The 144,179-nt window shown below is 41.7% G+C and overlaps 1 protein-coding gene and 1 long non-coding RNA gene across 2 annotated transcripts; both read right to left on the bottom strand.

The window, feature by feature from the left end:
* Positions 1-66,948: 66,948 nt before the first annotated feature.
* Positions 66,949-119,565, bottom strand: NEIL3 (nei like DNA glycosylase 3). Its single transcript, XM_047714247.1, is given in 11 exon segments — positions 66,949-67,433; positions 69,034-69,208; positions 74,877-75,297; positions 76,754-76,911; positions 91,135-91,301; positions 92,895-92,969; positions 95,658-95,871; positions 96,146-96,224; positions 96,227-96,279; positions 104,699-104,826; positions 119,337-119,565. Coding segments are annotated over 11 exon segments (1,809 nt in total). The 5' UTR covers positions 119,493-119,565; the 3' UTR covers positions 66,949-67,250.
* LOC125090958 (uncharacterized) lies at positions 70,682-74,349 on the bottom strand. The gene is made up of 3 exons (XR_007124532.1): positions 74,336-74,349; positions 73,455-73,457; positions 70,682-72,585 (listed from the first exon to the last, which is right to left on the bottom strand). It is a non-coding gene; the product is annotated as an uncharacterized LOC125090958 (long non-coding RNA).
* Positions 119,566-144,179: the final 24,614 nt, after the last annotated feature.

Here is a 144,179-nt window from a genome sequence, read left to right as displayed (position 1 = left end):
GATGATCTGTTTTGCACATGGCTCCCTACCAGTTTGCAGGGGAAAGAATGCCCTTAATAATAAAGGCAGGTTTGTTTTGCATGTATTGGAAGATATGGGCAAATCTTCTGATGAGCATTTGTGTTGATTTTCTTTGTTTTTTTTTTTTCCCTCTGATGGAGTTCTCAGTGTGTGAAGCTTCTTTAGTGACAAAAATTCCTGATCTTTTAGCTACTAATACTAGTATTGAGAATTTGTTGTGAAAATGTATTAGGGAATGGGATCGATACTACAGTGTTACTGATCTCTTGGGCGTAGTTTGGTGACTGCAGTTGGAAATAGCACAGTAAAATGGCGTCTAGCTGAGCCTGTTTTCCTCGGCATACCATCAGCTGTCCGACTGACAGCCAGAGAGTCGTCTGTGTGCCTTCTCAGCTCATCTTTTCCTTCAAAATCGTTATCTTTTACATAAACCTGTGTGTAGAATATTGTCCTCAAACCCTAGTAGATCTGCTCTGATTTTTTCCAACTCATCTTAATATTTAATGTTCTTTATAATTTAGGGCTAGAGAGCTATAGTTTTGAGGATGCTTGTAGTTCTCTTGTTTTCAGACCTTACTGTGTGTAAGAGGTTCAGAGACCCTCTTCACAAACACCCTCTGCTCCAGCTGTGAGAACCCGACTAACGCCATCTTGAAAGTGTCCCCCCAGGACAGCTGTGTGACCTGGGGAGTTCTGCCAAACACACACACACACACACACACACTCTCTCTCTCTCTCTCTCTCTTTCTTTTTAACTACACTCTTAAGTACATCCTTGGGTCAAAACATCCTTGATCAGTCTGGAGATCAGACTGTGATTCTCCAATGTTTCCTCTCAGGTGGTGGCCCAGCCTCCAGGGCTATTAAAAAGTGGATTTTATAGGAGGTGGGCTTGTGGACCTCTGCTCATCTTGCAGCTGACCAAGATATACTTTTGTTCCTGAGTCCCCTTAATAAACCATTTCTTGTCAAGCTGAACTTGTCGGCCTTTTTTTATGCTCTTAAGGCTGCCTTGGCCTTTGGAGGTCGTATTGCAAATCCCTCCATTTCACAGAACACTAGTGCACCAAATCAGATTCTTCATGAATTAGAATCTGAAGTCTGGAATTAGCAGCTACTGATGGCAGCCTGTAAACTACTAGGAAAATAATCCTATAGATTCACTCACATTCACAGAGCAGAAGAGAAACTCTTTTGAGGATTCTCATGCGGTGTATTGATTTGTTTAAATCTGATACTGGGCTTTGGAACAAAGGAGAGGAAGCAGATTTAAGCTTGCAGTATGATAGAATCCCAGTGTTGTACATTGGTTATCTGCTAATACCTTCAGCAGCCATGTACCAGCAGAAAAACTAAATTGAAAGTCTTCATGGCCTGTCATTCCCCAGCAAATTAGGAGTTTAGCTGATAAAAACTGATGTGGGAAACAAAGGCAGAAGGAAAATTATGAAATTTCCTCACTACTTACAGCCCACTGACAAGTCCTTGAGACAGACAGAGTGACCTTCCTCTAGGAAATTAGCTGCCTCAATGTTGACACTTTGCTAAGGGCAAATGGCAATCCTAGCCCAACCCCCAGCATCCTGTAAGTCTACTTTAACATATAAAAATTCCTTTGGAAACTTCCTTTATCTCTACTTCCCTTGGATGCGTGTTGGCAATCATCCCCCAAGCATATGACTCACCATACATCCGAAGGGTCTCATGACTAGGGTTTTAGGAGACGGTAATAAATGACCTTTCCCTAACAATAGCTAGATCCCTCAAGGTCCTGGAAAACTTGCTTCCAAATTCCTTAGAGACTTACACGCTCTCTAACCCCCTCCCAACTTGAAAGGATACAGTGGGCCCCAGTATAGCACTTTCTGCCCATGGGACCTGTACCTGTGCTTTAATAAAACCACTTTTTAGGGGCACCTGGGTGGCTCAGTGGTTAAGCCACTGCCTTCAGCTCAGGTCATGATCTCAGGGTCCTGGGATCGAGTCCCACATCGGGCTATCTGCTCTGCAGGGAGCCTGCTTCCTCTCTCTCTCTGCCTGCCTCTCCACCCACTTGTGATCTCTCTCTGTCAAATAAATAAAATCTTTAAAAAAAAAAAACACCACTTTTTACACCAAAGATGTCTCAAGAATTCTTTCTTGGCCCTTGGCTCCACACCTAACATCTTTCCTACATCAAAAGCAAGGGACTTGTGTTTTTAAAATGTATTTTCTCTCCCACTCACATTCTTCCTGATGGAAATAATTTTCCCCATATATCTAATGTAGAAAGACAGAAATGGAATTAGCTTTGGAAATAATATTTAAGTTCTCGATTTGAATATCATACTATCTAAAGGCTACAAGCATGTTGTCTTTTCTTTTGAAAAGCTAGAAATACTTTTTTTTTTTTGTCCCTGGTGACAGTGGGAAGAGAGGAAGCTCACCTCTTTAATGATGATATTTTGATTATCAGTGTTTATGAGGTTGGTAGGGGAGACACTTAGGTAACTAGTGAAATTAGTGAAAAGAAAACTGAGCCAATCATAAATGGAACTTAGAACTGGTTCCCTAAAACTTGGTAAAAGTGAGAAAGTTCTTGGGAAAGGGAACCTTGGAAAAATTGATCATGATCTAACTTTTTATGCAAACAGTAGTTGGTGGTTTCCTTCACATCTGTCCTAGCTGTGCCACTGTGGAAATACAGGGCTGGGAGGTAGCTTAGGGTAAAGGTAAGAGCTAGGATTATAACACCTTCCCCATCCTGCCAGATTTTTTTCCTTTGACCCTACAGAAAATGTTCTGTTACTTGCCTACTACTTAGGGGACATTAAATGGTCCTAGCATACATATCTATTAATCAACTTTAAGTGATTCTGAGAGCATGAATGTTGTCATTCGGATTTGCTAGTCAAGTTTTCTACACTGTGCAGATACACAGAGTTACCCACACAGCTCTCCCACCTAAATATGTTCCTGCTTCTTCAGCTCACAGACTTTCAACTCTCCTCTCCTGTAAGGTTTCTAACGTAGCAAAGGAGGAGTCTAGTGGGCATTATCTTAGCTCAGTTTAAACAACATCAGAAAAAGGAAGGGATTTGGGTGTCAACACTATCAAAATTTTTTCATTATTACTGTAGGTGAACTTCACTCCAGTCTTTGGTACTTTTTTTTTTTTTAAAGATTTTATTATTTATTTGACAGAGAGAGAGATCACAAGTAGGCAGAGAGGCAGGCAGAGAGAGAGAGGGGGAAGCAGATTCCCCACCAAGCGGAGAGCCGGATGTGGGGCTCGATCCCAGGACCCTGGGATCATGACCTGAGCTGAAGGCAGAGGATTTAACCCACTGAGCCACCCAGGCGCCCCAAGTCTTTGGTACTTTTTAGTGCAATAGGCAAAACAGAAAACCTTAACCACAAATATAGAGATGGTGTTAATTTCATGCTCTTCATTGATGTGCTTTGATTAAACCCAGCAATATTTTTAAAAATTATTTAACATTTATGGGACGCCTCGGTGGCTCAGTTGGTTGGACGACTGCCTTCGGCTCAGGTCATGATCCCGGAGTCCGGGGATCGAGTCCCACATCGGGCTCCGAGCTCCATGGGGAGTCTGCTTCTCCCTTTGACCTTATCCTCACTCATGCTGCCTCTCACTGTCTCTCTCTCAAATAAATAAATAAAATCTTTAAAAAAATTATTTAACATTTATTTATTTATTTTAGTGTTTTGGGTTTTTTTTTAAAGATTTTATTTGGGGGCGCCTGGGTGGCTCAGTGGGTTAAGCCGCTGCCTTCAGCTCAGGTCATGATCCCAGGTCCTGGGTTCGAGCCCCACATCGGGCTTTCTGCTCAGCGGGAAGCCTGCTTCCTCCTCTCTCTCTCTCTCTGCCTGCCTCTCTGCCTACTTGTGATTTCTCTCTGTCAAATAAATAAATAAAATCTTTAAAAAAAAATAAAGATTTTATTTGTCAGAGAGAGAGAGCACGCACATGCATAAGTAGGGGGAGTGGCAGGCAGAGGGAGAAGCAGGCTCCCTGCCGAGCAAGGAGCCCGATGTGGGACTCCTCGGATCAGGACCTGAACCAAAGGCAGACACTCAACCAACTGAGCCACCCAGGCGTCCTCTAACTTTTCTTTTTAATTTAAATAGGGCAACAGTGACTCACCCTGTGGCTTAAGTCTCATTTTTACCAGCTGCAGCATAAACCACGGAGTCCGGAATCCTGCTCACCAAATATCCCCAGCTCTGCACGGGGCGGGATTGCTGTCCCGGACCCTGGTGATTTGGTGTAGGCGTGTGACATGTTCTGAAGCTTTAATCCCAAGCGCAGAGTGTGAGCCCTTCCTAGCTTTCTTTTCTTCAAGTAAGACAACGTGACGTGCTGTGGCTGTCCCCATCAACCGGAGCCACTGAGTGACCGTATCTAGCAACCCCCGGGATAGCACACAGCGACACATGGTGGGAACAAGAAGTAAACCTTGTGCAGGGCTGATGAATAATCAGAGAGTTGCTAAAACTAGGACTCCCACAGTTTTGCATTGGGATCAGTTTTACTGGAAAGAAATCACAGCACTATCAAAGCTGTATTTTCACTCTGCTTATCCTGGTTCTGTCCTTGTAATTGCAGCCTGATCATACGGAGCGAGCGAACAGCAGCCCATGATGACAGCCGTGTCTCTCTGAAATCACTCACAAATAAATGTGTTCTTGCCATGGACCGTTAGAAAATAAATAAATAAAAAGAAATAAGCCTTTGTTACTGTAATCCAGCACAAATTACCCTCTCCTGACTGATACATAAAATATGCCTAAGTAGCAGAGAAGTTTTATGGAGGTTGTTAAACTTATGACAAATGAACTCTCTAAAGGACAAAAGGAATTAAAAAAGCAGACCGAAAGATATGTAGGACGATACTGGTTAGAAATTAATGAAAAAGTTAAAGTTATTACTGGGTAGGAACGTTATGGATGGCTTTCTTAAGAATTCTCTTATTCTCTTTTAATAAGCACATATATATGTAGTTTGATTCCAACTCTGCCATTCTGGAAAAGGTGATACTACGGGGACAGAAAAAGATCAGTGGTTCACAGGGATTCGCACCGAGGGTGGGATGAATGGGCTGACCCCAAGGACTTTTAGGGCCGTGAAACTCCTCTGCATGATTCTGTAGTGTTGGATACGTGTCAGTATACATTGTCCAAACCTACGGAACGTGTCATACCACAAATACCCTCATGCAAACTACCGGACTTTGGGCGACAAACGTGCATCATTTTAGGTTCCTGGGGTGTAACCATCGATGGGTCCTGATGCGGGTGGTGAGATTAGGGGAAGAAGTGCGTGTGTGGGACTGGACTATTAAGGGAACTTTATGAACGTGCTGCTCGATTTTGCTATGAACCTGAAACCGTTCTAAAAAATGGAAGCTAAAGGGGCGCCTGAGTGGCTCAGTGGCCTAAGCCTCTGCCTTCAGCTCAGGTCATGATCTCAGGGTCCTGGGATCGAGCCCCACATCGGGCTCTCTGCTCAGCAGGGAGCCTGCTTCCCCCTCTCTCTCTCTGCCTCTCTGCCTACTTGTGGTCTCTGTCAAATAAATAAAAAATCTTTAAAAAAATAAATAAATAAAATTGGAAGCTAAAAGGAAAAAAAATGCATATATTGCTTTTTATAATGGGGAGGAAATTCAAGTATTCAAGGTCTCATATCTGAGTGTGTGCGGAGTATTAGATAGTAATAGCCTGCATTGATTCAGCATTTAATAGTTGTAAGCACTTTTCTGTGTTCTGTCTCATTTTTTTTCTACCAAAAACCAATAAGGAAGAGAATACCAGTATTCTGAGTTGAGATATTTCACACGTAGGAGCAGCAGCCCTCCCCAGCACGCATGGTGCTGGCTTCTGTTCTGGTCGAGAATATTTCTCCAGCAAGAACCTTGTTTGAGATAGTGTCCCCTTCGGGGACAAGGGGCAGTTTGTTTGCTGTGTGGTAGAATAAAGATAAACTCTTCTTTTGAGGCAAGTGTGAGGTAGATTTGCTTGCAACATCCTTATAAAAATTTGGGTTTCCTGAGTTGAGTCTCCGCAGCTATGATACAACCTCACTGCTGCTGTACCCACCAGAGCCCACCTCCCTGTACCCCCACGGGCCCTAGCGGGGACCTGAATATGAAGATCATGCCACTTGCTATGCTGTAAACAAGGAAGTCCTTTGTCTCTGACCCAGCATCCTTGTCTTTTGCCGGCTTCCATGAAACTGGCAGGCTAACTTGTTAGCTAGCAAGTAGGGTAAAATCTCCGACTCTTCACAGTTCTTGGCACTGTCAACAATAAATAGTGAGAAATCCCTGATTATGTTGTTTTTCAGTATCTGCTGCATATTTGGGGTAAAGCGTTGTAGACCCGCAGGTAAGTTGAAGATAAGAACAGGTGCACCTGGGTGGCTCAGTTGGTTAAGTGACTGCCTTTGGCTCAAGTCATGATCCTGGAATCCTAAGATTCAGTCTTGCATCAGGCTCCCTGCTCAGCACGGAGTCTGCTTCTCCCTCTGACCCTCCCCTCTCTCAGACTCTCTCTCTCAAACAAATAAATAAAATCTTTAAATAAAGAAGATAAGAACAAGGACTGCATACCAGCACAAACCCTAAAGAATGGTTTAACAAAGGCCAAGGACAGTCCTCTGAAATTGTTCATACAATAAATGTTGAATTAACTGTAATAAAATTTCAAAAAGATTTCTTATTCTATTCAGGAATCCCACCAGAAACATTAAATATTAACCTCATTTCTTTAAATAAAATGGTCAAAGAGACAGTAACTAATATAATGGAAATTAAAACAAGTTGTACTAAAAATAATACATACCAAATAATGGAGGTAACTCCAATGACACGTAGAGTTTCTGTTCCTGTTCCAATTGTTACAGATTTTGAATTACTCTCATAGGACACTGACCTGAAGTTGCTAGAAATATTCATATGTGCTATATACACATAAACAATAAAAACATGTCTGTTTCCAACACCAGCACTGGCTTAAGTGATTCTTTTTGATTCCAGGAGGCAAATCATAGGCATAATGTATTTTTAATTGAGATATTATAAAGACTACAATAAACTTTTAAAGCCCATCAATTTTCATTGTTGAACTTCTTTTTAAAGTGTCATTACGTCTGATGCTGGATGATTGAATCTGGGGCTAAGGCCATAACTGAAGTCATTTAGTTTATCTTAATAGTTTAATTAAATTCATTTGAATAAAAACGGGTGACATATAAATATATATCTTAATTGGATGCTAATTACGAAGATAAATTCAGATCTGTTTATGTTACTTTACTGGTTATTTTTTTTAAGAGTCTTAGACCTTTACAAAAGCTTCTAAAAAGTCCTATGTGAAATTTTTGCTTGCTTTCTTGAATATTTTGATGTTTAGTATAATTTCAACCCCTGTCTTAGGAAGTTAATAGGAGATAATGAGGTCTACAAAAAATAGGAATTGTCTGTGGTTTATATGTGCTATATGCTGTTTTCTTACACAGCCCAGGGTCAGCCAGCAGTGAAGTGCCATAGTTTAACACTCGGAGAGGGCAGCGCCATTTGAAGGATAAAATAATTACCGCATTCATAAATGCATACGGTGGAAGTTAGAGCTGCTGTGATCAACTCCATTGCTTCTGAGTTAAAGGGACAGGAAGTCATTTATAGTTCTAATGCATGGACCATGCACCAAAGAACTGGTCAGCTGATTTAAACTTATGACCCTTCTATGCTGTGCATTAGATGTGGCTGCTCATTTATTTTCTTTAATTAAAATGTTGTTCCTGTAATATGCAGTGGTGACATGTAATATTTATGAGAAAATCAGGTATTACGGTGGATGTAGAAAAAGTCCATTCCAATTGCTAGCAATCTATATTTCTTTCTAACTTGTGCAAAATCCTTAACCACCATAAATGTCAAATACTTCTTTCCACTCCTAACTAAAACCAATATCATTTGTCTTCCTTTCTTGTTCTTTTTATTAAGACCGAATGAAAACGAAACCAAAGAGCAGTCCAGAATAGAAGCAGTATCGGACGATCTAAGCTCACTCAACTTAGTTCTCATGAGACTACAGCAGTGTTGTATTTGGAACCCGCTTTTACCAGTGGAGCCAACCGTTTAATTGTTAATATCCTTGAAATCAGCCATGGTGGGAGTTTCTGTACCAACATGTCAGCAAACATGACCACTTAGGGCTGGATTTTTGCTCTAGAGGAACAGTTTACTAGTATACTATTGTATAGTATACCACTGGCTAAAAGTGTTTTGAGATATTGTAACATACATGTTACTCACACGCACACACACTCACGCAGAGTCTTAGAGGAATCCTGGAACTTAATCATTTGGGTTCATACACTGACTCTGTCACTTATTACCTATGTGCCATTGAGCAAGTAACTTAGTTTCGTGTGTGTAAAATGGGAATGATGACAATCATACTAACTACTTTGTAGGACTGTTTGGGGGACTGGTCTAAAGTACTTAGTGCCACACAGAAGGTGCTCAGTAAGTGTTGGCTGATACTATTATTATCTAGACTGAAGCAAGAAATTAGACTTTAAATAACATCTTTGAGCAACCGTGTCTGATACATCATGTATTCTTACTGGCCTCCATTTCTAGCACACTAGGCTCCTTGGCCCCTGACTCCCTATTTTTCCTCCGCATAGCTGCTCTGCCAAAGGTGCCTTCATTCATGCCTACAAAATCTCCTACCTCTCCCCCGATGCATCTCCCCCCTAAGAAAAGAAACCCAGGGCAGGAAGAACATCACCCAAACTGTTCCTGAGCCCACTTACTTATGGTGTAAAATTTTACTTATAGGTGATTGATTCATTTCTCAATCGCTGTTTGTTATTCAAAGACTGGCTTCTCGGGGCGCCTGGGTGGCTCAGTGGGTTAAAGCCTCTGCCTTCGGCTCAGGTCATGGTCCCAGGGTCCTGGGATCAAGCCCCACATCAGGCTCTCTGCTCAGCAGGGAGCCTGCTTCCTCCTCCCTCTCTCTGCCTGCCTCTCTGCCTACTTGTGGTCTCTGTCAAATAAATAAATAAAATCTTAAAAAAAAAAAAAAAGACTGGCTTCTCACACCCTCTTAACATTTGAGACCTTTTCAGGGGCTTACATGTCATGATGATCAACTAAACACGGGCATATTTCCTTTCCCGCTACTACTTTCAAATGACTTAAAAATGAAGAAAAATCAAAATAAGCCCACAATATGAAAAAAAGAAAATGCAAGGGGACAAGCCGAAGACTTTCAAAAAATTTGGAAGACAGAAAAGAGATGTCAAAAAATGGAGAGCAGGGGCGCCTGGGTGGCTCAGTGGGTTAAGCCGCTGCCTTTGGCTCAGGTCATGATCTCAGGGTCCTGGGATCGAGCCCCGCATCGGGCTCTCTGCTCGGCAGGGAGCCTGCTTCCTCCTCTCTCTCTGCCTGCCTCTCTGCCTGCTTGTGATCTCTCTCTGTCAAATAAATAAATAAAAATCTTAAAAAAAAAAAATGGAGAGCAAAGGAGGTTATACCCAGATCTGGTGAAGAAGGAATGATATGCTCATAAAACTCTAGAAAAAGGCAGAAATCAGAAATGTCATGAACAATACAGGAAATCTGTGAAATGTAGAGTTAAAAACAAAGAAACATACCCCCGCCACACACACACACACACACACACACACACACACACACACGCTCCCTGCCACCCAGACACACACCCTATTCCCACATGAACAATTCCTGCCAACCAGGGGTTTAACCTGTGAAAATTAATAAAAGGAAACCTCATTTAAGATGCAGCCACAAGGGGGTGCTCTCCTGCTCTACCTCTCCTGATCCATTGCAGACTCAACAGAGATGACCTTGAGAGTGATGCTACTTTACAGCCCCACCAGGAAAAAGGAAAGTTTCCTCCTCCCCCAGCCAAAAGCCCAGCCCATGAGAAGGGGCTACACTTCCAACTTTTAGATTATTCCAATATTTTTATCCCCAAAAGCCCCTCCCAACTCTCTAACTTCCTTCCTCTGTAAGAGTGTTTCTCTCCCATGTTTTCTGGACTTGTCTATAGTTTTGCCATAGCTTGTATGTTCCAAATTGTCATCTTCTGCTGTTCCCGAATAAACCCATTTTGTTGATAAAATAACTGACAGCTTTACTTTTAAGGTTTACAAACACTGAGTTCTCCCCCCGTACACACACACATGCGTGTGCTCACATGTGCTGCACACTTTGAATAAACTTGGGGAAGGAGCTAGGGAAGCTAGCTCAGTTTTGTTTCCCAAACAAGGTACTCTGCAGTACAGCTAAGGCCACTCGGCTCCTTCCCCACTCGTCCTACAGGAAAGACTGTCAATTACCAAGCCCATGTTCACAGAGCTCCGAATGAACTTTCTGACAGTTGCCACAGTCTTAAATATTAAAAATCAATCAAGGATTCCTAGATATTTGAGAAAAAGCTACAAAATGGAAGCCATTTCTACAATGTAGGAAGAATCCTACATTCCAGCAGGAAGTAGGAGGAAATAAAACAACTTGGGGCAGAAGACAGCAGTTAAAGTACAAGCAGTATTTTCAGTGAGATTTTAAAAATACAGTGTCCATTAAGCAAGAGCCGGATAATATGAAAAGGGAACGAGGTGGAGGGAATAAAACATTCAAGAAAAAGTAAAGAGAAAATATACAGGGGCGCCTGGGTGGCTCAGTGGGTTAAGCCTCTGCCTTCAGCTCAGGTCATGACCTCAGGGTCCTGGGATCGAGCCCCGCATCGGGCTCACTGCTCAGCGGGGAGCCTGCTTCCCCCTCTCTCTCTGCCTGCCTCTCTGCCTACTTGTGATCTCTCTCTCTGTCAAATAAATAAAAAAATTCTTTAAAAAATATATATATGTAGAAAAATAGGGCAAAGGAATTTCTCAATATAAATAAATTTCCCATAGTTCAAAGTGGTCACTGAGTTTGCTTCAGAGGACACACATAAGGCATATGTTCAGACATTGTGAAAATTCAGAACTTTTGGAAAAGCTTCCAAATAGAAAGACCCTGTTTCCAGACAGGGAATGAGATGGACCTTCCATCTACAAAACACAGGGTGCTGGGAAACAAGGACGCAACCAAGACCTTCAATTTGTCAGGAAGTGATTAAAAGATCAAAACAAGAAATTATCAAGAAAGAGCAAAGTTTCAAATAATGATCTGTCCAGGGGCACCTGGGTGGCTCAGTTGGTTGGGCGTCCAACTCTCGATTTCCACTCGGGTCATGATCTCGGGGTCCTGGGATCCAGCCCCGTGTCTCTCAGGCTCCTGGCTCAGCTCCTCTCTCTCCCTTTGCCCCTCACCTCACTTGTGCTTACTCACTCTCTCTCTTTCCCTGAAATAAATCTTAAAATAAAATAATAATAAAGACCTGTCTGAGCATGTTAGTTTCAGAGATCGTATTTTGCATGCATCCTGTCTTCAGAAGTTGCTTTAGAATCAAGCCCAGCAAAGTGAGCATGAAACTTGGAAGGTAGGACATGTGAGTTCAAGGAGACAATAGTTTCCAACTTAAGAGATCAGAGGTATCAGCTATTAAACAGGCCAGGCCTGGCATGCTGACTGCATCTGAAGCTAGAATAAACATAAACTTTATTAGAAAAAGCAAGAGAGGAGAGAGGGAGGGAAGGAAGAAGTAGTCAGAGAGAGAGAAGCTGGGACAGAAGAAAGAAGGAGGGAGGAAGTTAAGAGAAAGAAAAACTTTAGGAGGAAAAACCCAGAGGATATCCTGGTACACAGACAATGTCTCTGTGCCCTGCAGGTTAGGATAACTGGAGCCCTAAGATGAGGGATGGATACACGATCAAAGAGCCCAGACATTTCCTTGCACTCCAAGATCTTGACAGATTTTGCCAAGGTGTGGCAATGTAGCCTAAGAGGCTTGGCCCACAGAGTGAGAAACTGCCAGTGACACCCTCCACGCAAAATAACATCGCGTCTGACATGAGAAGCTCACTTTTGTTCTCTGCTGAAGCCTTGGTATAGTCAGGAGGTACATGACCATTTGGTAAGAAATGCCACATCTTGGAAGGTGCTCAAAAGCAGTCCGTGCCCAGACGTGTTGGGCACGTCTCTGCTGCCCGCTGAGCTGCAACCCCACACGGGGATGGACAGAACAAGGCGAGAGCTGTGGCTGATTTGCAACTATTAGAATCATCATTTAAAGTCTGGCTCTTCAACTACACAACACAACACAATGCACGTGCGCGCATGTGAGCGTGCGCGCACGCACACCCACACACACACACACACCCCTTGAGCTAGAGAAGAGCGTTAGGGTTGGAATCACCATCACTCAGCACACACAGATTTCATAGGTAACTGTACACCTGTTTGCATGTATAACAGTACAATTAAATAGAAATAAGATGGAAGACGGAAAGGGGAAGAAAGATCAAATAATGGATAGGGAGATGAATGTTCTCATCTTGCACAGTGGAAAATCAGATTGCTGGTGGTGGGAAATTAAAGGAAAAAAAGGCATACACATTTATAAGTAACCAAGAAAGAAACTGTATCACCGCAGTGATTTAACTACAGTGAGAGATAGAAAATCTGCATCATGCACATCTGATTGATCGGGGAAGAGACATAAAATCCGTCCCCCTTCCTGTCGTGGAGGCAACCGGCGCTGGGAGTGGGGATGGGGGCTAGGAAGATCACTGACGCCTCCATGATAAGCCTTCCCCTACGAGAATGTGTAAAAATCATTTATACACAGATCAAGATCTCTCTTTTTTGATAACCTAGCAAGGCTCATTAAGGCTCACTTTATAAATATAAAACATGGTTTGTAGGATATGAGTTTTAAAAGTAAAATTCAAAAAAAAATAATAATAAAGAGAGGAATAGGAGGAAGGAAGGTAGGTAGGTAGGAAGGAAGAAAGGAGGGAAGGCGGGAAGGGAGGGAGGGAGGAAGGGAGAGGGAGAGGGAGGGAAAGGGAGAAAGAAATACACATGTGAGATCCCCAAGTTGATCTCCAGTATTTCGGAGACGAGTAAGCTGAGCCTGAGAAACAAGTGACGCATAATTCAGAGAGAAGATCATGTAACTAGTTTATGTCATGAACATGTCACTTGTCTCTGCCTCTGACATCCAGGTGCATCCTGCCAGAGGTCCAACCTCAACAGTTAATTCTGTGCTTCAAGAATCAGGTATTTGATGTTTCTCTCTTCTTCAGCAACAGCAGTAAATTACAAGATTCTCAAATTCTACATCAGATAGGACACCCAGATACACTCCAATATATTCATGAAATTCTTAAGAAATCAGATCATAGGTAAATGATAACTCCAAGTGTCTACATTCTCTAACACAATATGCTGTGTTCAATACTCCAGGCTCTTTTTTTTTTTTTTTTTAAGATTTTATTTGTTTGACAGAGAGAGAGAGAGTGCACAAGCAGGGCGAGCAACAGGCAGAGGGGGAGGGAGACGCAGCTCTCCACAAAGCAGGGAGCCTGATGCAGGGCTCAAAACCCAGGGCCCTGAAATCATGACCTGAGCCAAAGGCAGAGGCTTAACTGTCTGAGCCACCCAGGCGCCCAATACTCCATGTTCTTGGCAAGTTACTAGGTGATATGGTTCAGGCCACTCTAACAAATAACCCTAGACCAGGTGACTCAACCACAAACATTCGTTTTTCACAATGCCGGAGGGTGGCAAGTTCAAGGTTAAGGAGTCTGCAGACCGGCATCTGGTGAGGACCTGCTCCTCGGTTTCCGGATGGCTTGCCTCGTGCCGTCCCCTCACGCGGAGGACTGCACAGCGGAAGCAAGCTCTCTTGTGAGTGAGTCTTTTAAGGGCATGAGTACCTTAATTAATGAAATGGAACCCTCATGACCTCGTCTAATCCTGGTCACTTCCCAAAGATCCAGCCTCCCAGTACTGTTAAAGTACTTCCTTGCCCATCACGCCTTGAGAAGCCATACTTGAGTTACACTAAAAGAGCATCAACTGGGGGTGCCTGGGTGGCTCAGTGGGTTAAAGCCTCTGCCTTCGGCTCAGGTCATGATCTCAGGGTCCTGGGATCAAGCCCCGCATCGGGCTCTCTGCTCGGCGGGGAGCCTGCTTCCTCCTCTCTCTCTGCCAGCCACTCTGCCTACTTGTGATCTCTCTCTGTCAAATAAATAAAATCTTTAAAAAAAAAAAAAAAGAGCATCAACTGAAAGTCAGAAGGCAAAGGTTCAAATCCAGAATCCCATACGGAAGGGAGGACAGCGAGGGAAATGGGAAAGGGGGCTCAGGCAGGACTTCTGAGTTCAACAGCAAGAACGTGCTTGTTTCTGGGTCTCCTTTGGGGCTGACGGACAATAGGAAGGGGGTGTCCCTCCAACCATCCTTTGGCACTGCCACCTGCTCCAAGTTCCTGGGCTTTTAATGTCAGAGCCTTAGGTTTCCACCACAGAACCCACGAGGGTAAACTAGGGGCTGGCTGCTCTGGGCGCAGCCCCTAAGCAACCACCATCTGCAGAATCTGCATCTTCACAAGATCAGCCGCTGAGTCATGTGTGCATTCCAACTTGAGCAACAGTGCGTGAGGTGCACCAAGTTTCCTCCCCGATGAGTCAGCCTTAGGAATTACAGAGAACCCAACCCTGGGATCTCAGAGCCCTACACTGGAACTCTTTCCCACATTATCTATGTGCCATGGGAGAAATGACTTGACTTCTTCACATCTGTCAAATCAGGGATATTAATACATGCTTTATGAGGCTGATGGGGTGATTATTGATTATAAAGCACCTACCACGATGCCTGGCCTACAACAGGAACCCAGGACGTGTTAATTCTCCTTCCCTACAGGATCTCTGCTGCACAACCAATATTTCACAAGTCTGCAGATCTGACTTCCTGCCACATGCCCATTTCCGATGGCTGTTGCCCCCAACTAATGAAGATCATAAAGTATCCCATCTTGCAAAAGTCACATAACACTCTAAAAGCTAATAGTTATCAGGGGGCAGCAAGTGGGTATTGATCCAGACCTCGATATGCAATAGCTCTCAGATATAAACCGGCTTCTCCCTCCACTACTGTCAGTCCAGGCGAGAGACAACGGAGCTCGCATTTTTGTTTTTCTGAATTATCAAATTGATGCTCTTGCTTGGGGCCAAGATGTGTGTCTCCCTGGAGTGCTGTCTCAAAACAGGGCAATTGTCAACCCAATTACCTAGCATGTGTTTTTAGCCTTTCAAAGTAACCCTGAAGAAATCTGTTTATTCTTAAAGAGTTGTTAGGGGAGAGAAATGTCTCCCAAGATATCTTTTTTAATGCCGTTCCATTGTATTTTGAGGTGATGTGTTTTGTCTTTTACTGAGTATGTTATTATTCAAAAATACTCACTTATCTTTACACTCTTCATTTGGAATTCAACTACATTGTGACTTTGCTGTAAATCTTTTATGAACAAGGTCTCTAGTGGGTCCTCCTTAATTGGTTAAGGATGATCAGCAGGGAAAACTGTCAAAACTCCAGACGGTATTTCTTTTAAAAAATCATGGCACAAAACTTTTCCTGGGATGAGATGCCTGGATGTAGATAAAAACCAACCACGCTCTCATGCCCACAACCACTACCTGCGCCTAGCTTGTCAAAACAAAAAGGGCTTTCAAGTCCTCTTATTAGCAGTCACATTCTAGAGTGGCTTTGTTTTTTCAAAACTGAATTATTTGTGTTATGCCTATGACAGAAGTGGTTGAAAGAAAGAAGGGGCTTGGAGATTGTTGCTAATAAAATATTCTTGTAGTGATTCTTCCATGAAAGACTCACAGGTAGTATCAAATACAAAAGTCTCTGAAGGGTTTCCTTCTGTCATCTTGCAAATCTAGACACAACTTCATTGCCCAGGGTACAGGAGGAACCGTAACCACACGCAGGCACCCAGCTGTGCACGGATGCCAGTTCCTGCCCCCACCCCCGCCCTGGTTGGGTTATCTTCTATCACAGAGAGATGGTGCTTGACTGTGTATTGGCCTTCATTCAAAACCTTCCCCTGTCCTCTTCCTTCCATTCCTTCCCCAGATTTATGAAAGTATTTTCAATCCTTTCTATTCATAGCGCAGCACGCACAGATGTTTCCCAGGTTTGGCTGTGTACATCTTTGGAAGGCCCCACCGGCTAGCAGGACTATTATTCTGTTTGTAATTAGAGGCATTTCTCAATACAGTATTAAACTTAGAAGTGGCATTACAGTCAATGGTAGCATGTATATTTTAATTGTAAAAGTTCTATGCTATCATACTTCTGCATTAACAGAGCTATCTTACATTGCTCTTAAAATCATTTTTCAGGGCTGCCTGGGTGGCTCAGTCAGTTAAGCCTCTGCCTTCGGCTCAGGTCATGACCTCAGGGTCCTGGGTTCGAGAGCCTAGTCAGGATCTCCTCTCAACGGGGAGTCTGCTTTCCTCTCTCACTCTCCCTCTGTGCTCGCTCTCTCTCTCTCTTGCTCAAATAAATAAATAAAATCTTTTAAAAAATAAAATCATTTTTCAGAAAAACTAGTAATCAGAATCAAGATTAAATTAAAAATTAAAACCTGGGCAATATTTTGCATGACTTCCCAAGGTAAATTCTGGGAAAGCAAGTGGATCCTACTATTGTTCTAAGTTAGACGTGATCCAGAAGATACACTTCCTGCCAAGGTGTTCATAGCAGGCATTTCAAACCTATTACTGCATCAGCAATTTCTTGATTCCCTATTACATTGGGTTTACCATGGTATTTCCCATCACGATTCTATTGGATATAACATCCCTCCTTTCTTTAAGATATTTTTAAAATTTTTTTCCAGCTTTGAGAAGTTTTTCTGTATTGGCGTAGCTGATCATCAGAACTACACTTAATCATGTTACTTTTAATGATGCCTGAATGTTATTCTGGAATTTACAAGACACTTACAGATGTTGTTACATGTATTGTTCTTGGACTTTCAAAAAACTGCTCACATCATTCGTATGTTCAGGAAATATAATAACCCCAGCACATCTAGACGTGTGTTTTCCCCAAACCTGCTTTCATTCGGGCAACTCCAAGTCAGTGGTTAATAAGGAGGGCTTTCCCACCACTCTGCCACATCAGAGAGAAATTTTCTACAGGGAATGGGGCCAGTGCTGTCCACTCGAAACACAGAGGCCTTCCTGGGAGTCCCTTTCCCTTCTCTTTGAGATTCTGATCCGCTCTGGGAGAAACGGCTCACGGGGTCAGGGATAGTTGAAAGGATGTGCACGGGGGACAATTTTTCTATATCTCTTTCACCTAGGAGATTTTTCATAAGCCTGCTCAGAACCTCTCTGCTTGGTATGCAATACAGAAATAACGGGGTAAGTCTCTCATAAATTGAATTGATCTGACCACGGATTTGAAGTTACTGCTTTTCCCACTGAGTTAAAGTCAAATAGAGTTGCCTGCCCGGCCGGGCTTTGATCAGTAGCACGGCACTTTCCTCTCCCTGACTTAAATGCATCCAGTCCCTAGCACTGGTTTTATTTAATGTTCTTGTTCACTTCACTGGAAATGCTTTAACTCTGGCACCTGCTGGCTGTGAAAGTGATTAGGATTTCATGGGACCAGAGCGTTTCATTTCTAGTAAGACATACCACAGCCCATAAATTAATACAGGATTATGCTTCAGCATTTACTCTGCAGGCTTGTTTTGAACTGAGAAGGAAAGGCAATTGAAGGATGAAGAAGAAAGGAGATGATCAGATGAAAAGCGAACGGTAGTACAAAACCTGACAGTGTGTATTAGCATAAGCACTTTCTTAGGAGGAAGCCCAGAAACTTGGCCATTGTGCTCTGTTACCGCTGATAAGCATCATTCCTTCCTCTCAAAACCTGGCTCCCCTACATAGGGCGACTACGTTGCCCTCAGTCAGCCTGTGTCTGGGGAATCCGGGATCCCTCCATCAGCTGGCTGAGAGGGTATAGCCACAAGGCCGGTGGAGCCCAGCCTTCCAGGCATTCCCACCAAGGTGCAAGATATCCCAGACCCTCCAGGCCAGCACATCCCAAACTGAGGAAACCCTTTCCTCTCCCTCTGCCCCTTCTCTCTTTCTCTCTCAAAGAAATAAATAAATCTTGGGGGGAAAAAAAAAACACACCAAGCTTCGGATTACTTTGCTACACAGCAACAGACAAGGCAAAAGTCAATATAGATTTTGCAAAGGGAATACCTAAGAAACACATTGTAATGTAAGAGTTGATTTCTCAGCCACATACCTATGTATGAAAACTCAAAAGAAATGGCACTGAACTTCCTGGATATTTTTCCCATTTGTTGCATACAAGTGGAAACATTTATTCCAGTGGGAAACAGGGTGAATGTAACATTTCTCGAACTCCTACCATATGCCAGGCACTCTCTTAGGTCATACGGATGTGATGGAAAGTAAAAACCCAGAACGATTTTGCCTTCTTGGACCTTACAGTCAGTTGGGGAAGCAAGACAGCAAATAATCCCACAACACAATCTGCTAGGTTGATCAAAAAAACTGCAAAATAGCACTCTGATAACTATACCAGGCAAATCTGACCTCGCCTGAACGGCAGCTAAGTTTCCCCAAAGACATGATACTGAGGTCAATATCATAATCCTAAATCGTGTTAATTACACAAAACGGAGGAGAGGTGCTGAGGAAAGAAGAATGTCCCAGGTTTTGGGAGATGGAACACTTGAGAAACCGGGAGATAGGGTAGTGAGAGTATGATGTGAGAGGAAGCTTGAGACTGCGCGCCTTTGTGAACCATCCTACTAGCTTTCATTTTCATCTGAAGAGTCACTGAAGTATTTGAAGCCAGAGACATGGGGAAAGAGAAGGACCTTGGCCTTAAGGTTGTGAGATTCACCTCTGAAAAACTGATTTTGCATTTGTGGAACAAACAGTTGGTGGGAAGCGGAATGGCATGACACAGAATGGAGGAGGAGGAAGGTTGGTGATAACCAACAGTGAGGCAACAAAACGAAATATTCTCCCAATGCAGAAATCCTCTCCGTAAAGGAAGCAGAGAAACATAACCCTTTTACGATTGAGTAAGCATGAAACCAGAACAGGATGCCTGTCACAGGCAATCCGCTAAGTGGTGGCAGAGGCGGGAAGGGATCTCATTCTTGCATACGGCCACTGAGCAGGTTCCCAGCCCCCAGCCGTCGTCCTCAGAGGACAAGACCTCCTTCATGGTTCCCCCATCTCACAAGAAGATTCCAGTTGCGTGGAACATAGCAAAAATCCTCACAATGTTAACCAGGAGGCATGACAGCTCAAACCATTCTGCCCACTGCATCTTGGTGGGATGAGGCAATATACCTAGATGCACCCCTCTTTTCTTAAAGATTTTATTTATTTATTTGAGAGAGAGAGCGCTCATGCAAGAGTGAGCTCAGGGGTGGGGAGCGGGCAGAGGGAGAGAATCTCAAGCAAATTCCCCCCCCCCCCCCCGAGCACAGGGCCAGAATGCGGGGCTCAGTCCCCTGACCCTGAGATCATGACCTGAGCCGGAATCAAGAGTCAGATGCGTAACCGAGCCACCGCAGTGTGCCGTGCACCCCTCTTCTGCCGTGGAAGGACCCCATCGCCTTCTTACAGACGACAAATAAAGCAGTGGGGTTGGCCAGCTGCCAAATGATGCACAGACTTTAAGACCAAAGAACAGTCATTGAAACTAAAACAAAGATATATAACATATATTATATATCATATAGTAATATATGATAAGTGGGCTCCTTACCTCTCGGGAGGAAGTGTTCTAGCCCCAGACGCTTTCTCGTGCTGCCTGAAGACTGTGCAGAGCCTGTGTCTGCCACAGCCCAGCAGATACAACCCATGATGTGCGTGTTGTCAGGATAACTAACTAGTCCTCCAGCGAGAGGACTTGACAGCACCGTCGGTTACACACAGCTCCTCCCAACTTTACCAGGGAATTGGGGTGACTGGCCACGCTTGCAAATTGGCTTTATGCAAAGAAAAAACAAGCTTCTCATATCTTTTTGACAAGAAGTAGTTTTGCAGTTTGGGGCACGTCACCCCCTGAAGTTCTGCTCCTCCTTCCCACAGAAGGCTGGGGACAAGGCGCTGTCTCTGTCGTTTCAAACAGAGGGTGCCTGGGGCCTTCAGGAAGACAGTCCCCCAGCACGCAACTGACAAAAGGTCCATCAAGTTTTCAAAAACCTTATACGCACCCCAGAGAGAAGAGAAGGTACTTACACGTTTCCCAAAGTGAATGCTCTGAGGAAAAGCGTGAGGAGTCTCTTCAAGGGGAGAATACGGCCTCTTGTTTTCATTTGTTCTTCTCACACCTGTTGGAAGGAAAAGAGAACACATTTCTGAAAGGCTGCAGCGCGGAGGAAGAATAATATCCCTTGGCTTCAGGGTCACAGAAGTCACTGAGGACTTTAGTGAAGGCTGTGACGAGGATGTTCGCCAGATGTTAGCAGGAGGTGACGGCCGCTCGGGAAGGGGAGGAGGAAGGATACATCACCTCAGTCCCTAGTGAAGCTGTCTGTGGAGAAGAGAGGAGTCCCGGGAGAGGTGGGTCTGCGCCGAGCCTGGCTGCTCTTCCTGAAGAGGGGAGGTCCCTGAGTCTGGAGAAAGCCAGTGGGGAGGGTCCAGCAATCAGGGAAGAGTGGAAGAGGCTGGGCAGAGAAGCAGTAACTGATGGTGGGAGCCGTGGGCAGAAGTAAGGCAGGAGAGAATTCAAATCTCAGGGAGAAGGATTAGACCGTGCAAATGAACTTGTGGTCTGACCTGTATCTTAGAAAGCCTCAAGAACTCTGATGAACAACTCTTTAAAGAGATATAAGTTTTGTTGTAATTTAATTTGGAGGCTTTATTAGTCCCGATCCCATGAAGAAGAAACATACAGTTCTGTTGCTGGTGGATGAGACTGCATTGTGTGACTGGAGGTCTCGGTCTTGGCTTCCCCATGAGAAGACTTAGCTGGAGAACTGAGTCTGAATAAAGACAGACAGAAGGAAAGTAGCAAGCACAAAGCAGATTTTTAAAGTAACAGTGTACCCTCAAGGTGGGAGAGCGGGCAGGCTCTGTAAGATGGATCCCACCCTAGGTGGTTTTGGGATTGGATATTATTGGATCTCTCGGGGCTGGGAGTTGCTGAGACATGCAGTGGGGTGGTCCCTACTGGAGGCTGCCTCCAGGCCACAGCGGGACCCCTCCCACACGTTGGGAGGGGGAGTTCTTGACCCTACAAGGTTTGCACTGGAACCCGACATGGCCACCTTTCTCCGTGGAGCTGGAGGTAGGTCTCTACTTAGAATGCAAATGCATTATAATGAGTCTAGAGGTTTCCCTGGGGGTAGAGGGGGAAGAAGAGAAGTGCAGTGTTCTGTACCTATGGCTCTCGATTTGTCAGGCCCAAGTTCTTGGAAGTCACAAGGTCAAGAATTTGGGTGCCACCCCCCACCCCTGACTTTTAATGGGTAGCTTATTCGTCACCATCCTTGCCTGGAATTCACAGCTCTGTCATCCCCCTCAAGGACTTGGGATCCTGCCTCGGACATTCCTTCCACTATTCATAACCTAGCCTCTACCTAACAATTCCATTAGTTCGATGAAGGGACTTTAATGAAGGAACTACTTAGAGACGCCTGAGACAAGTGAAAACAAAGGAGTAGGAGATTGGCAACGGGTGGTACAGCGGTGGGAAAAATGGTGTTTCCAGAGCCCGGGAACGCCGGAATCCTGACCCCAGAGCATGGAGTTGGGGCCCTGGTGGGAGCTTTAAACTGGAGAAGCAGGAGCTGAAGCATGGGGGAGGCGTGAATTAACACCTAGTATCTCCTCTTGCCCTCCAAGCTCTGCTGCTGTTTCCCATAGACAAGACACAGGGGAAGGAAAAGGAAAGTCTCAGGCTCCCCAAGGGGCATGCATCTGAGGAGAGAACAGAAGCAGGGCGGGAAATGTACATAGGCTCTTATTACATCTGCAATCTTCAATTTACTTTTGAATTTTGTATGTGTCTCCCCTCTTTACACAGATGAGGGATCATTAAAACACAGCAGAAAGACTGCTGTGAAATAACCTTGCTAGGGCAAGTATAAACAGATCTACTCTTCTAAATCCATGAACTTCATCATTCATGACTGATTTCTCTTGGTTAAGAGTTGATCTCATAGCAAATTCGAGTATACAACACAGTATTACGAACTAGAGTCTCTGTGTTGCACATTAGATCCCCAGAACTTATTCCTCTTACAAAGTAAAGTTTGGGGGCTCTTTTTAGATTGGGGGATAGAGGGAGAGAGAGAATCTCAAGCAGGCTCCATCCCACAACCCTGAGATCATGACCTGAGCCAAAAGCAAGAGTCCTACACTCAGTGGATTGAGCCATCTAGGATCCCCCAAAGGAAGGTTTTTAAAAATGGTAGCTCTGTGAGGTGATGGCTATGTTAAGTAACTTGATTGTGATAATCATTTCACGGTGTATACGTATGCCTATCACATCATATTATATGCCTTAAATGTATACAATTTTTATTTGTCGATTATATCTCAATAAAACTGGAAGAAAAAGTTGAGGGGAAAACAAACAACTCACCCCACAGAGCAAAGGGAATGTGCCAAAGCCTCTGATGCTTCAGGAAGGCCACTGTTCTCATTTTCCTCTTGCTCCTCTGATGCTTTTCAAATTTCTCCTCCTGTGCCTCTACCTTGAAGGTCTGTCTTCTGACAAGCTCTGTCCAGGCCCTACTATCCTCTTCCACACTTGTCATCAGTTTGTTCATCCACTCATATGGCTCCATGTTGAACTACAGACTGATGACTCTTGAGCTGTTTCTCCTGCCATCCATCTCTCTCTCTATCTCTGAAACTTGGACTCAGAGATCACAGCACTGACTGGAAGACTCCACTGGGTTATTCAACAATCATCCCAAGCTCATCACATACAAATGGAACTCCTTGTTCTCATCAAATGTGTTCCTTCCTCTGTGTTTCCTGTCTCAGGAGATGGTGCCATCATTCACCCAGTTGTTCAAGACCTTGACATTCTCTTGTCCATTACGAGACATAAAATCAATCACAGAGTCCAATTTACCTCCGGAATAGGTCACATCCATCCATGTCTCTCCTGACCGAGATCGACTGGCAATCCCTTAGACTGGCCAACATTTTTGCTCATGGAGATTATTCCAACAGATACCTAGATCTTCTAACTCCTACTCATGGCCCTTTCAAGATCCATTCTCAAAAAATTCAGCCAGAGTGAGTTACTATAACCCGAATGTGATAACAAATATAATTATTTCATAATGACATTGGTGTTAGGATAGAGAGCTAATCATTAACACGGTTGAAAATGTGTCATGATATAGGGGCACAATTTCACTGTTAACTAGTATCTTCTCAGTTCTGATGTAATGCTTCCAACTTAGGAGGAAATCAATAGATACTTTCATATAAAAGAGGAAGGAAGGAAGCCATAAAACTGATGTGGAACAGCCTCTGGTCATCAGGGAATTTTGCAGAAGTAGTGGATGCTGCCATAACTGACACTTGCTGAGGGTGGTTGAAATCCTGAAGGGCAGTGGAGGGCGGGGCTAGGGGGCAGGAGATGTGGGGGGGGGGGGGGGGCGGGGCAAGCTTGCTAACTACTCTGGGTACTTGCAGGCCAATAGATCTTGCTTTCTTGAGCTTGAAGTTAGAGGTAGAATTAATTACATTAAAGCTTTAATAATAGAAATACATTTACTAGTGACAAAAAATGATCTCTGTTTACATCAGTACATGACAATTAAGGAGTAAGAGGTGACAGGCTGAGAACCAATCTGTGATAATTCACCCTTCAGGTGTTTGTGCAAGGGTGACAGGTAACACGGTGCTGTCTTGACAATAGGCAAGATTCTGCCCCCAGCCTTTAAAACTCTAAAATAGTAAATTTTAAGTTTCCTTGTAAAAACACACACACACACACACATACACAAAAACCAAGACTTTTCCTGGATTTTTTTGCCCTGTAAGTACTTGAGTATCAAAGTAGAAAATAAAGGAATCTGAACCTACTCTTTTACTCCTGGACTTTTATGAATCAACTTCAGAATCGAACTACATCTCCCCTTGCTCAGCTGGGTAGGAAACAGCCAAAGTGGGATAGGGTGAAGGTCAGGGGCATTTCCCTGCTGCCAGGTCTCACCACGCCTGCTGTGTTCTTCACCTTCCTAGAAGGGAATTTCTTCACAAGGTGGCTGCTAACTCGGGGGGTGTTGAGAAATTTTATCTCCAGTGAGCGGCTATCCTTCAACTTTGGAAAGGCATGCGCAACATGTTGGTAAGGTAAGCAATGTTCCCAAGCCAGGGACTTCCTATCCAGAAAGAGAGAGAGAAAAGAAGAAAAAATATCAGGTGGGGATTATCCTTAGCAAAATAATTATACCTTCAAAGACTCACTTCCTGACATAAACAGAAATACTACATTAATTCAGATTTTTTTTTCTTGTTAGCTCTTCTACCCAAGGAGATTTCTGTAATCGGTATATTTGTTTCTTCTAATGTCTAGGAATCTTTGCTTCAGAGCATAAGGAAGATGGGGGGGGGGGTGTGGATATTGCTGGGTTAAGATTTTGCCCGGGTCAGTTTTGCTCCCTGATTAACACTGTAGCCAAGGGACATTGTCTTTTGGAGACTCGTTTGAAAATCCTTGTCCATTCTTGCACTTGAAATCACTTTCCTCAAACTTTCCCTCTGCTAGACCGAAGTCCTGGCTTTTATACTTCCGCTCAGCTGAATTTGTTGGATAGTCTCCTCTCCCGCGGTGTATCACATCCTTACTGCGAGGCTGGGGCAAGGAGTTTGTCACATTTTTCTTTCCTACAACTTCCATTCAAGTTAGCTATGAAAGCACATTATGCCACTGAATGCCAGATGTGGCAGGTTCTTAGGGCTTTGTGAATAGATTTGCCATTTTTTATTTGGGTTGCTGAGTCAGGAAATTGACATTCTACTGTTGTGCTTTTAAAAGTATTTGCTATAACTTCATTTTTTTTCTTCCTCTGACAGTGGAAGCAGTTGAAGCAGAAAAAGGTGGATTAGCTTTCTTGATTCCAATTATCTTCCCTGTAGTATATTGCTGATATGCTGCCGTGTCAGGTAACTTATGCGAAGTAGAAGAAAATGTCACCTCGTAAACGTGACAGTGTTTGAGGGAGGGTTTGAAAGATATTTCTTGTCATTGATGGGTCTCCAGGAACTTTTTTCAGGACAAGTAGAATTGTTTTGAAATATTCGAATTTGATTTTTTTTTCCCTACTCAAATTTGCTGAGAGATTACCATGCAAATGTCAACTTTTGTTTTTAGAAAAGATATAAATTGAGATAGTTTGCGAAGTGCTCAACTTGACTTTATTCCACATTTGAGTGTGAGACTGAAGGGCGTTCTTCATAGTGGTGAAACTTCTTTCTCTGTTTTCTTTTTCTTTTCTTTTCTTTTTTTTTTTTTCCATTGGTCAGAGAGTAGGTCATATCTCACAAAGTCCAGCTTCTTCTGCCTTACAGAGAGATCTGAGACAGTGGCTGGTTAATACCTGGTGACAGTGTGTGTCTCTGTGTTTACGTGGCTGTGTCTGGAGGTGAGAAGAGAAGGCTCCGTGCCCGTGTGTGCTCCTTCAAAGCCCTTTGATTAGAAGAACTGCCTGCAGTCTCTGACCATCTGGCGAGGTTGGGTTTAGTTTTATTTGTGTCGTAAGAGCTTGTTATGATGTTTTACATGCACAACTTTTCTTTTTTTTTTTAGTCTTTTTTTTTAATTTTATTTATTTATTTGAGAGAGAATGAGTGAGAGAGAGCATGAGAGAGGAGAAGATCAGAGGGAGAAGCAGACTCCCCAAAGAGCTGGGAGCCCGATGCGGGACTCGATCCTGGAAGTCCGGGATCATGAAGGCAGCTGCTCAACCAACTGAGACACCCAGGCGCCCTTTTTTTTTTTTTTTTAATGTTATTTAAAATTTTTAAAATTGTTACTTATTTATTTGACAGAGAGAGATCACAAGTAGGAAGAGAGGCAGGCGGGGGGGGCGGGAACAGGTTCCCTGCTGAGCAGAGAACCTGATGCGGGACTCGATCCCAGGACTCTGAGATCATGACCCGAGCTGAAGGCAGAGGCTTAACCCTCTGAGCCACCCAGGCGCCCCCCCCCTTTTTTTCTTTTTTTAAAATTTTTATTTATTTATTTATTTAACAGAGAGAGAGAGAGAGAGAGAGAGAGATCACAAGTAGGCAGAGAGGCAGGCATAGAGAGAGGGGGAAGCAGGCTCCTCACTAAGCAGAGAGCCCGATATGGGGCTCGATCCCAGGACCCTGAGATCATGACCTGAGCCAAAGGCAGAGGCTTAACCCACTGAGCCACCCAGGCACTCTAAATGTACAACTTTTCTTATTTTTCCTGACGAATCACGTTTATCCCCTTACCTCACTGAGAGAGTTTGGATCACAGGCAAAAGAGAAAGGGCTGTCCAGGTTTCTGAGATGGGACACAACCCTGCAAGCTTTGTGCGAGGAAGAAAGTGCTTCCAGAAGTCTGAGGAGAGAGGATCCCGGCGATGACTTGGTGGACTTGGCAGAAGGAATTGGGGAGTTCACTGTGAGTTCTTTGCCTCCCAGACTTTCTTCCCACGTCTTTGTGTGACGTCAGGACATCCGTGGGATAAAAAACTGTTAGACAAAGTGTGGCAGTTTAAGCTGGGGCTCTCTGTTGATTCCTCATAGAATGAAAAGTAAAGACAACAAATGTTTCTGAATAGCCACAGCAGATCATGGCTTCCACGAGACAGCACTGAAGTTAGCTTGATTAGTTCATCTTCTTCCATCAAAAAACTTCTGAATCCTTTTCAGCACCATATTGAACTTTTTTTTTCTTGACAGAAGTATTCCTGCAAACATAAATCATCTTGGGCCCTGATTCTCATTTAGTTGATCACTAGCATTTCAGTACAAGCACAACATTCACAGGTGAGGCTCCTGACTCTCCTTCCTCTAGTATTTACTTGGTCTGGGACGATGACCTCCAGTCCCCAGTGTCGTTCAGCTCCGTCCTTAAGTATCGCCAGAAAAAGAAACCTCCCTTGATCATTCTCAAGCTGTCTCCCTATTTTCAGCCAGGCCTCCTCAATCAAGTGAGCAATCAGCGGGGCTTTCAGTAGAATCACAGAGAACATAGAGCAATTTCATCGCTCAGGTTAAGGGAACAGAAATGGGAGATGATGCCGGGTGAGTAGAAGAAAACAGAACGGAAAGCCAATGGTACTTCTTCTAATATTTGAAACAGACCTGGGGGGAAGAAAGGAGATAAATAGGGAAAAGAAAGCAAGCTTGCAGAACACCGAGAAAATGTAACTTTTTCTATATATGTTCGGTGACATTTCCACCTAAAAACACCCTTGTCTGTCCTTCACAACACACCTCAGGCTCCGAGTAACCAGGTTTGATCCGCAAGATGAATTAAGAAAACCCTAGGGACACAGAGAGAAACAGACGGTTGTCTGCGGAGAGATGGATTACACCTCCAACTTGCAAATGTGCGGCTCCTTTCTAGGTCAGCTCCTGTGCAATCAGGACTCACTGGCTCCCCAGTTCTCCCTTTAGGAAATCTGTTTCTCTAGAAAATACGAAATGAGCAGGAATTGAGGAACAGTTGAGAGAGAAGAGTAAACAGGCGTATGTATTTATTAGAAATAATACTAGAAAAAAAAATAGATGTGTTCTTTGGGAACTGATGGTAAGAGGGGTATGTGCACATTTTCCTAGGAACGTTTGCTAGAATTCTGCCCAGGTTCAGAGAGGTCGACTCATCCATCCTTGTGTAACTCCACAATTGCATGGGACTGAGCCCATGAACCGAACAGAAGAGATTTGCTTTATTTTCTGAAATTGTCCTTATACAATGAAGGCTTCCTTTTAGAAAGGAGATTCAGGAGTCCTGCATGTCCCTGTGCTCCTGCAATCATTCTCTGTGTATTTATCAGACTGGAATATGCACAGCCTATCACACCTACGTGCCACATGGCTGTGAGCAAACATGACACCCATGATACAGAGGGAGGGGAGGCTGAAGGGGAAATGCTTTAGGAACCCAGTGCAGAGCTCAAGTATCCAAGCACAGCCAGAAACGACACTCCCTATGCTCAGGAACATCGACTTTGGTTTTTGCCTTCGTGCTTTAAGAGAGAGGAGGTGCACGTATAGGGACGAGAGACTCACAGCCCTGGTCACCACCTGCGCAAGTGTTAGACAGGTGCTATCGCCAGGATGATCGATAAGTCAGGGCATCTCTCCTTTGTCCTACACAATGTTCGAATTTAAACAATGGGGACTACCTGCTTATGGGGCCAGAGAAACACACCCTCCTTCTCCAAGCAGCCTTTCAGACCGGTGAGGTGTGTTCAAGGGGGCAGCCCCGTTTCTCCGCACAGCAAGACTCCTCATTGCACAGAAAAGGAAATTTCGCTAAATCTATTTATAATTCCCAGAAACACAGTCTGAAGAATGCAGCCTTCGTCTCTCGAAAGACCTTAGTAAATGTCAATGATTTTAAAAGTACACTCCAATGGCACATCAAGGACAGTGCTTGCAAGAAACAGCTCATTTGTAATCCGAGGAAGAGTCAGGAAGAAAATGTGGGAAGGCAGCTTTAAAGACATCCTACCAGTTGATTCTTGATAGGATTGATGTTAAAAAGTTCCAGCATTAATGATATTTATCACAATAGTACAATATGAAAGCATCAAGGTCACTTTCCAAATAGCATGTTGCTTTCCAGAAGTGTAAATATGACTGAGTGTCTAGAAACTGCCTAACAGTGGTGTTATCATAAATTCTGATGATAAATGACTTTCGGGCAGTCCTAAACATCCTACAATGGGCTCTAATAATACTGAGGGAACATTTTATGATGAATACAAATCACCCCTAAACCCCATCATACATCAAGCTGAGTAATATCACAATGAGAGGGGAAAGAAAATGAAACTTTAAATAGGCATACGCTTTTACGGACTTTGATTGGATTTGTATTCATTCTACCCACTCCCTCAATCCAACAATAAATACTATTATGGAAAATAAGAAAATATCTTAAATAGAAAAAAAATCTTAAATCTCTCTTTGAAAATTTGATTTGGAAAAAAATACCTAATGCAACATCACTACTGTAAGATATTTGCATTTTAATTTTTACTTACTAAGTCTGGTATAATGACACTGCTTTACAACATGCTCCCTTCTGAAAGGATTTTTACATGTATGCTCACTTAAAACTTATAATAATCTTAATGAATAGATATTCTGATTTTTATAGACAAAGGAACCATGCCACTAAAATGACATTTGGCTAGCTCACAAGGTTAAGGAATGTAAAAACCATGAGTAGGAACTTTGGTTCTGTGGAAATTGTGCATTAGCCTTATGGACTATCTGAGATGCACATGAATTAATGTGGCGGCTGCTGTCCTAGTTAACATTGCTGTGTAGAAAATGAACCCCAAGCTTTATTCTGCTCATAACTTCGTGCGTCAGGAACCTGGGAAGGGCTGGGCAGGGCTGCTCTCATTGGAGATCTCGCGAGCACCGTGGTCTGGACATCCGCGGGGGGCTAAAGTCATCTGGGGTCTCCCTGGGTGAGGTGTCCCAGAGGGTCCCTCTGGTGGCTGCACGGGGCACTGGCTGTTGCCTGGGAGTTCACCTGGGGTTGGCTCTCTGATCCCCCAAGAGGTGCCTCTCCCCCACGTTATTTCAGTGTAGCAGGATGGCTCCCAGGAAGTCCAACTTCCCTCAGAAAGAGCATCTGAAAGGCACGGGGCAGGAGGCACAACCTTTCGTGATCTAACTAGGGAAATAACATGGTGCCTCCTTCAGTACCTTCGTTAAAGGGGTCCCAAGCCCTTTCCCCTGTCAGGAGGATGAAATACCTTTTGCAGCCTTTTATTTTAAACCAATGCAGTCTTCAAGGTCACTCTTTCCCTCTGATTTCATTTGAGCCAAATATATCTTACCTATGCTTACGATAAATTTTCTATTAAAACTAAAAAAAAAAGGGACGCCTGGGTGGCTCAGTGGGTTAAAGCCTCTGCCTTCGGCTCAGATCATGATCCCGGGGTTCTGGGATCAAGCCCCACATGGGGCTTTCTGCTCAGCAGAGAGCCTGCTCCTCCCTCTCTCTCTACCTGCCTCTCTGCCTGCTTGTGATCTCTCTCTCCCTCTGTCAAATAAATAAAACCTTTAAAATTTAAAAAAAAAAGCTAAAAAAAATATTTTTTGAAGCTACTAAACCAGTCTATCTCTTTGCAGGTAAGCTAAGTTCTGGGTGATTACATCCAGTAATTTTAAGATAAGAGACTTGCTTAATTTGCTTTTATGTTCCAAATAAAACAAATTTTGATTAAGAAAATGCCACGCTAAAATCAGCCAAGTCCACATAGAGTAAGAAGAGAAGAAAATGCTAATTCCAAAAAGAAGAGAAAACAGGATCACAAAGCTGGCTCTAGTAACTCTAGTAACTCAGTAAGTCAACCTGCTGCTTTCCTGTGGTTTATAACATCATTAATTTTTTTTTTTTGACATAGAGAGAGAAGCAAGAGTGAGCACAGGCAGACAGAGTGGCAGGTAGAGGCAGAGGGAGAAGCAGGCTCCCTGCCAAAAAAGGAGCCCGATGTGGGACTCAATCCCAGGACGCTGGGATCATGACCTGAGCCGAAGGCAGCCGCTTAACCAACTGAGCCACCCAGGCGTCCCAACATCATTAATTCTTAAATTAATAACAGTTCAGTACTTTCTTTTAAAACTGAATAGAAAGAGCGTAGCTCGCCTAGCTGCGTTTATGGCGTTCCCTTAACTGATGGTCCTGTGCGGGGAATTAGCAGATTGCCTGTCTCTGTATGTTCTTTGACTGATTCACATCTTCCAGACAATGGTGTGCACACACCACAGGCCGCTCCGCATGTCAGTTGTTTCTTAATTTCAGCCAAGCTGCTGAGAAATGATAGATGGGAAAAGCCAGGGCAATCGAATTTAAGATTATTCCCTTGGTCCTGCATCACGTGCCATTTGTGGTCCTTGTCCGAGATTTGAAATGGTTTCCCAGATCTTGACACTTTTGATCCTCGCAACACCCTTGGAAGATAGACAGGGTAAGTGTTTCTGTTCACATTTTCATGCTAACTGGGTAAGATTCATAAAGGCCATGTGACTTCCTAAAGGCAGAGGAAGGGAGCTCAAGACTGGGGCATGATTTGTCCAGCACTCTGTCCATCAACGTACTCAGAGAAGAGGAGAAACCAGACAACGAGAATGGAAGATTTTGCTGGTATAGGTGTTTGTCTGAGCTGTTTCAAAAGCCCGGGTTATTTGGAGAACCAAAGGTGTTTCAGGACAGAAAGCATGCGGTGGTGTAAAATAGGGAGAATGAAACAAAACCAGCATTAGTTCATGAACCCAAGAGCATTCAACTAATTGGTGACATACCTTTGTGTCTCCCATCAAGCCTTCTCTGTGTTGCATATGACGACCAGGTCGCTTTTATTTTTCCATCTTTTCTCTAGAATTCTCTGCATCTTGTTAGTGACTTCTCTCAGTTCTTCTTATGACTAGAGGATTATCTTTTACACCAACACAGGCTTTGAGGAAGAAATGGAACGGTCTACAAGATACGATTGCAAATATGTGAACGTATGCAAGTGCAAGATAATATATAAAAATAGACATTGCCATGGGGATTAAGGGCCCTTGAGATATAGACTTGTTTTTAATGTTGTTTAATGTACTGTATTTTTAATTTAAAAATAAACCTGACTGGGGCACCTGGGTGGCTCTGTCGGTTAAGCAACTGACTCTTGATCAGGACTCAGGTCTTGATCTCATGGTTGTGAGTTCAAGCCCTGCGTCGGGTCCCACGCTGGGCATGGAGAGCCTATTTAAACATAAATAAGTAAATAAAAAACCTGATTGATTCCTCCAAGTGAAAAGCTGAGGAAAATGATGATTCAGAGAATCTGGAGAGTATGAAGGTTATTTATATGTGTACTGTGTCCTAAGTGACTCTGTGATTTTTGCTCTCCTTTGTATTTTTGGCGATCTCTTATAAGCAGGTGGTGGAAAAATGGATTATAGGCGACTCTAAAGTTGATTCTTTTTGAGTGAGTGTTGAGTCCACAAACCCCTGTGTGCTGAGAAATGTTATTTGCTTGAAGACAAATTAAATGAGCCTGAGCCCCATTTGACAGCCTGGAGCTGAATCTCATTTTAGTCTTGATTCGGGTCCTTCTGTTCCAAGGTCCTCAGGGTGCCTGGGGTGTATGCAGACTCACCTAGAGCTGAGCAGATGGGAAGCCCTTTGTCACCCATCCGCCAGATGCCTCAAATGCGCTGGTATTCCAGAACCATGTGATCCCCCAAGGGTCAGCTTTGTGGCTGCTGGGCCACCCATGGAGTTTGACAAATCCACGTCCTCTGTGACTCGAGTCCAGTCTCTCCAGGCTCACCCTGTGGCTGTCTCCTTCCAGGACACAATGCTCAGCTCTGGTCTCCCTGCCCCGACACGGATCCCTCGAGGGGCTCGGGGTTCCTGATGTCAAAGGCCAGGAGAGAGGATGGACGGCAGAGCTGTCCCACTCTCTCTCCTGCACACCTGTTCCCTGACACCAGGGCACACAGAGGCCTGGCCACCTGCTTGGAAAAGCAGGTATGAGGACTCCCAGAAAGCAAGATCTGACCATTTCTTTCCCAACACCCATTTTGGAATTTTTACAGCTTTAAGATGGAAATGATTTTTTTTCCCCCAAAGGATTGATCCTCAGTCTACCTCCCAGTTGTGAATTATTCTAGGCAGATGAATATGCCTGCCTAATTACTAGAGTTCAGATACTCGGTTCAGAGATTTTCTCTTAGTCCAGACTGTTCTGGCCCTATCTTTCCTATAGGAGCGAGGCCTGCACAATTTCTGCGTTCCTCTGATCTGTACACTTGGGACTCTCATTAGTTTGTTGGCATCCTGGCATTCAGGAGTAGAGCTAAATATCTTCTTGATTCAGCATTTTGGTCATAGTGGTAGAGATGTAATGTCTGAGCACATACTGTATGATTTCAATAGGAAGATTATAATGCCCTCAAAAATAATTTTGTGTTTGGTTCCTCAGCTTATTTTCTTTAGGAATCACTGCAGAAGTGTATATCACGTTGCACTACTCCCTTATCTGCCAGCTCCGTCCTTGTAAATGGCCCCTAAGTCTGTAAATGACACAGGGCTCAGCCTTTGCGTGGAGTCTCTGCTTACTCCTTCCTCACTGACCACATTGAAACTCTACTTCTCGGGCACCTGGGTGGCTCTGCCAGTTAAGCATCTGCCTTTGGCTCAGGTCATGATTTCAGGGTCCTGGGATGGAGTCCCTCATCCAATTCTCTGCTCAGCAGGGAGCATGCTTCTCCCTCTCCCCCTGCTTGTGCTCATGCTCTCTGTCGAATAAATACATAAAATCTTCAAAAACAAAAAAGTAAATAAACTCCATTTTTTCTACATTTTCCCTGTCTGCCTTCTCTTGAGGTCATCCCTATGTCTCCATCTTCCCTTCTGTGGGTTAGTGGAGTCCACCATCCCCCTGTGTCTGGGGCAGAGTCATGGCTTCTCTCCTCCCTCCAGATCTCGTTTCCTTCTAGCACATCATCCTCAGTGCAGGTGGGTCTGGCTTACCAACACGCATATTCGATTGGGGCCTTTCCCTACCCAACACCTCGAGGCATTTCACTGCCCACCCGGTGAAGTCTTCCCTGCCTTAAGTGACTTACAAGGTGCACAGGATGTCCTGGTCACTCCCCTACCACTGATCACTCTCTCCTGCAAGTCCTTGTTCACCTGCCATTTCTTCCCCAGCAGGCTGTGGAGCCGTGGCCTCATCACTGCCTCATCACTGCCTCATCACTGCCTGTCACTGCCCGTCACTGCCGGTCACCGCCCGCAGCATCCTGAGCATGAAGCTTAGTGAACAGCTGATGCTTGGTATTTGTGGCAGAGAATGAAAGAAGGAATGAACTCTATAGTCCATTCCTAAAAGTCATATTTTTAAGCCATTAAGGTGACATAAAATCAGTGCTGTATGAGTAGAATAGAGTAGTTGAAAAATTGAAACTGGAATTTTAGTTTTGTTTTGTTTTGTTTTAAGATTTCATTTATTTGAAAGAGAGAGATCACAAGCAGGGGGAGCAGCAGAGAGAGAGGGGGAAGCAGAACCCCCACTGAGCAGAGACCCCGATGTGGGGTTCGATCCCAGGACCCCAGGATCATGACCTGAACTGAAGGCAGAGGCTTAACCCACTGAGCCACCCAGATGCCCCAAAACTGGAATTTTGACCTGAGTTGTGACAATAGCTTGGCCTGACTCAGGACCCATTTGATATGAGTCTTGAGCGCGGACCCCTGAACCAGATCAGCTGCTTTGAAGTCTTGCTTCTGCCTCTGAGCTTGGAAAAGTTATTTAACCTCTATAGGCTTCAGTTTCCTCCTCTGGAAAATGGGGATAATAAAACCTCTACTTCCTAAGGTTATTGGGATAATTAAAAGATTAACATCTTAAAAAATTGTAGGATAGTCCCATGTACATAGTAAGTACTATGTCAGTGTGAACTATTATCATTCAAGTAAGACAGCTTTCAATATCTGAAGGTAGCGAAGCAGTCACATAAGTTTCAAAATTCCTATATATAGCATGTGTTCACATGTAATAGTTTCAATATCTAAAAGTATACTTTGTCCCAGTAAGCTTGGAAGAACAAATGGAAAGAAATAACAGTTTTAAAAGAAGCTCCATGGGGTGCCTGGGTGGCTCAGTGGGTTAAAGCCTCTGCCTTCAGCTCAGGTCATGGTCCCAGGGTCCTGGGATCGAGCCCTGTATCAGGCTCTCTGCTCAGCGGGGAGCCTGCTTCCTCCTCTCTCTCTCTCTGCCTGCCTCTCCACCTACTTGAGATCTCTGTCAAATAAGTAAATAAAATCTTCAAAAAAAAAAAAAAAAAAGCATCTCCAGACTCATGCATGATTTGGGTGAATCAAGAGCTCAGCATTATTTGTAACGTCTTCATCGCCGTCATTCAAGAAGGTAGCCACAGATCTAGAGATATAATTATGTCACCCACTTATGTGTAAGCTGACAGGAAATAATGAGACAGCAAGCAGGAAGCTATTAACCCTTCTTCCAAGTGATGTAAGTATCAGATAATGAATGGCAGGAGAGTATTTTAGAAAAAAAAATTTTTTCCTAGGATATCCAGTCTCTCAGGCAACAAACTGCCTACAAGATAAGTCCTCCTCAAACAAAACCGCATCTAAAACCCCTTCTCATCCCAGGAGCAATAGAGTCCCAGAGTCCTTGTTAGAAAGGCAATCACAGAAAATGCTGTGAGAAAGGGAATAAGATCGTGTGTTTGAACATTAGAAGGAAAAACATGGGAAAACAAGGACTTTCTTATATCTGTACAGTGAAAGTGAAAAGGTGATTACTTCAAATATCCAATGAATGTACATATGTCTCCAGATCCAATCCAGAACTGTCAGAACAGATCATCGAAGGAGACCAGAGGACTGGCTCAAGCATAATGGAAAAGCAAAAGGAAAGCAGGCCCTCATGCCTATATGTGTGCACTTATCCACCTGTCTGCGGGGGAGCTCCTCGTGGTGTCTTTCTAGGATAGTTTTGTCTCTCAGGGATCTTCTACTGCCACTCCTTCCCTCCCTTTCTCAATTTTCAATGGGGATTTTTCAATGGGAATGCAGAACCTGTGGACGACAAATCTATTGGAAAGACCCCAGAAAAATGGAAGGAGGAAGAGCATTGCCGAAGCCATCACGATCCCAAAACCTTATTGTGCCAAGTAGGTACTTTGTCTTGGTCCATCGAATACCCATAAAAGTCAGCCGTGGAATGTATTACAGAAATTTGACAAGGATAAGTTATTCTAAGCTAAAAGTATGAGTAAGAAGAGGGGGCACTGCAAACTTACAGTCATTACTTGTGATAAAAGACTTTATCCGCATCATATTGGTGAAATCTTTTCTTTAGGTAAGAATAATTAGGGCAGGATAAATGGCAGTGGGCTTGAACCTGGGCATTGAACAGAAATCCTGGCTGGAAGTCTCTGTGGATGAAGCCACAGTGTAAACGGAATCCATGTCCCCTTGAAGAGTGAATACTTTTAAAAAAATCTATCACTTGGTTACTCAACATGAGGAAACAGACGATGATAAAATACAGGTATTGTAATGCAGGGTCAATAATCAGCAGGAAATCCATACACTATTTGAAAACACCCTAAAGCAAACCTAGGAAAAGTGTGTGGTAGGAAGCAAAAAGAAAGACCGGGCGCTTTCTGGCCTCTCCCACTCCCATCTTCCTCCTTCCTCCCTCTGCCTCCCTGTGTCTCATTTCTCAACCACCAATAACCGGCACTTCTTCCCCAACCTTCTACATTCAGAAACTCACAGACAGCACAACATCTGGCAAATAATAGGCTAGAATTGTCAAAATACATCTTTCCAAAGATGGTCATTTTTTTTCCTAAATCAGAACCCCAAGCCCATATACTGTGGTAGGTTAGGGATGAACTAGAAATCTAGAAGGCTAAAAATAATTTGAAGCATATTAATATTATCCCAAGCTCTCCGGTGGGACATCTTGGAGTTCTTTTTATTTCTTTTATTCTCCAGTCTCTAGCTCTCCTTCTTCCATCTAATTGCCCCAAATGGAGACTGTAAGAACCATGACTTTGGAGCACTCCCTACAAACCCTGATGAATATATTTTCTTGAATCCTGCAAACATCAAGTAAGGTAGACAGCACAGCCCTCATTACTAAGGTTGAAAGACTGCCAGAGATCCACCTAAGGCCACGGAGCTAGCAAGTGCCAAGAATCATCTTAACCCATCTTCATTATAACCCATTTTCTCCCCCAAGATGGCCTCATCACCTTGCCCTTCCAGAGCTTGAAGACTTTTAGACTCATCTCCCTTCAACCTGACATTCACGAGCAGCTCAAAGATAATTTTCCCAGACAGCACTTTTGGATCACAAATCTGTTGTGAACTCTGTTTTATCTTACTTTCTGAACAATACTGTAGTGGATGGGAAGAGGGTCCAAAGGAAGGCCATTAACGAAATCAAGAGAAAGGAGGGACAACAGTGTAATAACAGCAGACTAAGTGAGCTAGGACTATGGGAAGTCGAGGCCAAGAAGAGAGGTGCTGGCCACCAACGACGCCCAAGGTCGAGGGAGCGAACTCAGAAAAAGGCAGCAAGTCGGAAAAATTCACGAAACTGAAATAAGTGTTGTGTGGAGAACTCTGACAGGAAGAGCGGTTTAAGAGGATGAATACCAGACTTCTGGAAAATTCTGCTCTCTGAGATACTAAGTAGAAAACATATAAATCACTTTAAGATAGCTTTGGATAACTGACAGACAATAACCTGTGCAAAAAGGAAACTTCTGCTCTTTGGATTACACTTTCTTTCTTTCGAGTCTAAGATCACCGATGACAGTGATTCTCCCTTTTCTTAGAGGATACTCTGCGGCGATGGTGAGAGACGGAATCAGACGGAATGGTTAAGCGTCTCACTCTGCAGGGAAAGGCCACGTAGCTCGGTTCCAGCTCTGACTCTGCTGCTCACTAATTCGGTCCATTGTTTTTCCTAAGCTTGAAGGTCAATCTCTGGAAATTGAGGGAAAGGACACTTCTCCCTCAGAGCTTGATTGTGAAAATGAAGAAACGATGTCCACGTTTGACACCGCTCCTAGAACACAGTAAGTCTGAATAATGGTTAGAAATCTATGCCTCTTCCCTTCTAAATACGGAAGAAAACAAGAAAGCAGGAAAGGGAGAAGGAAGGAAGAGAGGGAGGAACAAACAATATGGAGGGAAAGAAGGGACTTTTTAAAAATAGGAATAAGCCTGGGTATTTCAAAGGAGAACTCTGTAGCCACGTCAAACACGCTGAACGTCAAAATTGCTCCATTAACATGAGTGGCGCATGTGAAAAATTAAATTAGTAGAAATGTGTGAAACGGATAGTTACCAAATAATCCGACAAGTTAACGAATCATTAGGTAACTGTTGGCAAGGAAGAAAAGACAGCAAAGTGCAAAATTATGTGCCGATGGAACTTTTCCCCCAGAGATATTCCCAGGCGGCACCCACCAGCCTCAGAGCCAACACCGTCAGCTCAAGTTCATGGGCTCGTCTGGGAGGCTGCGGTCTGGGAGTGAGAGAGGGAGACGGCCGGCAATGAGGCCCAGGAGGACGTCTGAGAAGGGCCACAGGACTGGGCTTGGGTGGCCCGACTTCCCCAGCTCATAAAGGTTTGATGGACTGATAGTGTAAATAATTTACTCGAAACCTAACTTTAGAAAGAAGAGTGAAAATAATGATAATAAATAAGGGAAAAGCAGATACTATGAAGTCCGTTAAACCTCAGGCCTGACCTCTGACCGCTTTCCAAAAGCACCCAGAGAGTTAATTTAGCAAATTTCAATGAAAACTTTAACTGCTTCACGGTCAATAAGGCTGTGAAGTTGTTCCCTGTAGCGCCTCTGAAAGACAACTGTGGAAAACCAGTAAAGCTTGAGACATTTATTTCCAGCCATTTCCTTTGCCTGCCTGCAATTCCCCTTCATGTCATCAATCTCTTGATATACTCTTAAAAAAATCATTATCCTCTTTTTCTGACCTGGAGGGATTCTTTCCTCCTCTCTCTGACTCAGAGCAGCAGCCACTCTTTGGTGTTAAATCAGACAACTTGATAACAGCTCAGAACTCCAATCTGTAGGAAGGGAGAAAAAGACTTCTTCCCCCCGATTCCCATCTTAAGTTCCACATAGTAAAGTGTTCAAATGCTATCTTGTGAATGGTTGAATCAGCGATGTGCGAGGGCTGGTGCACGGTGCCCAGAAGCTGGAAACATGGATTTTTGACATCAGCTCCCTTAGTGCCATTCGTCATCTGAGACTCTTGGCCTTTCATGTTTTTTTAAAGAAGGCATGAAAGCGTGGGCTCCGATGTGAGAGGGTTAGCCTAAAAGAACAGTAGGTTATCTTTAAAAGCACTTGACATTTTTCATAGGAAAAGATGTCCTACACAGAAAACTTTATTTTTAGAAAACAGTGAAGTTTTTCTTTATGATCTAGTTTGTATTAGAACGTTCTGTCACTTATAGATATTTATTACGTAACTCGTGTCAGAAAGTTTCAAACTCTTTGGGCCCATGAGGCCAGATTTATTTATCCCAACCACAGCAATTCAAAATCCAGCAAACTGCTGTGAATAGGAAGGACTTTGATACATTGTAATGATTTTATTTGCTTATTAGCAAATTAAAACACTGTGGGTTCTTTTCCCCAAGAACAAGATCATGTAGTAATCAATAATTATCCTGAAACCATAAAGTACTGTCATGAACTAAGAAGACATTTATCCATTGTTGGATATGATTTTAAATCATGCTAGTCCTTTTCTGCTTGGGTATACTACAGAGAGCAATATATAATTTTCTTTTACTCTGAGAGACCAAACTCTAGAATATCACCCCCATTACGTGAATAATTACAAGATAAAGAGTTACATCAATACTTGTACCAAGATAGTCCTTTGATTTCATTTTAAAGAAAAAAAAATTGAGAGAAGCCCTTTATTTTGATAGTTGTCTTTTAGCAGAAAACAATAAGTACAGTAAACAAAGTTGATTACCATTTGATTACACAGCTAGGTGGTAGCTTATTAATGTTTTCTTTCTATCACTTTCATCTGAAGTCTGGAAAGTTTTCTCACAGAATGTAAGATCTGTGTGAGTGAGAGGAGTGACAAGTGTCACAACAAAGGACTTGGGAAGAGAGAGAAGAATGAAACAAGGAAGAGGGGACCTGGGTTTGAAAGCAGGTTCAAAGACCAGCCTCAAATGTTTCAACCTTGCTGATCACAGCACCCCCTAGAAGGCTTTTATTTATTTACTTAAGATTTTAGATTTATTTATGAGAGAGAGAGAGATTGACTGAGAGAGAGAGAGAGAGCATGAGCCAGAGAAGAGGGAGAGAGAGAAGCTGATTCCCCACTGAGCAGGGAGACAAATGAGATGCGGGGCTGGATCCCAGGACCCTGGGATCATGACCTGAGCCAAAGTCAGAGGCTTAACCAACTGAGCCACCCAGGAGCCCCTTTAGGAGGCTTTTAAAGGGTAATGATGATGCCTTCACTCTAGTCTCAATGGTTCTGATTTCATTGGTCAGGCTTGGGGCTGGAGCATAGGTATTTATAAAAAGCTCTCCACACTCTCTCAGTGTGTAACCAGGGCTGGGAATGGCCTGGAATAGGCCAACACTTCAGGAGTGGTACCCATGCCTGGGGGCTCTTGAGACATTTTCACATGGTCCATGAAGTCATAAAACTTGTCATAATAATACTACAGCATCATCTGCCTTTTCCACCGTGTTGACATTCAGGGGCGGATAGAAGCAATGACGGGTAAAGAGCAGGCGTATTGGCATGAATCAGGATAGAGGCCATGACCCACAGTAATCCTCATCATATTTTTTACCATATGACATTGTGCTTAAAAAAAAAAAAATACCAGATTCTCTTAAGAATGACCTCGATGAAGTGGAAAATAATATTAATTTTATGAAACGTCAAACCTTGACTATATGTCTTTTTAATACTCCATGTAACAAAATGGGAATTACATATAAGTCCTGTCCACTGTATCCTAAAGGACAACGTTATCTGGAAGAAAAATACTTGTGTGATTGTGGTGGGAGCTAAAATTAGCCAACGTCTTTGTAAAACACCAATTTTATTTGAGAGAGTGACTAGCAGGCAAACTATGGTTGTAATAAGGATTTGGGTATTTGGTAGGCATTTTATTGGAAACGGATAAAGTAAGCCCAGTGCTTCAAAGGAAAACAACTACCAGTCTGTATTATCCATGATGAAGTTGGGTTTTCATGTGCAAATTAAATTTTGGAATACTTACATCCACAACTGTGAGACTTAACAGCTTCCCACTACTTAAAGACTTCTGTTACGCAATCAGTATTTATAATAATAAATGTATTTCTTGATATTGTATAATGAAATCATCGTTTGTAAGAGCCACATAAATCAATTACGCAGTATTTTCCAAATGACCAGTGCATGATGCTACAATCTTAGGAGTAAAAGACTCAGATTTGCACAGGAGAAACCAATGGATTTCAATGTAACAGAGTAAAAGAAGTTCATTGTTAGGATGTTGCATACTATATTATGAACTATCAAAAGAAGTTCAATTAAAAAAAAAGAAGTTGTTCAGCTTCTACATTGCATACAGCCTTAAAGAAATTACCACTTGTCAAGATTTGGGGTCCTATCAAAGAAGACAATTCATTTTCTGAAAAGGTAATTAAAATACTCTTCCCTTTTCTAACGGCATAGCTGCGTGAGGGCCAAATTTTCTTTTAGGACGTTAGTTAAAATAAAGTATTGTAAGAGTGAAGGGAGAAAAAAAACAAGAATCCAGCCCTCTTTCTTCAAGCTAGGTATTAAAGAGATCTGCAAATATGCAAAGCAATATCCCTCGTCTCCCTGACTTTGCTTGGAAAACGAGTTATTTTTCACAAAAATATTTCATGTTGACACATCATGAGTTTGTTATTTTTAAATTAAGAAATAGATTTTTTAAATGGCTCCATCCTACTTCCTTTTTTTAAAAGATTTTATTTATTTATTTGACAGAGATCACAAGTAGTCAGAGAGGCAGGCAGAGAGAGAGGGGGAAGCAGGCTCTCCGCTGAGCAGAGAGCCTGATACAGGGCTCGATCCCAGGACCCTGAGATCATGACCTGAGCCGAAGGCAGAGGCTTAACCCACTGAGCCACCCAGGCGCCCCTCCATCCTACTTCTTAGGATGGTAAAGATCGATAGATGTAAGACACATCAACTTAGCGGTTCTCATCGTTTTTTAAGAGTGTGTCAGGGTCCCGAGACCAAAGCATCTGGGAACTGCTGTCCCAAATCAGGGGTGCGGGCGACAGAGCCAGGCCAGATGAAGGCTGTCAGGGCAGCTTTGAGGGAGCAGAGATGGAATTTGATACCAAAGCCCAGGGGAGCCAGGAACGGTTTGAGGAACCACGTGACAAGGCCAAGGGGAGCGGATCCAGAGAGAGATGCTGTCCTGTGGAGAAAATGACAGGGTGCAGGCGCGAGAAGGCTGAGACCTGACACAGAGATATGATTCTCACCTGCGGAAAGGAAGATGCCACTATTTTGACAGCCCTAGAGAAAATTATTCTGATTTTTAAGGCAGGGAGTGAGCGTTTACTCTAAGAGGCTGTCTTTGGGGGACTCCTAGGAATATATATGTCCCCCCAGGGTATCCAAGGGGTGGGGAGGAAGCAAGGCCTTGAGGAGGAACATTAAAAATTAAACTCTGGGGCGCCTGGGTGGCTCAGGTCATGATGCCGGGGTCCTGGGATTGAGCACCGCATTGAGCTCTCTGCTGAGCAGGGAGTCTGCTTCTCCCTCTCTCTCTGCTTTCTCTCTCTCTCATTCTCATGTAAAATAAATAAATAAATAAAATCTTCACAAAATACTTAAAAAAAAAAATTTAAACTCTGCTTTGCTCTGGTAAGGTTGTTTCTTGCCCCCAAATTCTCTGTGGTCACTTAGCGGATGATCCCATATTTAGTCTTTTCTCAAAATACATACATTTAGTTCAGTTGATCGTCTGGGTCACAAACGCGACATCCAGCATACATTTCCATGTTTGATGTCAGGAAGAGCGAGTGAGGGGGAGAGAGACAGACAGACAGACAGACAGAGAGAAGTCCACCAGGGAGCTCTCGGGTGGCGCGAGGGGCCAGAAAGGACGGGCTGTCTCTTCTCGGAGAGTCGGAGAGCACCAAGCCACGCTCAGGGAAGGGCGCGGGATTACACTCATGAGCGGAAGGTTGTAGAGAACAAGACAGGTTCGATTCCTGGGATAGGATCGGTGGCTCGGAAAGTGGAAGTGCCTACTTGACCCTGTGACGCTGGAGGGTTGACAGAACACACCTACGAGAGAGGACGGGCGCGCTGCTCTCGCTGAGCCACGAAGAACTACGAAGAGCCACTTGCAGATCAGATCGCCACGTTCCACCTGCATTACGCGTCCTGCCGGGGGCGTCGTCCTGTGGAACGGACCGGTCAGGGTTAGCTCCTCGCAGGAAAGCGATTGGCAACCGGCTGATGTTGCCACTGAAGTTTGGCTTTCGTGGCGATGATGCCCGAGTAAGTTATCAGATGCTCCTCGTGGAAAAGAAGAGAGCCTGTCCGGACCCAGCGGAGTATGAAGAAAAACCCTACAAAACCCCCAAACCTCTCTCCCAGACAAAATACTTCTTTATTCAGACTTAGTATTCATGTTGTCCAGGGACAGCGGCCGAGTTCCCTCTGTAGTCTCAGAACTAAGGCGACATTCCCCTGCCTCCTCGTTTTGAACCTTGCTTCCGACCTCTTTGTGTTCCTCCAGTCCACAGCCAGGAGCCTTGTGCCACATTGGTGTGTCCTCCGAAGTGCACAAGCTGACGAGGGAGGGGACACGCGATCCATATCCTAAGGGATACAGAGAAAATTCGGTTTTTTAAGAAATTTGCTAAATGACATGGATTTCTTAATACTGAGTTCATGCTGTGATCCCGTGTGGGGGAAGATAATTTCAGATCGGCCTCAGACAGATGCACCCAGAAATCCCTTTGGAAGTATATCAAGACCAGCAAAGTCAATACCAGTTCATTATGGGCGCCTCTGAGAAGGTCAGTTGCAGGCGTGATATCAAGGACCTAGAGAGCTACTAACACTGTCACTTGGTGATATAGTTTGCTGTTTAATTATTTAATTTACCAGTGGTTTCAAATGGCTGAATTAATAGCACTTAAAATGGAATAATAAAACTTGATGAGATGATCAAAGTAAACGTTCCTTTTCCAACTTATTGAGGTAAGAGTTTCTCTGATTGTCGGTTAAGTTTCCTCGGCATGGTCGAAGGGGACTGTTCATTCACTAGCACTGAAGAAGTTCTCCAGGGGAGACATAAAAGATTAAGATCTCACCTGCTCAATGCAGGTGGGTAGTCTGATGGGGCAAAGGAAGCTTCTGAACATTCTCCTTAATTTCTGTGTTTCTTGAGTGATCTCAGGAAGAAGGTAATTCCATGAGAGTGAGCGTGTAGGAGGAGGTGGGTATTTGGTGTCTGAGGAGAGGAGATCTGAAATGTCAAAGAGTCACAAGCGATTGGATCCTGGCTGCTAGGAGCCATCCGGAGTTGATAGCAGTCAATGTAGATGAGTGAGGCCCACAGTGATTGAAATTCCACCTCAGGAGGATTCAGAGACGCTGGCACACAAGAGAGCTTGACGTAACCAGGGTTACGGGTTAGCCACGCAGTGGGATGGATGATTAGGGGTTAACCATGATCTTCTACTGGCAAAGAAGAGCAGTATGAGAACAGGTGGTGGGTGGGAGTGTTGTAGTAGGTTCATTTAATTTTAGGTCTTTCTTGGCTAAAAACATTGTTGGAATCGAAGAATGGAAGGGACTCATCTGGCCAAATAGGGAGACTTGGAATTTTTCTCAAGGTGCCATAGTTCTTTGCTGTCTTAAGATGGACTTGGATAAAGATTAGATATGTATTATGTAAACTAAATCCTTCTTTTTCTTTGTTTTGGCTTTTTATGATAATTAGATCTCTCCATACCAAGTTTATTAAAATGATGGGGCATGGGGCGCCTGGGTGGCTCAGGTCATGTTCCCAGGGTCCTGGGATCGAGCCCTGCATTGGGCTCTCTGCTCGGCCGGGAGCCTGCTTCCTCCTCTGTCTCTCTCTGCCTGCCTCTCTGCCTATTTGTGATCTCTGTCTGTCAAATAAATAAATAATATCTTTTAAAAAAATGATGGGGCATATTTTAAAATCTAATTTGATACCTTTGTTTCTCAATATTGAAAATCTTTGCTCCATTGGGAATTTGATTTGGCATGAGGTGTAAAAAAGGGGTTCAGAGTTTTTCATCCAAGTGGATAATTCCTCCTTTAGTTCTCCTTTTTCTTCCATTTGAAGACACCCTAAATGTTTTTACAAAAGAATAAAATGGCATATATTTTGAGAAAAGGAGTAAAGTGTTTGGACCTTTTATTATGTGGTCAGAAGTGTCTGAAGTTAATGTAGCAAATTTTATTACTGAGTGCTTATGAATAAACTATAAAATGCAATTGAAGAAAAAATGTAAATTCGATCAGAGAGACACAACAAATACCAAGTTCTTGGAAAATCTCCAAATTGTAAAATTGTTAATTATTTCTAAATAAACCTAGGATGTCAATGTGACACAGTCAAAATTCTAAAGCCTTTTTGGAGAAAAAGAAAACATAAAATAAAATAATTCTATAATGACCTAGAAGAACCAAAATGTAATAACTTTAAGAGACTGAGATTTTTTAAAAGGAAATATTTAATATGCTTCCTATAAAAATAAAACTTTTTTAGAACTAAGAAATTGAATCTAAAGTTTTATTGGGAGAATAAAAATGTGTCAATGTTAAAACAATTAACATTTTTATATTAAAGCACGAATAAACACTGAGTTCAGAGGAATAGAATAACAACTCTAGAAATATGCCAAAATAACTAGAAATGTATTATGAAGTAACAGTGGCATTTCACTTAGGGAAAAGAAGAATAATAAGTAAATGATAACTATTAAAGATCATCATACCGACTGACCAGATATGAATAGATTCCAAACTGATAAACTACTGATATAAGTAATAAAATAATATTGTTATAAGTCATCTAAAAGGTCAAAGCTTTTCTAAATATGACATAAAAACAAAGGCCATGTAACTAAAAAGCGTTACATTTAAATACATTTTTAAAAAAATGCCTGCATGTGCAAAAGCATTATATACAATGACAAGACACCTAAAAAATTGGAAAACTTTTCCCCAAACCTATAATAACATCATTAAGTAATTAAGCTGACATAAAGAGTGCCCTTAAATCAAAAGGAAATGTGAAAAAAAAGATAGAAGTAGATACTAAAAAATCACCTAAATAAAATATGAATTTTAAGAATGAAAGTAAGCTGAGCACTACAGATCATATGAAAAATGCAAATTGAATTTCAACATCTCTTCTATCAGATTGGCAAAGATCAAACTGTGTGAAAACCTACTACTTTTGTGACAATGCAAGAAAAGTTGTCATTTTATTTTTGCTGGTAGGAGGGTAAACTGGTATAAGCTTAAAGAAGGCTATATTGCAATATCTAAGTTAAGAAGATACATACCTTAGATGTAACAATTCTACTTAAAGAAATTTACCTTATATTTGTTATCACTTATGCTGATATTAAAGGTGATTAACTACAGCTTTCAAATACATTAATAAGTGGACTATACAAATCTCTATCACGGAATATTCTATAGTTGCATAAAAATGAGGGAACAGAAGAATATATGTATATGAGTCTATATATTTAAAACATTCTTTTAAAGGATATACATACAAGACATACACACATGTCCCCAGTACATGCTAATTGTCTCTGGAAGAGGGAATGGTTTTCTGGAAATCAATGAAGACTTCCAACTCTACATTCCTTAGTATTTTAGAATTTTGAACCACATGAATATATTACATATTTATTTATATATTTGTTTATTTTCAAAGATTTATCTATTTACGTGAGAGAGGGCACACGACCTACTGGGGGGCAGAGGGAGAGAATCTCAAATGGACTCCCCATTAAGCATAGAGCCAAACATGGGGTTCAATTCCATGTCCTATGAGATCATCACCTGAGCCAAAATCAACACTAGAATGCAGACTGAGCCCCTCACGGACCTCTTTATCTCTTAAAATATGTAATATATTTAGGGTGCCTGGGTGGCTCAGTTGGTTAAACATCTGACTCATGATCTCAGGGTTGTGATTTTGAGCTCCACAACACGCTCTGGGCTCAGTGAAGAGTCTGCTCGAGATTTTTCCTCTCCCTCTGCTTCCCACGCCATCTCATGCTCTCACTCTCAAATAAATATAAAAACAGAGAGGAGACAAGAGAAGATATCCCTTTGATGAAGATCTATGTTCAATACCTCTCTCAGATTTTGTCTGAAAATGTCTTCAATTTTGTTCTCATTCTCGAAAGTTAATTTTATTAGGCACACAATTGTTAATTGATAGTTATTTCCTCTCTGAACTTAGAGGAGTTATTTACACCATCTTCTGGCTATAGTGGGTGCTGTTGAGAGTCAGCCCTACAAATAAATTTCCTGTTTCTGTAGGGAGTCTGTTTTGTCTGAATATTTTCCACATCTCTTTATCTTCATGCCATTAATTGTCCAAATATGTATGTATATATGAGTTTATTTTTTATTTACTTATTCTGCTTGGAATTAACTGTGCTACTAAATCTAATGATTCATATCTTTCAACATATATTTGAAATTCTCATCACTTTTCAAAACATTTCTTCTCTGCCATTTTCTCTCTCTCCATATATATATTGCTTTATTTTGTCAACTGACAAAATACTAAGTTTAACTTTTTCATATCGAAACATTTCTAAATGGGATTGTAGATTATTATCAGCAGCAGTCTATAATTTGGCAATGTCTTTCATGTTTTGTCTACCTTGAATGTCTCAAACTTTATTCCATATTTTCCATACACTGTGGCCATAATGAATGTCTGTGCTGTATTTTGAGTGATTTCTTTTTTTTTTAAGATTTTATTTATTTATTTGACAGACAGAGATCACAAGTAGGTAGAGGCAGGCAGAAAGAGAGAGGGAGGCAGGCTCCCTGCTGAGCAGAAAGCCCGATGCGGGGCTCGATCCCAGGACCCCAGGATCATGACCGAAGCCAAAGGCAGAAGTTTTTTTTTAAAGATTTATTTTTTATTTATTTGACAGAGAGAGAGATCAGAAGTAGGCAGAGAGGCAGGCAGAGAGAGAGAGAGGCGGAAGCAGGCTCCCTGCTGAGCAGAAAGCCCGATGCGGGGCTCGATCCCAGGACCCTGAGATCATGACCTGAGCCGAAAGCAGAGGCTTAACCCACTGAGCCACTCAGGCGCCCCCAAAGGCAGAAGTTTTAACCCACTGAGCCACCCAGGTGCCCTGAATGATTTCTTTTGATGGGTCTTCCAGTTTGTCATCCCCCCTTCAGCCCTATCTATCATGCTATTGAGCTTTTACATTACATTTTACATTCAATTGGTTATATTTTCACTTCTACAAATTTTTGTCCCGTGGTCAGCCTCTGAATCCAATTATCCAGGTTAAAAGTTAAAAATCTCAAAAATTTCTCAGGCTTTTGGGATCTGCTTAATCCCTCTGCCTTTTCTACTCATTCTGAGTTTGGTCACTGAAATCTCCCTGGGTTTTTGTAAACTCAGCAAATCATTTGAAAGTACATTTCTTACATTATCCAGCATTTCTAGGGGGTATATCCAGCATGCTCAAGCTTTTTTAAGCATCTAATCTGCAAGTTGCTGACAAATGAAATAAGGAAGGGTATCTCCATGACTTGGGAGAAGGTGATGACAGCTACCCAGGAGACATTGTATGACAACGACAAGGAAGAACAGGGTCAGATGGTTGCAAAGGAGCTGGAAGTATTCCAGGAGGAAAGAGAAGAAATACTTTAGAGGTGGCGACAGAGAGCAAGGAGGTCAGATTCTTTATTCTGAGTTAGTTGCGATGCCAAGGAAAAAAATAAAGGTCTTCATTTAAAGGGGATGCAAAAAAACAGTGTTTCATGAATCATCAAAGTTGCAGCTAAGACCAAAGGTAAATGAAACGTTTAGGGCAGAAGCTGGAGACAGAGCAGGTTTTCTTGGTTAGGGCTGTAAGAGTCCATAGATACAAAGAGGGGGATGGAGGCAAGTGAGACAAATGGTGGAGGCCGCTTAGGGAGTGAGGGCGGAAGTAGAGGAAAATCTCCAGCTAAGAGGGTGTGTGACACACTCTCGTAGGGACAACCCCTCTGCTTCAGGCACAGCGATGATACATTTCAATAAGTTTTTTTTTTTTAAGATTTTATTTACTTGACAGACAGAGATCACAAGTAGGCAGAGAGGCAGGCAGAGAGAGAGGAAGGGAAGCAGGCTCCCTGCCGAGCAGAGATCCCGACCGGGGCTCAATCCCAGGACCCTGGGATCACGACCTGAGCCAAAGCCAGAGGCTTTAACCCACTGAGCCACCCAGGCACCCTGCAATGATACATTTCAGAATGAACACCATCAGGTCTCACCAAGCCCTACACGAGATCATCATTACCATGGATCGGATCTGGAACACAGACACAACGTGGGAGTCGGAACTGAACCCAGTAGCAGCAGCAGGAGCAGTAGCAGCAGCAGCAGCAGCAGCAGCAGCAGCAGCAGCAGCAGCAGCAGGCAGACAGTACAGGAGATTGGTTACGGCTCCAGAGCAATGAGCAATAAGAAATGTCTCCTCATCAGATCAGGGGCCAAACCTAGTGCACTGCTGGAAGCCATGTGCTTGTTTGGAATCGCTCTGCTTGTAATATAAATATTAGGAAAAACGACCACAGATGATCTGACTGCTGCGTTTATATACTTTATAGAGGGAGCCAGAGAAATGACTTTGCAGCCAGAATGTGGACCATTTGTTTCAATGACTAGGGCTGTAGTGATCCCAGTGGCATTGGAGCAGGAGCCCTGAACCATCCTAAGGAGAGCTCATTCCGAACCGGGGAGTCAGTGTGGCCGGAGAAGTAAGCCACGGCCCTTGAGAACAGTTATTTGAAGAGGGATTGTCAGTGAATGGGAGGGAGGGCAGGGAAGCAAGGGAAGGGGAGAGAAGGAAAAAAAGGAGGAGGAGGAAGAAGAGATAAAGGGAACAAAAGAATAAACCAGCAACCAAGGTGAGCATGCAAGTCAAAATTGCAAAAATGTGAGGAAAAAAAAAAGCTTGGAAAGACAGCCAGTAAACTAAAAGACAAAACAATCAGGAGATTCATTCACACCAGAAAAAAAAAAAAAAATGAAAGTAACAGAACACTTGGAACGGTGCATTAAAATAAGCATGTTTTGGACACTCGATGAAGGCTAAGAAAGAACAAAGAACAAGAAATCTCGAAACAGCACCGGCAAGTGACATCACAAATGGTTAGGGAAAAGAACTTAACATTTTTGGGGAAAAAAACATAGACTTTGGAACAAAATCTAAATATACATGAAAACTCTAGGACTGGGTCAAATTAAAGAGGGAATAAATGAAATGTTAATCTAAGAGGAGCTCAGCTTTATGAAGATGTTCAACACAGAGACCACACTGACAAAAAAGCAGCTGAACGAAGAGACAGCCAGTCCGCAAACAGGACAGAGGAAAGACATACCCCGGAGGGCAGAGACACGTCTGAGGCTACCCCAAGCGTTAGGGATGGTATTTGGGGAGATAAGAGATGAAGGGATTAGCCCTCCAGGCTCTCAAGATGGGCTTCAAACCCAGATGTATTGCCAGGTAGGCCACTGCATCATGAAGGGGAAGGGCTGGGACTTGGTGAAATGTTAGAGCAGGGAGGGGGCCAGGACAGAGGAGAGCGAGCCCCTCAAAGACAGAGGCAGCCCATGGGAATGCAGAGTCATGGTTATGACACAGTTTTTAAAAGACAGTGCATACATCTGGACTTTCAGGTCACAGCTTCTGACTCTCAGTGCTGCAAAGGATGTAATACGGAACTCTACAGAAGTCGACCGACCCCACGCAGCTGTCTGCAGGCTGAAATTTGCACCGTTCACTTCAGAGAAAAGTGCGGGATTCAGAGTCCTGAATAGGCTCAGCGTGACTCTAGGGTTCCGTTGACCTAGCCCCTCTTTTGTCAAGATCATGCTATTTAAATCAGTATCACAGCATCTATACAGTGCACTTCATACGGGGACCCTCATAGATCTCCTTTCCGCCCAGGTACAGTATAGAGGCGGGACTGTTACCTTCCCCCGGGAGTCAAAAGCTGTGCCTGCTATTTTGTGAGGCGGGCCAAAATTACGTCTCTGAGGTCCAGAATACTTACAGGATAGCTTCCTGAAAAATTATGTTTGGCTTCCTTGTTTTCTTTTAACTAAGGAGAATGATTACATCAGCCACATCCCCCTTCAATAACAAAGACAAAATTTAAATGAATTTTGAAAGAGTCTGTGCTTGTTTGTGCCATAGTCCTTCTCCATAACTTCTAAGCCAGTTGAATGGACACCATGAAGATATTAATGTATTGGAAGATATTTATAATTTATTATCTCTTTGGAGAAAAAAACCCATACTTTGTTTTTAAGATTTTATTTTTAATTAATCTCTACACCCTATGTGTACAACTCACAACCCCAGGATCAAGAGTCCTATGCTTTACTGACTGAGCCAGCCAGGGGCCCCAGAGGTCATATTTTAAAATGTTCACCTCACCACTTTAATTTGCTCATTTATGTTTCTTAGAATAATATTGCACACAAAAGCACCATCATCTAATAAAAAACTTAGGCATCATAAAATAACAGTTATGATGATAGAACGCACTACAGCTACGATTCTCATCATGATGAGAAGTAATCCAGTGAGCAATCACATGGGGCTTTTTCCTCCTCATGTCACACATAGCATTATACCCAGCTGTGCTATTTATACAATGAAACAGAGTCAAGGGTTATTTTGAAGGTATTTCTGTGAGAAGGGGAAGGTGAAGGAGCCACTCTTCTCAGTTATGTCTTGCTTTCATTTTGTCTAAAGACACCTTTTCTTTAAATATTTTACTTGAAAATATTTCAAGTTTTCAGTTAATAAGCACGTCTCAAGTATTATGCTGCTGCAATAAATCGTTTAAATGGCCAGGTTATATTCTACAATGCTGGTCACTTGAATATTTATTGTAAAGCACCAAGTACAATGATTTCCATTTTTATAATTAAGAAGAAGATCTGGAAAAATAATTCTAATGGCGAAGTCAAGAATGATAGTGATGTAGTCTTGTAATTTTGTCGAGGTCCTGAGGTATCACTCCCTTTTGTGAACACACTTTGATTAGAAGATCAGTGGAAGAATAATTATTAGAAGCTGAGTCCCAGATACTTTAATGGGAAGTGAACTTGGGTCCATTATGCATGTCCTTCTTGCCAAAGCTGAACCATCTTTGTTGGTGCATTTTTCCATAATTTTTAAAATAGTTCTCATTCTTAGTTCACAAAAGACTTTCTTCGTAGGGGGCAATGAGGCCTGAATTTGAATCTCCCAGTGTTATTCTGATGACATATTTAACAAGTGTCCTGATCTCAAAACTCGTCTGTCTACCTCTTCTTTCCATTAGTTTGAGTCTGTTTCCTTTCTGAACTTCTATGTCAATCCATTCTTCATTCTTAAAAGAATGCAGTCTACCTCCCAGTTAGGCTAGACAGTAATTTGATTTTGTTCTTTTTTTCCTCCAAATTTTCTCATTGTGTATTGCTCCCAAGACCCTAAATAGTTAAGTTATCCTTGACTTGAACTCGCCATTTTCTCCTCTGTCTTCCCATCTTCCATCCACTCCTGAGCTTTTCCAATATATTCCCTCACCGGAGGTGCCTATGCTGGGACTCTCATTTATATTTTAATCATTTTCTATATCAAATACTACCTCTACCTCATTTATAGCCTTCTTAAATCTTTAATCTGTGAGTTTCAGAAGATTCACGTTTCTGCTGCTACACTGTGTTACCTCTGCATTTTTCAAAGCTCTATATTCTTGACCTTTTCCTATAATCTCTGATGGCTTCTTCATCCATTTTTTTTTTCTAACTCTCAGTTACCAGCTCACTTGCTTTATTCTTGAATCTTTTTAACTTTCTCATACTCTTTGCTTGAAATAGTCCCATTTAAAAAAAAAAAATCACACTACAATGTACCTAATTTCATTGTGTTTCTGTGAAGTTTATCTCACTCTATCACTCAACATAAAGCTGCTGAACTCTTGAGTCTGTGCCAGAAAGATGAATTGGAAAGTGCATACAGAATTGGTATACTGTATATAGGCATCTACCATTAATTGTTACTGAGTTGATGACTCCAAGGTAACATTACGAACAGAAATTACTATTCTATGGCATAACAAAGGGCTGATTCTAACACCAAAAGAGACAGGATGCCCCCATACATTTCGAATTCTTGGTCTCTGCTCTCTGTAGTTTCCAGCTTTTGTGTTGTCTTGTTTTTATCAGTGTGGATACCAATAAGCAATCTCCTTCCTCCCTCTCTCCCTCCCTCCCATTTTTCTGCCTTTGTCTTCTGAGGTCTGGAATACCAGAAAACCAATTTTAGGAAAATAAGGTACAAAACGAAATAGGTTCAGGATCGAATCCTCACCCTTAGGGTGTTAGGAGTCCATCCTGAAAGTAAGTTGTAGAAACTTGGAGAAACTTGTAGAAACTTGTAGAAGCCTGGACTTAGGGACTTACATTTTATTTCCTCAAAAGCACATTTTGTACCTACAGTGTTCCAGTGACTACTAGATACCTGGGTTCAACATGCAGAGGTTATTAGATCTGTCAGTGACGTATGTAAAGGTATGTTAAAACTTTATTCAACTTCTGAGATGCACAACCAACTCATTTTCATCAAGAGAATAACTTGAAGCTTTTTAGGAATGGTGATATTCTATAACAAAGAAGTTATTCTTGAAATTTCAGAAATCAGTTATTTGTACTTTTGTTTTTCCCTTTCAAGTTCTTTGGGCTCTATGTCAAGAGATTACATTTCCTGTAGATTAGGGATATTTGAAGAAATAAAACAAAAATGCATTTTTTGTACATTAAATTTTGTAAATATGTACCTCTTGTCTCTTGAAAGCAATTAGAAGTAGGCCTGGAGACAGAACCTGAGGGTGGACCTCACTGCACAAATGGAAAGTACCAAAAGTTCTGGAAAACTGGGACCCCCGAGCAGCAAAATAATTCAACAGTATACAAGGATAAAGCCAACGCACTCATTATTCATAGACTAAAAGACTTTCAGTCACTAATTTTTAACCATGAGATCCTTCACACTCCAATGAATCTTTTGGGGAAAAAATACTTAGACAATGGCTAGCCACACTCTAACATTTCTAGAGGAGCCACAGGAAAGCCTCTGATATTTGGTTTCCCTGAATACCAAGAGAAGTCTTTTCATTGCTCTTCTAAAGGAGAAATTTCTGCAAAGTCAAATATATAAAAGAGCACAGCCCACTCCATTGTTCTTTGCCCTCCTTCCAGAACAAAGAGCCGAATAGCTCCCAACTGTATTCTGCTGGGCCCTCCCGGTTTGACTTGCAGGAGAGATGCTGGGCAGCCTGGCTAGAACTCTCGTCTGACTTCACTGTGCCTCATAAAAAGGACCTGAATGGAAGTCGTTGGATATGAACCAAGTTGTGTTTTCCAAGAACGTGTAACACTGAGCCATCAGAAGCTTTTTTTACTATTATTTTTAACACACTGTGCTTCTGCCTGCTGTCCTCCTCTAATATCTGGAAGACAATGACATAAACTTCCATTCCAGGCCCCCAGTGAAAAACTCACGAAAAGCTCTCTTACGCTCTGTGAGGTCATATAGGAGTAAGTCTTTGCCACCAGTCCTCAGAGACAGGGAACAGTCAGTAGAAAGGAAGAGGGCATAGAGCCTTGGTTTGCTGCTTCCAGAAGCCCCAGGAGTTTGGGTGTGGTTAGTACTGAAGAGGGCAGGGAAAGTCACCCCAGGAGTTTGAGATAAAGTTGCCCTCCAAGAATAAAATCAGGGAGATTCAAAACATAATGGATGAGATTAGTTATCTGTAGAAATGATGCACCCTAAGGAGTCGCCAAAAAGATTATGTGGAGAAATTTAGAAACACCCTGAGGAATTTGACAATAGCAGAAGCTTGATTGTATCCATATATTTCCAGCAACAATCTAATCAAAGTAAATGGATGAAGCCGTAACACAATCAAGCAGTAGCTTAATCAGTTATAGTGAATAGATTAAGTACTCTAATCACAATCAATTGTATTGCAACCCACCTAAAGGAAGGGCAGCTGGGAGGAAATGGGGAAGCAGGACCTGGACTTGTCTGGGCCTCCAGCTCCCTCCAGTGTGGGAAGCCCAGCGAACAGGCAGGCCTCAAGGCTGTTTCCATGGTAATTTGGATTCTGAAGGCTTAGTCACAGGTCCATTTGCCTACAAGGAGAGAGTGCACTTGTCAGCAAAGCAGCAATCCTTATTGGTTTTGAGGCCCAAGGACTGCATTTTTAGAATTACAGTAATCACCAAAGAACAGTCAGTAAAATTAATAAAGTAATTGGATCCTGTTTGCTCCCCCACCATTTATGAAACGGCTGCTGTACTCAAGCCACTGGCCTAGGAGCTGGGGGTCAGTGTCGAACCAGAACACCCTTGCCCGCATGGAACATTCGGGCATGTAAGAAGGAAGACAGCTACCAAACAACTAGCTAGATGATGGATTATTTTGTTATAATTGTGACTATTTCTAGGAAGAAAACATACAGAATTTACTTGAATGGGAGCACATTACAGAGACCCCTAAGCTGATGGGAGGTTTGGAGATCGCTTTCATGAGGATCCCTTTGGTGGATGTAGGCACAGCTTATAAAGGGGAAAAAGATGAAAAAGACAAGAATAAATACAGGTTGAGGAGTAGGATTAGACTAACCCTGTGAATAAAGCAGGTGACAATAAGTAGCTCAGAAATGATCTGTGACAAAACAGTTACCCACACAGAGACTGGAAAGACTACTGCTAATACTCTCTTGAGAGGGGGCACCAGGGGAGGCTTACCTAGCAATCCATATTCCAGAGACAATCTACTATTTAGAAATGAACTACCTCGATATTTTTGGACCTGGTAAGAGATGGGGAGATTTTACGCCACCGGAGTTGACGATGGATCAACATTATCTATGTTTGCTCCGGAAACAAAATGAGAGAGTTTGCTGGAAACGTGGTATGATTGCAGCCTCACACTGCAAAGCACCAGATGATCGGCTACGGTCGTTAGACCGATTTGGGGATGCAAGACCATAAGACATAATAAAGGTAGAATGACTGCAAAGCGATGGGCAAATAGAGCTCTCCCCTGTAATTTCCTATCCGAGGCAGAGAAGGGCTATTGAAAAGTTTTAGATCAACCATGCACATGCTCTAAGTGGATCTCAAGGGCACTCAAGCAGAAGCTGCATTACCCAGGAACGTGTTAGGCGTGGAGTGCCAGGACATAAAATATGGAGTGCTGAAACGCCGCTCTGTGTAAGATAGAAGGGAAGTGCAGGCATATGCTAGCTCCCCAGTCACAGATCAGAACGGAAAGGAGACAGGAGCTGATGAAGCAACAAATAGGCAAATCGAAACACTGTATCTTCTTGCAAAAACACAGGTAACATTTTGGAAAGAAGCTCTAAGGACTGTAAAGAAAACGGATTTACTGACTGTGGCCAAGATTTTAAGGCAGTAAGCACTGGATTCTTTATGTATTCCTTAAGCTTTGATTGAGAAATCATTTGTTTAGGGTGTTAGACTTAATGTTAGGGAGGGTTTTTACCAACTTTTGCCTTTTGGAAATTTACCCGAGTTTAACATACACAAGATCTGGTGACAAAGCAATTCAACCCAAAGAAAGTCTGCAGGAAAAAAAATTAAAAATGAGAAGGAAGGGGTAGGGGAGAGGGAGGGAGGGAGGGAGGGAAAGAACTTCTAAGTCACTGTGTACAAACAGCACAGTTGAGCTATTTTCCCTGGGTCTCGTAGCTTCTTGAAAACTTAACTTCAGTGAATGTTTGTTTTCTCCTTCATTCCCATCCCCTGTGAATTGTTCCATCGACATTCTAGAGAGGATGTTTCACACTCTGAGATGAGTGCTATGTGTTTTGTTTTCATCAAAAAGTCTATTGGGGAGTTTTAATCAAGGAGTCTTCATGAGAGTTAAAATGTATAAAAGGAAGTGTCTCATTCTCAACAGTCCTGTAATTGAGCCACCCACTGACCCAAAGGGGGAAGACAGAGAGAAAAGCAGGTGCAAAGTGACGGCCAGGAAACACAGCAGAGAGCAAGGACCAGAGGGCTCGCAAAAGACACTAGAAGCAGGAAAAACGATGGAAGGGATTCAGCAAAGAGACTGGTGTAATTATGTTACTTAATTATGCAAATAATTGACATTGAAACCCATTCAGAGCCACAGTGTTACAGACTTGGAAAGGGATGTCAGAATTCTTCAAGCACCACCTCCTTGTTTTATGTCTAAAGACTCGGAGGTCCAAGAGCCGTTCGGTCTCTCGTCTCTCGGCAGGCTGCACGTTATTTAGCAGTGATTATTTTTATTCGGTCGTGCTGGGCCGGCCCTAGAAACCAGGTTGCCTGACCATCCGTGGCTCTTTCCTCAACCTCACATTCCCATTCCATTTCAAAATGAGTCATTATTACAGCACATTTAAAAAAAGAAGCATTACATTCTGTTTTTAGTATAGTAGATTCAAACGTTTTCTGAAACAAACGTAAAAATACTGCATTCCAGAAGCCAGCTTCACAGACTGGAGCTTGCATAAGCGTTCCCCGGGGCTTCCTACGGCAAACATCTCTGGCCCTAATCCTGGAAAGTTTCCCAAGCTTTGGGGTGATGCTGATGTGACGGGCCCACATTTTTATTACTTTACTGGTCCGGCTCCCAGAAATGGCTAGTATTTATAGTAGACCGACTCCGGGAAGTTTGCACGAGAGTAACCAACAACCTGCAATGAATCAACGACATGAAAATAATGACCACGGCCCAAGTTGGCTGATTTGGGCTCTAGTTATCCTCCATAGGTCTAATACAACAAACAGCCTCTCTCTGTGCCAAACACCTCATACACAAACTTCTTCCATGCTTACGAGCTCCTCCTAATCTCTACCTGTTTGTGGCAGGCCAACTCCTCACCTCCAGTGTTTCCTCCTACAGGAAGCCTTCCTGGTGTCCCTCAGGTTGCCATGGGAGCTCTTTGTCCTCTCTGTTTCTGTATGACAGCTCTTGTCATATTGGATCTAATTACAATTGTTGCTTTGAATGTTTACTTCCCCCAAGACTACAAACAACTTGGTCCCAGCAACAGCTCCTTAAATATTTGTTAAAATATTACAAAAATGAGGATAATCAGAGAAAACAAATATAAAATACATACAACTAATTCTCTGTGAGTGAAATTCATGGTTTTAAATTTTGCTTATTACCCTCTACCTATGTATCTATCTTACCCTTGGTAGACCTATAAATAAAATGAAAACTTCTGTCAAGAAACAATAATAAACATACTAAACATGATTTGACACGATACAAATCTTCAACGCAAATATTCAGAAAGTGCCACCCAAAAGTTTAGTACCATCAATGATGATTCATTATGTGCCAAACCATTTCCTTTAGAGGTTTAATTCCTAGGATTTTACAATGGGAAGAAGCCTTTGGTGGAACCTGAGGTCCTTTCTAACCACATCTGCCTTTGATGGAGGTCAATCACTGAATTTACTTGATGACATCTGGGAGGAACCTAAACATCTCACACTGTACCCAGTTCAGTTTTAAGAATTCTAATTTTGGAATTTTTGTCCTATTAAACCCATAATCTCATGTCTCTTAGTTCTGTTTTTCTGGACCTGTATGAAAAAACATCTCTTTTTATGTTGTATCAGTCCCTCAGATTTCTAAAGATAGCTTCACGTTCTGTTCAGCATGTTTTCTTTAGTTAAAAAAAAGACAAACAAGATCCTAATTTAAGAAAGAAATGCTTATCAACTACATTTATTAATCAAATGGAACTATATATTTCCTGTAAAGATATCATCATTGAGGTATATATCTGAAAATAATCTCATCCAGAAGGGATATATGGTGTATGCAAATCAAATTTGGTCCAAAAATGTAAACAAATATGAATGATACATATTATAGGAATTTTACTAATGGATTTCCCTATCATCCTATTTCATGAGCACTTTCTGGTCACTGGTAATATCCTTATTTCTGTATTTTTCACTTATGGAACTTTATTCCTGTGAACATAAGGAGTATTAGCAAAAGAAAATGTAAAATGGCTATATGCCATCGAATGTTAGAATCCCATCCCTAATTTCATTTCACGGTGTTACTCCCACCAGTTCAGGACAGAGCTGATAAACCTCCCTTCCCTTTGAAGTCTCCATGTCTGATAAAAAATGGAATACTTGAGTTTATGCAGCTGTTCATGAGCTAATTATCTGCAATCATTTCTGATTACTTAATAGGCCATGGTAGGATGTGTATTTGCTGCTATGTTGAGTTTAGACATTAGGCTTTAATGCGCTGATATGGTTAATTGTTGTGCTCACTGCTGCCTGCTAATAGACCATTCCTGAAAATGAGACCATATCTCAATGGAATTTGCTTGTTTATTTTAAATAAGTAATAACTACAAACTCAGATCCTAGATCCAGTGTTTACCATTTTAAGAATGTACTTTTTAATGCTGTATCATTTCTAATGCATTTAAATTATTCAAGTTTGGAGAACACACGTTATTAAACTAATGAGTCAATAACCAACTCAAATACTTAGATTTCACATTCTTCCTGCTCTGTTCGGCTTCCTAAATTGTTTTCTGCTATTGATAGCTAAATAAATTCTCTTTAAATGCGGCCATACAAGCTGAATGTAATAACACAATAATGAGAAAAATATATGCATATTAAAAGCAGACAAGTATTTATTAATATGTGAGCCAAGATGCCGATGCGCGCGGCCGGTCGGAGCCACGTAGAGGCGTTGACGCACGAGGTGGACGAGGAATTGTAATGATCCTGCTCATTTGTTCGGCAGTTTTGCGTTTTATGACAGCGTTTAGTCCAAAATGCTAGTGTGTGGTTTTAAAAATTTAGCAGGTTGTTCTTTTGTCGATTCTCTTCATATATCTGTGTTTCTGATTGCCAGCAACGGAGGCGAAGTGTCCATACAGATCCTTTGGGCGTCTCTTTTCCTTGCTGTTCACGAGCTCTATTTTTTCCTTCTATCAGCAGGGTTTCATTTCTTCATCTCCTTTAAACTTCCTGTCTTTTCCCTGTCTCGCTATTCTGTGATTAGAGGAGCCAGTAGGATCCAGAAAGGAAGTAGAAAGTGTTTCAACCCCCAAACTCTCGGCGGCCTTTCTGCAACTTCCCAGAACGGGGTCCTTCCGCCCTCTGCCTGTCCCAGGCCTTGTTAGCGTGGATGGACCCCTTTTAAAGCAGACTTCAAAGAAGGGGACCCTGGGGATTGTTTGGGTCCATCGCTCTGGGTGGCACGGTACAATCCTATAACCTGCTTTCCCAGAAACACGGTACACGTCATGCTTCCATGAAATTAAAGCTGTGTCTCTCTCTTCAAGATTTTATTTTTTTATTAGAGAGAGAATGAACGGGGAAGGAGCAGAGGGAGAGGGAGAAGCAGACTCCACGCTGAGCAGGGAGCCCAATTCGGGGCTTGATCCCAGGACCCCAAGATCATGACCTGAGCCAGAAGGCAGACATTTAACTGACTGAGCCACCCAGGCACCCCCAAAAGCTCTGTCTCTTCTGCTGTCAAAGAAACAAGGAGAGACTAGAACTAGAATTGTATAGATAGTGATTTATATTCCTTATTGGATTTATAGGATTTCCATTTAGAATGTACTATGTACCTGGATTTCTTTGAAACTTTGGCTTTCCATCACGAATTAAGGTTCTTGGTGGTTCTTCCATGTTTTCTATTTCTAAATGTTTGAGGTATCCCTGGAAACATAATTACCCCAGCATCTCCTTCCTCATACCTTCCTTTTTCAAAGTTCTGGGCATTCTGTTCCCCAGACTCAACATGCACTTCCTCAGGTACTCGCGAAAGCCTCTCTCTGGTGAGATTCAAATCCTGTCCGACCACTGGCACCGCGCTTTCCTGAAACCTTCCACAGTAGTTGTAGCCGTAGTAGTTAAGCAATCATAAAGTTAGTAATCATAAAGCTAATGAGACGAAATAGAGTTTTTTAACCCCCAAGTGCTGTGCAAGCCCATTAAACGGATACAGTACTCCATCCTCAAAACGGTGCTGTGATGTGGCATATTATCATGATTTCATTGAGGAGTTAACTGGGACTTGGCTCTCGGTAGCCAAAGCTTAACAAAGATGTTCAGGGTCACATGGTCAAGGTCAAGGTAAGCGATAGGGCAGGTCTTTGAACTAGCAGTCTTAAGAACTCAATCTTATTCCAGAATCTGCATAATTAAAGATTATACATTCAGTTCCCGGCACTGCTGGCAGGATAGAGGCCTTCTTCTCATTTGTTCAGAAAGTCCCTGTGTTCGCATTGGTGGTCCAGCAGGGGTCCCGGGCAGCACTGGCTTGCTCTCTGCCCCTGGGCTCCTGCAGGGAGGACTTACTTATTTTTATATCCTCAGAACAAAGAACTGGCCCATCTTGTAGCACTGAAATGGAATTAAGTCTTCCTTTACAAAGATTTTTCTTCCTATGCATACCTGTCCTTAAGATGCACCATTCATTTACTCTTTTACTCTTCTCCTACCCCCTTAACCCCCCATGTTGCGTAAATGAAACAAGATGGGATTGGGAGGGAGACAAACCATAAGTGACTCTTAATCTCACAAAACAAACTGAGGGTTGATGGGGGGAGGGGGGTTGGGAGAGGGTGGTGGGGTTATGGACATTGGGGAGGGTATGTGCTATGGTGAGTGCTGTAAAGTGTGTAAACCTGGCGATTCACAGACCTGTACCCCTGGGGATAAAAATATATGTTTATAAAAAATAAAATAAAAAAAAAAAAAAGATGCACCATTCAAGCCACCCGGACTATTTGCTATTCCCCACACATCCCCTGCACGATGGTCTTAGATATCATTGCCTCTGCTATGCTCGCTGCCTGAAATGCCCTTCCACACATGCAGATCTTCAGCAAGTTGGAACTCCAATTGCTGTCTCTTTCTGGAAGTTCTTCTAGCTTGTGAATCAGTTGCGAGGGAGCTCTCCTTCCTTGTTCTTTCTGCCCCTTGCTTATAGGGCTGGTATCCCTTATGATTTCCTACCTCAGAGACTGCCAAGCTCTTCTTTAAACCTATGTAATACTGATTTTTTTTTTCACATAGTAGGTGCTTGATAGAGATTAAATGAATTCAAAACTGAGAAGTTATTTAAACCCGTTGATTTGGTTTCCTGTAAAATGAGAAGGTTCAGACTCATGGGCACCGGGAGTTGTAGGTACATGTGTTCATCTCTGTTATTAAATGCAGTTTAGCAGTAAGGCAGCATTCTTCTTTTCATTTCTTTTTCCTTTTCAATGATTGCATACCCTTTGATCTGATTAGTTTTGTCCTGTCCATTTGTAAGCAAATATCTATGGAATGCCAAAAAAAAAAAAAAAAAAAAATAGAGAAAGAGACACTTTCATTTAAATTACTAGAAAGACTTAACAGCTTTTGGATACAGGAATTTCTTTCTCTTTTATAATATACCAGCAACACTCTCTTCAATGACATTTAAGTGCATTTATGTTTGAGTAGTGGTAACAAGGTTAAAAACCGTCAGTAGAGGGTGGGCTAAAAAACCGTCAGTAGACTGACATTATATTAAACTTTTATCTATGAAATCCAACAGATGGTCACCAAGTTTCTACTGTGTGCAAGGCACAATGCTGGGCAAGATTCTGTGAAGAACAAATAAGACATATAAAATCCCTTCAAGAGGGAACATAAGGAAATGCAGATAGAACAAGTTACGTAAAAGGAGACACACTGTAGTATTAGCTCCAGAAAACACAGCAAAAAAAAAAAAAAAAAAAAAAGAGGTTACGTCTTTTGGGAAACTCATTAGAACATTTCTTCTTTCGTTTCACACGCCAACTTGCTAATGATGGTGGCTTGGAATATGTGATGACAGGTGCCTTTAGAAAGTACCTAAAAATAATGGATTAAAAAAAATGAATAGAGGGGCACCTGGGTGGCTCAGTGGGTTAAAGCCCCTGCCTTCGGCTCAGGTCATGATCTCAGGGTCCTGGGATCGAGCCCCGCATCAGGCTCTCTGCTCAGCGGGGAGCCTGCTTCCTCCTCTCTCTCTGTCTGCCTTTCTGCTTACTTGTGATCTCTGTCTGTCAAATAAATAAATAAAATTTTTAAAAAAATGAATAGAAATTAAATAAATAAAAACAACAGAAGGTAGTGGAAATTTAAAAACAAATTAATGGGCATTTTAACATTGCCCATTTAACATGATAATCTTTAAGGAAAAAAGGAGCGTAATCTTTTCGCACCACGATTATTTTCTTTTGCCTGTTAGGTATTTGTGCTATTCTGAAACCAGCACTTTAGTACACAGAAAGGAGAACAGCTTCTTCAGTGCGGACTTTCACACGTTGCAGACCTCATTCAAGCCACAGCCTGTGCGACATGGACGCCTCTCCCACTTCACCTACAGGAACCAGGTTTCCTAAACTGGAAAATGAGAAGAAACAACAACAATAATAAGGCCTATTCCCTGGATGGTCAAGAGCATCCAATGAAATGCTCCAGGGAAATGACAGCTGTTGTCCCAAAGGCCCACGAAACAGGGGCTCTTTACATCATCACCCTCACTGTACCTCCTACCTCATTCTCCGTCCACCCCCATCCCCAAAATCCTTCATACTCATGTGATATGGGTCTGAAATACCAAGAAACAGGCAGATTAATTCCAAAGAGCTGAACAGCAGTGGACCACATAGCGAGTCCCGGAAATGCGGGGCAGTGTTGAAAGGCTGAGGCCGGGTCCTGGTCCCACAGCTGTGGGTGTCCATGTTGTCCAAGTGGGACAAGATCCATACCTGCTTCCCTCCAGCTAGAAGCATCAGGAGACAGAGAAGCGATGGCTTCTGCCTTCGCTCCCCTCCCCCTGCAGAAGGTGGCCTAGAAGCACCCGGCAGCCTGGCGAGTCGCCTCTTTGCCTAAGATAGCACAGAAGCACCGAGCGGGAACCTCAGCAAGAGCAAAGGGAAGCCAAGCAGAACCACATGACCAGGGCGCTGTGACTGCCACTGTCCCTGGGCCCAAAGCCCACAGTTTACGTCACGACCTACATATTGATCTAAGCGGAACAACAACGTGCTAAAGCAGAAGACCTAAATAGGCTGGAGAGTTTCCTAACATCATAACGAAATATCCAGGATAGAATAAAAGATCACCCGTCGTGCCCCAAACCAGGAAAGCCACGATGGAAAGAAGAAAAGACGCTGCACCGGTGGTGATTAACAAGACGAAGAGATGTTTGGATTATCTGACCAGGATTTTCCAAGTGCTTCCAAGATCAACTCTAAGTTCTCTTGAAACCAACTTAAAAAAATGGAAGATCTTAGCAAACAGACGTTACGCAAAAGAACCAGGCTGGAAATTACAGGACTGAGAAGCAGTCTCACCGACATAAACAAGCTTGCTGGGGGTCTCCCTGGTGGTGATGGCAGACTCAGGGACCATGGCAATCGGAGGACCCAACATTTGTATCCTTGGGATCTCAGAAGGATGGGGGCAGTGTGTGGGACTGAGAAAATGTTGGAAGAAAGGGTGGTTGAAAAGGAGTGGGTATTACGTCTACGTACTTAACCTCCGTCCACTGAGATAAAAGGGTACCGCTTCGCATAAGACGTAGAAACCTGGAATCTTCTCCTTCGACCTCTCCGTCCTTACGCTACAGTCATCACAGCCCCCCTGCATGTATTGTGCGTCTCATCACATGTTATATTATCTTGCTTTCAACAGTCCCATGTGTTGTAAAGAAACTAAGAGAAAATAGGAAATATTTCATATTTATTCAGATATTTGCCTTTTCAGGTTTTCCGTATTGCTTCTTAACAATTTGCATTTCGGGCAGGCATCGAATTCCTTTGGCATGGACCTCAGTGGGCATCATTTGAACAGCTGCTTTAAAACCCTTGTGTGCTAATTCCCATGTCTCGACCATCTTGGAGTCGGTCTCCGTTGTTTGTCTTTTCCCTGAAACTAGGTCACATTATCCTGGTTCCTCTTATGTTGCATAATTTGGACGGCATCCTGACTATCACATGGAGGTGGGTCAGCACTGGGGACATTCCTCTAGAGAGTGTTGCTGTTTTTGTCTCCACTGGCAATTAACTGGGTTGGATGCAAACTGCAAATTCTGTCAGGCAAGTTGAGTTCTTTTGTCCTTAGCTACTCTGTGTGCAGTCTGTCCCCGCATGTGGCTGGGGTGACTCAGGGGTCAGGCGAGGACAAGGGCAGTTTAAGCACAGAACTTGGGGCTCCTCCTCTGGGATCTCTATTTCCCCCTTTCCAGTGGCCTCTTGGGCCCCTTTCTGACAGACTTTCTGCCACTTGCAGTGGCAGCTCCGCTTGGCACTGGCTTTGTTCTGCCCTCAGGATTAAAGCTGTAGTGCATGGCAAGTTACCTCCAGCTGGTCTCGCCTCCCAAACCTTCCACCTCTCCAGAATCGGCCAGCTGTGGTTCACTCGCCAGGATGGTTGTTGAGTGTGTGCAGAACCTAGTTATCCAGTTGCCCAGAAACTAGAGTTGGGTCCAGTTAGAGCTTGCCCCACCATGGAAACATAAACCTCCTTGGGGTTTTGAAGGGAGATGCAGTTGAAACTCCAAAGTAGGTCTGAATGAGTGTCATTTTCCAAACACCCATTCTTTCTAAACAAGATCCTGTCTGGCCTGTCCATCTGGTTCTTTGATGCTTCTCAGGAAAATTTCCTTCGTACAAATCCTGCGTGTTTCTTACCAGGTAAGTATCTACACGTACAATGCTAAAATTGATTGCATTTCGTTTGCCTCTATTTCCTTGGCGTTACTTTGCTCATTTATGGAAGCCTCATTAGAGATGGGCTTCCCCACCCTGGGGCATAGGAAGTCTGCGGTTTTGTTCTGAATGCACACCTGGGAACTTCACACCAGGTCAGCGAAGCTCACCTGTGGTCCAGCACAGTCCGAGTCTGCCTTGTCATTGTCTTGTTGAGCTCTTTTGGGTTGGGATCACTGATCTTGGATTGGTTCCAAGTCTATCTCATCAATGTAGAGTTCAAATGCAGATAAGACCATAGCATATGCTCTGACCTTGCGGAGAATTTCATATGCTGGTGACTCTAAGAGCTATGCGTGGACATTGTAGCGATAGAATGGGAAAGGGGTCAAGCCATTTCTCTGCAGTTCTTTTCTTTTCTAAAACATCTTTTTCATAGACCGAACCAGCTCTGAGTGGAATTTTCCACAAACATGCAGAAGCAATGTAAGACTGAAGTTTTCCTTTTCTTTTGGTAAATAATTATACAGTTACCTGCACTAAATTTGGCGGGGGGGGGGGGTGAATTAAAAAAAAAAACAGAAGGAAGATAAAATGAGAAAAAATAATAGCATATTAAGCTTTTTAAATGGACTTGTTTTTAAATAATTAATTTCAGATATTAAAATTGAGATCAGAAAAACTTAGTATCAACTCTTCTAGCAAAGATCTACAGACAACTTCTTCTGTTCCTAAATGTTACTTTTATATTCTGGATCCCCACAGGTTTCTAGGAAAATGCATTTGAAGTTATCCAAGTGTTTGGCTTATCTCTAGCATCTAACAGGGAACCTGATGTCTGTGGAATAGAATAAAAACCAGCAAGTGTTCTTTTCCTTAAAGGAGACTTCATTTCCTTAAATTTCATTTAAGAAAACAAGAAGTACTTTAATCATATGCTGTGAAGAGCGGCGATAACCCAGAACATTACTCATTACAGATAGGAGACTCAGCTCTTTCCTTGGACTAATAATCTTTTCCTTAAAAAAGAAAAAAAAAGTCACTCCTTCCCCAAAGAAGTTACAAGAGACCAACGGCGCACTAAAAACACTTTATTGTCATTACTTGCATTACATATACATGATAAATAGAATATATAGTACTTCTGATGAAACACCCACAGTCTTCATCCAGGTAAAAGAATCATCCATAGAATGGAAAGATGACACCCATTAAAAAAAAAAAAAATGAACATCTCTCAAATATTGCAACAACTATAAAAAAAGCCACAGATATTCTACAGCCTTCCTATTAAACAAAAGGGTTTGTTTACAAAATGGTTTGTTACATATGGTTTGAAGAAATTAAATGCCAGATATTCTACAGAAGGAGAAAATATTAGCACCCTGGAATAATTTTTATGCCTGGTCCATTTTCTGCCCACTGGAAAAAATTGCACTGTTTTGCCTTTCCAAGAGGACACACAAAAAAATTCTTTCCGTTATTAGGTCCAATCTTTAGCACCGTTCTCATGATGGAGCGTTTGCCATGGTTGCAGAATGGGAAGGACAAATCTGCCCACTGCAGGGTGAAAACAGAAGGATTGTAAAGTTTAGGAGCAGGTTAGAAATACGTACAGACTAAGCCAGGGTGCACATCATGAGTGCACCCCACGTTCCCTGCTACTATTAATCAGGCATTGTGAAATTGACACAGGTCATTAGTTCTGGCCCTTAAAAAAAGCTTATAGACTGTAAGAGCATCTCCTACAGATTTGCTTGAATTACGCAGAAAACTGCCATGACTGAGTTTCTTTGTCTGAAGGCATGCTTATAGGAGTTCCTTCCTCTTTATGGAAAATATTTGAAAACAATCAGAATCCTGCCATCAAGCACATCATATTTCTGTTATCAGTCTGTTTCAGTTCAAACAACGAAGATCAAAGATTTTGTTACACGTTTGACACTAAATTTCCTTCATCTCTTAGGAAAAGAAAGAATCCAATGCAGAATTATGTGGATGAATTTAGTCAGATTCCCTTGTATTAGTCTTATAAATTTTGGCCTCAAGGGAGGTTGGGGGCCAGCTGTGATATTATTAACTTGTTACCTAATATTTTTTTCATTGCATCCACAAAATCTCCTTGAAGTGGATATGTGTCAGTTCAGGAGGGCAGAGTTACATCTTGAGCAGGGATTAAAACCCGGAAAATTCCTTAGTAAGGTACCACACTGAAGAAAGAGATTTTCTTTCTCAATGAGCCCAACCCCCAAAATTTTTACTCCAGCAATGAAACAGATCAGTATTTTCTTTTTTTCAGTTATTCACCAGATGCAACAAGTGGAAAAATACCTATCTTTCAACATTAGAGTCACACTCAGCATATGAGAGGCTCACACCCTGAGAAACAGAGAAGGTGAACCTGAGGAAGAAGGACCCCAGATTTTAGTGCCCTCTCCCATCTTCATTTCCAGGGACACACCCAGATCCACAAGCGGGGGTGGGGGGACGAACTGCTCTCCACTTACATTGTTACTGTGCAAGCTTGTGTAATGGGACTTACTAAGGTCACTGTAAACCTAAGGAATGTGAACTAATTTTCCTGTGTACTTCTATCCAGTGCACAAACTCAGAAATTAGGAAGAGCATGTTTGTATCTTCATTATTTGCCACCTGGGTAAATCATTCAAATCCTTCTATCTTTATAAACCAAGGGCAACACATCTACACACTTGTGGCTCATATGTGACATACTAGAATCATTGAATGGCTATTATTTGATTATGTTTTCTGTTTTGTTTGTTTGTTTTGATGAAGCTCTTTGAATTTTAAGTTCTTCAGCATGCAGGCTTCCGACTGAAGTGTCAGTATGGCTATTTGAAATTTAAAGGTGAAAAAGGAAATAAAATTTAAAGATGAAACTGGGAAAAAGATTGCTATTCATTACTTTTTTTTTTTTTTTTTTTTTTTGGAGAAGCTGGAAGGAGGGGCAGAGGGAGGAAGAGAATCTTAAGTCCTGGCGTGGGGCTTGATCTCGCAACTCTGAGATCATGACCTGAGCTGAAACCAAGAGTCAGACACTTACCTGACTGAGCCACCCAGGGGCCCCGCTATTCATTACATTTTAATAACGGAAGTATTCAATTACACTAGAGTGAGCTTAAAAAAATCTTACGCGTACTTGGAAAAATCCACACTGCGCTTCCCTAGGTAGAGGACAAGCATAAAACTGCCTGCCCTTGTTTTCGCCATCCTTCCGCACGACTCGGAGAACGCAGCGGCGGCTGTGTTTACTGCAGCGAGGACGATCAGCATGTAATGCCCAAGTACCATCTGCCAGATTAATTCCAAGTTCACTGAAATGACAGGTTACAAAGTTACTACAGTGTTAACAGCGCTGAAGGGACAGTTCCCACCACCTCCCCCCTGTGTCAGAATTCGGTTGGTACCAAGACACGGGACCAAAAAGTGGACCATGGTCCACTGGAGGTCATTACACACGCTGGGACATCTTTTTAATTCTTGGTTTTCCCAGGTAATCCCAATTTACTTCCAAAGCTACCTGTGCACTCAATGCACGCAATTGGAATTTCTAAAGAACAAAAACAGCTTAAGTGTGCATGAAGTATACCCACCTTACTTACGTTTCATTTGTGATACCCAGTTCTTCCCTCATTCAGGATTATAGTGTGGCCCCTTTGATTTCCCTTAAAATATTCTCAAGTCCGCTGCTCCCCGCCACCCCCCCCCCCCCGCCACCCCGAGTAACTAGAATGTCAGTCTCCTCTAATTATTTTCTCACCTGTAGCAAACTCTCTTCAATGGCTCCAACAAGAGCCAACGAGGTCACCCTTTCTGTTGTCCACTTTAAAGACAATTTTCTATGCTTTTCTTTGATCAAGGCTACTATAATAGTTGCAATCATATTTCAGCAAGGCACCGGCTGCCTGGCAGAGCAGAAATGTGTGTTCTGTAAAGCTACTAGGGAAGCTTTGTTTTCCCCCACAATTAGGATCAAGAGTATCTGCAGGTTAGTCCCACATACCGTGGACAAAGGTCAGAAGCCCGACCTCTACTGTGAGCTGGAGAAGAGGAATTTTCTCTTGGAAAAGGAGCTTCATGATCATTTTAAGCTTTTTTTTTTTTTTTTAATATTTTGCATATTTTTAATAATACCTTTATAAGAATTAGTCTTTAATAAACCAGTTGAAGAGAAGAGCTTACATTAATTAAAACCAGAAGTCCTTCCCCTTAATATGGCTATTTTAAAACTTTTTAATGATAAAAAATTCATCCTCTCTCATTTGTTTTGGTTAAAATATCATTATTAAATAATTTCTAGGGCAGGATAAAATATCACTCTTAAATAATTTTTAAAAAATACTTAAAGATCATAAATACTTCCCCTTTTTCTTTCTTCCTAAACTACATTCTTCATATGCTTATTCCTGTAATGATGCTTCAAGGTATCATATTCAATTGAAATGTTCAAAGTGTGAGGTATTTTTTCTTTCCAGTTTTACTGAGATATAACTGACATATGAGGTCTTTTATTTGCAGTGAAATTGTTTTAAAATCACTTAGAAAGGACGCCTGGGTGGCTCAGTCAGTTAACCAACTGACTTTGGCTCTGGTCATGATCCCAGGGTCCCAGGATCAAGTCCCACATCTGGCTCCCTGCTCATCAGGGAGCCTGCTTCTCCCTCTCTGCCTGCTGCTCCCCGTGCTTGTGCTTGCTCTCTCTGACAAATAAATAAAATCTTTAAAAAAAAAAAGAAATCATTTATAAAACAGATGCTTAAATATGTTGCTTTCAATTAACTCAGGTATTCTCAGGGTAGTTTCTGAAGCTGGTCACGCAGCAGGTGTTGCTAAGGAAACCATTACAGTTAAATATTTTGCCAGCAACTTTTTCATGGCTACCTTCTTCAGGGTGGGGGACACTAGCCAGTATTTTAGAATCAGAGGTAATACCATCCCGAAATAGCAAAGCCTGAAGATAACAGGCCTTTCTTTTTCCACACTCCCTCCATTTTACCAATGCCCCTTCCAAGAGAGGGGATATTAAAACTTTAACTTCCAGGGAAGCTACATCTGTAGGTGGTTGTAGATAAGCCAAGACATGTCAAAACCAAAGGGAATCATAAATGTGCTTTTAAAAAAACTGTTAAGAGGGAATGAAAAAAGGGTAAAGAACATTAATAGAAAGGAGAGAAATGATGCTTTCTTACAAAAAACATGCACACAGGCCAACACAGTTTTCTACATTATTTTGAAGGTGGCTACCTCAGGTAACAATTAGTTGAACAGCTTCTAACCCATTTGCTTCAACCTAGACATCTCCAGAGCTCCAAATACCCAGGAGAGGTTTCCATTTCTCTTACTAGTAGAGCTTTATGGGGAGGGGCAAGGTGGAAGGTAGGATTAAGGTGTGGTTGGGGGGAAGGCCCCAGTGACACCCTTGAGTTCCTCATTTTCTGGCTTTCATTCCATTTCCTCCTTGGTATAAGTTAAAGACAAAAACATCCACATGCTATCTTATCCCTAGTACTGGGAGGGGGGGGGGCCGCTGACCAGAAGTCTCAGCATTACCTGGGAGAGCCTTACCCACCCTGCTCGGGATTGCCCACAGAGTTGGAATCCGGATGTTAACAGGATTCCCCAATGATTCTTACACACATTAACTTGTGAGGCACTGAGTTAATGTAACCGAGATATTGATGCCACCTGTGATCATATCAACTCTAAATATGCATAACTAATCTTAATTTTATGATAGAAAACATTATCCAGGATAATTAAATGTTCTGATTAATTGAGGACATCTTGGTTCCTCTTTGTTTCCATCATTACTTAAAAACTTTCTAAAATGTAGTAGACCATTTTCTTAGGTAAACTTAGCATACAAAATAGTTTAACTTGCTTTGATAACTAGAACCATCACTCTGAATATTCATAGTGGATTATAAGTGGCCTGTTTATATAATAGATCCAGGGTTGACAAATCTTTTCAGATGGCACATATTTTCGGCTGTGGGTCATAACAGTCTCTGTTGCAACTACTCAACTCTGTTGCTGTTGCATAAAAAGCAGCCATAGAAAATATGTCAGCCAATGGGAATGGAAGGTGTTCCAATAAAACTTTATTGATCAAAACAGGCGGTGGGCCAGGTTTGGCCCTGTCATGGTAAAGTGAAAGTCATTAGAAGTGAGCAACGCTTGATGCATAATAGGTTCTCAATAAATACTTGCTAATGAATAAAAAAGTAACACTGAACAGAGATCAGATAAAGACTATTATCGAGAACAAGGACATGACCATGCACAAGTCTGTAATTTTAAAGTGGGTAGTTCTCAATGCTCGATTTATCAAGGTCTAACTTACCTTACAGATAGGGTGATTGATTATAATGAAAACACTGCCTAAAATGTTTTGAACTAATCAGCGTTGTTGAAGGTAGATTTTGGAGCTCAGTGGTATTTCACAAAATAAAACAGAGGTTCAGTGACTCATCCTAGGGGGTCCCCGGTGTTTCTAAAATCCTTGGGGACTGGAACCTGCAAAGGGGACAGGAAGCGCATCTAAGGGGTCCATGCTTCCTGCGTGTGAGAGGTGGAGCTCTGCCGACGCTGACTGGCAGACAGGAGAAAATGCGAGTGATGCTGCCATCTTTATTTCTCCTCCAAATGAGCCTCTGCTCAGCTCAGGAAAAACCTTAACTGAAAACACGTACTACGTGGGGACTACGTACCCCAGTGTTTCGCTCTGCATTTATAGTAATTGGATCAAAGACTTAAAGCCGTTTCTAGCAGTTATTCTGAAGTGCTTAAAAATCGGTTTGACCACCCAATTTATAATCCAGTAGCTGGATAAAATTCAAGTATATCGAAAGACCAATCTGGAATTATGCCTCATCAACATAGCACGTATCATGTGGTGATGAGCCCAGTCACTAAGAGAACAAAAGGCGAATTAATTACCATATAATTATTAAAGAAAAAAAATAAACTGGCTATAAATTCTTTGAGTGGACCACCTGCTTTAATCGTATTATGTTGTGAGCTTCTGCTCTGCATCTTGTCTGCAAGATGAACACTGTAGCTGCCAGGCAAGGAGAAAAATGAAATAAATGACAGTAATTTGCAATTTATTCCTTGTAAAGTAGCTGGGTGCAGAAGGGCTGCTGGGTGAATGTATTTCATCACTTGACATTTATTCTGCTAGTTGATCTTGATTGATTTTAGAGTCTCGGTCCTGGGGTTCTTCTATTCAACGCAGGCTGCGGCGTTTCTAAGTAATGCTGTGTGCTGTGATTAATCATACGACCCTCTTACTAATGGCTTATGAAGAAATCATTTAAATTTAAGGTTACATTAATGTTTTTTTAAATCCCTAATTCATTAGTTAAATTGTCTGAGATTTTCTACAAAGCACTGAGGAAATAAAAATATGCTCCATCAGGGTACAAGGAAGGCCACAACACTTTCAAATGCTTGCCTCTCCTTCTTTCTGCTGAAGCTACAGCCCAGGAAAGACTTCAGCAGTGATTTTCTTAGAGGACAGCCTCCCAACTCAGACCTTCCAGACCTTAGCTCCTTCACAACCTCTGATTGGGGTTCATTAGGCATTAATATGGATGAAAGTGTAAAGGGAGTGTCCGATCCAGTCAGTAACATGCCTCCACAACTTAATTCAAATGTCTGTCATTCCTCAGTATCAGTGACAAAAGTTAAAGCAGTTATTACAAGTGATTATGAACAAGATTTTTTTTAAGAAACCAGCCAAGGATAAATCATCAAGACTAACTGGATGGTAAATCTCGAGTTGGGATAGAAGACTCGAGACAAAAGCATCTATTGACCAAATACTGCCTCAGAATTATGAAATAAGCTCTAAGGGTTCCCAGAGGCTAGTCTGGGATGGTACCCCAAGCCGGTCCCCTGTCTTTCTGCCTGAGGAAGAATCTTTCCCTCAGCAAAGACACAGTCCATGTGGGGAGAAGCTAATAATGCAACCCTCCCCCCACAGTCACTTTCAATCCCACACACACCAACTTTCTTCTGCCCATCGCCATGGGCACTGAAAGACTCCCGGGAAGAAGACTGTCCACCTTCACTTCACTGTAGAAATGCAGGATGGACAGCACCTGCTTCCTGAAGGGGGGAAAAAAAAAACACAGCTGGGAAAAAAATTGTGGAGAAATGTTTCTCTATGAGGGGAGCCTTATACCAGGTTGTGAGAGGAAGGAAGCCCAGATAAAGGGTGTAAGCAAGGTCGTGTGGACAGGCAGTTTTAGGCGCTGACAAGAATCCTAAGAGAGGGGGTAACATGTTTGTTAACATTGCTGTATCTCTGGTGACAGCAATCGGGCATGGGAGGGAGCTTCTGCTAGATGTCAAGTTCATCGTCTCAAAACGTATCTGGTCTTTAGTATTTACTAATCAAAATGACAGCTTTTCAAGTTCGGATACAAAAGTCGCACACGTGTTCTTTGGCCCTTACTGGCTGAAACCACCACCACCACCCCACTGGGCTACTGAGATAAGCCACTTTCTCTAGGAGGAATATTACTGAAAGTAACTCTGATCCCCTTCTCTTTAGAAGACACTTAGTAAACTGTCATGAGTGAGCTTTCCTTTAGAAGAACTATCTTTCTTTGGAAGGAAATATATTAAACAAAAATGTTAACAGTGGTGATTGATATCAGGTGGGATGATGGGGGATTTAAACAGTTTTCTTTATACGCCCAATTTTTTTCCAAATATTCTGTATTGAACTGTAGACAATTACAGTCAGGATAAAATAACTTTTTACAAATAGATATAGAAGGTTCTGTTTTCATTCTCTTCCTTTCTTTAACATTATGAGCTAGAGACAGCAAGGGAAGTAAATTACCATAATCATCTTTCCAGGTTTGATTTACCTTCCAAAATCAACGCAAATTGCTTTAGCAGGGGATGACTTCCCTGCCCTCTTAAAACTTAATGCAAATACCTTCAAGATCAAGGTCAGAAGTATCATACCTGGCAGGAAATCCAGGCTTACCACTTCGGAGGTCTGGTGATGAGGAGTGGGTTGCTTTCAATTTTTTATATGCTGGACTAAATAATTCAGACTGAGGGCAGAGCGAAGGCGATACGTTTGCTTTGTCAGATGGTTGAGATCTGTGGTTTGCTCTGTCCTCGGAACAGTGCAGTGGGTCATTAAAACAAACGTGAGTCGGTGAACGGTTCTGAAACTCTCCATCTAGGGTCTGGTTTTGGCTCGTTTTTCTTTCCAAAGCACTGGACTTATTGCTGAAATCGGCCAAGACAAGGGTTGTAGTTCCAAATGCTGTTTTCCTGTTGATCTTCACTTCCTTACTTGGTTTTCCGAAGCTGTTAAAAGGATACTTCACTAAGTCGGTAAAGGCAATAGAATGTTCTTCGTTCTTGATTACCGAATCTGGGAGGAGACAGAGGTAACTCTGCAGTATCCCTATAATATACAGACTACATGAAATACATATAAACCTACATATTTGTAATATATTGACTGTCTGAAACGTCTTTTTACAGGACTAAAACTTATTCACCTATGATAGTGAATACGTAGAATGAATAACACAAAGTTACTTTGGACAATTAAGGATTAGCCATCTTGCTAGGAAATGATGTATTACATAAAGAAGAAAATTTCAACCACCCATAGAGGCTCCAAGGTGGTTTAACAAAGATTTATATTTGCTTCCTACTAGGTCTACCATTTAAAGGTCATGGAGCTACCAATTCCGTTACTATGTGGCAACATAGTAAAGCAGCGGTAATTAAGAGGCAGGCCTGCCATGAGTCTTTAGATCAGCAGCAAGACACCTGTCTCTAGATTACCAGGAATGCTTCCATGAATGACACAGTAAAGGGAAGGGCTTAGTAAAATTAAGCAAAGATGAATTACAAAGACTAAACATTAATTTAAAATGTTTCAGCAAAGCATCCCCGGATTTTGGAGTCGGGACTGGAATAAACCAGTCTTTTGTACTCAGAGAAATAACAGGAAAATAGTTAATGAGATGCAAAGCGGCATTTCGGTTGAAATGAACGAGGAGCCCTAAGACTGTGGTTTTCTGAGGGCTCTCTGCTCAAAGATCCCAGAACAGGAGGTGCTGTCCCTTCCAGCAAAGCTGTGAGCACCCGGCAAGGCCCGCCTTTCTGGCCCAGAGAACAAAACGCCGTGTGACAACAGGCACAATGTGGGGTCCGCAAGTCAAGAATGAACTTTCTCATCGCTAATTGAAGGAAGAAAGAAGGCTTTGAGAACACAATAGGAGCCACATCAATGAGCGGGTTCTTAATCATGGGCTCTCTCTGAGGTTTAACTTTCTCTGAACACATGAAATTGTGAGCTGTAAAGAGTTATTTTGAAGGATTTCAATGAAATCAGTACAATTGTCTGGGTAAAGATTTTAATAACAAGGGGTAGGAAGGATAAAGAAGAGAAAAAATTCAGCATTTTTCTATTCCACCTGCAACGATATTCTTACAGAAATCCTCCCTTTCAGTTTACGAAGCACTTGGACTGAATAACAAACTCCAAAGTTGCTGAAATCTGCATAAAACAAAGCTTTATTGAATAATTCATTAGAAATAGTAGAGAACAGATGTGATCATCTCCGTTTTTTGAGACACAAAGGCACATACTCTTTTAGCACAAGCATGTTTCCCCTCCCTGTTTTAAAAAAAAAAAAAAGTGCTCAACAGAATATTAGTGTGGTTTACGTGCAAAGGCCGGCAATTCCTTTAAATCTTTCGGAAAGAAAGCATTTGACTTAGTTATGCAATATCAAGATGGAACAAGATATATACCTTTGTATAATTAGCCCTCTTTGAAGCAGAAGGAACTCCGAACCACAGTCCAGGCTTACCTGGAGGTCTTGAAGTTAGGCAAGCGGCACAGATCTTCGAAGACGAGCTATTTATTAGCGTACAGACCACACAGGCCCATTGCTCTTCCCATTTCCGGGCCACGTGCTCCCCTCTGCTAGACGGCCACCTGATTGTCATGTTTCTCGTGGGCAACTTGCTGCAAAAGGATTTTTGACATTAATCACAAACACTGTTGCTGCTGTTCTTATCCATTCTGGGTATTTTAGAAATTCTTATAACCACTAATACCCACGTGTGTACTGGCTCTAATTCTCTTGGAATAAAATGCTTCCTCTTGTGCCCTGCTGATTGCTATTAAAGACAGAAATAAAAAATAAACGTTTTTATTTAAATCAGAGTTGTGGGGTTTTTGTTGTTGTTATTGTTTTTAAACCCACTAAAAAGAGTTGACAATAACTCCTAGGAAGCATTTCTCAAATAATGTTTTAAGTAAGTGGTCCTTCTTCCCAAAGCCAAACTGAGATAACTTTATACAACCAAATTGGTGGGGGAGGGGTGGGATGGTGGGGGGAAGAAAAGACTTAGGCAGAAATTAGAACATGGAAAGTAAAATGAGAAAAAATTTTAGTTACATCATGTGCATGTCTCTCCAGAATTTCTCAACAGGGTCTACTAAGGACTAGATCAACTACCTGATCAATAATGAAGAAAAACATTCCTGGCCTCATATTACTTCCCCTTAGGTAAAACTGTTTCCTGTTAGATAGCTAATAGATTCATAAGAGTAAAACCAACCCTGATTTTTGGACTCAAACGTAAATCATGATTTCCCATTTGGAATTTTTTTTTTTAAGATTTTATTTATTCACCTGACACCAAGAGTGCACAAGCAGGGAGTGGGAGAGGGAGAAGCAGACTCCCCAATGAGCAGGGAGCCCGATGCGGGACTTGATTCCAGGACCCTGGGATCAGGACCTGAGCTGAAGGCAGATGCTTAACCCACTGAGCCACCAGGCGCCCCCCCCTCCGGTAATTCTTAATTGACTATTGTTATGCAAAATACCGTTAAAAGCTCTGCTGAAACCCTACTCTTAGTTTTTTTTTTATTAATTTTATTTTTTATAAACATATATTTCTACTCCTGGGGTACAGGTCTGTGAATCACCAGGTTTACACACTTCACAGCACTCACCATAGCACATACCCTCCCCAGTGTCCATAATCCCAACCCCCTCCCCCATCAACACTCAGTTTGTTTTGTGAGATTAAGAGTCACTTATGGTTTGTCTCCCTCCCAATCCCATCTTGTTTCATTTACTCTTCTCCTACTCCCTTAACCCCCCATGTTGCATCTCCTATCCCTCATATCAGGGAGATCATATGATAGTTGTCTTTCTCCGATTGCCTTATTTCGCTAAGCATGATACCCTCTAGTTCCATCCACGTCATCGCAAATGGCAACATTTCATTTCTTTTGATGGCTGCATAGTATTCCATTGTGGATGTATACCACATCTTCTTTATCCATTCGTCTCTTGATGGACATCTAGGTTCTTTCCATAGTTTGGCTATTGTAGACATTGCTGCTATAAACATTCGGGTGCACGTGCCCCTTTGGATCACTATGTTTGTATCTTTAGGGTAAATACCCAGCAGTGCAATTGCTGGGTCATAGGGTAGTTCTATTTTCAACATTTTGAGAAACCTCCATGCTGTTTTCCAGAGTGGTTGCACCAGCTTGCATTCCCACCAACAGTGTAGGAGGGTTCCCCTTTCTCTGCATCCTCGCCAGCATCTGTCATTTCCTGACTTGTTAATTTTAGCCATTCTGACTGGTGTGAGGTGATATCTCATTGTGGTTTTGATTTGTATTTCCCTGATGCCAAGTGATGTGGAAAACTTTTTCATGTGTCTGTCGGCCATCTGGATGTCTTCTTTGCAGAAGTGTCTGTTCATGTCCTCTGCCCATTTCTTCATTGGATTCTTTGTTCTTTGGGTGTTGAGTTTGCTAAGTTCTTTATAGATTTTGGACACTAGCCCTTTATCTGATATGTCATTTGCAAATATCTTCTCCCATTCTGTCAGTTGTCTTTTGGTTTTGTTCACTGTTTCCTTTGCTGTGCAAAAGCTTTTGATCTTGATAAAATCCCAATAGTTCATTTTTGCCCTTGCTTCCCTAGCTTTTGGCGATGTTCCTAGGAAGATGTTGCTGCGGCTGAGGTCGAAGAGGTTGTTGCCTGTGTTCTCCTCAAGGATTTTGATGGATTCCTTTCTCACATTGAGATCCTTCATCCATTTTGAGTCTATTTTCGTGTGTGGTGTAATGAAATGATCCAATTTCATTTTTCTGCATGTGGCTGTCCAATTTTCCCAACACCATTTATTGAAGAGGCTGTCTTTTTTCCATTGGACATTCTTTCCTGCTTTGTCGAAGATGAGTTGACCATAGAGTTGAGGGTCTATTTCTGGGCTCTCTATTCTGTTCCATTGATCTATGTGTCTGTTTTTGTGCCAGTACCATGCTGTCTTGATGATGACAGCTTTGTAATAGAACTTGAAGTCCGGAATTGTGATGCCACCAACTTTGGTTTTCTTTTTCAATATTCCTTTGGCTATTCGAGGTCTTTTCTGGTTCTATATAAATTTTAGGATGATTTGTTCCATTTCTTTGAAAAAAATGGATGGTACTTTGATAGGAATTGCATTAAATGTGTAGATTGCTTTAGGTAGCATAGACATTTTCACAATATTTATTCTTCCAATCCAGGAGCATGGAACATTTTTCCATTTCTTTGTGTCTTCCTCAATCTCTTTCATGAGTACTTTATAGTTTTCTGTGTATAGATTCTTAGTCTCTTTGGTTAGGTTTATTCCTAGGTATCTTATAGTTTTGGGTGCAATTGTAAATGGGATGGACTCCTTAATTTCTCTTTCTTCTGTCTTGTTGTTGGTGTAGAGAAATGCAACTGATTTCTGTGCATTGATTTTATATCCTGACACTTTACTGAATTCCTGTACAAGTTCTAGCAGTTTTGGAGTGGAGTCTTTTGGGTTTTCCACATATAGTATCATATCATCTGCAAAGAGTGATAGTTTGACTTCTTCTTTGCCGATTTGGATGCCTTTAATTTCCTTTTGTTGTCTGATTGCTGAGGCTAGGACTTCTAGTACTATGTTGAATAGCAGTGGTCATAACGGACATCCCTGCCGTGTTCCTAACCTTAGCAGAAAAGCTTTCAGTTTTTCTCCATTGAGAATGATATTTGCGGTGGGTTTTTCATAGATGGCTTTGATAATATTGAGGTATGTGCCCTCTATCCCTACACTTTGAAGAGTTTTGATCAGGAAGGGATGCTGTACTTTGTCAAATGCTTTTTCAGCATCTATGGAGAGAATCATATGGTTCTTGTTCTTTCTTTTCTTAATATGTTGTATCACATTGATTGATTTGCGGATGTTGAACCAGCCTTGCAGCCTTGGAATAAATCCCGCTTGGTCGTGGTGAATAATCCTTTTAATGTACTGTTGAATCCTATTGGCTAGTATTTTGGCGAGAATTTTTGCATCTGTGTTCATCAAGGATATTGGTCTGTAGTTCTCTTTTTTGATGGGATCCTTGTCTGGTTTTGGGATCAAGGTGATGCTGGCCTCATAAAATGAGTTTGGAAGTTTTCCTTCCATTTCTATTTTTTGGAACAGTTTCAGGAGAATAGGAATTAGTTCTTCTTTAAATGTTTGGTAGAATTCCCCCGGGAAGCCATCTGGCCCTGGGCTTTTGTTTGTTTGGAGATTTTTGATGGCTGTTTCAATCTCCTTACTGCTTATGGGTCTGTTGAGGCTTTCTATTTCTTCCTGGTTCAGTTGTGGTAGTTTATAGGTCTCTAGGAATGCATCCATTTCTTCCAGATAGTCAAATTTGTTGGCGTAGAGTTGCTCATAGTATGTTCTTATAATTGTCTGTATTTCTTTGGTGTTCGTTGTGATCTCTCCTCTTTCATTCATGATTTTATTTATTTGGGTCCTCTCTCTTTTATTTTTGAGAAGTCTGGCCAGGGGTTTATCAATCTTATTAATTCTTTCAAAGAACCAGCTCCTAGTTTCGTTGATTTGTTCTATTGTTTTTTTGGTTTCTATTTCATTGATTTCTGCTCTGATCTTTATGATTTCTCTTCTCCTGCTGGGTTTAGGGTTTCTCTCTTTTTCTTTCTCCAGCTCCTTTAGGTGTAGGGTTAGGTTGTGTACCTGAGACCTTTCTTGTTTCCTGAGAAAGCCTTGTACCGCTATATATTTTCCTCTCAGGACTGCCTTTGTTGTGTCCCACAGATTCTGAACCGTTGTGTTTTCATTATCATTTGTTTCCATGAATTTTTTCAAATCTTCTTTAATTTCCTGGTTGACCCATTCATTCTTTAGAAGGATGCTGTTTAGTCTCCATGTATTTGGGTTCTTTCCAAATTTCCTCTTGTGATTGAGTTCTAGCTTTAGAGCATTGTGGTCTGAAAATATGCAGGGAATGATCCCAATCTTTTGATACCGGTTGAGACTTGATTTAGGACCAAGAATGTGATCTATTCTGGAGAATGTTCCATGTGCACTAGAGAAGAATGTGTATTCTGTTGCTTTGGGATGAAAAGTTCTGAATATATCTGTGATGTCCATCTGGTCCAGTGTGTCATTTAAGGCCTTTATTTCCTTGTTGATCTTTTGCTTGGATGATCTGTCCATTTCAGTGAGGGGAGTGTTAATGTCCCCTACTATTATTGTATTATTGTCGATGTGTTTCCTTGATTTTGTTATTAATTGGTTTATATAGTTGGCTGCTCCCACGTTAGGGGCATAGATATTTAAAATTGTTAGATCTTCTTGTTGGATAGTTCCTTTGAGTATGATATAGTGTCCTTCCTCATCTCTTATTGTAGTCTTTGGCTTAAAATCTAATTGATCTAAGGATTGCCACTCCTGCTTTCTTCTGATGTCCATTAGCATGGTAAATTCTTTTCCACCCCCTCACTTTAAATCTGGAGGTGTCTTCAGGTTTAAGATGAGTTTCTTGTAGGCAACATATAGATGGGTTTTGTTTTTTTATCCATTCTGATACCCTGTGTCTTTTGATTGGGGCATTTAGCCCATTAACATTCAGGGTAAGTATTGAGAGATATGAATTTAGTGCCATTGTATTGCCTGTAAGGTGACTGTTATTGTATATTGTCTCTGTTTCTTTCTGATCTACTTCTTTTAGGGTCTCTCTTTGCTTAGAGGACCCCTTTCAATATTTCCTGTAGAGCTGGTTTGGTATTTGCAAATTCTTTCAGTTTTTGTTTGTCCTGGAAGCTTTTAATCTCTCCTTCTATTTTCAATGATAGCCTAGCTGGATATAGTATTCTTGGCTGCATGTTTTTCTCGTTTAGTACTCTGAATATATCATGCCAGCTCTTTCTGGCCTGCCAGGTCTCTGTGGATAAGTCTGCTGCCAATCTAATATTTTTACCATTGTATGTTACAGCCTTCTTTTCCCTGGCTGCTTTCAGGATCTTCTCTTTGTCACTAAGACTTTTCAATTTTACTATTAGGTGACAGGGTGTGAACCTATTCTTATTGATCTTGAGGGGGGTTCTCTGAACCTCCTGGATTTTGATGCTTGTTCCCTTTGCCATATTGGGGAAATTCTCTCCAAGAATTCTCTCTAATATACCTTCTGCTCCCCTCTCTGTTTCCTCTTCTTCTGGAATCCCAATTATTCTAATGTTGTTTCGTCTTATGGTGTCACTTATCTCTCGAATTCTCCCCTCGTGATCCAGTAGCTGTTTGTCCCTCTTTTGCTCAGCTTCTTTATTCTCTGTCATTTGGTCTTCTATATCGCTAATTCTTTCTTCTGCCTCATTTATCCTAGCCGTCAGAGCCTCCATTTTTGTTTGCACCTCATTAATAGCTTTTTTGATTTCAACTTGGTTAGATTTTAGTTCTTTTATTTCTCCAGAAAGGGCTTTTATATCTCCCGAGAGGGTTTCTCTAATATCTTCCATGCCTTTTTCGAGCCCAGCTAGAACCTTGAGAATCATCATTCTGAACTCTGGATCTGATATATTACCAATGTCTGTATTGATTAGGTCCCTAGCCTTTGGTACTGCCTCTTGTTCTTTTTTTTTGTGGTGAATTTTTCTGCCTTGTCATTTTGTCCAGATAAGAGTATATGAAGGAGCAAGTAAAATACTAAAAGGGTGGCAACAACCCCAGGAAAATATGCTTTAGCCAAATCAGAAGAGATCCCAAATCATGGGGGGGGGGGGGGGGAAGGGGATAAAAAGAGGTTCAGAAAGAAAGAAAAAAAAATTAAAAAAAGAAAACCAATAAAGAAAAAGTATAAAAAGGAAAAAAAAATATATATATTAGATAAACTTGCAGAAAGTGGTTGATTTTCTGTTTCTAGAGTTGCTGTTCTTCTTCTCTTCGATCTCCCGTTCGATTTGTAGGTGTTTGTAATCTTTAGATAAGCTATCTAGCTGATCTCCCGCTACCTGAAGTAGTCTCAGCCTGCTACTTCTCCGCCATCTTGACTCCTCCCCCTTAAATACATAGTTTTTTAGCGCACATCATGTGGGTAAGCAACATGGCAGAGCCATGGATTCCTTTCAGGATTCTAAACATCCACACGGAGAAAAGCTTTCTGGTAAAGGCTATGGGACCTCCCATCTCAGAGCATGAGTTCTTTGACTTGCAGCAGTACCCTGTCCCCTAGAACATTTTGCTCCTTACATAGAATTACAGCAGTTTTTAAAATCAAGCTTGTCTGGTGAAATAACAAATAGCATAAGAAAATCTGAAAATGAGACACATCTCATTATGGTTCTTTTATCTTTACTGACTTTTAATGCTACTCAGTATTTGTTTCTATGGAACCACCGACCTCCCATAGAATTTGTGTACTTGGCCTAACTCCTGCCCTCCTACCAACTTACTGTGAAAGGCAGCAAAATGCATTTATTCATAATTAAATATACACAGTTTAAATAATCTTCAGATTTTTTGTATGCTACAATTTTTCACCACTTTCATCTTCTATCCTACAGGGTTCACTAACCATAAGCACATGTTCATTGTTACCTGTAGAAGCTGTGGAAGCATTTCTTCCCCTTACTGTTCCACTTCTCAATAAGCTACTAAGAAATTCTTTTCAGTCCCCACTTGGAAGTGCAACAGGAATTTCAAAGTTAACATACATCTGTCCTGGACTGAGCAATGGTTTCCCAAAGATAATGGGTCATACTATCAGGACCCTGCAAACATTACTTTATAAAGAAAGAGGACCTTTGCAGATGTAATTAAAAATCTTGACATGGGGAGATTATCCTCGATCATCTGGGTGGTCCCTTCATCCAAACCCCAGTGTCCTTGGAAGAGAGGCAGAGGGAGGCTTGATACCCTGGCAAGAGAAGGCGATGTGACCCCAGAGGCAGAGACTAGAGTGAGGCAAACTGCAAAGGAAGGAGCCCCAGCTACCACCAGAGGCTGCAAAAGGCAAAAGATTCTCCTCTAAAGCCTCTGGAGGGAGCATAGCCCTGTCCATACCTCTGGCCCCATGAAACGGATGTTGACCTTCTGGCATCCAGAGCTGCGAGAGCAACTTTCTGCTGCTTTAATCTACCAAGCTTGTGGTTGTCTGTCATGGGCAGCCACAGGAAACTAGTGTGAATAAAATTCATGATCACCCTCCCCCCGCCGCCCCCCCGCCACATAATACCTTGCAAGTCTGCTAGCTCGTCTCATCTCAGTAAATGGCATCACTGTGCATGTGATGGATGGATGGGTCAGGCACTGTGCCTGACCCACTGCTTAGGCCAAAAACTTGGGAGCGATTCTCAAGGCTTCTTAACCTCATGTCCCACGTTCGGTCCACCAGCGAATCCTGTCCACTCTGCTCCAGAGGCAAATGCACTCTGAAGCTACCAAAGCTTCCATAGCTCGCTGTGTTCTCTTCCATGGACCAGAGTGGGGAGCATGGAGAACGCAAGCGGTAACCCCAGCCATGAGTCCTGTGGCGTCCGTCGTGGGGTTCTGGTCAGGCAAGGCCAGGCAAGGCCCAAGCACCATCTTGCATCTGCTCAGTGCCCGGGACGAGGTGCCCCAGTGTCTCTACTTTCAGAAGGACCTGAAAAGGTCTGCTGCATTCTTTGCTCAGGGGCCTTTATGACCCAGGCTGCAAGGCCATTTGACAAATGCACCCCCCAGCAAAGGCAAGAAGCATGAGGCCAAAATGTGGAAAAAAGTGATTACACACAGGGTGCCTGGATGGCTCAGTTGGTTAAGCAACTGCCTTCAGCTCAGGTCATGATCCCAGAGTCCTGGGATCGAGTCCCGCATTGGGCTCCCAGCTCCATGGGGAGTCTGCTTCTCCCTCTGACCTTCTCCCCTCTCATGCTCTCTCTCTCTCTCACTCCCTCTCTCAAATAAATAAATAAATAATCTTTTTTTTAAAAAAGTGATTACACACAATTGTGGCTTGCAGCTGATAAGAGTATCTTAGTTGTCTCATGTCTGTGGTGTTCATAAATTATCATTTGTTGTTTCTTATTCTAAATATTCAGAGTAGGACCAAACTTAGCATTCAAACTTTTAAATATTTTTTTCATAAAGGCCCCTTAAATTGATTTCAGCCCTTAACCTTTACTACCTCAACTTCTAAAATGATCCTAAATTCAGCCATTTTTTTTTACCCCCCACCCCACCCACCACAAGTTGCCGTCATTTACCAAGGATCGTACTGTTGAACCTTGAGCCACCTTGATCGTACTGTTGAGCCACCCAGACGCCATGTCTTCACTCTGGACACACTTACAGTCACTTTTCCACATGGCGACCTCACCATCCTCATAAACCACCAGTCAGTGTATGCCACCCCTCTGCTCACAACGGTCCAGCGGCTTCCCAGCCCGCTCAAAGTCAGTACACCCCCCTGCTACCCAGAGCGATCTTTCAATATCTTCTCTCCCATCAAAACTTCTGAAGGCAACTCATCACACTCCGAAGACACCCAGAACTTCTTGTCATGGCGGGCCAGACCCTCTGCCCGCATTCATTCTGCTCCACTCAGAGCCACACCTGCCTCCGTCTCCCCATAAACAGGTCAGAGACGTTTTCATGCTCTTCCAGTCACCTGCCCCTCCACCTTGACAAGGAATCAGACCCTTTCGAAAGTCTCCTCAGAGACTTTATGTATCTCATACATATGATAATCTCATACATTATCCAAGGACACAGAGCTTCTTCCTAAGATCTCCTCCCACTGGAATAGAGAGTCCCGTGAATAGGTCACAAATACAGGTTAAATGAATGAATTTTGCCCTGCTGGAAGATCATCATTTCCGCATTGTTGAAGGCAGTGGCCATCCCTCAGGCACCACTGGCTTGAACTCCCTGGATGTCACTCTGTCAAACACTCCCCACGGATCTTCCATGGGCGCGTTCTCATCTTTTGATCAGCAAAGTCAAGGTAACCTCTAGGCTCCCCTTGGACCTTCCTGGCTTATCTTCGCACATCCTCTCCGTGAGTGCGATCACTACCAGATTCCACTCTCATCTCCCGTGATCCCAAGGCCAGTCGCGGGGAGGGACTCTGTTCTCAAAAGTCAGACGCTTACAAAACAGGTGGAGGAGAACCGTGTCTCTGAGGAGTGTTTGCACTTCTCAGTGGAGACCAACCACCAGCATGGGAAGCAACTGATTTCTCTTTATCTACATGAAACAGATTGTTTTTTAAGGACAGCAAAGTAAATGTTAATAAAACAAAAAGAGGTACACAAAATCAAGTAGCATTTAAAGAAGGTTGGAATAAAGAGAATGACCAAGTGGCTGTGCAGCTGCTATTTTAGGGGGATCGACTGCTATTCCAGGTTAATCTGATCCCTCACTCATGGAGCATCAATACTTTCTGGGAGCCCCTCCAGAATGTGTTTCTTCTGCAGAAACCAGAAGGAGGTTACCATCGTGAGGCTTGAGCAAGCAGCAGCTTACATCCTCCTTTATTCTTTCTCCCTGTTCTAGCCATGGAGAGCCCAGGTGAGGTCGCCTTCACGGGTTCCAGGCCCCAGGACTCAAGTTTTGATAGTTTTCTATTAATCCCGTGAATTCCACCAATATTCATTTTGGTTACATGACCCACAGATTCCCATGTTTAAGATAATTTGAGCTGGGTTTCTGTCATTGTCCTCAAAAAAATTCCTTTTAAATTATGTTTTTATACATGACAATGGTGTCATCAAACTCTCTTGCCAGAACAAGCCTACCCTACCTAGGTTAACCCATGACAGATTTTGTTCAATTCATGTCTCCCAAGTTCTCTGGAATTGCTCCATCCCCCTCAAAAATCTCTAGGAGCTCAGACCTGCCTTAACAGTTGCCTGGCAAACATCAGTAACTTTTCCTTCACTAGCAAGCAATTCTCAATAACTTTCCAAACTAGATGGCTTTCAGAGGCCTTTTTTTTTTTTTTTTTTTTTTTTAATTTATTTGACACAGAGAAAGAGAGAGCACAAGCAGGGGGAGCAGAAGGCAGAGAGAGAGGAAGAAGCAGGCTCCCCACTGGGCAGGGAGCCCCACACAAGGCTCCATCCCAGGACCCTGAGATCAACCGACTGAGCTACCCAGGGGCCCCACTGAATATATCTTCTTATAGGAACAAAACGCCCTCGCCTTCATGTGGCTCTGCAAATGCATGTTCCTGCCTTTTGTTTTCTTTTAAACCAAGAGCAGAACAAGAGAGAGAGAATCTTTTTTTTTTTAAAGATTTTATTTATTTATTTGACAGACAGAGATCACAAGTAGGCAGAGAGGCAGACAGATAGAGAGAGAGGTGAAAGTAGGCTCCCTGCAGAGCACAGAGCCCGACGCGGGGCTCTATCCCAGGACATTGGGACCATGACCTGAGCCGAAGGCAGAGGCTTTAACCCACTGAGCCACCCAGGTGCCCCCCCCCTTTTTTTAAAATTTCATTTAATTGTTTGACAGACAGAGACCACAAGTAGGCAGAGAGGCAGGCAGAGAGAGAGAGAGGGAGAAGCAGGCTCCCCGCTGAGCAGAGAGCCCAATGTGGGGCTCGATCCCAGGACCCTGAGATCATGACCCGAGCCAAAGGCAGAGGCTTTAACCCACTGAGCCACCCAGGCGCCCCATTGTTTTCGATGAAATTCTATTTCCTTCCACACGGATCTCAAAGGTCACCTTCTCCAGAAAGACTTCCTTGTTCTTCCCACATAGATTTAAGTGTTTCCTCCTCTCGTCTTTCACTACCATTAGTAGAACCTTGCCCTCTGCAGAGCTTCCATTCCAAGCCCAATGGGGTTTTAAAGAACTATTTACTCACTGACTCCCCACCTTAGACTTTGAGCATTTTGAGAGGCTGCACTGTATTTTGTCTTTGTTGTTCCAGTACCTGACGTAAAGCAGACACTAATAAAGAAAAAAGTAATAACAAATGATTTTTTAAAACAAATTTGTAAAATAAGGACTAGTATGGAAAAAGAAACAATAGCACAGTTTCCCCTCAAGGAAAAAATATTCACCTGGATAAATTATGCTAGCTCGTATATAAATTAGAGCCAACAACAGATGGTACAGGCATTCAATAAAGACTACAATTTGGGGAGAACTTCATGAAGGAGTTAAGTAAACTGTACAAATGAAGGAACACGGGGATTTAGATCAATACTGCGGGGCTTTTTGTATTGCTTCAACTTAATTCGAAATGACTTTAACTTAAAATGAGAAAATGTAGTCAACATAAAAAATTTTTTCAAAAACTCATGGAGAAAATGAACAAAATATACTTCATGATAGAAATCTCTTAAGGATAAGGCAAATACTACTGATTTTCAAATGTTTCATTATGTACACATTTTTAGTTGCTTTTCCAAATGATGTCTGAAGCTGAATGCCAATACCTACATCAGAAGTAGCTGAGGAGGGAAGAGGGATTGCAGGGCTCAGAATATTTTCAGTAGAGCAAGTCCTCCCCTAATTCATAGGTGCCCCATGTCTCTTGCAAGGAACCCCTGAGTTTTACAACCTAACTTCAAAAAACCTTTGGAATGGACAATTATTTATATGGTAAATAACACATTTAACAATTTGGAAGAATACTTTTTTTGTTTTTTGGGTCATTTAAGATTTTATTTATTTGAGGGAGAGAGAGGAGAGAGTGAGAGAGAACAAGAGTGGGGGGGGGGAGGGGCAACGGGAGAAGCAGATCCCCCACTGAGCAGGCAGCCCAAGGTGGGGCTTGATCCCAGGAGCCTGGGATCATGGCCTGAACAGAAAACAAACACTTAACTGACTGAGCCATCCAGGCGCCTCAAGAATACCTTTCTTAAAGCCTCAAAAGTTATCAATTCAAGAAAACAATATAGAACATTAAGCATCTGTTCAGTAAACATGAATCCAGTGTCCTCTATCTGCCAGACACGTGTTAAACACTTTTGGTCAGAGAAATGTACACCTATAATATTAAAAATAAGAAACCACAAATCTGCACAATAAATATATTTATACCTAAATACATCACATATACCTCTAATAGTACAGTGGGGTGAGGAAGAAGCTGTGAGAGATTCTGAGAAAAGGAGCTGAGAACAAGAGAAGGAGAGATGAAAAGGAAGTCGCAAAGGGAGGGAGGACAGGAAGAAAGCCACAGACACACTTGAAGGTGCAGGTGGAGCCCTCCCCGCACACCACCTCCAGCCCATCACTGAGCTTGCCATGGACAAGATGGCGCCTCGCATCCCAGGATCCATAGCGGCAAGATGGCGCCTCCTGCCCAGGTTCCACAGCGGCAAGAGGATGTCTCCCGCCCCAGATTCCATAGGGGCATCCTATCCTGCCTTATTCCTAACCACACCACTGTGCTTCCTTGGCTCACTCTTTTCCTCCTCCTCTGGATATTCCCTGAAGCTCAGACCTTGGTTCCTTCCTCTCCACTTAACTTGTGAACGGATCTCTTGAATACTTCACTTAACCACCATGAAGCCATTACCTGCCACCTGGGATGTGGCCCATGATGCATCTCTTCCATCTACTGTTGCTTCACGACACAAAGCTCTTCTGTGCTGCTGTATCCCAACTTTCTCAGGGCCATACAGTGAACATTTCTATTAGTCTGAAACTTTTTACATTGTTCTACATACCAAATCTGTCCCAATTCTTGTTGACTTTTAAAATTCTTTAATTGAAGTACCTATTTTCTTTTCTGTTTCCAGTGCCCTGATCTCAGGCCCGGGAACCCTCTCTCAATGTTACACTGCAATAGCTTCTCTACCTGTGAGGTTTAGTCTCACCATTTCCCACTCACTGAGAAGTCCTTAATCTACTGATTTCCACAAGACATCAACCATTCCCAGAAGGACCAATGTGTCCTATTATTTGATCCCAGTCTATCTGGAAAACTAGCTTTTGCGATCCAACACCTGAGGGACTCCCTGGGGCTTGGCCAGTGTTCCCATCATCCTCCAACATGCCATGCTAATGAATGGTTAGGGTTTGTGGCCGTGGTATGTCTTCCCATTTAACTAATATTTGTTTTCTCATTTATTTAGCCAAAATTCCATCTTTTTAGAGTAAACTTGAAGATCACACTCTTTCTAGATCTTTCCCGCTTTGTGTGTTTATATAAACCTCTAACGTTCCTGAACTCTTGTAACACTTAATGGGCTTCATGTCTGCTCTGGTTATTTTGGCCTATAATCACATACTCCTTTAGATTACTCATATGTGTCCTGGTCTTTCCTAAAGGGAAGTAGGGACTTTTATCAGGGTAACTGTGCATCCATGAAAAGGAAGTAATCTGACCTCTTGGGAACACTGTACACTGGCTCCAAGCAGATACTAATTCCAAGGGACTCAAAATATCACTGTGCTCCACCAGTCAGCGCCGGGGCTTATGGAAGTCAGGTGACCAATGCAGTTGTAGCTCAGATCCATCTCAGCGGGTCCCTGAACCTATCCTCTGGTTCTTTGCCTAGTTCTGGAAGGTGTAACTGGAACAGACATAATCAGCAGCTGGAAGAATTACCACGTACGTGTTTAGTAAGCAGTCAACTGTTTCACCCAAAAGACATGAATTTTGTAAAGACATCTTGCTTAGGTTTTATAATATTACTTCCAAATAAAGCAAGAACTTTGAAGATAGTTGCATTTTTCCCATCATCACTTTACAAGTGGGATTAAAGTGAAACGCTGGATATTAACATATGAGCTGGGGATTTTCTACTGAATCCAGAGGGTCCATACATCATCTATAGCTTACCCAGGTTTTTTGATGATGTTATTTACTATTTCCTTCCAAGGGTTCAAATACCTTTGAATTATGTTCTTATTAATAGCCTTTGAGTTAGCGATTAGGGCAAATAGTATACGTTTAAATTAGATAACTCACCAAATGTCAACATGTTGAGGATTTTCTTTTTGACAGCGAGGGCAGAAATATGTCATTCTGTTATTCTCTCCTAAGCGACACACAGTTATTTTGCAACAGCACTGACAACAGTGAGGACGCTTATAGACCTTATAGTGTTTAGAGATAACAGATCCCGTTTTATGGCACTAAAAACAAACAAACAACATTATAATATTATCTATAAAACAGTGTTGCTAAGGATCCAAAGATACATTCCAGAAAGTCATTTCTGAAAATAATTTGTTGAAAATTTACATGTTTGTACATAAGTCCGTGTAATCTTTTCTCTCATCTGAGAAAAGTTATTGACAAGACTCAGCAATATTTGTCAAACAAGATTTGTGTGAAATAATTAAGCCATTATTTTATAACTTATTAGTATTCAAATTGTTCTTTGCATAGCATTATCTTTTTATCTAAATGGGATGTAAAAGTTCTACAATTTAAAATGTCGCTCATGCTTTTAAGTTTTTTTTAATTAAACGTAATTATGTGGTTATAAGAAAAAGACTAGATTAGCTAGAAATCTGATTATATTTAGAACACTAAAGCTGCTCACTCTCTTTCAACAGACAAAAGCAAAAAAATGTATTGCTACAATGAAAAACTTGAGACCATCCTTTTTTGTTGACCTGACAAAGGCTGCTTTTTCATTTTTAATCTCACAAATTCACTAAAAAAGAAAATAAAAATTCAAAAGCCTTCCTAGCAAAGAATATGTCCCATTTGGTATACATTCTAATTCAAAAGACATTTTGATATTCTGTCACAGTTTTATTCTACTCGTATATATTTAAAGCTTCTAAAAAGACAAAGTTTGGGGTTTATATCAGCACTGTCAAAATCTCAAGGCCAGAAATATGACTTGCCAGATATAAGTTGAAAATTACACAAACAACTTCCATTGATTTAAGCCAAGTATTAAAATACCCAAAACTTAATCTGTCTCAAAAATGGGTAGTGGTCTATAATCACCTTTCCCTGAAAGAGTAAGCAAGCATACAGAATATTAAAATTGCCATAATCCTCAAGGCAGACTTGTAAAACAAGAGGTTCACTACATGAGGCCAACACATAAAGACTCCTATCATACCTGCTATCTGAACATAGTAAAATTAAAAATTTTGAATAGAAAATGGACTGTGGGGGAAAAGAAAACAGACACGTTTATACTTTGCTGAAAAGAGAAACTGTGTTTTCCGAACTGCCCATCCAGGGTTATAAGCATATATACAACTCTCCAAAATTTATAGATTAGCAAGTACTTATTTCATTCTCAAAATAGTCTTTGTGGTAGATAGAAAAATATTATTATCCCATTTTACAGATGAAGAAACTATACCAAAATTATCTAAATAATCTAAACCACACAGGTAGCAAGAGGCAAAATCTGACCGAGTTGAGATATATTTATTCCAAAGAATTGAGTCTCTCTCTCTCTGGAGCTCCTATATTTTACTTTCATATGTCCAAAAATAGAACAAGAGTCTAAGTAAAATGCTAACACAGGTGTTTCCGAACATTGTGTAAAGATAATTAATATAATTATTGGTAGACAAGTTGGACTGACCCCATGACACCAGATTTCTAAAAGTGAATTATGCTGCCCACAGGTCCCTCTCCCTTCATGTACCTCTACACACTGACCCATAGATGGCTACAAACAGCCTTAACATTTTTGGTGCAATCCAAAGGGAAATAGTTGACATTTTACATAATGGAAACATTTTTACTCTTACCCTGTAGAAGAGAATGCTGAAGTCACGTATCATTTTCACAAGGTAATGGGTCTGTTCATCTGTCAACTGACAAACCTTAAAACACAGAAAAACCGTTGAAGACGGTGTCATAATTTGTTACTCTCCAAAAATAATACCAGTTGCGGTTCTAAGAAAACTATATACAGATTTAAAATATATGCATATCTTCTATTCTCACACATCTATTTAATTTCATTAACAATGGCTTCAAATGACAGCACAGATTAAAAAAATACTGTTCTTGTTTATAAATTTCTATTTTAAATCTTTTTTTTTTTTTTAAGATTTATTTATTTATTTGACAGAGAGAGAGAGATTACAAGTAGGCAGAGAGGCAGCCAGAGAGAGGGGGGGGAAGCAGGCTACCTGTCAAGTAGAGAGCCTGATGCGGGGTCGATCCCAGGACCCTGAGATCACGACCTGGGCCAAAGGCAGAGGCTTAACCCATGAGCCACCCAGGTGCCCCTAAATTTCTATTTTAAATACAAATAATTCTAAATAAGTATCTCTTCTGTATGAGACATCTTCAAAGTCCCAGCAATGTGTTTTGGCCCTCGATTTGAAAAACAAAAACAACAACAACAACAACAAGAAGGAAAACTAGAAAGAAGGAAGGGAGGGAAAGGGATAAATCAGCACAGGAATGAATGACCATCGAGGTCACTATCAAGCTTTAAAATGATATACACCCATTAATATCAGGGTACTTGTTAACACCCAGAAGAACTCAGAAATAGCACATATGGAAGAATTTTGTGTGTCACGGTCTGGCATAAATCTCAGTGTTACCCTTGTAGAATTAATTACCATTTGGCATGTGCTTTTTTATTGTTGTTGTTGTTGTTGTAGGCGAAGAGGCAAGCAGAGAGAGGGGGGAAGCAGGCTCCCTGCTGAGCAGAAAGCCTGATGCGGGCCTGGATCCCAGGACCCTGAGATCATGCCCTGAGCCGAAGGCAGAGGCTTAACCCACTGAGCCACCCAGGCACCCCGGCATGTGCTTTCAATGGTGATGCCAGAAAATAGCTTGTCTGATGACTTAACCTTGTTTATGTATGTGAATATATACAAACATCTATATACAACAGAAACTAATTTATCAATAACTATAAAACCTAAAATCACTGAATCAACATAATCATTACAAAAATATTATGTCTATTTTTCATTATTTAAAGTTTAAAACATAAACACTTTAGATTCACAGGCCTGTACCCCTGGGGATACAAATATATGTTTATAAATAAATAAAAAAAAAACACAAAAAACATAAACACTTTGAAACTGAGTATTTCTTACCATATCTTATATACTCTATTTAGTCAAACCTTGAAATGTTAAACTAAACTTTTTTAGTAATTGTGCATGTGATTTTAGGGGGCTAATAGCTAAGCTTGAGAACTATCATTAATTTTTCAGCTCCTAGACATGTGGGCAAATGATCTTTTACTAGACGAATGGCCTGCTGGATATATAGATAAAAAGTAAATTCTCAGTTTATCATAGATAATGACAATGTTCTAAGTAACAGTACTCCAGTTTCTTTTTTCTAAAACCATTTTCCACAGAGGCCTACGTGATTTTAAAAGCTTGCTTCTCATTAAAATTCTGTTTCATCACTCCCATGTTACAGAAATTCACCAGCTTGTTCCAAGAGTCAAAAAGCAGAACCTATCTAGAAAATCATTAACCAGTTTCTTTGAAAACTTATTTCTTATTGATTTGGATTTAAAGAAAACTATCTAGGAAATAATTACAGAAAATCAAAAGGTATCTTTGGACTCGTGTAAAAAAATGATTTTGCTTAAAGAGACCAGCTGGGTGTAGATAAAAGCCATAGAGTTCCTCCCTTGGAAACTAAAATATGCTTAGCCTTCTACCTGGCTTTGGGTTCTAATCTCTGACTTTCTTACAACTTTGCCCTATTAATCATCATTCTCTTTCCTACAATTTTAATCTCTCCCTCTTGACTATTTTTTTGCCCTTATATAAATTAGTTTGTGTCTCTGCAGTTGAAGAACAAGGAAAACACAACAAAACCCGGTCCTCGTCCTGACCACCCCCGACCCCCGCAGATGGTCTGTGTTTTCCCCTTCTTCCAGCAGAGCTTTTACAAGTCCTCCAAATTCTGTTTCCATCTCCCTACTAGTCCCTTATTCCTCAGTCCTTGCTATCCACCTGCCAACCTTATTCCCCCCAAACAGCATTTACTAATGTCAAAGTAGCCATAAATAGGAATACGGGAGTGTGTCTAGTACGTGAATTTAATATGCCAGTTACAAAGAGCAAGTGGTGAGCTTACTTCATTCCTACACCAGACAGATAATTCCCAAATGCCTTCCCTGTGCCAGACCCCACGTTCTAGACGCTTGGATCCCTCCATGAACAAAACAGACACCTCCTTCATGAGAGACTGTGTTGGAGCAGGAAGAGACAGATTTTAAGTAATAAATCTAACAAGTACAAATGAGGTTATATTAGAAAGTGATCAATGGTACGGGGACAATACAAAGCAAAGCAAGTGATAGAGGACGGGGATTGGGAAGTGGGCAGGGGAGGAAGCACACAGCAGTTGTAAAGGAAGTGGTCAGCGTTGGCCGCATTGAGTCGCGAACAGAAACAAAGACCCTGAAAGTTTTTCTTTGGGGAGAATGTTTTATGGCAATAAGATTTACGTGTTCCACGTTGCTCCCTCAACAGCATCTAAAAATATAGAAATCATTTTAAAAAATGCTCATGACCTACTTTAACAGCTGGGTGGAGGCCACTGTCAAAGAGAGCTTCATTTCTGATGATGTTCCCCACCCCAGGCAACACTTTCTGGTCCATTAACACATCACACAACATCCGTCCTTTCTGCTTCTTAACTTCACTTTCTGCTCTTGAGAAAACTAAATTTAGGGAACATACATCTAATTCTTCCATCATTCGTACTCTCTGTTGGCTTTCTGTGGAGTTTCTGTAGCAAGGAATAGAAAACACATTAATCATAAGTCGAGTTATAATTTCGCAAAGTGTCATTTAGAAGGAGCTTTGATATAAACACTTTCTGTTAATTGGGGTGTGAGTTATACCGTCCAACAATGAAGACCCTATAGATTATTTAAAGGTGTGTTCAAAATGAGGTTTTATCAATTACAGATCATTTAAAAACATCTATCTATCTCCACATTTCAAACCGCAGACCCATCTCTGCAGTTTTTCAGCTGCAGTACATTTCTTTTCTGCTTTACCTGAATTCTACTGATGAGTCAAAGAAACAAATCAGATCTTTGGTGAGCTGTAGTTCAAAAACAGGAGAAACTCCATTTTATTTTTATGCTCAAGTGGATTAATCATGATGGAGCCTTTCATTCCAAAATGAATCCTGAAACAAAATCAAACCCAGTTCTGAGTGGCAGAAAGTATAATGTGTATCTAATTTTTTCCCCTTCATTTCACTTTTTGGATTATAAGCAAACAAATGTTAGTCAAGATAGGCACTTTTAAGGGGGGAAAATGTAGCCAATATTATATCTTTTTCTGTTATGGCTTTGTATCCTCATAAAACTAGAAGATGTGACAATTCAGTTTTTCAAACCACAAATAAAATAAATTCCTAGAGAAATAATAGGGTCTGACAATAAGCCCAAGAAAACATACCCTGTTCTTCTTTTCTTGTCAGATACAGTACTTTTATTCATGGAACAGTCTAACATTTCAGCTTTCTCTCAGATTCAAAGGCTTTGGATGAGATGAGGCTAAATTTAAATTGCCTATAGTTGGTTTTTCTTTATATATATATAAATTCTACAAAGCCACTAACATTCAAATTCTGTATTTCTAGCCACAATGGATGGGAAATGTTTACCTACTCCAAAATGATATCTACAGTTTAAGACACTCTTTCCCTCCCCCTTGCTCTGGGATACACAATGAAACAATTTTTTGCAAAATCGGATGCATCCAAAGAGAAGAGAACAAGTCAAAATGATATTGTCTTCAGTTCTTTTAGTTTTCTTTTACCTTTATATGTATTGGGAAGATGGGATTTATAAATATTTACGGTTAGCTTGAAAGCCCCAATGCAGTGATGAAAAATTGATAACCTTTCAGTTTTTATAGGATTGATTAGCATGTCCAGGAAAAACAAAGAAAAAGAGAGAGAGAGAGAGAGAGAGAGAAAGTGGTTTTGTGGACCTCTGATGATGAAGATCAAAAATGATTCTTGAGATGAAATAGTGTGTTCTGCCTTTCAATCCTTCTCCTTCTAGCTTTGTTGAGTTAATAAATATGGCTCTTTGGGCAGCAAATGTTACTGCAGTGTGCTTCTAATTCCAAAGCACCATGTTATAGCATTGTACAAGGTTAACCAGTCTAACTTTAAAAATGTGGGTTTTAAACTCTGTGTGCCCTACTATCAATCATAAATGCATTTTACATGCCCCATAGTTCTTGACAGGAAAAATGTGTGCCTGTAAGTACTCCATAATTTAGCTTATGGAAGTTCAACCCCAGTGAAAGGTGTACAACTGGCATGCCCAGAAGCCATCATATCTAAAATCTTTTCAGCTGCATGGCTCATAAAGTGGATTCTAAATCACATTCTATAATGAAACTGCATCCACATAAAAAAAATCTCAAAGGTTAAGACCCAAATGAAATGCAGGAGTAGCCCCAATGAGAACTCTGAATCAAATTAAGTATGCTTTTTCTGGCCTCATTAAATCTATTCAATTTAGAAGAAAATGTGCATAAAAACCACAATTTTTAGTTTATTCTTATTTATTTTATTTTTATTAAATAGCAAAATGTTGTGATAACTGAGCCCCAATATATCAACAAATGTTGGGTTTATTGTTAAGTAACTTTCATATTAAACTAAGAAAAACACACCAGTATCGTGGAAATTTTTTGGCATAGTAACATCTGTACTCTTGTAACAACTGCCATACTGATCCTTCATAGACTGGGACATAGGTTCATATCACTTTTACATTCAAGAGTTTGATTTGCTTTTCAAGATTCCTCATTATAATCAACTTAGTTTAAGAAAATTTTATTAGATCCTTATTCCTAACTCTTTACCTTATCAAATCCCTTCCATCCCCAGCCCAACTGGTCACTTAAGATCATGTACTCTGCATAGCATGACTGCCTGCCAATAATGGGCATTAGGCCCAACTCTGAGTCGGTGTCTTGTCCCTTCCTCAGCTCTTGTGCCTTGGCATAGTTGAACTGGAAATGGACACCTGAGTCAAGCTAGACCCATCAGTATCCAGTACCTGGATTCATCTGCTTTCCCCTGATGAATTTATGGATTTTGGCTGCAGACAAAGCAGTTTCCCATTAGTACTAGGAGATCCAACATGGGAACAGTCTTTGGGAATGTTACCCAACATGGGCAGCAGAGAAGCCAAGGGAGGCCTGTGTACAGGAGGGAAGACTGCAGCAGATGTCAATGACGGACAGAATAAAAAAATGCAGCGTCCTCACAAAAAATAGCTTTTGCTTCCAATTCTGCCTGAAATCCGACTTCAGGTAAGATACCCCATATTCTTATAAGAAATAATTACTGAGCTCATTTGAGTTGGGCTTCTGTCACTTGCAACCAAAGTTCTAATATAAAAATTATGTCCAAACTAAACACTGAAGTGATATTAAGAAACTGCCTCTAGTTCAAAATCATTTCCTAAAACAAATCAATAAACAAGACGTGATACTATTTTAAACACCAGCCACAGGCTTCCAGGTTATCAGTATAAGAATGACCAGAGCGATCAAAACATCCTAAAACAAACACATCTGGCATAAATAATGGTGCTGTCAAGGTTCATCTCAGGGATGACTAAACATACACTGCTAATAAGGCAACTGTTTATGAAAATTATCAAGTGGTCAAAAGTGACCTAATAGTGAGTATAAAACAGTTGAATGTGATTATTGTAAAGCTTATGTCAGAAATTCAAAGAAAAAAGTTACAAAACAATATGGAATGAACCGTGTTAAAAAGGAAACAGGGAGTTCTGCATCTCCTTAGGGTACAGAAGCTCGAAGGGCATAGAGCTCCTCTCCCAACATGAAGAGAAAAGTCATATTATTTACAGAATCATAAATTCTCTTGAACCCATCAGAGATGTGAGGCTGTAGGCAGCAAGGTGAGCTAAATTCCAAATGGTAACAACCTCCTCCCCCCTTCATGTGTAAAGGCAGACACCCAAATTATTTTACCTGTGACAGAGTACAGGCAGAAGAGCCTGTAAAAACAGATAAGGAAACAGCTCAAATTATTCACAAACTTCTAAATATGGAATGTGGCTAATATAACCACTTAGAGTCCCTGGAGTCCCAGACACAAGGATGGGCTCCCATGTAAGCCCTTTTCCATGGGTGTGCACCCCTGTGCATGAGAAAGATGTGTCACGGGAGGGGACTAACAGAGCCATCCTCAGTGGCATGGTGCTGGGCTGTAGCCAAGGGAGAGGTACAAACAGAAAGCCCTGTGTCCCCAAAGGAATAACAGGAAGCCTTGTGCACACACAATCTTGCACCAGGCAGCAAAAAGGAGCAGGCGGTCATGGGCGAGTGCAGGAAAGTCTTTGCCACCAGGCTCAGGCCAAATGCACTGCTGCTGAGGTTATGCAAGCAAAAGCATCCATCGTTAGGGGTGAGGCAGGCCATCAGCTTTGTCCTTCAGTGATATGCGGAGACATCTCTTCCCGCTGAGAAAGAGGAAGGAAACTCTCTTTTACTGGGGCCCACCCACACATAGAACGAAGAATTTGACTGCCTTGGGGAGGAAAAGGGTCAGTGGCTCTCAGAAAAGTGTAACCCTCAGGTCCATGTGCACAGGGCCTAAGATAAAGGCTAGCCTAGAAGAATCCTTTTCCCCGTCATGGACTTCTCACTGAATAGCAAGCAACAGCAGTATCCCACTGGGGTGGGAGTGGGGATGGGGAGCGAAGCGTGTGGAGAAATCCCCTCATGGTACATATACCCAGGGTCTGCTAAAAGCTGAGAGTAGAGGACAGAAACACAGAGAACCAGTCCCAGCCACACCAGGCCACACTTAAGGCACAAAACAATTGGAGCCACTGAAGTTTCTGATGTTGCTGGTTTCTGAAGCCGACTACAACACAACAAAATCCGAACCAAGCTCGACTGCTCAATCCCCTGCCCTAATGACCTGATAGAAGAGGCATTACTATTTTTGAGGTTAAATATTACTTAATTTGGTCTCTACTGTTCCTCTAAACACAATTACCTAGAATTTAAAAAAATTATGACACATAGAAAAATAAGATAAAAATTAAACAACAACAAAGGGACTCGATGTCAAGAGATAAAGCAGTCAACAGAGCCAGACCCGAAGATGTGCCAGATGTGGGAACTATGAGGCAGATATCCTAAAGTCAACTTAAGTAAAATTATGGTTGTCAGTTGAGAAGAATACCATGCCAGGTCAATCTGCTATGATAAGGTCTGTAACTTTCCATAACCACTATAGTGCTGCACATGCATTTTATGCTAACATGTTTCCAGACTTTTATAACCTTGCACACAGGTGTGGATAAATCTACACAATCAGAGCCAAGGCAGGCCATGCACGTATGGCCAGTTGCAGATGCTTCCCGTTCATGATAGTTTTCTATATGCCTTCAAAAGGGATATAAGAAACTGTCAGTAACCAAGATCCAACAAATCTACATCTAGGAATTTATCCTAAGAAAACATCAAAGTGGTAAAAGATACACACTCAAGGACGTAACGTCCTTCAGAGTTTTTCATTAGAGTGAAAAATGGGGCAAAGTGCTAATCAGTAGTGAAGATATCACGGTCTGTGCATATGTAATATAAATTATGTATGAATATGTGGTATATACACAATTTATATTTTATCTATAATATTTACAAAAACTGTTAAGCATGTCCTCTTTTGGTGGTAATAATTACGGGTGGTATTTATTTTTGCCCTTAGACTTTTGGGAACTATCAGGTACAGAAGGGAAAGCCAATGAAAAAGCTAAAGACTTCTAGATCTTCTCCAGTTACACATAAAAGCATCACGGTAACTGAAAGAGAAAATAAAAATTTCAAAATTTACCATTTTAAAAACTAAAGATGTTTAATTCTTGGCTTGCAGATTACTTTTAATGGTTAGTTTTCTTATTTTCTCTTTCTTTCTCTCCTCCTTCCTGCCTTACTCCTCTCCTTCATTTAAATTGAGATATCCTTGACATATAACATGAGTTTCATGTGCAAAACATGATTCAATATTTGTAGACATTGCAAAAGGATCACCACAATAAGTCTAGTTAACAACTGTCACCAAACACAGTTACACTCATTTTTTCTCGTGATGAGAAACCTATAGGTTCTATTCTCTCTGCAACTTTCAACTCTGTGGCACAGTACTGTGAAACATGGCGGTCCCCATGCTGTAGTTACATCCCCATGACTTACTTATTTCCTATCTGGAAGTTTTTGCCTTCTGATCATGGTCAGTTTCCTTAAATTGCATGTGACAGAAACCCAATTCAACAGGTTTAGGCACTAAGGAGTACTTAGTTGCTCACAGGATCTGAGGGAGGGTTGACGAATCAAGCTACAGGAAAGGAAGGAAAGCAGCTAGGACCAGGAACGGATGGAAGGAGGGGCTAGAAGGTTTTTCGGATTCTCGGCTTTGTGTAGGCTGGTTTTATTTTCCACCACCTCACAAGCCAAGGAACGCAGCCACCTACAAGTTCTAAGGCCTCACCTCTTAGCTTCCCTACGTTACAGAGCCTGACCGTCCTCAGCTCCAGGTGAGGAAGTTTCATGGAAGAACCCACACTGACCCAACCGACTCTGTATAAGACAGAAGGTCCCATAAGATCATGCTAGAGTCAACTCGAACTCTGTGGTCAGTGTGGCCTGATAACCACCTTCTAGAAGGAATGCTGTTCCCAAAAGACAAGTGAGCATGGTGGGCAGACAGATTAGCAGGACTGACTATTCTTCAAGTATCTGATTTCATTTAGAACCTTTATCATGCTTCCATTTTTCTAACATGGTATTGTGGCATATCACAAAAACTACATCTAAGCTGTAAAACCCTTTTACGAGTTCTGTAAAATAGATTCCTTAAAGACTGTTTCACAAACTACGAAGAACTGTCACATTACCTCATGCATAGCCGTTTAGAGGATCAGATCACTTACACCCCAACAAATTACAGAACTGATAATGTACAAGGCTTCCCTAAAATGACAAAGCCTGTAAAATATTTCAGATATACTTTTGGAATATGATCATCGCAAACCATCAGAGTCCTATAAATCGCAAATTGGAAATAGCAAAGTGTTTTGGAAAGAGAGATTCATTAAAAAAATATATCTTTTAAATGCGAGTCCGAGACGTAACAGCTGGGTTCTTTCTGATGGAAAATGGCAGCTTCCAGGGTGGGTGTGTCGGGTAAGTAGACGGGTAGATACATTCCCACGCCATTCTGGCAATATACACACATATGTATATAGTTACAGTTATACATATAGCCAATATGTATATATACACATATGTAGTTAATAGAGGTTATATTTGGGAGTGAGATTACGAATGTATAAATCTATTCTTGCTTGTTCTTTACGTCTCAGTTATTGCTAACGAGTATTTGTTACATATGCAGCCAAAAAATTAAAAATGGTTTCTGTTTTGTGATCGATGATGAGCTTCTTTAAAGTGTTCAGAAGGAGCGCCGTTTTAGTCACACATAACACCACTACTGTGCTCCAAAAATCACTGCATATCAAATAATTTTTCGCGCTCACTGGCACTGTTAGGATCACTTGAGCACTTTGATAAATCTTTTCGTAACAGAAAGAGTTGCTCTAATTTGTATCTCTCTGAAGTGTGCATTTCTGCATGGCAGATTCCCTCACTGAGGGCTTGGTCTGTATCCTCTTTCCATGACAAATGAACCCCAGGAAGATTCATGGTCTGCCCTGTAAGATGCATTAAAATCCAGGGCAATTTTAACTGTAAAAAACTGCACATTACGGGGTAAATATAAGCAAGCACTAAGCGTGTTGCCTGCTATGTGCTCTCTAAAATGCAGACTAGCCTGGTAGGTAGCAAGCAGCGGTGAGGAATGAAGACTAAATTTTTGTCTCATGCTCCCAGACCTGTAACCTCACACAATGATCACATTCTGTGACAGAGTCATCCATTCCCTTAAGAAGCGTAGGTTGGGAGAGTGTGTGAGTGTGTATTTTTACCTGCTATTAAGTGCGGAAGGGATGCAGTTGATTTTAGGTTGCTCAGTTTGTATTCAAACAGCTGATCGGCCACGGCCCTGGAATTATCGCATCAAATAGTCATTAGGGCTGTGGGAAATTGAAGGGAAGCCGGCCACGGCGCTTCTCCCCACGCATACACTGAGACACATACTAGACCCACGGAGGGTCCTAGTTCAGTGCGTTTAAGGAAATGATTGCCCTTGTTTAGAACTTCAGGGAACGTTTACGGACAGCCCTGAACTGAGAAACGAGTCCCCCTTTGCCAGTCTGGTGGAGAATAATTAATAAAAACCTCTATCTCCTCCAACAGACATGAACCTGCACCTAACACCAGAGAATCAACAGCGTATCAATGTTTCCAGCCACCTTCCATGGACGCCACTGTGTCCTCCTCCAGTCCGAGCGGAGTTTTCCATCACCTCCATCCAGCACCACAAGAGCGCAATGGCAGGAGATCACTTCTGCGTGAGCCAGGTAGCACACGCTGACATGACCCTTTCCAGACTGAGAAAAAAACCCTACCCAGTGATGCTGTGGTCCAAGGACGGCAGCCGCTGACAACAAAGAGAGAACATTTCAGAGAGAAAGCAATTACATAAACTCAACGTTCTTGACCTGGACGGTAGGTGAGGGGCGGAAAGTAACCATCATACATCATATTAGCTCTCTGAGACCATCAGTCACCTTCGGTTAGAGGAACAGGGCCTAGTACCAGGGCTTTTCCTTCAAGGTGAAATTGTTCAACAGCTTCCAGAAACATTAAGAGATATTTAAGGGAGCACTACTGTTCTTCACGGGTGGCAACACCTTAGGCTAAACTCAGAGAAGACAAGGATTAGGTAGACATGCTAATCCACGGCTTTCCTCATTTTCCACAAAAACTGAAGAGGGGATCATGATCTGGCAAATCCACACATTTTGACATTCTTATCATTAAGTCAACCAAGGTAAGAGATTGCATGTCTTTCATTGCGGACACATTAGCGATGACTTCATAACCACTGTGGAAGAATGGAGAACTTGGGACTTCTGGGAAAATTTCTAGAATTCTGTACATAAGTTTCCAATTCCATACAAGGCTTCAGAAAAAGAAGGAAGACAGAGAACTCTAAAAGTCTAGAGACAGGTTGAAACCGAACTGGGAGAGGTTATACATTTAAAGAAACTAATGCTGCTAATACAATAAATGCTTGGGGGAAAACACAAGAGAAAGCAGGAGGGGAGAAGGGCCTGGAGAAGAGTGTGTGGGGGATTTATGAAGAGCCAAGCCAAGCTGTGTTGCTCCACCATCTCTTGGAAGCCCATCTAGCTGATTTTAGTTTTTTGTAAAAGCAATACACTGACTAGCCCTCCAAGTAATGATGACATCATAACTTACTCATCTTCCGCATCAGATAGGAACTCAACCTCTTATATTAGAACTTAGCATTGGAGTACTTTCTACATGATTATGTGTGACACCAGGTGAGTTGCAAGAAAAGCCTACACATCCCTAAACAGGGCAGTAAGATGTGTTGTGCAGGTTTATCTTACCGTAAAGCTTTGGGCCCAAAGTACATAAAGAGCTCCTTCCCCAAAGTCTGGACGCCACTGTAAACATATCCATTAAACAGTCTCATGGGATCCTGGCTGGGATCTTTCTTATTATTCAGTGCAGCAGCCTAGGAGAAAATACACACACACCATGTAAACACACATACCACCTCTAAACCAAATGATAATTTCATTCTTTTTTTTTTTTTTGATAATTTCATTCTTAAATGTATTTCTATTACTTCAATTGCAGGTGCATCCCAATGAGAAGACTAATCTCCAGCAAGTCAAGTCATGTGATCAGCTGTTTGCATACACTCTGTCAAATTACTATGGAGTCATTTAAAAAGAGATGCCAAAAAAATTAAGACGAAAAGAAAGTAATTGGCTCACCATCAAAATGAGTTTCTCCCAGGACCCTAGAGCTCTGCACATATGAAAAGAAAATAAAGAAAAACGTTGTAATGGTTTTAAAACCAAAAAAGGAGAGTCTTCCATTTCTAGAAGCATAGCTGAGTTCCCTGAAAGTGCATTCTGATCGAAACAGCTAAAAAATAGTGGAAAAAAAAAAAAACCAAAATATTTTTACCTATAATGACGAACTCAAAAGCGAGAAAGGAACAGTAAGAGGCTGAAAAGCAAGTAAAAGAGGGAGAGAACACCAAAGAGAAGCAGCTCTCTGAAGCAGGCTTCTGTCAGAAAGGTATTTCTGGGCCCCAAGGAAGGGGGGTTTCAGTTTTCATTGTCTTGGGGGGCGTAGGGCATCAGTGGTAAAGACAGGGCTCCCCTGAGTGGTGGGATCTAATGCACGATCTGTTCTTCTCTCCCTCCACAAACCACAATGGCAAAAATAAAGGAAAAAGAAACCCACTACTTCTTCCTCCCATCACTATGCAAAACCGAACAATATATTGTGAGGACTACAGAATAGGTACTAACACTGTAAAGATCGAGGAAGTTATAAACAAAATATCAATCAGATAGGAACTGAATTTTTGTGGGGCAGGGAACGGAATGGGACTGGGTTTAGATATTGGTAACGTTCTTTTTCTGGATGGGCAGTGGGTAAACTGGTATTCTTTGCATCATTGTTTTTCATTCTTGAGAAGTGTTGATAGATATTCTTTAATCTGTCATCAAAATATAATAAAAAATTTAAAACTATCATTAATGCCTAGCTATTCTATAAGATATAATAGGTACATATAATTATATTTACACATTAACTCTTAACCTAAGGGAATATCCTCACATACTTCTAACCTTTCTTTCCTTCTTCTCAAATGGACCTATGCATTCCCAGAAGATCCAGGATAAAATCTTGCCGGCGCTGGGGGTGCAGGTAATGGTGATCGTGACAGGGAGATAATTATAAAACAACTTTAGACATCATCTAGAAGCAAATCATAGCTTCCCTTCCGCTTATGATAGAATGATATTCAGTGATTCTCTAACATTTGGTACACAGACATCTATCATTCTAAATAGTTAAGATGATATGTCCACTCTATTCTTTACTTTCCTAGATTGGCCCTTGTTAAGAAAAAAAAAAAAAAAAAGACACATTATAGTATTTGGTTCAAAGGAACAGAAGGATAAAAGATTTTTTTATACACCCCCCCCACAAAAACAAAAGATTGCAAACAGCTAGGGACTGAATTTTGTCCCTTCCAATACTCAAACGTTGAAACTCTAACCTTCAATGGGACTGTGTTTGAAAACAGAGCCTTCCGGAGGTACTTAAGTTTTTGTGACGTCATAGGGTGGGGACCGATCCAGCAGGATCAGCATCCTTGTAAGAGCCTGAAGAGAGCTCACTCTCTCTGTCCTGTGTCCTCAGAGGCTGTGCCACGGGAGACGGAAGTGGTGTCTGCAAGCCAGGAAGTCAGCTCGCACCAGAAACCAGACTGGCCTGAGCCTTGACCTTGGACTTCTGGCCTCCAGAACTGGGAGAAAATAAATCTCTGTAAGCCTCCTGGGCAATGTCACTTGTCATGGCAGCCCAGGCAGACTAAGGCCAGAGCAGACACCATTCTTACGAAAGCCACGTTCAGTTATGGCTACACTGATGTTAGAATCTCCCAGCTGCCCGACGTTCAGGGGACCAGCCTCACATCCCTCCTCCACATAATAAGAACTGAGGATCAGTCACGTGCTTGGAGGGACCAAGGAACCAAAGCATAGAAGGGATTACAAATGGCAGCCTTCCAGTTCTGCCCAAACCACAAGAAGAACCTGTGGGAGATTCTAGCAAGAGGCCCTCCAGACATACATGACACCATGTGCTCAGAACATCTGCCTCTGATTTCTTTCCTCTTTCTTGGTTGAACCCCGGGGCCTAGCAGTGATCACCAAGCCCTCTCACAACAGGCTGGAGGACCCAGGGAAGGAGGAACACACTTGCACACGTGCCTCATTTTCCTAAATGAATCTGCGAGAGCCCTGAATTGAGAAGCACCAGGAGTCTTGATGTTTTCCTGCCTAACAGAAGACTTCACCTGGCCACAGAGCCAAGTATAGATTAAGAGGGTGGGTTTCAGTGCCGGTTTCCATTGACAACCAAGTAGTAGGTAAAAAGTTCTTCTAAATCAGCCAAGATGCTTTGAGGATGATGATATACAGAGCAGACACAGATCTGTTGTGAGTAGCCTTTGCCTCAGCATAGACTAGGTTTGATGCATTTCTGGATCTTAGATTTAAGGTCCTAGCAACATTTTAAAAACCTTCATTTCTAAATTGTTTTCCCCACCACTCCCATGTCAGCAATCTCTTAGCCTCTCCCCATACTGTTTGCTAGCAAGTGGTCTCAGCCACGCCCTGCAAAGTCCTTCAGCTGCGGGCAGAGTTCCCCGCACTTGCCAATCCATCTGATCCCGTTTTATACCCACGGTCCCACACTGCGGCTTCCCTGAGAGGGAATCTGTGACCACTGCCGCCACAGTGCCTTCATCTCCTTTAGTCCTCCAAGTTTTACAGGTTCATCTAAAACTCAGCCTGTCTCCAGAGCGCTGGGAAGGCAATCACACGCAGTCTGTCATGCGTCCATCCCCCTGGATGCATGAGAAGGGGCCCGGGGCCTGGAACATTGCCCATATAGAGACATAGAGCTCTCAGAGTCTGTTGCCTTGGGAGGAAGTATTGTTCCCTCTTCCAGGCTTGATGCACATCCCCAGGTGTGCCAGGGGCTCTCAGGCACAACCCCAGCTTTCTGTATGGCAGACCCCGGGGGAGGGCTTGGCATCCTTCCACCCCCACACCAAGCAGGGGGAGTGCAGTCACACTGTCCATGTCTCCTGCAACCGGGATCTACTGGCCGTGGGGACCCACGCCTTGTGAGAGGCTGGATCTGTGCTCTCTCTCACATCGGGCCCTAAGCACACACTGGACCGCCGGAACCTGCTGTGCCTGATTTCCCAGCAACTTGGATCAGGATCAGGCACTGGTTTCTTCTAGTGGCACTTTGCTGCCTTTTAGCCTTGGCCACTGTCTTGTTAGAGTCTAGCCTTCCACACAGCCGGACCCCCAGGGAACAGTGATGGTTTCTCCCAATACCGCCCTGAAGCTAACCTTGCCCCCCACTAGTTCACCCAATAGGAAAGCGCGGGAAGAGCTGCGCTCACCTGACCGCTTCTCTGTCCCCTGCTCACACCTCCTTTCCTCCACTTTACCCAGCTTTACCAGGTGTTATCAGGGCTCCTGGCAAAGAGACAGACAAGGTAACCTTGAACTAGGCAGGCTGGCACGACACCTAATAAAACAGTACATGAGTCCCAGTCGTCTCCTGTGAAGTCTGCTCACGTTGCCAAATGAACAGCTTCGAAGAGTACTTGCTCTGCTCAGGCTAAACTCACCGTGGACAGCAGCCAGTTCAAATTCCTCACTCTTCACGGGGCTGGGTCTGTCATTTGATGCCCCCTGACAACAACGGTGGGATGTAACGTCTGCAAAGTCCCTTGCCATTGAAAATGCACCGTTCATGACCGTTCATTGGATTCATTCATTTTAGAAAGGTCGACTGACCTTCCACTGTGTATGAGGCTTGTTCTAGATGCTGGGGATGCATTAGTGAGAGAACAAGAACAAAACCCTCCTGCCTTCATGGAGCGTATAGACTTCCAAGCAGGAGAGAGTAGGTTAATAAACATAATGACAGGGGCGCCTGGGTGGCTCAGTGGGTTAAGCCGCTGCCTTTGGCTCAGGTCATGATCCCAGGTCCTGGGTTCGAGCCCCACATCGGGCTTTCTGCTCAGCGGGAAGCCTGCTTCCTCCTCTCTCTCTCTGCCTGCCTCTCTGCCTACTTGTGATTTCTCTCTGTCAAATAAATGAATAAAATCTTAAAAAAAAAAAATAAACATAATGACAGTGCGTTGAACCATTTGGGAAAGAAATCGAGATGAGAAAGAGATCAGGATTAGGGGAGGGTGTAGCAGGTTATAATTCTAAGGGAGGCACTCATAATCTCATGAAGGAAATGGTATCTGAGCAGGTCTCGAGGGGGTTTTGAGTGAGCCATGATCCACCCGTAGGGAACAGGGATGAAAACGCCCTCCAGGGAAGTGTTTCTGATAACAGGGAGCAGATCAGGATGGCCCACAAGGGAAGGTGTAGACAGAGGAGAACCAGACCGCGTGGTCCACAAGGTCCACTCTACAGACTGGCTGCTTCTCTGACACAAATGAAGACGAATTAAAATATGATCTCCATTACTTTTTAAAATGCTCTCTCTTAAAATGCTGGGTTGGATTCTGGCTCAGGAGATCAGGGGGGCAAGTGGTCCAAGAACTCAGAGGAAACACTGCAAAGACCCAGACAAGAGAGGAAGGAACTCGGGGCCAATACTGGAGCAGCAGAGGTGGTGAGAAGTGGCCAGATTGCTGGACAGATTTTGAAGGTGGAGCAAAGAGCATTTGCTGGCACACACTGCATGTGGGAGAGTTTTGGCCTGAATTATGGCAAAGACAGTAGCGCTGGCAACGGAGATGAAGATTTGGGTGGAACTGAGGGGAGAGGAAAGTGAAAAGCTAGTTTTCAGGTAAGTGGAGGTGAGACCTTGAGCAGGCGGTAGGGCACGGGATCTGGAGGTCAGGAAAGCCGTCTAGGCTGCAGATGTCAATGTATCTAGTCATCAGCATGTAGATGGCTTCTAAAGCTTCAAGACTGGAGGACGTCAACAGGAGAGGGAGTACAGAACACCAAGAGAAGGGGCCAAGAACGGTGGGCTAGGATACCGCCATGTCCTGGTGGTGGGGATAGGAGGAGGAATGGGAAACCGTCAGGGAAAGGAGGAGGAGAACAGCACAGGGGAGAAGGCAGCCAACCAGGAAGGAACAAAACCCAGCAAGGGTGCTGTCCTACAAGCTAAGGAAGAAAAGTTTCGAGGAAAACTCGTGTCCGGTACTATTAGTACCTCAAAGTCAGATGAAGACCGAGACCTGACCACTGGATTTAGCTGTGCAGAGGTGATTCGTGACAAGAGTTTTTGGAGAAGTGACAGAAAGCAAGAGCCTGGCTGAAGTGGGTTTAGGAGGCTACGAGAGAAGAGGCATCAGAGGCACTGAGGCGGTGTGAACACGAGATGCTGTCCTGGCTAACACAGGGACGCAGTGATGGCTGAGGGGACGTAGAGGCAAGAAGGTTTGTTTGCTTTAAGATAGGACAGCTCAGGAGAGAGAAGAACTGTCATGCAGGGGAGACGATGGCTGCAGCGATGTCTTCACTAGGCGAGGAGAGACAAGCTCAAGGACACATGGGCTGTGTTGGTCTTGACAGGAGCATGGACAGTCCACCTACAGCATCAGGAAGAAGGCAGCTTACATGGGTACAGACGCTGGTAGGTAGATGTGCTTGTGCAAATTCTCTTGTGGTTGATACGTTTTCTCAGTAAAATGGGAATCAAACTATCAGCTAAGAGGAAAACCCCAGGACCCTGCCTCCTCTATAGGTACATATAGCGCCTAATAATAAGATTCATTTTTGCCAGATTCTGACGCGATTCCCAATAATCATTCACAAGTAGAGGCCAATGGCTTGACGTAAATGGTGTCTGTCCTTCCATCCCGGAGACATCTATGTGAAAATGTCATTAAAACCTCACTGTTTAAGACCATGTTGGGTATCCTTCATTGCTTACATTGACTTAATGCTCGTCAGTGGATGTTTTTAATCTTATTATAAGGAAGTATCCATTTGCATTTGCCTACATAATCGGGCTTACTAGGATCATAACATTCCCTGATTTTTTACTTTATTCTCTGCCTTTTGAAAACCCAGATTGTTTTCTGGGAAGTTTTCCACTCCATAAGGACTAGTGGTCCCCGTTAAAGGGCTAGACTAGACCAGCTGTCCCATTATCAAAACATCCAAATTTAATTCAGCAGTAATACCTCATGGGGTTTTATTGTAATTGGTTAAAAAAATATTTAAGAGCACAATTCATATCACATTTTTCTGTGCCACCCATTCTTTGAACCACTCTACAATATACGTTTCAGAAGAGAGCCATCAAAAGAAACAGTAAAAACCAGGTTAAAAAAACATATGGGTTTTAATAAAAACCATTGCCTTTTTTTTTTTTTTTTAAATCCAGGTAGTCAGATGCCCCAGAGCTCCAACTAATGTCTATCAAAAAGAAATTCAAACCTAGCTTATCCTGATTTCTATCTGAGATTTCCCTCCCAGGGAAGGTTGAACAATCCACGAAAGGAGTCTATAAGGTCCTGCCCCAGGACTGTCTGGAACCTCACTGTGGGGAATTTGGTTCCATAGACAGCTTATGGAGAGCACAGCTGAAACATCCTTTATTACCAATGCTAAGGGGTAGGTTAAAAAAGTTTTTATACCCTGGATTAATTCCTCAAGGCATCAGAGGTTGTCCTGTTGCAGACAAATTACTGTCAATGATCAGAGATTTTAGACTAAGAGATCCAACCATGGGAAGTTTGGCTATTTAGCAAAAGAAAGTCTCAGTGGATGGCCCTCCAAAACTTTATGGTTACTGGACCACATATTTAAAAGACCAAAGGGGAAGTACATGCCCTTGTAAATAAATTCTGTTGTGCTTAGAAGGATGAATCCAAAAATATAAAGGCCGATATACTTAAAATGCACGAGACCATTAAATCTCTTAGCATAGCCGTCAGTGAAAAGTGAACTATGTCCTTCTGGCTGAGAGGGCCTCAAAGAGAACCACAAACCAAACCCTTAAAGGTGTACCATAGGTCTTATTTTACTGGTGTTTTACCCTCTTCTCCATGACTAAAAATAACACATGATATGACAAAAAAAGAAAAAAAGAAAAAAAAAACACATGTTGAAGAGGTCATGAAACTAACACCTCTCCACATACTGAAAAAGAACATGTTGTGGCCCAACGACAGTGCACAGGACGACACAGAGGCCAGCAGAAGGGCAAGAACAGGAAGGACAGCAGGCACGGTAGAAGTCGCCGTGGAAATAGACCCGCAACTGTCAAAGGACTTCAGTGCTGCTGAAACCGTTCCAGCTACAGATGCTGCGTGACCTTGGCTGGAATACATTTCGGAATTAGTTTTTGAATACTTGATGAGGTGTTTGGGAATTAAAATGAAATGTTAGCATAACCTCTTCCTTGCACACACATATAGATTGCATTTCTCTCTAATACTAGGATTTCCCCAGCTGGGAGGCTCGGTAATCTTGAGGCTTTCCCCTGCCAGATCCAGCAACCACTGTCATGGCACTTTCCATACGGAACAAGTGTTTGACTGTGACTTACGTTTCTCCTCTGACTGCCTCTAAGCTCCATGGGGACAGCGACTATGTTGTTTAACTAATACTGTTGAGAGCTTCATACAATGCCTGGAGCGAAGTAAAGATGTGTGGGATTAATTAGATCCCTCCTCCTTCCCCTCCGAAAACTACCCATGGCTTTAAAACATAGGCTCACTCACAGCATAATGTATATACGTGTCCAGTCACCACGTTGTACACCTAAAACTAATGCAACACTGTGTATCAACTATAATTTAATCATTAAAAAAAAATACAGGCTGTCTCCCCACCTACCGTTCCATCCTTACTTAACCTTTCCCAGGATCTCTTGGCAAAAATTTCTACTCTACCATCTGTTTCATCTCCTCTGAAAATTATTAACAACCCAGTCTCTTGTTTTCTTACTTTCTTTCTTTAAGATTTATTACTTGAAAGAGAGCATGAGAGAAAGATCATGCGATCGGGGAGAGGCAGAGGGAGAGAGAGAATCCCAAGCAGACTCTTGGAGCCCAACAGGGGGCTCGATCTCATCATACCAAGACCACAACCTGAGCTGAAATCAAGAGTCAGATGCTCAACTGACAGAGCCACCCAGGCACCCCGAGCGTCTTGTTTTCTTTTTTTTTTTTAAAGATTATATTTATTTGACAGAGAGAGATCACAAGTAGGCAGAGAGGCAAGCAGAGAGAGAGAGAGAGAGAGAGAAGGAAGCAGGCTCCCTCCTCAGCAGAGAGCCCGATGCGGGACTCGATCCCAGGACCCTGAGACCATGACCCGAGCTGAAGGCAGAGGCTTAACCCACTGAGCCACCCAGGCAGCCCCAGTGTCTTGTTTTCTAATGACCTGCAAAGGAGTGAGGCTTACATATTAGAGGGCCACTTTCTCATAAGGACCAAAAGCTAGATGGGAGTAAAATACTGTATTAACCAGAATATCCCATAAAGTAAGCTTTATGAAAAGGTTTAGGAATTCTGTTTAGGAATTCTTCAGGGGAAGAGATTTAGGAAAGAATTTCAGCAACCAGTGTTAGCATGCCCTGGTTTCTGTTTGAGATGTTTACTCAGCATTTAAATGGTTGCTTTAAAACACGGATTCTAATGCTTCGCTTGGGTTTTGAGGGTAATGATACATGAAGATCTTTTAATTCAGTTGTCTATCATTTGGGCACTAGACTCAAGTTACCTGATTACCGGCACACTATCATTTTTAAAATAATCAGTGTTGGAAAATATACATAGGACATAATAAAATTTTTGACTTATGACTGACCATCTCAAGCACTTGCTTATATTTTTAGTCTTTTTTAAAAATTCCATTTTAGAAGGAAATTCTTGTACACCCATGATGGTTTGTTCCGCTTATTTTGAGAGCTACTGTGTATGAACTGGCCAAGGCTTCTGAATAAACCTAAGATTTGCAAGATATTCACTTGTCCTACGGTAGAATCTGGGGTTATCATCTCTTTGTATGAGCTCCAGCTGCCTAGACAAATTCAAAAATTAATTTCCACAAGCCTATTATCTTTGTTATAACTATACACAAATGCCCAATATATGCTTGACTTCCTCACACTGACCCTTACAATTCTGTTATTGTGTGATTTGAACATTTCCTCCTCTCCGCCCCAAAATAGACATGAAAATCTTCTATGCCACAATTTTAAGTATGATTGGGAAGGGTTCACCTTCCCATTTTCAAGTGGCTTAATAATATGAAATTGTCAAAACAACATATATCTTCAGAGACAGCACATGATTTATTGTGCTGATTACCATTTATCCTGCCTATCCATGGGTTAACAAGGAAGATGAACTTTTCAGAACAGAGCAAGACTTTTCTATAGATAAATGTTTCAATTCTAGTGCAACTATATATTTTCCCCACAGAGAAAAGAAAATACCACATTTACTTTCATAGTCTCTCCTCCTTTTTTGCCAAATGCCTCTTTCTCCCCTAATACAACAACACTTTGCTAATCAGAGGTCACTTACCTACCAATTTAAACCATCAAAGAACCTAATTTTAAAACGGTCTCTAAGCACCCAAAGAGAGGTCTTTAGGTTCATACATCAAAACATATTCTACAATTTTTTAAAGAGCAGAGCCTTCAAGCATTTACCCAGAGGCTAAATGCTTTGTACATAATTTGAGGGCACCAAATGATTGCAAACCCTTCATTAAGGAAAAGAGCGTTCCTCCAATATATGGGTCTGGCAAGAAAGCCCTATCTGGGAGAAAACAGAACAAATAATTACCAGGACACTTACTTTGCTAGACACTAAGCTAAGAGTTTCATGCATCTTCTAATCTAATCCTGACCAAATCAGCAAAGATGTGAGTGTATCATCTCTATAAGAGAAAGTAACAAAAGACCTAGAATTCAAAATCAAGATGGTCAGGTGCTCTTTTTTCTACATCAAACCAAATACTTTGCTGTTGGATTAAAAGCTACAGTGGCCATGAAAAAAATCACCTTCCTTAGTCTCCTCATCTGTAAGATTGTTACCTGTTCTCCATTATCCTTTGTTCCATGATTCCATGTGAGGCTGAATGCTGATAATAATGACCCACAGTCACTAAGGTGAATCCATTATCAGTCTGCGTTTAAAAAGGTAAGGGATCATATAATGCATGTTCTCGATCACGGTATCTCCCCTGCCAGGTTAGTATCATATTGCACGTCCTATAAAATTATAAAACCCCTTTGTATTGAAAGGCATAACCTTCCTTTAGCTAGAAAATGAATCTCTGTGGATTAGCTCATCCCTTCATACAATGGCACTAAAATGAGCAATGATTTCTTTCTTCCCCACTATGAACAAGAGGAAGAGAGGAGGAAATCTTTTATTGTGTGGCTTCACTATTTTCTCGAGGTAGGAACTGTCACATAACATACATAACAAAATACACACACTCATAACGAAAGAGTCCTGACTGAATTTAGTTTTAAATCCTTAATCATTTTGGGCTATTCAAAACTCTTCTGTTCTCCATCCATTTAAAACATTTATTAAGTGCCTACTCTCTTCAGGACACTGTGAAGGACATAAAAAGATGAGAAAGCGTTGTTATCATATTGAATACATGTATCAAGTCTTAAGGAGGTATAGAACAGCGGGAGCCTCATGTTTCAAATGAAAGGAATGCTTATAAATAAACTGTTTTATATCCTGTTTGGTGAAAAGGAGATTGAAAACATATGCAGATTACACACCGGACTTCCCTGAAACATTGTATCCACCCAACAATTAAAATCGGAGGATTGGCTCTTAGCAGCTCATCAACCAGAAATGTTCATTGATATTCTGATACTGTTTCTTACCAGAAGGTTCCACGAACTCCAGCAGAGTTTTATGCAATGTGCTTACACAGTGGCATAATTTTATGCTGACAAGACGGTGGATCAAAATTCAGAGAAAGAATATAATGCATGCATGACTAGCAGATGCTGAGATCTCGGACGGGTAGGCTTCTTCAAAACGAGGATCAGTTGTCACAAGGAGACCCACATTAAAGCGTGTTCTCTCTGAACTCCAAACTGAAGCCAAAAGCAAGGAACACTATCTGATACACTAACAGGTTCATTAATGCACCAGCTACGTAGGTGGGGGGGTTTTCTGGTTGGTTTTTCAGTACAGTGATTACCTGAATTACTTTAAATGCCCACTCACTATTTCTTTAACTCTCCTTTTTTTTTTTTTCATGTTCAGTGCAATGTAAAGAATATAGTATGCAGTTGTTAACTTATTTTTAAACTCTGCCTTGTGGAAACTAGTGACTTCAAGCCAGCAGCAGAAACATTTAAACAGCTTTAACTCCCTACCATAAATGCCTGGGAAACACGGGGTCATCTGTTACAGTAATGACCATGCTGGAGATCAGTGACAACCTACGACATTTTGATTAAATTTACTATAGATCCAGCAACCCTCTAAAATGCAAAAGGCCCTTTCTGTTTATGAAGATTATTACTGTTATTATTATTGTTATTTGATCAAAGGCCCAGCAAGTGAAACCATGGCAAAATATTTACTATTTTCCCAATAACCACAAAGAGATTATTATTAATTCCATATTGATTTTCAAATCCAGTTCCCATAAAATCAGATTATTGATCCCAATCATAAAGATGTATTCCAATTTTTAATACCTCTTTATGTCAAGGTATTAAACAGAACAGTTTTAAGGGCAGGCCTTTTTTATTTAAGGGGTATAGCTTACTTAGTACTGCTTCCGAGAGATGTTAACAATTGCCCAACAATTAATGAAGCATTTGTGTTCTATTATCAGGTTGCACTCTCTTGTACAATCTGAACAGAGGATTTTAAGTCCTTAGAAGAGAATTCTCAGTGAAAGGAAACTGATAATTGAACAAAACTACAAACGGTGGGTAGATATAACCAAAACCCCAAGGTCTCACTTTCCTAGTTAATAATCACTACTACCTATTAGGCAATGTGGTGTTTCTGCCTCTGAATTATCTACTTTCCCACTGAATCTTTTAAAAATGAGAAAAGCTATAGTTAAGAGAATAGGCTTTGGATTCCAAAAGAGGGAACCCCCCTCTTTACCCCTGGTTCTACCCCTTGCTAGTCCTGTGATCTTGGGCAACTTAATTAAACTCCCTCTGGACCTCCCATTCCTCAACTGTGGAATCATAGGATTATTTTTTCTCCAAGCTACATGAAGTGTAAAGGTTTTTCAAATGCTGTTAATGCTTTGCCACCAGAGATAACCACAACAAACTTCAAGGAAACATTCCGGCTCTTTTGGCCTGAATACCAAGGTGGTATTTATTTAAAACTTTAAGTTGGATTCTCACAGGAGGAAGTTTATCTCATTCATCTGTGCATCTCCAGGAGCTAGCATAAAACCTGACACAAAACACAGGACTGTTGAATGATGTAAATCATGATATCCATACACATATTCAGGCCCTATCCATTTCTTTTTTTTTTTTTTAAGGTTTTATTTATTTATTTGACAGAGAGAGATCACAAGTAGGCAGAGAGGCAGGCAGAGAGAGGGGGGAAGGAGGTTCCCCGTTGAGCAGAGAGCCCGATGCGGGGCTCCATTCCAGGACCCTGGGATCATGACATGAGCTGAAAGCAGAGGCTTAACGCACCGAGCCGCCCAGGAGCCCCAGGCCCTATCCATTTCTGAGCCCTCGCTGCCTTTGCTTCGGAAATAGCAACTTGGTCCCCTCTTCACCTCCACAGCTAGCCCTCCCCCCTGGATTCCTGCAGCCCTCTCCTAAGTGAGGGTGCAGTATCTACTTTGGCTTTCCCCCAGTCTTTTATTTTTCCTTTTCAAGATAGAGTGACCTTTCCAAAGTGTGAGTGGATCTCACCACACTCTGAAGACCCCTCTCCTCCATTACTTGTAAGATAAATACAAAGTCCCTAACCAGGTCTACAAAGATCTCCATGGTCTGGCTCCAGCCCAGCAACCTCAAACGACCTACCTTCTAGCCCATTCTCTGTTTTCCAGTCACACTGCTTTTCTTTCAGTCCTTCAAACATTTGAAGCTTTCCTTTGTGAATGCTCTGCCTAACGTGTTCTGCCCGCCAAACCCACCCCCAGGTGTTGCTCATTCCTTCTTCCCCCTTCAAACCTCAGTTTAATTGTCAGCCAAGCCTCTCCTGACCTCCCTGAGTCCTAACAGAACCATGTAGGAGAACCTTCAGAGAATTTATCAATTTGTATTTATGTTCTTAATGATTGCCCTTAATGATTGCCCGTTCTTAATGATTGCAACTCCAATGCAGGCTCTACAGGGGAAGTGTCCGGTTTTGCTCCCTAGGCAACTTGAGTATTCAAAATTTTGTGGAATGCGTGATTTTATAAACATTAATATTCTAAGAGAACACTCAAGATCCAGCCCAGTGGTACCCTGACCTGATTTTGAGAAACACCACAGTAAAAGAATAGGTGCAGAGCACTTAACGACATAGAGAGTTAAAATAAATTAAAAAAACAAGTTGGAAGAAGATGCAAAACTTATTCTCTTCCAAGTTTGAAAAATATTACTTTCTCAGACTCTCATTTCTTTCAAGTTGTAAGCATATGCTAATTTCATAGCAAGCCGCTTTTTCTTCCTGGACCAAAGGCTAGGAGCGAGTTTTGCAGGGGAAATTCAGTACAGCATAATATCGCATGCATCCATGAAATACAATCATCCACACATCTAAAGGGCTTTTAAGGCATGATGGCTTAATCAGAGTATTTTTAGTACAAGTCCTAAATTCTTAACAAATGCAAATCACACCATCTGCAATGAATGCCTTGAGTGGTCAGAAGCTGTGCTACAATATATTGTAAGAAAAAAGAAATTCACTTAACGGAGGCAGAGCTGGGTTCCATAGCCCCTTCATTAGATGGCAATATTAAGTTGAGTGGGAAGGTCAGTGCTAAATTTTCTGTGTGCAGTTTTAGAATTATACGTTCGTTGTGCTACACTTATCAACTGCAGAATAGTAGGCAGGCGAGAAGCTGAAACTTCATGCTAAAAGCTCATTGTCTTAAAAATGTAAAGAAAAAAATGGGGAGCTCTGATAATATTAACAGCAGAAAATGCACCTACAGACGCAAGGAGACCATCTTTCGCTGGGTTACAGCAAGTTAAGCAAAGTGATTCGTAATAAGACACCTTCGACCAGTTCTAGCCTGGGCATCTCTGGCAGCCTTTGCTCAGCTGTCCAGTCCTGTCTAACCACACAGGCGCGTGAGCACGGACTAGTCCCTCTTACAAATTAAAGGTAGGGAAACGCTAAGCCCCAGCGAGCCTGTTCCAGAGCAAAGAGATGACCTTTTGGGCCCTGGAAACCCAACGGGGTCTTTATTCTACTGTCCCCTGCTGACCCCGTAGCAAATTACATTAAGGGCTCACCTGGGCAGAGACCACGGCCTGCGAGGCTGCGCGAGGCAAGACCTGGCCTCCCAGGCTCTGCAGGGCGCTTCCCCGCACGTCCGTCACCGCCTGGCCCGGACGCACTCGCGCCCGAATTTTCTCTCCATTTAGCGTACAACCGGGTCCTTCCACCATCTCCCGGCCGGGGCTGTGGCTCGCTGGTTGCAGACCCCGCGGAGAAAGCCGCTGTGCGAGTATCTGCGCGGAGAGGAAGTTCAAATCTCCCGCGCTTCCTGCACCGCCTCGGCCGCCAGGCCCCGCCCACCTCGGGCTGGCCTGGCCCCGCCCAGCCCGGGCCCCGCCCTAGCCCCTCCCGGGGAGGTCCGTCCGGCCCCGCCCCAACCCGCCCACCGTGCGTGGAGCCCAGGGAACCCCGCTAAACTGTAAGGGCCCAGGCAATTGGGACCTCAGAAACTCAAACCTTCTGCTTTGAGGTTTTGCTCTTGTCCTTGAACTACTCAGTGCACGTCCACTTTGTGATGTTGTCCTCTAATTCTGCCCTAAAATTCAAAGTCGTCTCAGTCTCCGCAGGCTTTGGTTCTTGTATGCCCTATTCAGAGGTGGGTAAGGAAGAGAGGGACTCAGAAAAGGGTGCCTAGAACAAGCAACGTATATATTTTCTCCTGTAGAGTTAGCATATCTTCGTAAATGTGGCTTTATATGCCAAATGTATTTTAGTCTCTATTAAAAACCCTTTCATATTTTAGATAGCTGAGCTAAGTGAGCTCTACCCAAATTCATCAACCATTCTTTTATGGGATGCCCCAGACGGATGCTATTTGAAAGTGCTTTGTAAAAGGCAGGGCTCTATACAAATATGAAGGCAATGCATAGCTTTTCAAATTTACACACAGACGCATACATATAAATACATGAAACAAATGACTCCATCAATTTTTAAATAATAAAAAACCTAATCTTTTTTGAAAAATAAAATACAGCACATTAAAACAGAATGTTAATCTGTGATATAGTCAGCCTATCACCGTGCTATAGTTAAACCAGAAGAATAGTAGTTAAACCTGAACTCAAACATTTAAGAAGCATTAAATCTTTCTCTTTGTGGGGAGAGATCAGTGACCGAGTTAGCTGGATCACATTCAGGATTCTTTGTACTTTACTCCCTTGTTGAATTGTTTTTTACTCTTCTAGGTCAAATTATTAAATAATCGAGAAAGAATCCTCCTGTTCATTGCAATCTAAATTCGGTCATAATCTCTGCCCTTTGCTGGAGGAAAGTGCTATACACCTTATTGCTTCTACTTTTGTATTAATTATTTGTCGCTACCTAGTAAATTATCCCGTTTTTTCTTTTGGAGTTCCTGCGGGTCAGGAACGTGGCAGTGGTCTGGCTGGGTGGTTCCGGGTCAGCGTTTCTCAAGAAGTTGCTGTGAGGGGCGCCTGGGTGGCTCAGTGGGTTAAGCCGCTGCCTTCCGCTCGGGTCATGGTCTCGGGGTCCTAGGATCGAGCCCCGCATCGTGCTCTCTGCTCAGCAGGGAGCCTGCTTCCTCCTCTCTCTCTGCCTGCCTCTCTGCCTGCTTGTGATCTCTGTCAAATAAATAAATAAAAATCTTTAAAAGAAAAAGAAAAAGAAGTTGCCGTGAAGATGTTGGCCAGGGCCGCAGTCACATAAAGGCTGGATTTTAGCCAGAAGATCCACTTCTAAGGGGGTTCCATGGCACAGCTGTTGACAGGAGGTCTTGGTGTGTCATCCTCTGAATCTTCTCCTGACAGGGCAGCTGAGGCACCCCGGAGGTGTGATCTGAAAGAGAAGGCAAGGAGAAAGCTGTAATGATCTTTATTACCTAGTCCCTGAGGTGACACAGCCAGGCCTTCTCCTCTTCCATTTGTTAGAATCCAGTCAGTCAGCGGAGCCTACAGGGGGCAGAGATGAGGGATGAAGCTTTGTCTCTAGAAGAGAAGAGTATTTGATAATTGGTGACCGTATTTTAAAGCCATCACAGTCCTCATTAATTCATCACGTACTTCTCATTTCTCTTCAGCTTGCACAGTGTGCACGTCTGCATCAAATATCATCTTTAGCCAGAATCAGGTGTGCCGTTCCTCACAGAGCTCACTGGGAGGAACAATGAAGATACTGAGACTTCATGGATGCGTCCTGAAGAGCCAAGCCGGGTTTTGTTTATATATGACTCGCCTTTGGGTCTACTGATACTTCTCTTTATTATATTTCCTTGCATCCAGTTACGAGTAAAATCACATGAGTTACGCATCTGTGGCACCTAAAAAGAGCCACCTCACCATTGCAAGCAAACCTACCCCAGGGGCAGACTCTCGGTGCTCTTCTCAGACTGTGTCAGATTTCTCCTAACTGCCATCCTTTCCTGCCCTTAGCCTTTCACACGTCTTCTGAAGCACAATGTATTCCCTGATGACTTTATAATTTGTTTTCTCTAAAACTCCCTGTCTTCATATGTGAGATCAAATATATTTTTCCTGTTAACCTCCACAGGATTGTTCTAATTCCCAAATACCAGAACATATGTGAAAGCTCTTTGAGAAAGGTAAAAGACTCTACAAATTCAAGGAATTAAGATGCATTCTGTTTGCTACTGTTAGATTTTTTTCTGTATTTTATTTCTTGGCTCATGCTGTTATTCTTACCTTTTTTTTCTTTTTAATCCCTCTCCAGCCTAGCTTACTGAAATTTTCCCACTTTAATCCTAGTTGAATGCATACCCTCTAAAAAACCTTCCAGGTACGGTCAGAATTAATCTCTTATCTTCTGAAGTTGGTTTTCCTCTTGATTTTACTAAACCTACCTCATGTTAGAGTTAATTGGGTACATACTGGTCTCCCACTAGAGTCATTCCTTGAAAACAGTCAAGGGACTGTCCTGTTTATCTTTAGACTTCCCATAGGACTCAGGGTGCTATTTTTTTTTTTTTATGTGACAGAGAGAGAGATCACAAGTAGGCAGAGAGGCAGGCAGAGAGAGAGGGGAAAGCAGGCTCCCGGCTGAGCAGAGAGCCCGATGCGGGGCTCGATCCCAGGACCCTGAGATCATGACCTGAGCCGAAGGCAGCGGCTTAACCCACTGAGCCACCCAGGTGCCCCTCAGGGTGCTCTTTTGCACATAGCAAACTTTCAATGACTATTTGTTGAATTTAATTATGATTATTAACTTATGAAAGAAATTATTGCAACTTTCTGTCCCCAAATACCTTTTCTTATATTTTTAGTGTCATTTTTATGAATTGAGATTTTATGTTCTCAGAAGTCCTTGCTAAGGGTGCCTGGGTGGCTCAGTGGGTTTAAGCCTCTGCCTTCAGCTCAGGTCATGATCCCAGGGTCCTGGGATCGAGCCCCACATCGGGCTCTCTGCTCAGCAGGGAGCCTGCTTCCTTCCTCTCTCTCTCTGCCTGCCTCTCTGCCTACTTGTGATCTCTCTCTCTGTCAAATAAATAGATAGAATCTTAAAAACAAAAAGAAGTTCTTGCTAAAATAAACATCAACAAAAATAGGTAATACATTAAGTTACCCTACAGTATACTTTCTTTATTAGATCAAAAAGCTAAGAATCTCGATGTATCCTTGAGGAAATCAGATCAACCACATGTACAATCATTTGTGTACATTCATTTCTATCTATTTATCTTCACAATAACCACAAATATAATGTATGATGGTCAGGATACATATTTGTACTACATGAATAAAGAAATTGTGTTTCAAACCACTGGTTATTTTCCATAATCACATGTAGGCACCAACAAAGATACAGAAATGAAGCCCAAATTTTCTGACTCTGAGACCAATATTCTTTTCACTAGCAGCACAGGTAAGTGTAGATGAAATAAAGATGTCTGAAACATTGGAAAAGATAGCTTTCTCCAGGACCTCAGGTCTCTAATATAGAGCACCTATCATAGGCACTAATGGAAAACATGTTGGACAGGGTAAGAAATCACCAAAAGGAGATGGAGAGGAGCTAAATATAAACCTGAGTTTTACTTCCAAAGATTTGCATTAATAAAAACATACTTAATGCTTGCTCTGTGTGAGGCACTGAGTCAGGCTGCACACAAAAGATTACAATGTAGTTAGGGATGCTGACATGAAAAGATACAAGAGAAAAAGAGAGCCCATGTTATATACAAAAAAGGATTTAGAGACTGAGAGAATTCATTGAAGGGACACATCACTCAGAAACATGTCTGGGAGATGCTCAGAGACAAGATGGGGTCTGAGCCAGTCTTTTAAGAAGGAGGGCCCTTGGCAAGGAAAAAGGTCAATTAAGAGCATTCTAAGTAAGAGGAATACAGACAAATATGTGATGTATTTGAGACACGATGATTAAAGAATTGCAGGCAGGGGTGAACTGGTAGATAACCCTGGAAAGATTCCTAGGGACTGCTGTGTGGAGAGCCCAAGAGAAGGAAGAGCAAAATTCATCTTCCTGGACAATGGGCAACCATGAAACATTTGAGCAGATGTAGGGACCCCAAGCCCACAAATTCACTATATTTATTTACTAAAACTGAAATCCGGAACTCCATTCAAACTTTGAAGAGGAACCCACTCTGCAGTTTGGATCCCTTATTTGCTAATTCTTCACTAAGAAATAGATTGGGATGCCTGGGTGGCTCAGTCGGTTAAGTGTCTGCCTTTCGCTCAGATCATGAACTGTGGGTTCCTGGGATCCAGTCCTGTATCAGGCTGCTTGGTCAGTGGGGAGCCTGCTTCTCCCTCTCCCCCTGTTTGTGTTCCCTCTCTCACTGTGTCTCTGTCAAATAAAAAAAATAAAATCTTAAAAAAAAAATAGATGGGTCACAGTGGCTCATAGTAGGTGAGCATAGTTGCTTACTGAATGCTAAGTTCATAACACTTTAAAGAATCCTTAGTTCAAAATTCCTCTGTTTTCAATAACAATTATCCCAGATACTTATTTAATGTTTCTAAATCCCAGGCAGCGCTCAAAGCATTCTGCAAATACAAACTCTTTTGATCCTTGCAATAATCCTCTGAGGTTTGCACGATTCTTATCTTCATTTTACAAATGAAGGAACAGGCACAGAGAGGTTAGGCAATTTGTTCAAGGCCACAGAGTTGGGATCCAACCAGGCAAGTCATGGCCTTCGCCAAATACTTTCAGCAACATCAATTACAGTACACTGGCCTTCAACCAGACATTTTTTGCAATGAGCTTAAGAAATGGTGGTTTAGAGGAAAAGCAACCTTTTAGTCAGCCTTATACAGGAATTAAAGTCAATGAAAAAACCTTCCCTTAGTATATTAAGTTTTGACATATTTTGGTTAGTGGAACTTTGTTTTCAACCTTCTCTTTACAAAGTCTGTGGGCAGCTTTTTTAGGTGGAATGAAAAAAATGTAGCCAGGGGGAAATTTCTTTAATCTCTGTGTTTTACATAAATTACCTGAATATATTTAACAAGTAGAGAGATAACATCCATCCTCTCCCAACATCCTCTTAATTTGAGCTCTGAATAGAGGAAACAGTCATTAGTGAACATGAGGTGCAGGTGTTTTTGGTGCTATTTACTAAAGAGTCTCCAGTTTCTACCCATTAAGAGAAACTTTTAACAGTAGACTACCAGAAGAATAATAAAACGCACAGCAACAGAAACCATTTTGACAGTTTTATTGTTTGAGGCAGGTACCAAATGTTGAGACTTTGCAGAGGAGTGGATTTCGTTCCACTGCAAAGCCTGGAAGCGCCAGGTAACAGTTTTCTGCCAGCACAGTCACAATCGAAATCGCAAAACCAACTCGGGCCTCCTAGGTGATGCACAGAGCCAGTCTGACATAGGGAGTCTTTTCAGAGTGCTGTGGAATCCAGGACTGTGCTGCTTTAATTCCAGCTTTGTTTTGGACAATTCTCCGCAGAAGGGATTTTTCTCGTTTGTTTTGTAACTTAGGCATATTAAGGAGGTAAAAGTAGTTTCTGAGCATGAACTTGATTTGGGAGAAGTCAATAACAAACAGTTATCAAGCACTCACAGAGGAGCCAAAATAATCCCTTCGCGAGGGTTTTCCCCCTTGAGAGAAGACAGGAGAATTGATTTCTTTCCTATTTTGAAATAGACCAGTGAGTTATTTTTTGTTAATATCTTGGGGCAACATTCCTCATTGGTCTCCGCCTCCAGAGGATGTATTACGGATGAGTCATGAAATGCGCCATTGACTCATTTATTCAAAAAACCATCATGGGCTCCTCCTGTGTTGCAGGAAGGGGCTAGACCCGTGGATACAAATAAAGGTCAGAGATCTAGGCAGCTCACAGACTAGTGCAGGGAGAAGAGGAAATGAGTGCCAGTTCTCTAACAGGTAAGCTCTGAGCTCCACAAGCAGATGTGGACAGGAGACCTGGGATTCCAGACATCCCAGCTCCCTTTTGAGGAAGAAGAGGGAGAATTGCATCTTAAGAAGAGTCAGAGGAGGGGGTTTTCAGGCAGGTGGGGAAGAAACAATTTCTGAAGTCAGGAGGTGTGAGAGAACGTCATATTAGGGGAACTGCTAGAATGCCCAGAAGACAAGAGGTCAGGAAGTGAGAGCTGATGGTGGCCAGAGAAGAGAGCAAACCAAGGTTATGAAAGATCTAAGATTGGGGCGCCTGGGTGGCTCAGTCGTTAAGCGTTTGCCTTCGGCTCAGGTCATGGTCCCGGAGTCCTGGGATCGAGCCCCTCATCAGGCTGCCTGGTCTGCTGGAAGCCTGCTTCTCTCTCTCTCACTCCCTGTGCTTGTGTTTCCTTTTTCAGTCTACCTCTCTCTGTCAAATAAATAAAATGTTAAAAAAAAAAAAAGAAAGAAAAATCTAAGATGATATACAAAGAAGTATGGATATTATTTTTAGAGTAATGGGGAGCAATAAAGAATCCTATGCAAGAGAGTAACATGATTCCATAAGCTTTACTTAATGGTCACCAGAACAGTGTAAAGCAGTGATTCTCAACAGAGGTGAATTTTGCCTGTTTGGGGACCGTTGGTCACATCTAGGGGGAAGGGAGTGCTATCGGCATCTAATGGGCAGAGGGTAGAGATGCTGAAAAACAGCTTATAATGCACGAGACCTGTCACCACAACGAAGAAGCATCCAACCAAAAATGTCCATAGTGCTGGCATTGAGAACCCCTGGTATGCTATGCCGCCTCACGCCCCGCTCCCCAAGTTCACGCGCTAGTCTGGGACTTGTGACTATGTTTCCTTGTACGGCAAAAGGGATGTTGCAGATGTGACCATGGATTGTTGGATGAGGTGAATAGTGTGGATTACCCAGGTGGGCTCAAGGTAATTGTAAGTGCTGATGAAAGGGAAGCAGTAGAGTCAGAGATAGAAAAGGTAAGGTGAGCACAGAAGCAGTCAGTGAAGGAGACAGGGTGACACCAGGCTGTTGCCTTTGGAAGGAGGAGCCATGAGCCAAGGAATGCAGGAGCCTCTAGCAGCTGGAAGGGGCAAGGACAGAGGCTCCCTAAGAGCCTCCAAAAGGAGCCAGCTGTGCTGACCCTTTGATACCAGGCCAGTAAGACTGCTCTTCGAGTTTTGACTTCCAAAACTTGTGTTGTGTTAGGCCACTTAACTTGTAGTTTGTTATAGCAGCAGTAGGAAATTAATACATCTGTTTTGGAGAATGGGATAGATGGGAAGCAAATCTGGAGGCAGAATGAACAGTAAGGAGCTTTCAATAATGCCAGGCACGTAACTGAGCACTGGAGATACACCAGTGAGTAAGGCAGGAAATGAACAAAATTCCAGCTCTCTTGAAGTTTATAAATTAGTGATTTATATGAGTTCTTGTTATACTCCAGAAAATAATCCCTTGTACAATGCTAATTTCCTTTCCCTGTCCTTTATACATCAGCTAACTTTTTCTATTTTGAGTCGAAAGTTTTATTTTTGACATATTCAAATTTATCAGTATTTCACATTATGATTCATACTCTCCTCTCCATCCAAGGTCATTTCAGTGTCATAAAATATCTCTCTACATTTTTTTCTATTAACTTAATTTATAGTTTTCTTATGATCAACTAATTATTGCTGCCAGGTATTACTCACTTTTTCAAAGAAATATCATTAACCCTACCCTTGCCATGTGTTCCTGTAGAGGAATAGACTTTATCACACCATTGTCAGGACCAGCTGTGTGACAACCTTTGCTCAACAGAGTGTGAATTCTCTTATTTGATCATAAACTTGTGAAGGAGAAATACAATGTTTATTGTTGGAAACCAGTGAAATTTTGGAATGGTTCATTATGAAGCATAACCTAGGGAAATGTGATTAAAACACTTATGTTTATATTTAAGTCTTTTAACTATGATGCCATCACTGTCATATGGAAAGTTGTCCTTAATATACAAATATGTTTGCTCTCTCTATTGTGTTTCAGGGATCCATCTGATCCTGCACAATTCTATACTATTTTTATGACTGTTCTATTATACTGTATCTTTATGTCTTGTGAGTTCCTGCTTTTCAGTCTTCCTTCTCAAAATTATACTAGCTTTGTAGGAATGGTCAAGTTTTCAAGTTATATTTAGACAATGTTTCCTGTTCTCCCCCAAATTCTGCTGAAATATTGATTATAAATACATTAAATATGTAGAGAAGCTTAGGAAACCATTAATAGTTTTACCATGTTAACATGTCCGCTTTTATTAAGGTCTCATTTATTCAATTTTTAGAAATTTTACAAGTCTCTATGTAAAGATACTGTGTTTTCTTCCTTGGTTTAATTCCTAGTTGTTTCATTGTTTGGGTTAGTATTTTAAGTGACATGTTATTCTCTATTACAGTTTTAGTTGCTGTAGTTGAATTTCCATGTGAGGCTCTAGACTCCAGTGTGAAATGGAAACACCCAACTGGGGAAGAGAGGAAAATACTAGCACTTCTCTGTATGCTTATTTTTAAATTTTACTTTAACATTTTTATGTTTAGGCAAAGAGTATCTAGTGTATTAATATAATAGTTCTATAATAATAAGAAGAGCTAATTTTTAGGAGCATTGACTTTGTGCTAGGTACCACAAATGCTTTCTAAATATGAAATTACTTAATCCTCACCATATCCTAAGTGGCTAAGTGTTGCTGTTATTATTATTATTATTACTATTCTCACTTCACAGACAAGAGGAGTGAGGCAGAGAGTGATTATGTAGTTTGTCTAAATTCACACAACCAGTAAGTAACAGAACCAAGATTTGAAACCAAGGCAATCTTGTTCATGATATATACACTACTTTGTATGTAAACTGTGTAACTGCAATTTATGAATAAATATTGGGGTCATGCTAGACTCAAAGGATCAGTTGGCTTGCTTTTTAAAGATTGTTATTTTTTTAAGTTTTATCTATCAACTTTTAGGGGAACCAATATTTTGAGACTAGAGGAAAAATGCTGTTAATCTTTGAAGTTTATATTGTATCTGGCAATTCGCTTGACTTTTTTATTAGATGTCCTAATTTGTTCATTCTGTTGGGTTTTCTATGTAGAAAATCTTATCATTTCCAAATAATGACAGTCTTATCTCTTCCTTTCCAATTCTTATCATTTCTAATTATTTTCCTTGTCTTATTGTGTTGGCTGGGGCCTTCAGTATTATATTGAATAGTAGTGGTGATAAGAGATATCCTAACTTTGTTGATGTCAAAATTTTTTCAGTAAGCACTATCTAGCTGAGCCTTTTAAGTAAATACTTTTATCAAGTTAAAGACATCATATTTGTTCTCAGTTTTCTTAGTTTTTCTTCTGTTTTATCAGTATTTAACCTCAGAACTTATTAAATGCTTTCTGTATCTACTGAGATCATTTATTTTTCTTGTTTAGTCCATTATTATGATGAACTACATTGATAGAATTTTGATCAGTAAACCATTATAGCATTCCCAAAATAATCCCTTCCAATTCACACCCTATCATTCTTAACCGATTATGAATTTACTTGGCTACTGTTTTACTTCATATTTTCTAATCTGTGTTCAGAAGTGAACTAAGACGGTTTACTCCCCTTTTTCCTTTGTGTTGTCCTTATTCAATTTTTATACCAAGATATTAATATTATAAAGTGACTTGTGCCATCTTTGTTTTTTCTGGAAGAGCTTTCACAAGATAAAATTATCTGCCTTTCAAACATTCACTTATCAATCTTTAAAGGACCCTATTTCAACTAACTCTGAGGTATCTAGTTAGCAAGGAGGGATACCAAAGGTGTGTTATGGCATTTTCTAGAGGAAGCTGATTTATTTGGTTAAATATTTTCTGCAATTCATCATAAGATAAGTGAACTTTAAAATTTCATAGCAGAATTTTGAAATTCATAGCATCTGGCAGTTTGGAAAACGATCAGGAACATTAACACTTATGTATATTTGTTTCACATGTCCAACCGCTTTTTAAGACCATTTCCCCCACGACTCCTGCCAGATTATTAATGCAAAGAATCAAAATAACTATGTCAACATAAACTATGTTTTATTGGTCAAACTGAAAGACAAAAAAGAGATCAGGTCCCAGAAGGTGATTACTATCAGAAAATTCTGGGGGACCACGTTTGTTCCAATGAGAAGATACATCAAGGTAATCATTCTTCAAACATGCAAGATTCCCACTACAGGGAAGGCAAAAGGGCAACTGTTATCTGCCTTGCCTGGGTCAGAATGTGGGGGTGGGTTTAGTGAGGAGCTCCCCTTAAGAAATAAGAGCTGAGAAACAGAAGTCTTACTAGCATTCTTAAAAGGTTTCATCTATTTATTTGAGAGAGAGAGAGAGAGAGAACAAGAACGTGAGTGCACAAGCCCGGAGAGGGTCAGAGGGAGAGGGAGAAGCAGACTCCTGCTCAGTGGGGAGCCCAATGTGGGGTTAGATCCCACAACCCGAGGATCACTACTTGAGCGGAAGCCATATTCATTGTTATTTTTAATGGTTGCTGGTTTTACACAATGAACTGGAAAACTCTGAAAAAGTTAACAATCCAGTCTGGGAGCTTGTTTGTAGGGACAGAAAAGCATCTGGAGAAGTGAAAGTAAAGGAGGTGGCAGCTGACAAGGAAAGCAGATCCTAAGCCAAATCCTTCTGGCCACTATAGAGAAGACACACGGGAAGGTCTTGAGCCTGAGAATGAACGTGGAGTTTGTTTTTTTGTTTATTATTTTATTTATTTATTTATTGTTTGGGTCAGACCCGTCTGACACAATGAACCTGGAGTTTAAAACAGAAATGCTTCAATTATGCCATTATGCCTTGTCATCCACTTTGCGGACTTTCCAGACTCACCTGGATGGTGTTGAGGCATGATCTGAAGTTCAGGCAACACTGCAATTGAGAGCTGGGGAATGACAGCAATAGATGGACCTTGCTAGCGTGAAGCAATCAAAGGTGTGCAAAGTCTGAGCCAAAATACTCAATCCTGAGCTTGACAGACCAGATAGAAGCAGGTTATATTATTAGCTAAAGGTCAGATATAAATATAGTGAGCTCGTTTAAGACAGTTGGGTATGCACTATCATTCTCAATCATATTTATATACCTGGGGGATAACTTGTCAGCTAGATGCGTATCCGTCTCTTCCTATGTAATAAAACAAGTAGAAATCTCAGGAGGTGCCTGAGTCCAATCCATTGTGTTTGACGTCTTAATGAGAACACACCAGTTAGAATATAGTAAAATGGATTCATATTCCTAACAGAACAGAGGGGTCCATTTCGACAGCCAAATACAAGATCACTTCTTACCCTAACCTTTAGCATATACTTTTAATTAGCTACCAAGGTCAACAACAAAAAGAAAAACTCAGTCTTATTTGTAGATGTATTGAAACCCATTAAAAAAAATGAAGAACAATATTTTGATATTGTTCATTTTATGTGGACAGAGTTGAGAGTTTATCTGTTAAGCCTCCAGAAGGATTCTCTGGCATTTCTCATCTAATTATGGTTGGCTTGGACTCAATTTGAGCTAGTGATTAAGCCACAACAGGCTCTATTTTCCATTATTAATCTCTTGGACTTGAAAGGTTTATCAGACCCAAAGCAATTAGACATTTAAAATTCTGGGTTTTTTTGCTTACTTGCTAAATACTGACACCTGAGATTTTTCTGTTCCGCTGTTTTCATTTGCGAAGCAATTGGAAAATGCTAAGGGGTGTGTGTGTGTGTGTGTGTGTGTGCATGCGCGCATGCATGTACGTACCCATGTACACATACACATTTCATAGTCTTTCAGTATAAGCATCCACCTTCACAAAATATTCTACTTTAGATTAGCAAAGCTGAGAAACTCTGCATTCCCTTCCTGCATTAACTGGGTGAAGGCATCCAGAGCCATATCCTAAATGCCTACTGGAATTATGCTCTACTTGCTATGTGGAGGTTTGCTTCAGCAGCCGTTTTTGTGACAGCTTGATTATCAATGGTGTGATTAATCCCTCGGCGCACGCACATCAGGACTTGCTTCCGGGGTTGAGTGTTACTGTGAAAGGGACGGCTTAGCGCAGCACATGGGGAATACACAACTCCCCAGAAGGGAAGGGGTAAGCATGACAACTCAGAAAGAAGTGGTCAAGCCAGTTACAGAAACATTTGCAAGGGTTCCAGATAAGAAAATAATTTTGCACAAATCTCACCTCAGAGTCTTTTGAACTGACTAGGAAGTGGAATTTTTTTTTTTTTTTTTACAGCAGGCAGTCAGAGAAAAACACTACTTGGAGGATTTCTGATTACCACAATGATGCCTGATGGGAGAAGGCCTGCGCAGAGTTCTTGCACGAACACAGAAAGTTTTAAGGAGTTTTCTTTATAGAAACTCTTCTAGAAGAGTAGAAAATGTAGAGGCATAAGTCTCCAGCAGAAGTTTGAATTTGGCTTCTGATTGATTTGTGATTTCTTAAGAATTTCTCTTTTGGTGTTAGTTAGGGATTATATATATATTCAGCTGCATATAACAGAAACACAATTATGGTAGTTTTACAAACAAGGGTATCTTTTTCTCATATATTAAGTCTGGACATAGGTAGGCAAAGTTGGTGTTGTGGCATGATATCGTCAACATCCTGGCCTCATCCTGGCCTTATTTTGTCTTTCTGTTCCTTCAGTCTCATGGTTATTCCATGGTTCCAAGATAGCATTCTTCACCTCTGCAGAACCTCCTTCTGCATTCCTGGCAGGAAGGATTAAGAAAGCTCTGAGGAGGAAGAGCTGGCACCCATGTCAGGAAAGCAAAACTATGTAGAAATTCCTGGTAAGTTTCAGCTTATTTCATTGACCAAACAATGTCATATTCTGGGATAGAGTCTGAGAAATCGTGTAGATATTTTTTATGTTCTTTTTTTCCCCTTCCTTTTTTCTTCTCTTTGCTTTGTTTCTCTTCTCTTCTCTTCTCTTCTCTTCTTTGGCTGTACTGCCAATAAAAAGTAAATGGGGGTTCTTTTGGTAAAAACCAAGGAGAGGATGGATATCGGGTAGGCAAGCAGCACATTCTGTCACATGTTGCTTCAAGATATTTACCCATATCCATTCTGGTTTAGTAATGCCTATGACATTCTGATTGTTATTTTTTTTTTTTTATTTGTCAGAGAGAGAGGGAGAGAGAGCGAGCACAGGCGGACAGAATGGCAGGCAGAGGCAGAGGGAGAAGCAGGCTCCCCGCCAAGCAAGGAGCCCGATGTGGGACTCGATCCCAGGACGCCGGGATCATGACCTGAGCCGAAGGCAGCTGCTCAACCAACTGAGCCACCCAGGCGTCCCCTGATTGTTATTTTGTACACCATGCCTTCTTATCCTTATTTTGCTTGATTAGAAGAGGATTTCGTTTAATATAGCATTAGTGCACAGAGCCGATGCTCTCAAGGAGTAATGGCATCTTAAGAGCTTGTTGCTCAAATTCATTCCTCCACAGTGCTCCCGAAAAATACCACCAACCATCCGATTACTCATACATGCAGGAAGGCTAGAGAGGTGTGCTAGATTGGCAACACTGGAGACAAAGTCAAAAGCAAATCTGCCATCACTCTTCACATAGTGGCCCTGAGAGTTGAAACCTGAAGGATAAACTATGTTGATACTAAAAACCCGAAGCAAACACTGGTAGAACAGGATATATAGACAAATCCAATGGAGGTTTTTACCACCCTCTATCAAATGCCAGTAGTAAAATCTACAAGGTAAACCATATGTTGGGAAATGAAACTTGCTCAATAAATTTAAAAGGCTTGATGCTTTAAAGTGTATTAACTGATAATGATAGATTTAATGAAGGCATCATAGCATAAGATATCTAGATAAGCCCAAACATTTGAAAATTAAAAAACTCCTAAATGTCAAAGAGATCAAAGATGAAAAAATCACAAGGGAAATAAAAACTCAATTTGACTAAAATTATAATGAAAATATAACCTATGAGCATTTGTGGGATGCTGCTAAAGCAGTACTTAAAAAGAAAATTCTTAAATTAGGGAAAAAAAAGATTTTAATAATAAAAAAAAAAGACTTGTGGTTACTCTAAATTCCTACCTTAAGAAGCTAGAAAAAGACAAGCAATTGAAACCCAAATACACAAAAGGACAAAAATAGTAAATATGAGTATAAATCAAGAAATAAAAAAATGAACAATGTAGAAAATCAACAAAACCAAAAGTATCTGAAAAGATAAATAAAATCCATCAAAGTATAGCTAGATTGATAAGGACAAAAAAAGTTAAAAAGAACACTAAGTCTATTTTCAGGAATAAATGAGAGGGTTTTTTAAAATACTATAGATATTAGAGGAATAGGAAAGGAATACCTTGAAGAACTTTATGGCAATGTGCATGACAATTTAGCTGAAATGGACAAATTCCTTGAAGAACACAGGATACAAAACTGACATGATAGAAAATCTGAGTAGCCCCATAATAACAGAGTTGAATTTGTCATCAAAATCTCTCCACTACAAAAACCCAAGTCTTAAATGGCTCTCTTGGTTAATTTTAGCAAACACTTAAGAAAGAAAGAATGAAAATCCTACATAGTTCCACTCAAAATAGAAGAGGAATTCCCAGCGTTGACTAGAAGGCTTCTAGGAGGCCTGGCATTTAATTTTTACCCTACTTACAAGCTAATAAATTAACCTATTACTATTTCATAGATTCTGGCAGAAGATGAGAGACTCTTGGAGAGAAATGACTTTATTATTCACAGACAGCAAGCAGAATGAGCATCATTATGTTTGAGTCTGACCCCTTTTCTTGAGGACCCCTGAAGTGACACAAAAGGTCCAAGAGGATGCCCGTACATGCAGTCACCTACATTGCTAGAGGAGGGATTCTGGGGCTGGAGAATTTACTGACCTGTGTCTGTCTGGTGATCAGGCCCTGAGTAAAAAATCAGGAAAAATCATTCCGGGTTAAGCTCAGCTATTGGCATATTCCTAGCACAGGACAAATCACCTGTGTTTTGGAATCCTGTTCTTACTACCCGTAAAACCTGAGGATTTGGACAAGGTGATCTCTCAGGACCCTTCCAACTCTTTAATTGTAACTGACTATGAAAATGTTAGCCTCAAAGTATTTTCTGTAATAGAATTAGGAGTATAAAGTTAAAGACATGGTAAGCTCCTTTGGTCAACTTCTGGCCTGAAAACATCAATGGCTCCATCCTATGAATCATAAAGTAGCGAGGGATCTAAAACTTTGGAACATTTCTATTTAAGGTTTCAGATTTGTGCTGCTCTGAATATTCTTTTCATATCCATTTAAAACTATCTCCTGATGCCTTGAAAAATTTGGTTTTGAACTATGTGGGTCCCACTTACATGCAGATTATTTGTTTGATAACTATAGTACAGTACTAAAAATGTATCTTCTCTTCCTTATGATTTTCTTAATAATATTTTCTTTGCTCTAACTTACTTTAAGAATACAGTATAAAATACATAGAACACACAAAATATGTGTTAATCAACTATTTATGACATTTAAGGTTTCTCACCAACAGTCGGCTATTAGTAGTTAAGTTTTGGGGAAGTCACAAGATACACAGTGAACCCTCTTACACCGTTGGTGGGAATGCAAGTTGGTGCAGCCGCTTTGGAAAACAGTGTGGAGATTCCTCAAGAAATTAAAAATAGAGCTTCCCTATGACCCTACAATTGCACTACTGGGTATTTACCCTAAAGATACAGATGTAGTGAAAAGAAGGGCCATCTGTACCCCAATGTTCATAGCAGCAATGGCCACAGTCGCCAAACTGTGGAAAGAACCAAGATGCCCTTCAACGGACGAATGGATAAGGAAGATGTGGTCCATATACACTATGGAGTATTATGCCTCCATCAGAAAGGATGAATACCCAACTTTTGTAGCAACATGGACAGGACTGGAAGAGATTATGCTGAGTGAGATAAGTCAAGCAGAGAGAGTCAGTTATCATATGGTTTCACTTATTTGTGGAGCATAAGGAATAACACGGAGGACATGGGGAGATGGAGAGGAGAAGTGAGATGGGGGAATCGGAGGGGGAGATGAACCATGAGAGACTATGGACTCTGAGAAACAAACTGAGGGTTTTGGAGTGGGGGTGGGAGGCTGGGTGAGCCTGGTGGTGGGTATTAAGGAAGGCACATGTTGCATGGAGCACTGGGTGTGGTGCGTAAACAATGAAATCTTGGAACACTGAAAAAATAAAATTAAATTTAAAAAAAGATATATACAGATTTTTCAACTGCAAAGGGGGCGTGGGTATGCCTAACCCCCACATTGTGCAAAGGTCAACTCTACTGTAAAGTCACCTTGACTCTTGCTGAAATCAACAGCTGTTCCTTGCCTCAATTATTTTAAATTTTTTAGCTTCATTCCTTAGGTTAGCATTTCTCAAATTCTGTCCCACATGATGTCATTTGAAAAGTATTCCAAGAAAAATGAAGTTTTTGGAAACACTGGGTCAAATAAAGAAAGGTGGGGCAGCTGGGTGGCTCAGTGGGTTAAGTGCCTGCCTTCAGCTTAGGTCATGATCTCAGGGTTCCAGGACCGAACCCCACATCAGGCTGCCTGCTCATCAGGGAGTCTGCTTTTCCCTCTGCCTGCTGCTCTCCCTGCTTGTGCTCACTCCCTCTCACACCCACGCTCTCAAATAAATAAATAAAATCTTTAAAAGAAAAAAAAAGAGCGAGAGAAAGGTAAAAGTGGTTTATTTTGTGTGCACTTCTAAGGTCCTTAACTTCACTACGGAACACTAAAGGGAAAGTATGGAACACTGTTTCCCAAATCTATCTGACCACTGAGAAGCATAGGAAACATACTTTGGAAAGACTATTTTGGTTTCTTCAGCATTAAGCCTCGTGATTATTTTACAGTTTGCAGAAATTCTGCCTAATTTAAAAAAAAATCTCTTAATTTGTCCTTTTATCATATTTTCCAGCTAAGAGATTTATGTTGCCTTGGTCCCCCCTGTGCTTTATTCCATTCAGCTAAATAAAACAGAGAGAAATTAAGGCTACAGGTACAAGGACAGTGGACCTACTCCATAGGGGAAGCAAGCACAAAGAAGCCATGGTGACCCAGGCGGCTGAGGTGACCAAGTAGCCACATATATGTAAGCCAAGAAACTCGCAGAATTGAGGCTAATGGGAAATGCCAGCAGTCAATGCAGATTTTTCTAGAAACAAAGTCCAGGCGAGGTAAGTAGATGAGGCAGCACTGAGGCTTGATCAAATGGGATTGGAATTGCAGATAACAGAGTCTCTTGGAGCACTTGGGTCTCAGTACCTACCCTAGGGAGGAACTGAGTCTTAGCACTGCCTGGCATCTGAAACAAATGCCTCTTCATTTTCCATCTCTGACGTCTCAGCTCGCTTCTCATCAGTTAAATCAGGCAGGCTCTTTTTTTGGCTTTAACAGATGAGGGTTTTTTTTTTTTTTTCCTTGTTAATTTTTATTTTATTATTATTTTTTTAATTTTTTTTATTTTTTCAGCACAGATGAGGGTTTTTAAGGCCAACTGCATGAGAGGGCAACACTGTATCCTTTACATGGGTTTTGGGCTCAGAGAGAGTCATTTGTGGGATGGATAAGGGCAGATTCCTGCAGTCCTTGAACTTCTCTGCATCTTTTCTCATCCTGGGAAGTCTACTTTTACCACAATCTTGACAAAAAGTCCCCATGAGAGCTTCTCCACGATAACCAGGTTTCAAGCCTTGTTTATTTTAAGCTTTAAACCAATTCTGGCAATAACATGTGTTTCTGCATGATCTCATGTTTGGCTTTGAGCTACAGAAAGTCTGAAAAATAGTGGCTTAAACACAGAAAGAGATCACCTGTCTTATGTGCCCGATGGGGTGGAGATGAGTAGTCGCAGGGCTGCTAACCCTGACACTCTGCAAGGTCATCAAGGACTCACTTTCCCTCCTCTGCTTTCTTCAGTGGGTGGCCTTTGTATTCATGCTGGTGAGATGGCTGCTGCTCCTCCAGCCATCACATTCCTATCCCCTGCAAGAAGAAAGGGAAAGGTTCAGTCACCTTTCCCACAAGGCTTTGTCTTGTACTGAGAAAGGATGCTTTCCCCCAGATAAATCTGCCTATAGTATCTCATTGGCCGGAACTGGGTAACCTAGCCTTTCCCCAGCTGCAAAGGTACTTGGGGAAGTGAAGATATTTACATATTAAACTGGGGACATTGATGTTTTAAGCAGGAGGGAAGGGAGAAAAGGTAGTGGCAAGTGATGAGCGGTTTCTGCCATATGCCTCTTGTAGAAAAGATGACAAAAAAAAAAAAAAAAAAAAACAGAGACGTGCGCCTCCATTCTTCTTGTCCCATTTATTTCTGTAGCCTTTCCCCTTTTTTCTCCTGATCAATACCTTATTTGAAAATAAAGACTCTCTCAGCCTTACCTCAGATAGTTAGTTCAAGCAATGTCCAAGCTACATCCATAAGCTGATGGCTTTCTGACACAAATACTCAAAAACCATTTCCCCCCACCTTGGGGAAATCTAGTATCCCAAAGATAGAGCACTGAAGAGGAACAAAAAATGTAAATCAGCTTTGAGGACAGAAATTGAAAGTTTGTTTCGTGACAGGCGGTCAGCATTTTATTTGGGTCACAAAACATGCCATTTCCTGTCTTCTTGAAGCCCTCCCCTTCTTAAAACACTGCCCTGTAACCCGGTGTGTGAAGAGGGACTCCATCAGGGCCGAGGAGGCAATAGCTTCCCTGTCCTAAGTGCATGACTTTTCGCTAATGGCTCCAGACACTGATTGCAGGGCCTGGTCCCATTCATCATTGTCATAATCACCATCCCATATTTTTGAGTGTCCATGGGGGCATGACATTGTACTGTGCATAATGTTTACTGTCCTATTTCTGCTTCTAAATTGTTAGCGAGATTTCGTTCACACTTAGCTCATCTCCGATTACAAGCACTACTGTCCACTGCTGCTGGCTACCTACAGCTTTTTAAACTGTGCATGTTCCCCGGAGGAATCTGGTGAGAAAGTGACACTACCACTTTTTTGCTCTGTTTTTTCATCATTAATGGACTTCCTCCACATGCCCATTAGTAGGTACTATTTTCTTGATCATGAGACTCTGCAAGGACATCGCTGAGTTCAAGGTTTGCCAGAAACTTCAAGATTTGGAGGAAAAAGAGAAGGCTCCTATTTACCAGTTTCGGGGACAGCAGTCTGTGTTTGATATTGCATTCTTATGTTATCCTGCCAAAGGGATAATTAGCGCACATACTTTGTAGAGGAAGCCAGGGATGCTGAAAAAATTTAGGTTAGTTGTCCAAAGTCCAAAAAGCTGGTAAAAGATCGAAACTGAACTTGCATGTGGGTCCTTCCTTAATTATCTTTCAGCTACAGTAAGCGTATTGTCCTTTGAGAACTGTCATCATATTTCACCGAGAGGTCCCGAAACCCAACCCTCATTGGTGAATTCAGTTTAACCTAAAGGACCCACACCTGCCGGAGACATGAGTGGGCACCGTGCATGAGGAAGAGCAGATGCTTTCCTAAGGCAAGAGAAGGTACTTAAACACATCAGGTTTCAGGATTAAGGTTTATTATTTTCTTCAAGGTATATTACATACCATGCTCTTTTAATGTAGAGGAACTAAAATGACATCATATTCTTGTTTAATGTGGTTTATTTCTCTATACATACTTAGGTCACTATTTTGCTTCCTTACTCTAGAACCGAGTTCTCCATCATCATGACAGATATTCTTCTAATGGTCTATACTCGCTCAGAACGCTTCTTTTTTCTTGTGGCATTTTCTAGTGTGACGCTATACTTGACATGTGCTTTCTTCCTGTTGTTCAAGGGCTTTTGAGATTTTCATGCTCCTTCACATCAGCCTCTTTGTCCTCTGGCATTATTTCGGAGGGCCACTGCCTGCACATCTATTTCCCGAGTAGGTTTCAGAATCCTGCATTTCCCCTTGGCATTTCACGATTGCAGATGGCTTTTCTGTAGTGTGTTTATCTTCTCTGAGTCTATACTTGCTCAAGCCCGATTCTCCAGCTCGCTTCAATGACGATTCAGTAAGAACCTGAATGTTTGCACATTGTGACTGCTACAGAATCCTATTGTGCCTTCTGGTTCATAGGTGCCGTGAATTTCTTTATTCCTAATAATTCCGCCTATAATGATTTTAAGCTTCATTATAACTTCAAAAAGGAATCTTGAAAATCTTTTTTGCATGTTTTCTTCTTTACAGTATTTATTGCAAAGAGTTACTCAACCTTTGAACTGTTCTTTAGCAATGAAAAATGTTTCTGTTACAGACCGAAGCCCACAGATGTAGCACTCATCTCCAGTTTCCTATACAATGCTCTCTGGCCTTTAACCCACATTTCCCACCTGGTACCTTGAGATACACAACATGTTTGTAACTTTGCAAAACATTTTCCATTAGCCTCCCACTGTCTTGATATTAAGGCACTGATGACAAGGACAATTATTTAATAATGTACTATTTTGCTGCCTGTACTTCCCTATAATTACATGGTTAGTAGGAAAAAAAAGATCAGCTATGTAATATAACCTAACAGAGACTAGAATAAAATATAAAAGCAGGTTTAAATGTACTTTTGAAAGAAAAAGACCAAATGGAGAAGAAGAGGCTTGCATGAAAAAAAAAAGAAAACAAAACAAAACTAAATGTAAAGGAAAAGTAAAACATCAACAACTGTCTATAATATACATGGATATTAAACTTCATGTCCTTTGTATATTTTAAAATCACATAATCATACCATTTTTACCCACTTGAAGGAAAATCAGCATGCATTAGAATTAACCACAAGGAAGGACTGAGTAGATCCTGAACATGGTAGCCAGAGATATTCAAACTGCCCATCTCAAAATGAAAGGAAAGGGAAGGACCCAGAAAGGCACCCCTGAGTTGGACACAGAAGACAGAGCCGGAGGCCCAGGCTGAGTGAAGAAATCTGTTGATATCAAAAGAGGACAAGAAGAAGGGTCTTAGGCTGAGTATAAATATATAAAACTGACCATGGGTATATAATATATTATGATAAAAAAGAAGAACTATTCCATTCACCGTTGATTCTGGTCACAGGATAATTAATAAAGCATGTCATTGGAAATTACGTTATATCACATACTCTTATTATCACTCAAAATATATGTAATTCGTATACTGATGGAGGGCTGCAGAGAAGACAGTTTGTGAATCAAAACAGGCAGGTAAATACAGGGGTGCTTGGGTGGCTCACGGATAAGCATCAATCCTTGATTTCGGCTCAGATCATGATCTCAGGGTTGTGAGATTGAGCCCTGCATCAGGCTCTGCACTCAGTGGAATTGAGATTCTCTCCTTCTTCCTCTGCTGCTCCCCCTTCTCTCTCTCTCTCTCTCTAATAAATAAATACATCTTAAAAAAAAACAAACAGGCAGGTAAAGACAATCAATCCATTTCTTCACAATTTGGGGAATTCTTGCACTGGCATTAGGAAGGTTTATTTTTCTATTTTACATCAATTTCTTTTGTGATTTAAGCTTATTTATTTTTGTATTATTTTTCCATCAATATAAACATCTGCTTACTTCTTTTCAATCTACTCCATTTAAACACTCAATGACAATTAAATTCCCCTTTCCCTTCACATTTTTTTTTTTTACAGCTTTATAAACATATATTTTTATCCCCAGGGGTACAGGTCTGCGAATCGCCAGGTTTACACACTTCACAACACTCCCCATAGCACATACCCTCCCCGATATCCATAACCCCACCCCCTCTCCCAACCCCCTCCCCCCATCAACCCTCAGTTTGTTTTGTGAGATTAAGAGTCACTTATGGTTTGTCTCCCTCCCAATCCCATCTTGTTTCATTTACTCTTCTCCTACCCCCTCGACCCCCCATGTTGCATCTCCTCTCCCTCATATCAGGCAACCTCTTCGACATCAGCCGCAGCAACATCTTCCTAGGAACATCACCAAAGGCAAGGGAAGCAAGGGCAAAAATGAACTTTTGGGATTTTATCAAGATCAAAAGCTTTTGCACAGCAAAGGAAACAGTTAACAAAACCAAAAGACAACTGACAGAATGGGAGAAGATATTTGCAAATGACATATCAGATAAAGGACTAGTGTCCAAAATCTATAAAGAACTTAGCAAACTCAACACCCAAAGAACAAAGAATCCAATCAAGAAATGGGCAGAGGACATGAACAGACATTTCTGCAAAGAAGACATCCAGATGGCCAACAGACACATGAAAAAGTGCTCCATATCACTCGGCATCAGGGAAATACAAATCAAAACCACAATGAGATATCACCTCACACCAGTCAGAATGGCTAAAATTAACAAGTCAGGAAATGACAGATGCTGGCGAGGATGCGGAGAAAGGGGAACCCTCCTACACTGTTGGTGGGAATGCAAGCTGGTGCAACCACTCTGGAAAACAGCATGGAGGTTTCTCAAAATGTTGAAAATAGAACTACCCTATGACCCAGCAATTGCACTGCTGGGTATTTACCCTAAAGATACAAACATAGTGATCCAAAGGGGCACGTGCACCCGAATGTTTATAGCAGCAATGTCTACAATAGCCAAACTATGGAAAGAACCTAGATGTCCATCTACAGACGAATGGATAAAGAAGATGTGGTATATATACACAATGGAATACTATGCAGCCATCAAAAGAAATGAAATCTTGCCATTTGCGACGACGTGGATGGAACTAGAGGGTATCATGCTTAGCGAAATAAGTCAATGGGAGAAAGACAACTATCCCTTCACATTTTGATTCTTCAAGCCTCCTTTTAATATCTTCTAAAAAAAAAAAAAGCCTCCCATCGACAAGGATTTTATATGTCAAATAGTGGCTGTGGGAAGGGCCAGCCACATTCTGCATAAGCAAAAGAGTCTCAAGGGAGGGGAGCCCCTATTTAGAAATAGATCCCTCACATAGGCTGTCAGTTAGACATCCATTTGTGCATAAATACTTCCCTTTAAAAATAAAATAATTCTAAAAATATTTTATTATATTTGTACTTAGTATAAATTCCTTTAATCAGAACATTACTGGCCCTCCCCCTCCCACAGTTTTTTTCCTGTTGTTCTCCCAATCAGAACACAGGGTAACCTGAATGGACGGAGATCCTGTGAAGCTTGCCTGAGGGGAAACCGTTCAGAAGTCATTCTGAGAGAAATAGCCTCAGGACCCTCATTCCCCAGGAAACCCCATCACTACCTTTGAACAGCTGGCCTTGGCCAAAGGTATTGGAATGTATTTTGTTGAACTTTCCATAGTCTTTGCCTTGTATTTTGCCTCCATCCAAGACCTTCCCTCCTCAAACCTTGGGAGCTGGTTGTTCACAGCCCATTCACTCATGAAAAGTTGTTCCTTAGGTCTTGATGAAAATATGGTAGGATATCGATGGGTTCACTCACACAGCCTGAGAGCTTCCTCTAGATAGCATGGCAGTTAGAGGAAACCAGGACCCTCACTCCCTGGGGATCCCAAATCCCTGTCACGCTGAATGGTGTAGACTTGAGGACAGCTGGGCACTCAAAAGTAAGTTGTGTCACAGAGTCAGGAAAAGAGAAAGGAAACCTGAGGGTCCAAGAAAGGCTCTAGTGGTGATGAGGACAATGGACAATGAGTGGGTACCTTGAAAACACTGGGACTCTCCAGAGGTGATGTGTGGCAGAGGATGTGAAGAGCTTGGTGAAACAGGTGAAAGGTTTTAGAGAGACAGAAAGTTCATAAAGAAGGTTTTGTTTTGTTTTGTTTTGTTTTTTGTTTTTATACCCTGCAATTTTAACCTAAAGCATTTGGAGACAATTGAAATGGGACTGGAAATTACTATCTTCAAGGTAAAATACTTAGCATACAACCTCAGAGGAGAAATTATAAGAAATAAACATGTATTGGCATTCAAATAGGAGTTGGCAATCTTTTTCCGTAAAGTTTCGGATAGTAAATATTTTAGATTTTGTAGGCTCTGAAGCAAAACTGAGGACAGTAGTAGGTATTTACGTAAGAGAAAACAAATTTCCACAAATTTCGTATTGATAAGATTCAAAATGTAATAATGATAATTCAGATCACTTTTAAAAATACAGGTCTACTAATGAGAAGAATGGAATTACATTTTGGGGGATAACATTTTGCTTAACTGAGGTTCGCACTTAGTTTTTGCAATCATCAAAATCAATTGCAGATTCATCCTTAAATTTGGTCCATAATTAAACTTGAAGTATTTCATCTTTGAAGATATCTTTTCACACAGGGAGGTATGGCCACACACCAGTGTTAATTTAGGAGCATATTTATCAGCTGGGAGGCATATAGAAAATATAACATTCTATTTTCCCCTTGATATTTGATTTTCATATGT

The sequence above is a fragment of the Lutra lutra genome, chromosome 2, assembly GCF_902655055.1.
Source record: "Lutra lutra chromosome 2, mLutLut1.2, whole genome shotgun sequence".
Classification (NCBI taxonomy): Eukaryota; Metazoa; Chordata; class Mammalia; order Carnivora; family Mustelidae; genus Lutra; species Lutra lutra.
Note: the sequence above shows the minus strand (reverse complement) of the source record. Positions and strands in the feature narration are given on the sequence as shown.